The sequence below is a fragment of the Sardina pilchardus genome, chromosome 7 (assembly GCF_963854185.1).
Source record: "Sardina pilchardus chromosome 7, fSarPil1.1, whole genome shotgun sequence".
Classification (NCBI taxonomy): domain Eukaryota; kingdom Metazoa; phylum Chordata; class Actinopteri; order Clupeiformes; family Clupeidae; genus Sardina; species Sardina pilchardus.
Window position 1 is genome coordinate 18211641 of NC_085000.1, and position 126087 is coordinate 18337727.

General features: G+C 40.5%; 10 protein-coding genes across 18 annotated transcripts in view; 6 read left to right on the plus strand and 4 right to left on the minus strand.

Annotated features, from left to right (window-relative positions):
* Positions 1-2471: 2471 nt before the first annotated feature.
* tti1 (TELO2 interacting protein 1) lies at positions 2472-11991 on the minus strand. 2 transcript variants are annotated; one of them, XM_062541028.1, is made up of 8 exons: positions 11854-11991; positions 8294-10586; positions 8029-8181; positions 6766-6911; positions 6000-6140; positions 4125-4329; positions 3881-3968; positions 2472-2828 (listed from the first exon to the last, which is right to left on the minus strand). In XM_062541028.1, the coding sequence occupies exons 2-8, from the start codon at positions 10551-10553 to the stop codon at positions 2639-2641; spliced, it is 3183 nt and encodes a 1060-aa protein (XP_062397012.1). In that variant the 5' UTR covers positions 10554-10586; positions 11854-11991; the 3' UTR covers positions 2472-2638. The 2 variants fall into 2 exon arrangements, with proteins under 2 accessions (XP_062397012.1, XP_062397011.1); XM_062541027.1 differs by having other exon boundaries at positions 6766-6923.
* A 446-nt stretch (positions 11992-12437) lies between these two features.
* Positions 12438-22507, plus strand: rprd1b (regulation of nuclear pre-mRNA domain containing 1B). Its single transcript, XM_062541029.1, has 7 exons — positions 12438-13277; positions 14517-14646; positions 15688-15827; positions 18693-18811; positions 19014-19140; positions 19216-19391; positions 21548-22507. The coding sequence occupies exons 1-7, from the start codon at positions 13127-13129 to the stop codon at positions 21695-21697; spliced, it is 993 nt and encodes a 330-aa protein (XP_062397013.1). The 5' UTR covers positions 12438-13126; the 3' UTR covers positions 21698-22507.
* An 866-nt stretch (positions 22508-23373) lies between these two features.
* Positions 23374-27838, minus strand: olfml3a (olfactomedin-like 3a). The gene is made up of 3 exons (XM_062542208.1): positions 27546-27838; positions 26519-26804; positions 23374-24374 (listed from the first exon to the last, which is right to left on the minus strand). The coding sequence occupies exons 1-3, from the start codon at positions 27666-27668 to the stop codon at positions 23611-23613; spliced, it is 1173 nt and encodes a 390-aa protein (XP_062398192.1). The 5' UTR covers positions 27669-27838; the 3' UTR covers positions 23374-23610.
* A 2673-nt stretch (positions 27839-30511) lies between these two features.
* On the plus strand, positions 30512-53795 carry cdk11b (cyclin dependent kinase 11B). Of its 4 annotated transcripts, none has more exons than XM_062541032.1 (19): positions 30512-30612; positions 31987-32117; positions 32892-33007; positions 38158-38285; positions 38430-38577; positions 41361-41500; positions 42486-42602; positions 42962-43060; positions 43498-43593; positions 43879-43950; positions 45848-46056; positions 46581-46671; positions 46788-47015; positions 47642-47763; positions 47878-47985; positions 48147-48263; positions 48948-49096; positions 49797-49986; positions 53312-53795. In XM_062541032.1, the coding sequence occupies exons 2-19, from the start codon at positions 32007-32009 to the stop codon at positions 53402-53404; spliced, it is 2334 nt and encodes a 777-aa protein (XP_062397016.1). In that variant the 5' UTR covers positions 30512-30612; positions 31987-32006; the 3' UTR covers positions 53405-53795. The 4 variants fall into 4 exon arrangements, with proteins under 4 accessions (XP_062397016.1, XP_062397015.1, XP_062397017.1 ...); XM_062541031.1 differs by having other exon boundaries at positions 30607-30746; XM_062541033.1 differs by having other exon boundaries at positions 30607-30746; positions 38433-38577.
* Positions 53796-55572: 1777 nt separating this feature from the next.
* mmp23ba (matrix metallopeptidase 23ba) lies at positions 55573-64539 on the minus strand. Of its 2 annotated transcripts, none has more exons than XM_062541036.1 (8): positions 64188-64539; positions 62566-62705; positions 62275-62318; positions 60350-60517; positions 59881-60045; positions 58573-58683; positions 56828-56954; positions 55573-55859 (listed from the first exon to the last, which is right to left on the minus strand). In XM_062541036.1, the coding sequence occupies exons 1-8, from the start codon at positions 64311-64313 to the stop codon at positions 55685-55687; spliced, it is 1056 nt and encodes a 351-aa protein (XP_062397020.1). In that variant the 5' UTR covers positions 64314-64539; the 3' UTR covers positions 55573-55684. The 2 variants fall into 2 exon arrangements, with proteins under 2 accessions (XP_062397020.1, XP_062397019.1); XM_062541035.1 differs by having other exon boundaries at positions 62275-62414; positions 64188-64534.
* A 5474-nt stretch (positions 64540-70013) lies between these two features.
* Positions 70014-74127, plus strand: ubiad1 (UbiA prenyltransferase domain containing 1). Its single transcript, XM_062541037.1, has 3 exons — positions 70014-70228; positions 71070-71765; positions 73214-74127. The coding sequence occupies exons 2-3, from the start codon at positions 71168-71170 to the stop codon at positions 73699-73701; spliced, it is 1086 nt and encodes a 361-aa protein (XP_062397021.1). The 5' UTR covers positions 70014-70228; positions 71070-71167; the 3' UTR covers positions 73702-74127.
* Positions 74128-76644: 2517 nt separating this feature from the next.
* klhl21 (kelch-like family member 21) lies at positions 76645-86257 on the plus strand. Its single transcript, XM_062541041.1, has 5 exons — positions 76645-76821; positions 80552-81630; positions 84611-85016; positions 85126-85198; positions 85729-86257. The coding sequence occupies exons 2-5, from the start codon at positions 80604-80606 to the stop codon at positions 86050-86052; spliced, it is 1830 nt and encodes a 609-aa protein (XP_062397025.1). The 5' UTR covers positions 76645-76821; positions 80552-80603; the 3' UTR covers positions 86053-86257.
* A 1872-nt stretch (positions 86258-88129) lies between these two features.
* Positions 88130-100173, minus strand: zbtb48 (zinc finger and BTB domain containing 48). 3 transcript variants are annotated; one of them, XM_062541039.1, is made up of 11 exons: positions 100018-100173; positions 97639-98414; positions 96441-96745; positions 96024-96135; positions 95189-95281; positions 95005-95091; positions 94577-94731; positions 94014-94150; positions 89566-89730; positions 89364-89452; positions 88130-88906 (listed from the first exon to the last, which is right to left on the minus strand). In XM_062541039.1, the coding sequence occupies exons 2-11, from the start codon at positions 98365-98367 to the stop codon at positions 88466-88468; spliced, it is 2313 nt and encodes a 770-aa protein (XP_062397023.1). In that variant the 5' UTR covers positions 98368-98414; positions 100018-100173; the 3' UTR covers positions 88130-88465. The 3 variants fall into 3 exon arrangements, with proteins under 3 accessions (XP_062397023.1, XP_062397024.1, XP_062397022.1); XM_062541040.1 differs by lacking the exon at positions 100018-100173 and adding an exon at positions 98887-99753; XM_062541038.1 differs by lacking the exon at positions 100018-100173 and adding an exon at positions 99795-99995 and having other exon boundaries at positions 88132-88906.
* Positions 100174-100699: 526 nt separating this feature from the next.
* nol9 (nucleolar protein 9) lies at positions 100700-116230 on the plus strand. The gene is made up of 13 exons (XM_062541042.1): positions 100700-101386; positions 102034-102576; positions 103240-103462; positions 104138-104268; positions 104467-104611; positions 105223-105322; positions 107468-107565; positions 107740-107901; positions 108233-108482; positions 109416-109530; positions 109658-109832; positions 114126-114259; positions 114842-116230. Exons 2-13 carry the CDS (start codon positions 102070-102072, stop codon positions 114974-114976), a joined length of 2175 nt encoding a protein of 724 aa, XP_062397026.1. The 5' UTR covers positions 100700-101386; positions 102034-102069; the 3' UTR covers positions 114977-116230.
* Positions 116231-122011: 5781 nt separating this feature from the next.
* plekhg5b (pleckstrin homology domain containing, family G (with RhoGef domain) member 5b) overlaps positions 122012-126087 on the plus strand; it is a 30023-nt gene continuing 25947 nt past the window's right edge. For both annotated transcript variants that reach the window (XM_062541044.1, XM_062541045.1), the window contains exon 1: positions 122012-122271. The gene's annotated coding sequence lies outside the window, so the exon portion shown is untranslated. The remainder of the gene's footprint in view (positions 122272-126087) is intronic.

The following is a 126087-nucleotide window of genomic DNA, read 5'->3' on the forward strand; positions in this document are numbered from 1 at the left end:
GTTGCTCATTCCATGATTGCCCTATGCTTACAAGCTATACCTCATTGTAAAGGTGACAAATCAACGTTAAAAATGATATGAAACACTTTACTGGTTGGTATTACTAAAGGGGAGATATAATGGGCCAAAGTCAAGTTTCCTTTCTTTTTGTGAGCAGTTTATTAATATAAGTGAGTACCATCAATTCACTAATGGTGAATGTCATCTCTGATCATTCGAATCAAGACACACATTTTGGAAATCTTAAAAACCCATTAGAAATCTTTACATGCCTCATGTGACATCTTGAGATTTTGCTTAACCCCCAACTCCTTACAAAAGCTAAGCTATGTTGACCCATAACACAGCTCTGCTGGTAGGAGTGCTTCTGTACCCATAAATGGTGACATTATTATTTACACAACAGGTCTCATATCAAGCAAGTATATCTGAAGCTAGTATTTTCCGTGTCACTGTGTCTTGCCATATAGGGTTAGCCTAAAGTTTACTTTGGTACTGTTTCATATTATGTATGTTATAACTCTATGCCCATGATGTAGCTTTTTTGATGTGTCAGTTATGGCAAAATGTATATTTAATTTCAAACCTGATGGATGGCAACTGAAATCATATAGGTCTCCTGCTATCAGAGATCCATCTTTGAGAACTAACATTTCTTCCAATGGTACATCTATGCAATCATTCCCATAGACAAATGTTTGTTCTCAGGGCAGTTGAAGGACAAGTATTCCAGTTTGTTCTCAGTAAACAGGATCTACATTTGAAAATACATCTCTAGCATCATGCAATTCTATCCACATCCTTATTTAACCACAGAGATAAAACCACCTCAGTAACCTCCCACTTAATAAACACAATGTTTATTGTGCAAACGATTTAATGTTGACCTACTTGGGTGTGTGTGTGTGTGTGTGTGTGTGTGTGTGTGAGAGAGAGAGAGTGTGCGTGTGTTTGTGTGTGTGTGTGTGTGTGTGTGTGTGTGTGTGTGTGAGAGAGAGAGAGTGTGCGTGTGTTTGTGTGTGTGTGTGTGTGTGTGTGTGCACACGTGCATGCGTGCGTGCATGAGTACATGCCAATGGTATTTCTGAGCTTAGCATTAAAATGGTTGACCAAGCACCTGAAACAGACTGGTGTGCTGTCAAGTTTTGTAAACTGGTTTCACTTGCTGTACTGATTACATAAAAAAAAACCCTCTCTTATCCCCCATCACACTGCTCCTCAAGCACAGGAGTAGGTTCAGAACTGGATTTATGTACAGTTTAGGTAAATGTTTAATTTGTCTGATCTTCCTATATTCAGTCCTGACTGTAATAATCATCTTTTCCCACCCGTTAAGTTAAATAACACTTTCAACAATGGGACTACATGAAACGTTTTTGTGTATTTCTGTGCTTCTGATACAATTCCAGATATTGTCGCATTTGCTGTGCTGAATCCCCCTACCTCACTTCTCCAGGTACAGTAATTTCCAACATATAAGTCACATTGTGTATAAGCCGCAGGACAGTGTTTTATGCAAGTTAAAAGAAACAAAACCATATTAACTCCATATTAACTGCTCCCCTGTATTAACCTCATAGCGGAATAAATTTTGCAAAATCAATGTATAAGCCGCGGCTAATAGTCAGGAAATTACGGTAATTACTCTCACTGTTGCCCAGTTACCTGTGGCCTTACTTCAGCTTGTTACTCTATGACCTTCAGCTTGTTATTTTATGACCCAGTACCTTCATCTTGTGGTTTCAGTTTCCTCTATCTATGGCTTAAGTTTTTACCCCTTCTTGTAATAAAGGAATACTATCTATCTAATAAACACTGTCCAGACTACTGAAATATACGTCTCATTCAGTGCTTGAAGTGGAGGGATAGAGTGCTGGTACCCTAGTATGCCAACTGACATACATCATTATCACATTTAAAATTTCTACAGTGATAAAACAGCACTTTAAGAAACGTATCTACACATTTATTTAGTAGAAGGAATCATTTTCCACGCAGCACACTGTATTTCAGTCTAATTTATACAAATGACAGAGGCCTAATAATAGCCCACAGTGCATACGTAATACTATTTATTATGTATGTGTACTGTGATATGGACCTGTGTCTGCAATAAAGCTTTATATATAATTTAGTAGGCTATAGGTTGATCTATTTAACAACGTTTGATTCTTTTTGAGCAATTAAAGTGCATAGAGATACTGCTATGCACTATGATATTTGCAGTGTGATTGGTCATTGATAGGGCCATATACATGCTATATCTTGTTTTATTGTATTTTTAAGAGCTGTCAGGGATTTTTGTAGGCTGGGTGAAATAGAATATAGTAACGAAGATTATGAAAGTCAGTGTAAAGGAGTTAAACACCGAAATGTAGTGACAATAGTGAATTCAGACACGCCGTAAATGTTTATAAGCACTGGTGCTTCAGACTATGTGCCTAGATTGTTAAAATAGTAATAATACAAAATAATGGTGCAAGTTTTTTATTTATTTGCCATAAGATGAGTGGGCATTTTTAATGTTTTTAAGAGTTACTGATTTAACATTTAATTTCACAAAACCACATCTTACCTTAACAGATATACTATTTACAGAAATACAATTGTACAATCCAACACACAATTCTGGTTGGTTCTAATGTTTACTGTAGTCTGTCAGTAATTTCACTATATTGTGTGTATATTCATTGTCCTGCCGACCCATTCCACAAAGTTTAACCGGCATTAAGTCTCTATGGAGTGGCTGGTATGCATATGGGCAAAACTGCTCACAAAGCGTAAACCAAATGACATCTGGGTCCTTGTTGATCAAACATTGGAACACACTGAAACAGAAAGCAATCATTAAGGTTAATCATTATGTAAACACATGGTTGAGTCAACTGGCAATTGATCAACATTGCATAAAGACATGAAAATGACATTTCCACTTCCTATCAGTTTCACTTTACGGACATATTACAACACCCTCTACATTGTACATACTGTACTGGTACTTGCATTGTAGAGGGTGTGAAACTCATTACATAGGCAGTGGGCTGGATTTGTTGAAATGAGACCTTGTGGGTGCCATAATTTTCATGGTCATTATCATCATTATGCAAGAGTGTTGTTTGTTGATATACTCCTTTATTATACCCACTTATAAGTACAAATCACGTACTGATGTCATATACTTCTCTTTTCCTCTTGAAATACTCTACTTCCATGTCTTTTTTTTCTTTCTGAGGATAGTTTGTAGTGCTATATTTAATCAATCATAGTGACATTGCTTATTACACATTGTTGAAGACAGCTAGATTTGAATAGGCTATGCCCCCCCCCCCCCTTCCTACCCAAAACATTTGGGGGGCTGCACTCTTGGTAAAGATAAGAAAGTCACTTTTTGGGGAATTACTATATAATAATAATAATAATAATAATAATAATTAGGACTGTCAAAATAACTGATTAATTTAGATTAATTAACTTAATTTGAAAAAAAATAACTGATTAAAGAAAATAATGCAGATTAATCGATTCTGTATGATCTTTGACCCGGAGCTGTTCTAGTCGGTAACCATTAGACTATAAAATGAAGGAGAGAGAAGACAATGTGATCCCTAGATCATTGATTGGAACATTTACTTTTAAAAAACAGCCTGATGGTGTTGATAAAAAATAAAGTGTTGTTAAAATAAAGTCCTCTGCAATGTCTGCAGCAAGGGATTTGCATATCACCAGAGTTCATCAACTCTGAAGTACCGCGTCAATGCATGTGGTGGCAGCAGCGGCAATGTTTCTAAGGATGACTATACAGAAAAGAACCCCATGCTATACTTTAAATAAGAGTAATACCAAACCGAAATCGTGTGCACCCAAAGGTGCATAAACTTACCTACAACAGGATTCTTGCAGTTTGGGTGGCTGTTGAACACTGAGGTATGGTAAGCAGGCTTCTGACACCATTTCTACATCCGATTCATCTATATAGATAATAAGAAAATAAAGAAACATACAGTACATAAGAACATCATATAATCTAGAAAAGAGTACCTCCAGAAGAGTGGCAAAAATCATGACAGATATGGATAGGAGGCGATAAGCGATTAAGAGGTAAAAAAATGTGATTGCAGACATACCAAGATCTAGGGAGACACACAAAGGGCCAAGTCCCTGGAGGTAAGCCAACTGGAGCTTGTAATTGACACTTTGAGTGTAATTAGGTCCAGCCTTAGCAGTAGTCTGTGCTTGCTTTGATAGGTAGGCGGCTATTTTTGGTATCACTGTTTTCGATGCTCTCTTCTTCAAGAAATCAGTACATACTTCTCCCATAGTACAAAGAAGCTGAGGAACCAACACATTACAGAATTAATCAAATGCATGCATGGGTCAACCACAGAAGTTACTACTTAGCTGCGGAACCAGTCAAAATAATCTAAAACCATGAGGTGTAGCTGAAACCTTTGATACATTTCGAGTGCTAAAAGGAAAAGGATGTCTGGATTGCCTTTCATAAATTAGGAGGCTACTAGCACACGTTGTGAAAGGAGTTTGTCACATCAACAATAACAGATAGTCTTCTGTTCCAGCTTTGATTACCAGAAACCGATTAGTCATTTTAAAATCGAGCCATCGACCGGCTCATGGTACATTTAAACAGGGGTTCGCCTTCCGATGCACTCACATTGTTAACGTTCAAATTGGTTATGGACACATATTGAGGATTTTTTACACCTCTGAGGAACCATTATCATAGCTACTCCGGTCTGGACTATTGCAATGCACTCCTCATTGGGATCTCTGGCAAGAGCATCCAGAGACTTCAATACATCCAGAACAGTGCTGCCAGGATCCTGATGAGAGTGCGCAAGCATGAACATATCACCCCCATTCTGAAAAGTCTTCACTGGCTCCCGGTTCATTTCAGAATAGAATATAAGATCTCACTCCTCACCCACCAGTGCATATATATGGACATGCTCCCCTCTACCTACAGGAACTCCTCACCCCCCAGACCTCCTCACGCCCCCTGCAGTCAACAAACATTAACACCCTCCAAATCCCCAGAACCAAGCTCCACAGGATGGGTGATAGAGCTTTCTCTGCTGCTGCTCCCAGGCTGTGGAATGCCCTCCCTGACCACATGAGGGCCCCACAGACATTGAAAACTTAAAAAAAAAAAAACATTGAAAACCTATCTGTTTAAAAAAGCTTTTTGTTAAATGTATTTTGTTGATGTGTGTGTGTGTGTGTATGTTTTGTATGTGTGTGTTTGTGTGTGTGTATATACGTATATGTGTGTGTATGCATATGTATATATATATATATATATATATATATATATGTATATAATCTATTGTGATGGTCTGCTGGCCTTGTCTGCGCTTGCCCTGTCGTGTGCTTTGTGTTTCCTGTAGGCGTGGCAGACCATCGGCAGAATTGGAGACACCCGGGCCCGGTGTTCCCCCATCCTTTAAAATGGCTTTTCCCCGGTCCCCCGTGGGAGCTTTTCATTATCCTCCCGCTTGCGTTTTTACATGCAACACGCTTCACTTCACTGATCACGCATCCCTGCATTTACTCAACACGACTGACGTTACTGACTTCCACACTCTACGGTTTTGTTTACGTTCGGTTACTTTATGTTATCTTCAGTACAATAAATTACTTATTATTTTGCAATATCATACTGCGTTTCTCATCTTTGTCATGGCCTTCGAGCCGGGTCGTGACACTATTTTAAATTGCATTCTTTTTTATTTATTTTTATCTGTTTTTATCTGTTTTTCATTTGCATCATATTTGTGTTGGACTTTGAGATTGTCCATAATATGAAGTGCAATACAAATAAAATGTATTATTATTATTATTATTATTACTCCATGAAAGCAATCATGCTACATATCATTAATTATTTTCAGGTCGGGTTTGAGTTAACATGCTATTGAAAACCAGGCAAGGCAGACTGGATCTCCCAAACGGGTCAGATGGGTGCAGGCCAGAGACTGGGATACCTTAAATGCTTGGGGTATGATGAAAGGATCTTCATCATTGAGACGCTGCTGTAGTACTGGCCAGCAGCAATGGACCATGGGAAACAAGTGGTCCTTAAATTCACACATCACATTTACACACAGCTTCAGCATGTGCAGGACCTGCCAAACACAATTAAAACAGACATTAATACGGAAATTACTTAAATCCTCTTCTGGTTAACCTTTAACCCTTAACCTTTTCATGAGCCCACCATCATATTGAAAGGTAAATGCTGCTTTGAGTGTGATCAGAATGAGTAGTGGAGAACGGATAGAATGTTCCAACCTGGAGGAACAAGGATGAATGTGCCAAGGGCCCTTATGGAACATTATCCAACACTAGCCACGTTTACATCGACACTTCTATTCCGATTAAAAACGGAAAAACAGCTCAATCGGAATAAAAATCGTCATATAAACACCTCAATCGGAATGAAAATCCTGATCCGATCAGAATTGTAATCGGAATAGAAGAGGTGGTGTAGCCTGTTTCTATTCCGAACGAACCCTCATGTAAACGGTCATTCGGATTGACCGTAATATCTTCCCAATGAAAAGTAGCAAACAACGGCTATTCCGATCAAAGATTCTAAAGCGCTTACAAGCACCTGATCGGAATGGAAAGAAGCCCATGTAAACAGACGTCGCAAAATTTTCCATCGGAATAGTTTAATCGGAATGACAAAAAACTGTCCATGTATACGTGGCTACTGTAACTGGAGTAATAGCCAATGATGCACAGTACCTTGAGCCGGAGTCTGGGGCTGGACATGGACAGAAGATGGATGCAGCGCTCCATCACGTCTTTGGCTATGGTGATATGGGGGGGCAAGGCAGTGTCCATGCCGACACCATCTGGATCTATGCTTTCTGCATGGTCTTCTTCAGTTACTGATGAAATGCCTTGATAGAGACAGAGAAGGGCACAGGTCAGTAAGATCAAGAGGCAGGATAACAATCTATGGGACAAAAAAAGCATTTTCCCACTTAAGTAAATCACATCAAAACATGACATTATAGTCTGTAACATTTCCCAGTGTCAGAACTAGGCACACTACACTATATTGCCAAAAGTATTGGGTCACCTGCCTTGACTCGCATATGAATTTCAGTGACCTCCCATTCTTAATCCATAGGGTTTAATATGATGTCAGTCCACTCTTTGAAGCTACTGTATAACAGATTCAACTCTTCTGGAAAGGCTTTCCACAAGGTTTAGGAGTGTGTTCAAGGGACATCACATTCTTCCAGAAACACATTTGTGAGGTCACACACTGATGTTGGACGAGGAGACTGGCTCTCAGTCTCCGCTCTAATTCATCCCATAGGTGTTCTAAGAGGTCAGGGATCTGTGCAGGCCAGTCAAGTTTATCCACCAAACTCTGTCATCAAGTCTTTATGGCCACTTCTTCGAGTCAAGGCAAGTGACACAAAACTTTTGCCAATATAGTGTACAGTACATACATACAACATTGGTACACAGATGTTATGCTCCGGTTCACATCACAATTTTATGATTGACGTGTGTGTTGCCTTCAGAAACCCTGTAGCCTCTCTAATCGTTTTAAGTTTGCAATTCTTCGGTTCATCTATAGTGTACCCATGGACACTACAACCAAAATGTAAGGCTGTTTTGATCTTTGTCTGTGGTTTGAAAATAGCTATTTATTTTGACATGGGCATATGCCTGCTGCAACACACTATAAAGCATTTGGTGCTGATGCAAGTAACCATCTTGCTTAAAACTGTAATTTTGCAAAAATTGCACAAACTTGCCATTTTATTCAAAAGTTTGAACCTGTTATCAACCATAAATAGACCCTAAGTTGTTCTTACACCAGAGCATTCCTTTAAGGTACTTCTGTGCACTTGCACACCTTCATTACTTAAGAAAAATAGTATTAAAAGACATCACAGTGGTGTACCATGACATTTTCTCACAGTAAATAATGCACTGCCATAGAAAAAACACTTTATTAGTAAATCTGCTATACAAACACCAACTCACCTTGGTCATCTTCATCTTCCTGACTGGTTATGATCCCTTCAGCCTGCTTCACCAGTATACTGTAATCCAGTAGAAACTTTCTGGCATCCAAAAAATCCTCGGACTTCGTCTCCAGTGAATTTGGTTGCTTCTTGCTGCTGAATCCCAATGCCACTGAGGTAAAAACAATACAATATAAAATACAAAACCTGGCATCCAGTAAATCCAAACCTTTCAGTTGCATAAACTGAATCATTGACCCCCATAGTGAATATGCCTAACTCACCTATTGCCTTCAAGACGGAGTGGAGTACCTCACAAACCTCTGAAGCCCGCTGGTCATGGTTAAGGTCCAGAGACGTCAACACATCTTGCACAACATCCACTACTAAAGGTAACAGGGTATCATCTGAATGGGTTACCATGGCAGCAAATACCCTCGGGGCATGTGGTTGGGAACTAGGCCTCCCAAGGTTAAGTGAAATGTCATTTAGAAGATAATCTGCATTACTGTTGATCAGTTCACTGGGTGAGACGTACCCACAAGCTTGACATATATCGAACATGGTGCAAACCGCTGATTGGCTAACAAGCGAAGACTTGTCCCCTACCTTCTCCAGCACAGAATACAGAACCATCATCAACAACGGACGGAAGTTAAGGCCAAGTACTCTGGAAAAAATTCCAATCCCTTCCAGCTGAAGGCATATCTGCCATATATTACTGTTCAGATGCTTCACATCTCCGACTGTTGCCATGGAAACCTCATTAGGATTTTTGGATATGGCTAATAAGTGGGACTGAGCATGGTTTTCTTGGTCTGAATGTATAGATTGCTCATAACTGGTGGGCAAGTGCCAGTTGTCTGCACTTATGTACTCCTCAATCACAAGAGATATAACTGATTTCAAGTCCAAGTGGCTTGCAGGCCTTGGACTCTGATCGTCCTCCACATCGAGACCAGCAGCACCTGCAAGGACCTCATTTAGCACCCAAATGGATTGTTTCCTGTATGCTGAGGACTCTCGATAAAGGTCCATGAAGTGATCCACAAGAAGGTGGAGGTTTCCATAATGACCCAACATCTGACAGATTTCTCTGAGCACTAAATATATCCTGTCATCTGTGAAGTAAAGGAAGTGTGTTTTTAAGACGTGACTCTGTCTCTGTGCATTTGACCCATCTGGAATCAAAATTGGCAAGCTTCTTTCTTCCACCATCCTCACATCTGTCATATCCATTTCTAAAACATGCATCATGGCTTTGGAAATGCGCTTCAGATGGACAGCTGAATTCAACACAACCTCCACTTGTGGCCCCAGGACTTTCATATAACCCAAAAACATACTAAGGACAAAAAACTTACGGTGATCATCTGAAGTGCGCATTAGCTGTGGCAAGGAAGATGACAAAACATGAAGGTTTTCTGAAAGGATATCAGTAAAGGCCTGGCATTTTGTGGCTTGACTACTTAAATCTTTCAAGACCGTACTGGATTTCTCCCTAACAGAAGCATCGTCATCATTGACAGCCCCAACTAAAGCCCCAATAAGGGATCCTGAGCACTCTTCTAGGGACTTTGAACACTTGGTTAGGAGACATTCAGACAAGCTCACCAATTCTAACCTCACTCTCCAATGCTGATGGGCTGAAGTGCAAGAGATGATCTTCTGTAAAGCCACAGAAAGTCTTTGAGATGTATTCTTGGTCCAATTAGCACTTCTGTCAATAGCCAGTCCATTGAACGTTTCATTGTGGATTAGTACTTTAACTGTTTCCTTGTTGAGAAGCTGTTCATCATCCATTACAACACTCAACATTTTGTACAGTACCCTAAGAGCCCTCATGACAACAACATGGCCTCGCGCCACATTGTGACAAATAACCTGACTCAATGTCTGTGTGACTCCCGGCAAAAATGAGGCCAGTGCATTTCCAAGTGCGTATCTCTCCTCCACGTTCGGAATCACATGATCTTGAAGACAGTCGCACTGGAAAATGAAAGCCTGTAGACAATTCAGTGCAGCTATCTGTACTTCACGAGCCCGCTCCCCTCCAATCAGAGACAAAATCAAGGAAATGGCTGCACCAAGAGTGGGCAGCATGGAAGGCTCATACAGCCTAAACACCACATCCCCATAGGCAGCATGTAGGAGTACATCAAGACACTTTAAAACCGATAACTTCAATTCTTCTGAGGCTGAACTTGCCATCCCTGGATCATTTGGGCAAGAAATACACATGCATAACTCTGAGAAGATGCTGTAAAGTGACTCCCAATTCCTCACAGAAGTCTTCTCCAAGACATAATGCATCGTGTCCATCACAGCGAGGACAAGACCCTCCTGTTTAGGTCCAGGAATTTTAAGGACAAAACGTAGTGGGAAGAGAACATAATCCTGAAGTTGCTGCAAGGCTCCATCACTGACGGTATGCAGACAGTTGTTTAAAACCTCTACATTTGCAACTGTAGGCTCTCGAGTCAAAATCACACAGCTTGGGCGAAGGAAAGCAAAGGCCTCTTTGGGATTGTCTATTTGTGCCATCTTCAGGAGAAATGCTGTATAGATGATTCAGATCTACGAAGAGAAAAAGATAAAGCAAACAATCTAAAAATGAACAAAAAGCACCATGTTCTCACAAGTAATTTTCCCTGACATATTTCTACTTAATAGGGGTGTGTGACAATACACAAGACAAGGAGAAACCTAAGGATGGACAACATGGTGGTCGGTTCACATAAATAAATGCACGATCGAGGTTGTAATGTTTAAACCTCGTAAGTGCATGTGAACCAACCACCGTGGAGTCCATTATCCTGCTTATTCCACTGTTGCCACTTGCGTTATGTTTATTTCTGGTTATAATTTAAAGACCAGTCGTTAGTTCTATCGCTCCCGTTGTCAAGCAGGCATATCCCAGGATTCTGATGAACAAACATTGCTATTTTACTTAGCCCACTGTCATCCTAGCTAAAAGCCACCTCCGTCATATGCTATTAATATGTTTTGAACGTCTGTATTTCAGCTTGGATTGCAATGTGACAGTTCCTTTAAACGTCACGAATTTGGCAAATTAATATTAGGCTAATATTTTTTTAATCCATTTTGAGCATAAAGTAATGTCTTATGTTAGTATTATGTGTCTGAATTAATCAATGCAAGTTAAGAATAGGTTTATTTATGCTTTAAATTCAAGTTAAGTGTGTGTGTGTGTGTGTGTGTGTGTGGCTTTATAATGTGTACATGTATGGATAGTTATGTGTGGTACTGAACAGTCCTATTTCAACTCCCTTCCCCCTACCCTACTGTTTACCCCTCTATGCACTACTGTGGCATAATGTAAGGTGAGTGGCTGCGTCACATGTAAACATCCGGAGTCAAAGGGCAGGCAAGATGGCTGCCTAGTACGGTCGAATTGTAAACCTTACTACTCGTTCGCATACAGAAATGTAGGCCTACCACATTAGATTACTATTACGTTCTGCGCCGAAGTTATACCGACTATTCGGCTGCACTTACGCTTCTGTAAGGCAGCGTGGAGGGAATGGATTTTTTGCGAGTGTATGGTACCATGACAAGACGTCGGGCTCGTGAGCTCATGCTGTGTCCAAAGTTTTGCAAGAAGCTAGTGTTTATTGTGTTATTTCTGTGCTTTCTAAAGCAGTGCCACGACATGACACCAATGATGAAAACTCTCTCACTCCTCAACCATGAATTTGGCCAACTTATGACAGCACAAACTCCAAAACTCTGAGTTCAGCAAGCCATGTGGTGGTGGCGTTGAAGACACACTTCATTCAAGTTCTACATGGCAGTTCAGCCATTAAATGAACATCAAACTTACCAGAATTAACTCGATTGAAAATCCATATAAACTGATCGGACTAATTATAGTAGTCTAACGATAAGTCTGATGATGACAAAACTCCATAACGTTACGACTGAGGACTGGCTTGCTCAGTGCGCCTCGAACACCTCAACATGGCCGAAAATCGTCTAGTATTTTTTCAAAATAAAAGTCAGAATTAATTAATTGATTTTGGGGTCGTTATGTGTGTGTGTGTGAGGGGCAGGGGAATCCTGGTAAGGGCAAGCATGTGTGAAGTCTTGGGTGGAGTGGTGGTGGGACAGTTAAAAAGGGGGTGGGAGTATGGTGTACTGGAGTGCTGTGTGTGGGGCAGTGACATACTGATGATTCAGTGTAGCAGTGGCTTAATAAGATGCTGTTGAAGTCGTTTCCAAAATTCAAAATATTCTGCGTGACATATAAGCGGATATATGAACTATTTTACTAAGAACAAACTCAATATTGTCTGGTATTGTCTTATTCTGAATGTCCATGTTAAGTAGCCTACTCTGACGGAAGTTCACAGGTTCCGACTTTTATTTTGAAAAAAAAAGAAAGAAGGGAATGGCGGCCATATTGAAATTTGAATTTATTGTCGCTGGCTACCTACAAGCAGTTTGTGAGTTGCTAACCCGCAGACATTAATGGACTACACTGGGTTTTTTGAAAAAGCATTGTAGAAATATTGCAAATTTACTGGAATTATCGCGTCTCCTTTAGATGAAACTGACCTAGGTCACAAAGACCGCGAAGTTAGTTAACGGTTAACTTGTGGACACTAGCAACCTGGCAGCTAATGTTAGCTTCCTCACTAGTTGGCACGTTATTGAACGTGACTGGTGACTAACCTTTAACACTGACATTACGTTTAGTAACGTTAAACTGCAAAGAAGAGTGGTTAATCAAGACTCTTGGTATTGTTTATTATAATACTTGTTGTGAATGGTTACTCATAAACATTAAACAGTGTGACGTTACTTAACGTTTGCACAAATTGTGCTTGCGTCACATAATCGAGGTTGACCAGGTGGTGTGGGGCTCAAATCAAATCTGAGAAGTTTTGGAAACTGATCATTGCTGGAAAGGATAACGGCAACAAAACGTTAACTATTTCGTTAGTGGTAAGTTGCAGAGCTAGCTTTATGAACTCCGTATTAACCTTGCATTAACGCTACCCCTCTATAATCTGCGCCGACTGTGAGCAGTCCCATTCTTTATAAGGACTTTGCATCAGCCTGATTAGTGCTGGTGATCTGCTAAATCATTAGACATGTCATCATTTTCCGAATCTGCCTTGGAGAAGAAGTTATCGGAGCTCAGTAACTCCCAACAGAGTGTCCAGACCCTGTCACTGTGGATAATTCACCATCGCAAGCATTCTTCTCTCATCGTACGAGTATGGCACAGAGAAATGAAGAAAGGTAAATAAAGTGTGTTTGTAATATGACATGCAAATTGTTAAGACTTTCATAATGCAATATGTGGTGGAGTAGGCTATGATGTTGCCAAGTCACAGAACTTAAGTAGTGTAATAACTAGGATTTAGTTGTCGGTGTTGACACTTGGTCTGTTTAAACAGGTGTAAACCAGGGTGTGAATATTCCCTTTTCCCCAGGGCATTTTCCATTCACATTTATTTTTGGTTGCCAATAACCCAGGTCTTAATCATTAATTCAGTGTCATCAATGTTTTTCAGCCATGTGACTTGACTGTAGGCCCATTAAATGTGACATGCATGGCAACTGCGGCACGTGCCAGTTCATCTTTAGTTGGGGCCTATTTCTTGAATATTGAGGTTGCAAATTATCCAACTGGCTAGAAACCTTTTATGTAACACATCTACAGATATTGTTATGGCATTGATTGTAGTAATTGTGCATGATGTCACATTTTTTAAAGTTTGTGTTTATATTTACATTTTTTACCAAAAGCTTTTGTCCAAAACAAATGCATTATATTTTAATCAAGGACCAAACAAAACACACCCGAGTAGGGCTGCAGCTATCAATTCTTTTTGCAGTCGATTAATCTGGCACTTTATAGATCGAACAAATAATGCATAATGAAAATGATGTGTCTGTACCATGATCAAGCATTGGCTTTTGTTTCTCAAAGAAAAAAGGGATTTATTCCAACTCCAACATTTGTCTCCAAACTTAGTGTTTATAAGTGCCGGTGCCAACAGTTTGATAACAATACACAACAATAATAAGTTTCATGCTAGTCTTGACATGAAAGTAAATATGTATTTTATGTAGATGTCTAAACTTGCAGCATTTACCATTAGGCTACTAACCAATAATATGTAGTTTCTGGGGTGAGCCTATTTGCCCTGGTAACCTAGCAACGTGTGTGTGTGTGTGTGTGTGTGTGTGTGTGTGTGTGTGTGTGTGTGTGTGTGTGTGTGTGTGTGTGTGTGTGTGTGTGTGTGTGTGTGTGTGTGTGTGTGTGTGTGTGTGTGTGTGTGTGTGTGTGTGTGTGTGTGTGTGTGTGTGTGTGCGCGTGTGCTCGCACGTGATGCGTGAGAGAGACAAGACAGGGCTCCAGACTATCTTTTTGCATTGGTTGCACTGGTACACCTAACTTGGTTTTTTTTAGGGTGCTACAGAGCTCATAAACATTGTTAATTAATTATTTTTTCTTTGTGTTTGTTTCCCTAGCCAAAAGCAACAGAAAGCTGACATTTCTTTACCTTGCAAATGATGTGATCCAGAACAGTAAGAAGAAAGGTCCTGAGTTTACTCGAGATTTTGAGGGTGTTCTTGTAGATGCCTGCTCTCATGTTGCAAGGTGAGTGGGAAAAGGCTCTTTATCAAGTGCTTGATTGCTTCTTATGATGTGACAGTGGCCCATGTTAAGTCCATGGGAGAAATTATTTGTATTTTTGAATTGATATCTCAAAAAGTATGATACTGGTATTCACGATTAAGTGACTAGATGACAAAATTTGAACCAAATTTCTATGTGAAGTTAGCCTAGAAATCTAGACGCACCTTAGCGTCAAAATATATGTTTTGCCTAGCGGGATGGTCTAGGGTCGCACCGTTAAGGCCAAGCCTGCGTTCGACACCAAGTCAGTCAGTCCAATCAGAACGCTCTATCTGTGTCCGGAGTCCTTGAGCCCGCCTTAGCTCACCTTCGGCTTCCGATATTGACGTCAGGGGGCTGGACCATGCGTCCTCGTTCGACGAGTTGGGTGTGAGACCGTGTTGCACAACCATAGAGAAAAACGAAAGATAGATGAGGCTAACGAAGCGTGCTCGTTTGAAGGCTTTTAGACTTGGGCTTTTCTTTGAAGGTTGAGCAGAAAGAAGCACTCAAGTCATTCGTTTTAAAGAAGGATGTATTTGCCATTTTGCCGACCGGCTACGATTGGTCACAAATGCTGTCCTATTACGTGCAGAGGCAGTTTGAAAGACAACTGTCCATCCCACCCACAGGCTTCAGCTCTGTGAATGGTCAGACCCCAGACTATACATTTCTGTATAGTTTGGCTTGCCAGGCTAATGTGAAGTGGGTCAAGCTGAATAAATCCTGGAAGAATTAAATAAAAAGAAAAGAATAATACATGTTAACAATTAATAACAATTGATTTTTATAATTTGATTGTGTAATTGCTTATTACACCATGTCCATTTTCTCCTACATAAGAATAAGACCAGATTTGGGCTGACCATTTTCTTGAATTCTTTCAAATTTGAAATGATAGAAACAGGCAGAAAATGTTATGGTTTCAATAGTGTAGCAGCTGTAATTGTGTTGCTGAGATGTGAATTCTGAACTTATAAAGCACAGCCTTAGATGTTGTTCATTCTTCCCAACTGTCAACAGGGAGGCAGATGACGGCTGTAAAAGACCCATGGAGAGGCTTCTAACTATCTGGCAGGAACGCAGCTTGTACCGTGCTGACTTCATCCAGCAGTTAAAGCTGGCCATTGAGGACTCAAACAGCCCAAAGCAAAAACCAGCAGGTAAGGATTGGTGGAATGGCCAGGAGTTACAATTTACAATTTTAAACTTTTCAGCCTTCATGGAGGCAGAACAAAACAATGGAAGAGCAAAATAAAAATGATTACTTAATGAAAGCTGACGTTTTGTTCTGATTTCATGCAATCTGTTTAATGGCCTTACTTAATAATGTTTAAGGTGTTTGTACATATTTTTTGACAACAGTTCTGCATTATCTATGCTCTAAGCAGAATTTCACAGATTTCCACATATAAATGTGTTAATTTTGTGGTCATGGTTATTGCTATTTAGCAGATGCCTTTGTTGAAAGCGACATAGAAAGAACCTTGTCTGGAGTGCACCATATTGTGCCTGTTACTTTACAAACACAAGCATGTTGCCCAATGGCTTTGCTTTGACATTTTGGTAGCATGTGTGATTTTGTGACCATTCGTCCTTCAGTTGTGGGCGGAGACTTGATCCAGATACAGTAAATGAGCTGGTATTAGATAGATAGATAGATAAATAGATACTTTATTGATCCCCAAGGGGAAGTTCAAGGTCCCAGCAGCTTAAGATACCACACATAACATACACTACAATGGAAACAGGATGGTCAACAACAACAACAGCAAATCAACATGACTAAAAAGAACAGTAAAATACTAAATACTAAGATAAAGATGCGCATGAATGTACTGAGGATTGGTATCTCCAGTGTGAGGTGTGTAGTGTGTCAAGTTGGTAGTGCAAAAAAGTCCAACAGTGCAAGGTTAAAGTCTAGTGACCAGAAATAAATATGTACGTATGTAAATATGGATAATAAAAAATGTAAGCATAGTAATATAACAGTTCTAGTATAAATATATGGACAAATAAGATAAAAAAAAAAATAACATAGTAATATAATGATAATAGCAGCAGTTATTCAACAAGTTGCAGGATTCTATCACATTTACAGGTCATTCTGAACAGCTCACTGAAGCAGATGGTGACAGACTTAGGTAGCTCACAAACAAACGTCTGTATTTCAGTCGAAGAGCTTGTGATTTTGGTCATCAGCAGTCCAAAATCCATACTCCGATGTCATGTCCTGTCCACACATGTTTGGACAGAACAATACAGCTTGCTCTGTGCACATAAACTTGACGTATTCATGTGCTTGTTTGTATTTTATTTTTGTGATGTACAGCCTAAAAGCCATAATATACTCCTGTAAGTTATGTCAAAGCATGCTTGGACAGGCTTACTTTGGGGTCAATATGATACTACTTTGGCAAATTACAAAATGGGTAGCAACAACAAAGCTGTTATGTTCTTTCAGGATCACTATCCCTAAATTCTTTAAATGCATTCAAAAGTGCTCAGAAAGTAGTGTGGTTTTCACCATACTAAACTCAATCTTTTAAGATTGAACATTAGTCAGGCGAGGCTGTGCTTTGTCTCTACTGCACTTAGTGTCTCTTATGTTAAGTTTTTGGCGCATCACCGGCCAATAGCGTGCCAGGACTAGAGTATGGCCGTTTCTGATTGGAGCAAAATGTTCTGGCAATAAACAGCGAAAATAGATCTGCTGGTTTCCAGCCTGAGCTGCCGCGTGAAATTGAAATTCCCGGGAAGTTCAGGCAGGGTTCACCCAGCCTACTCAGAGAGCACAATTGTAATCAATTTCAAGTGGCTTATGGTTAATTTGGTTAATTTAATTTTGCTTAAAATTAAAATCTTATTTTGATCTACAGAAGATGTTTTGTATTGGGCTTAGCTCATTTAGAGCAATTTTGAACTCTCTCGAGTTTAAAGTTGGGACCTTTACATCATGTAAAATGTGGTTGATGTTTAGTATTAAAACAATTTCAGCAGTTTCATCAATCAATGAAATCCACCTGAACGTCACAATATGGTCTGCAGATGATGTACACCATATGTCTTGAGTATTAGATCAGTCAGCAGAACAGACCACGGCAAAACAGCAAACCCTCTGTAAAACCTGAGGCACACGCCACGAAACAGATTTATAGATACACAACATTTTATTACAATTAATGCAACACAGAATGGACCTTGATCACCGGGATAGCTGGTAATTAATTAAAGCCTTGAACACACCAAGCCAACGGCAGGCTGGTTGGTGAATGTTTGGCCCGAGTTTTTGTGATGCATCCTAAACTGTTGATGCCATGAGACGTTGAGCTACTGTTGATCTCATGTTGCTTGTAATCGTCCTATTCCCCTATGGAGATGCAATCCCAATTACTAGTGGTTTGCCTCTTGATGACTAAAGCCTCTCTCTGTCCTCCACAACCAAAGGGCCAAGGACCGACAACTCCAGTGTTATTTGCAATGTCTAGATGTACCGCATAACGGTATTCATATTCTTTGCTAGATGTACCGCATAACGGTACAAAATATGACCCCCGCTCAGTCCGGTGCAAATGTATAAATCTGACACATTTGCGGGGGAAAAAAAGAAAACATAAGTGGGGCTACATGTCCACCAAGTTTCATGTGCTCTGGTCTTACAGTGTCCAGAGAATCGTTGACCAAAAATCTGGGAAGTTGATGACGATCCCGATATGACCTACCACATATGACCTTATATGATCCCTATATGGCCGCAGCGGTCATAATTAAAAGTAGCTGTATTGTGTTACCATTTGGAAAACACTGCTTTGTTTACTTTTTGGACATTTTTGTTTCCCTATTTTCTCATATCACACAGGCCCAGAATGTATGTGCATGCTAGTTGGTTGTCAACAATAACCTGTGAATTTTAACCTAACTGATTTAACCTGTTATAACCTCTGTGGAACCTAATTTGTCAAGTTATATGGTCATTCCTGAAATGGTTTTCATCAAGAATGTGTCAGTCATGTTTATGTGGTCTGCAGAGGACAAAAAGGCCACTAAAAGAGCCTTCCAAAAGATCCAGGAGGAGGAGGAAGAGGAGGAGGATGACTACAGAGCACATTATTCTCCAAAGGATGCAGATGGCAGTGGACCACAACTGGTATGAATGCATTATTTACTACATTTTGTGACGTGTCTGTTAAGTAGGGTTCAGAAACTAAGAAAAAAATGTATATTTCTTTGAAATGTTGCTGCTCAGTCAAAAAAAGCTCAGCCCAATCAAACCATGTTAGTTATTAAACAGTAATGAAAATCTGCTTAGATGAAACCTCACCCTACTCCGTCTTTTCGTCCCTCTCCAGACAGAGGAGTTAGTGAAAGCCCTCCAGGATTTGGAGAATGCTGCTTCTGGGGATGCTGCTGTGAGGCAAAAGATTGCCTCTCTACCACAGGAGGTCCAAGATGTGTCACTACTAGAGAAGATCACTGGTGAGTTACTGGGCCTGGAATCTTGTAATGATGTAGATGATTGTTGAATTGTTGCTTACACAGTTACTCTTTCAGATAAGGAGGCAGCAGATAGGTTATCCAAGACAGTAGATGAGGCATGTCTACTACTGGCAGAGTACAATGGACGGTTAGCGGCAGAACTGGAGGACAGACGGCAGCTAGCTCGCATGCTCACGGAGTACATTCACAGCCAGAAGGAGGCCCTCACTGAACGTGAAAAGAAACTAGAGGCAAGTATCTGCAACAACTTTGTGAATCATGCCATATTTAGCTCTTGAATGTCACTCAGAAAAATGTACAGCGGTCTCTTCATCACTGCAAAATGATCAGTTTATCTGATGTTACTATTCATAGGTATGTGTTTGCGTAAAATTGCAGTTTTGTTTTACTCTATCAACTACTGACAACATTTCTCCTAAATTCTAAATAAAATATTGTCATTAAGTGCGTCTATTTGCAAAAAAATGACAAATGGTCAAAATAACAAAAAGGTGCTGTGTTTCAGATCTCAAATAATGCAACGAAAACAAGTTAGTATTCATTGATAATGAACACAATACTAATGCTTTAGCCTTAGGAAGAGTTCAGAAATCAATATATGGTGGACTAACCCTGATTGTCAATCACTGCTTTCATGCGTCTTGAGTTGGCACCCACTCCCCCAGTCTTTCACTTTACTGTTGGGTGACTTTATGCCACTCTTGGCACAAAAATTCAAGTTGCTCAGCTTGTTTCATGGCTTGTGACCATCCATCTTCCAGGTGATCACATTCCAGAAGTTTTCAATAGGGTTCAGTACGGTGGCTGACAGGTGCAAACGACAAAAACAACAAAACAGAAATAAACAAAACACAAACGACTTTGGAAAACATCTTCATCTTAAAAGAGCATTTCACCCTTTGCATTAAGCTTTATATTGTTAGAAACCCAGTCATTGTTTTGAATGGTCGTGCATCATTCCCTCATTTTCCCCCCCGAGATGGGAGAAAAAAGCCGAAAATGTATTTTTGGCTCATGTGGATGAAAGCCAACAATACCCAGAGTTCACTGCCGTAACCAAGCCACCCACCAGGAAGTAGCTACAAGCACACAGAAGGACTCATTAATGTTACATTTTAGCATTAATAACGTTATAAACAAAATTAAAACAATCATTATTTCATGTTGCACTCAGTCTTGTGGCCATATTTCAATGTTTCTGTGGAAAAAAAACCTAGCATTATTTTGACATGGTTTCATGTCAAATGTCCTGCAAATTGATAGCATAGGCTAGAATACCCTAGCCTGACTCTCGCCAGACCCTTGTAGTTCCGCCATGCTCCACCAGAGGCGTTTCGCTGAGCTCCACACAAGGGTCTGGACGCGAGGGCAATCCAAACCCCTGCCAGTGATCAAAAAATGAGCAACCAATCAGGAGCGCCGAAGCGAGTGTTTGATTCAAATAACAATGGCGGCACGCAGCGAGGAGTCTTGTGCTGACATTGATTCTGCTATTTCAACCGTTTTGTCGAACCTATCCAGTATTCATTCTTTAAAAGATTAACAGAGAATAGTTTTGAAGACATTTATTGGTGGCAAGGATGTTTTTACTCTTCTTTCGACCGGGTTTGGCAAGAGCTTGAAGAAGCCTAGCACGTCATTCAAGATAACAGGCAAGTGGTTTATCAAATCACATGCGAGGATGTTTTACAAGGACCCGCCTTCATAAATACATCTCCTATCGAGAAGTCCCAGATCCTTGTGTGAAGCAGACAGCGAACTACAGGATCTGGCGAAAGTCAGGTTAAGAATACCCGACCTTTAAACAAGCATTAGTATCGCTAATACTAATTTGTGAGGTAACTTCTGAGTAACATTAGGCTAACTGACCTTGCTGATTTTGCGCTGTATTACAGCTCGTACAGGTAATCATGTGCATCGGATTGGCGCACCACATCTTCAGAATCCCCATTTGCCATATCAGTTTCAAAATTACCATCCGCCATCGTAGTTTATTATCAGCTTTCTCCACAGACCACGAGCCTAGCCTGTTAGCTTAGCTCAAAAGAAAGATGATAGATATTGGGTTTAGTTTCTGGCAGTGAAGTCCCGCCCACTGATCTATAATATGTCTGTAATGTGAGTGGGTCCAACCCCTAGCCCCTTACATAATTTTAAGCAGGAAGTCCAACATTGAAATCCATTTTCTCCCGTCTCAGGGCAAACTGAAGGAATGATGCATGGCCATTCAAAAACATGAATGTTTTTCTAAAGATGCAAAGCTGAATGCTAATCGGTGTCCCTCTAATTTGACAGCACGTGAACATCATATAGAAAACGTGCTGCAAATTCACAAGACCCACTTTCAATTTGTACTTTAATGTATTCCATCTTTGTTTTTTTTCAGGAGTACAAGCAGAAACTGGCCCGAGTAACTCAGGTTCGGAAGGAGCTGAAGTCTCACATCCAGAGCCTGCCTGATCTTTCTCTGCTGCCGAATGTCACCGGAGGTCTGGCTCCTCTGCCTTCAGCAGGAGACCTGTTCTCTACAGACTGATCCCTGGGTTCTTGGATGGCTTGATAAAGGAGTTGACCAGTTTCACTTACCCTCTGATATCCATTGGAAGGCATTCAAAATGTCGCTAATCGTGTTGCAGCAACTGAACGCCATCAGCAGAGATATTTGGAAGTTGAAAGGACGAAGTCTGTAGCTACATTGAAAACAGTAAAGCAGTCTTGTCTAGTTTTGTGCGGAAAAGTGGAATACAGTTATATATGGACTGCAAATTTTTTAGTGCTTTAGGAAACAATCAACACAGAGAAATGAATTGTGTTATTACTGTTGCTAATATCACTTTTCGGTCATTCAAATTAAGTAGATCAACATCAAACTAGTGACTGATATTTTGGTTGTGCTGTACTTCAGGATAAACATCCTGCTACTGGTCATGCAGCATAAAGCAACTTTCTTCATTGTTGAATGTGAAAACATTGGACTGTAAAAGCCATCTGTCACGTCATTGTTCAACTCATTCACCTTTCCAGCATTTCATGGTTGTTACAGCATTTGGAAGTATTATTCGGCTTCTGGTTTTTATTTAATTTTTTTTAATGGCAATAAAATGTTTGTGACGTTGCCCAAGCTTGAGAGGTCTTCCTGAAAATCATTGAGTCAGATGGTGCATTCTGATCTTTTACATTGTGGCAGTGAAAGTACACAATATTAGCCTAATTTATCCATCAAAGCATTGAACCTTTGGTGTATATATATGTCTTAATTTCTATGCTGCAATATATATGGGATTATGTCTGTTGCTATCAGTAACCATATAAAGTTTAATAAAGAGGGTATTTTGGTAAAAGTTTATATTATGGTGTCTTTTTTAAGAAAAACTAAAAAAAAATCTATTATTGTGTCTACTAATATAGCTAAATGCTCCTCATTAGGCAAGGTATAAGGCCATTTTATTTACATAACACATTTCAGACCAGGGCAGGTCAATGTGCTTTACATCCTTAGTAGAAATCAACTGATCACAACAGTTAAAATATAGATAAGTATAAGTCAGATGCCTTTTCAGTTCAGTGTACCTTCTGATTGACTCTTTTTGACTGATTTTACCATTCTTTTAGAAGCGCATTTGTGAGGTCACACACTGATGTTCGACAAGGCGACTGTCAGGATCCTCTCTTCATCCCAAAGGTGTTCTATTGGTTTGACGTCAGGACTCTGTGCAGGCCAGTCAAGTTCATCTTCACCAAACTCTGTCATCCTTGTCTTTATGGACCCTGTTTTGCGCACTTATGCACAGTCATGTTGGAACAGGAAGTGGCCATCCCCAAACTTTGGGAGTTGGGAGCATGGAATTGTCCAAAATCTCTTGGCTAATGCCAAAGCATTCACAGTTCCTTTCACTGGAACTAAGGGATCAAGCCCAGCTCGGGGATATGCATTCTGGGTACAGCATGTCTTGCACCTGTCTCTAGCCAATCACTCATTGCTGTTGTATCATGTAGCATCGTGTTGCTTTGGCCACTATGGGAAGTCTCCATCAAATAAGTTCTACATGCTGAATTATGTATAATGTAGCCTTGCCCTAATGGTGAAGTGGTGTAATCATAACAGTGGTTTTGTGCTGCCATCGTTGGAAAATGTACTATTTGTAAGTAGTGCTGTAGCAGAGCTGAAAATACTGGCTTTAAAAATAGAGCATTGAGATTCATATGAAGAAATAGAAAATGTACATTGTAATGAGTTTGTATTGTTTTAATTATTCACATAATGACCAATCATTAAAAGTACTCTTATATGGCCTTACAGCCAGACACAAATAACTACAAGAATTCCATTGTCGAAATGCTGCTTAGTAGTAGTAAACATAAGTAAAACGTATAGTAAGAGGAATAAGTACACGACACAAGGTCTTGATTGCAAATGTACATACGGCTGAGAAATCTGGATGCCAAAGGTTAGACCCAAAGCTTTGGCTTCAAGGTCAACTTGTAAAGAATCTGATATCCATCATCCCAAGCATACAACTGCCTCTCCTTGGCATTGTACTTGAGGCTGGAGTGTGCACCATACCTGCGTGGGAAGTACAACAACGGAGCCTCTCCACTTGTCACCATGTCATTCACATCGAACACACACTGGATTCGAGAGCGACTTGGCGGTCTGGTGTTGTAGACAACATACACCGTGCCACAAACCACAAATGCTGACTCAGCGTTCTCCCTTGGACAGCCTGTGTCCCACATCTGTTCCGTGTCTAGTGTGTCTGCATCCATCTTGGCTAGGTTGATATTGTCCTTCGACCCATACAGAGCCCACAAGCCTTCCTCATCCGCCACAAGATCCACCACTGTCTCTGGGTTCAGTGCGTAAACAGGGCTCCTGTCATCTACTGGGAACACAGCACTATCCACCAAGGAGCCATTGCGTAGTTCAAATTTCATTATTTGCACCTCCGAGTCCTCACTCACGTAGTATATGTGGTTATTGTGCACAGTGTTTCCCGTTCCATTCCAGAAGGTGGGTAGACTTATAGAACGAGAGCTGGAAGGGGAGGATGAGAGTGCACTCACCAAGCTGAACTCACTGACTGTGTCGCCTTCAGTGCCGCTGAAAATGTAAACCTTTGCTGTGACAGAATCTCTTGTCCACACGCCCTTTGGATTGCCAATACGCTTTAGAATCTTCATGGCTCTGATGCTAGACACAACGTCCGCACAACCTTAGAGAAGAAAGACAAAGTTATATTAGAACATGCAGTGTTTGTCTTAAAGGGAAACTGGTCTAACAACAACTTGGGGTCTACTTTTAGATGATAATGAGAATGAGTATGAATTTGCATTTGGGACCATAATGAAACCAATCAATGCAATGCAGGATGCCACCTGCACTTCGTTGGAGTTTACCTCGACTGGAAACCACACAACTGGATAAACTGAGTTAATATACGCTTTTGTCTCAGACATAATTATGTAGTTTGTCATATCTTTATTAGAATTATGTTTACCATTGTAATCATGTAATTTGTTATGTTTTGCATGCATATGCGCAGGTGCGCGTTCTTGTGGATGAGAGAAGCAGGGTGCGTTGTGCACCCGCCCATATCACTGTTGATAATGCCCTCTTGGAATAACATTTAACAACTAGCCATCGATTTCTGACCAGGTTTCCTTCGGTCAGTAGCGCAATGCGTTTTAGACACACACACACACACACCCACACATCAACATACACAGATACGCACACACACTAACGCACACACAATACACACACACACACACACACACACACACACACACACACACACACACACACACACACACACACACACACACACACACACACAAGACACTCACATAGCCTACTATCAGTATTGGCAATTATAATGGCGAAAAATAATTATTACTGCCACTAGCGGACAGTGGGGAGAATAAGTATTTGAACTCATGCTAAAGTAGACTAAAAAGAGGAATATAAAATGATCTTTTAAAAATGGATCTTAATGCCTTAATTTAAAAAATGAGTAAAAATCCATCCTTTAAGAACACCACTTTTCTTTCTGAATGAAGAATGTATCTTAAATAAATAAATGTTCTTCCCCAACCCTTTCATGCACGCATTATGAAAAAAAGTGTCTAGATTTTTTTAGTATTGATTTTAGTACTCTATATGAGCCCAATATTGAAAATCAGTTGGAATTTTTTAAAAATATGCTTTTATATAGAAGTTATGTTATTGTCCACGTATGTGGACAGTGCGCAACAAAGGGGTAAAAAAGGATAAAATGTAATGACAGAAAATGTGGAAACTATGGCCCTCTACTTCCTCCATACTACCCACCCAGCCCTCTACTACCCCCATACTACCCACCCACCTCTCTACTACCTCCATACTACCCGCCCAACCCCTCTACTACCCCCATTATTGCTCACCGACCCTCACCCACCCCTCTACTACCCCCATATTACCCACCTCTACTACCACCACTACCCAACCACCCCTCTACTACATCCATACTACCCACCCCTCTACTACTAATCCACCCACACCTCCAGTACTCTCATACCCACCCCTCTACTACCCACCCAACCCTCTATTACCCCCATATTACCATACCACCTTGGCATTACCACATGTAATTAGGTCATTATTTATAGATATGTTTACCAAATGTTTGTTTCTTTGTAATTTAAAGCAATTAAAATCATATTTGAAAAAAAAAAAAAAAAGAAAAGTCCTAGTTACAAAATCAAATTTTTGGCCATTTAACTCCTCTGTTGCGCAACGTCCACATACGTGGACAGTTGCTTTTTAGGGTCTACAAACTCCATTTTACATCCGATTTAATTTCTGAAAACATAGAGTTGTTCAACACACTCTCCTGTACAGCATAATATTTTTTTTTACATGATTTTGCCTTCTTGAGTACTAGCTTTTTACAGATATGCCTGGAGCATTCAGCATATGGCCATTACTGTCACTCATGTTGAATTGATGATGTCATCAAGCAGTCAATATTCCAAATATAAGATGATACATATTGTTAATATATTGCCAAGGACCTACTAAAACTGCCCTGAAGTGGATTGGTGTATATCAACATGATAAATAAGTAGAAAACAGAGTTAAAGTTACTGTCCACACATGTGGACGTTGCGCATGAAAGGGTTAAAATAGGAGCGAATAAGTATTAGTATACTATGCATCCTGATGAAGTCTCCATGGCCATTGATTTCAAAGTTAACACAAGGTTTACACCTGTTACCATGCTATTGTTGGAAATGTATCCCTATCGTGAGTCCCCAGACACAATGTGTTTTCATAATGTGAATGAGTCTGGTCATAACCAGGCTATGGTTCCCTCACCTGTCCCTGGAAGGAGTTCCTCTTCCTTCCTATTAGGTTTCGCCGTTCCTCCTTGTTCTATCATTTTGTCCTCTGCCTTGGTGCAAGGCTTTGGAGGGTTCTGGGTCTCGATGTAGTCCATCTCTCGCTCCACTCGCTCCACACGGACCCCTGCCCCATCTAGATCCAGCTTCAGTTTCACATGGTCCTTGCCTAGCCGGTCCATCAGATCAGTTGCCTGCTGTCGGAATTCCTTCAACTCTGAATTGTAACGACTGGTTTGCTCATGCCACAGTGAAATTCGCTCCTGTCATCAGAAGATATTCTGTGTGGTTAGTATCACATACTTGCCGTGTTTGTAAGTATTGTAGCCTAATGGAATATGTCAGAATCTTGCTCCAACAATTTGAGATGGCAAAAGGTACATATAATTTCTATGATAAACTGAAAATATGTTGAAATTACACAAGTTTTATAGAATAAAATGATGCTGTTATGAATAAGGTGCCTGTTAGTCCCACTAACCATGCAGGCTATATGTTATGCACAATATTGTTCTGAGGTCTGGGACTGAACACCCGACAACAAAGCTTTCACAGTGCAACATAACTGCTAAAAAAGGTGCAAAGTAAGACTTGTAAGATACGCATGTGTTATATTAAACAGCATGCGGAGGAGAAAGGTAGAATAGGGAATAGCTTACTCAGTCTAATGTTCTCAGGAGATTCAGTGAGTAGACATGCTATTTTGATTGGCCAGTTTGAATTAAACTGTTATGAGGAGTAATCATAATGGTAGAAAAACATTAAAGGACTCTCTGAACCCATTAGCCATGGAGTGCCTTGGAACCTTATTACTCAGTAGCCTAAAGTATGCAACCCGTAACCAGCTACAAAAACAGACGTTCATGCCTGGATCATATTAGCTCTAAGCTCCCTCAGGTGTTTGACAGTGAAAACAAAACAGTCCTGATAGCAAAAATGACATTGTTTCAGTCTGTTAAAAAAAAGTTTAAGAATTTGTACTTGGCTAAGAGCCTAGTTCTTACCTCCATGGCCAACATTCTGTTTTCTAAATAGTTCATCAAACTCTGGTACTGGTATTGTGCCCATGATGGGGTAAGTCTTGCACTAAACAGAAGCAGCATGAAGAACGGGCAGAAGACTCTCATGATAGTTTTGTCCAGAGGCTGTGTGTTCAAGTTGGACTGTGTCGGTCAGATTCAAGAACAGTCATAAAGATGCCTCTTTTTCCGCTCAGACTTGCAGCTGGTGCAGCAGACTTCCTGCTGGCAGCGGAGACAATGAGTCAGTGTGTGTATGAAGTGCAGAGTGTGTGTGACGAAAGATGAGGGACTACTTCTAGAGATTTAGTTTCTCTCCCTTGGCTGGAATGTTTTCACTAAAACAGAGGAGAGGGAGGAGTCACTGAGTATTTTCCCCCTTGCGCTCCAGCAGGAATGATGCCAGGTCAGAATAACAGGCCAGGGGTACAACCACATACAGTACATTTCAGCTCGCATTTGATCAATGTGGGAAAAGGCTTGTAAATCCATATTTAAAACCGAGATACATTAAGTGTCAACCATTTTAGTGATCAGTGACATTGGTAGATCAGCGTTAAGAGATATCAGCGTTAAGAGATACATTAACCATTTTAGTGACATCAGTGACATTGATCCATTGGCCATTGGCCTGGCATCCCATTGGTGTCGACAGCCCATTTTACAGACAATACAAAGCCCATTGCTCCAACATCTTGTTGGTCTGTCTAACCCTCTTTTATACAGCGTATGGTTTGACCGTATAGTCTTCACCCACAGCCGTTTTGTTTAATTTCATTCATTTAGGCTATAGCCGATTTGGTTTTCTTCTAGGCTATAGTTTGCAGACTTCATGTCTAAGTAGGCTACACTTCTTGCTTTTATCTGTCATCACAAAGTTTAATATTATTTGGTCAAAATCAAGGCACACAGGCAAGTTCTATATACAGTAGCATCAGACTTCATTCATAATTATTGCTATAAGCCTATTACTTCATAGTACATCTTGATGGTACATCTAGTATGGGAAAGCAATGCCTGAGACATACCAAGACCAAAGATTTTACAAGGTAAATAAAAAATAGATAAAAAAAAACACATAAAAGCTTAGGCGTTATCTTCCATTTGGTACACTCTAAAAAATGCTGGGTTATATTCTCTACCCAACTGCTGGGTTTAGGCTGCTGGGTCATTTTGTGGAGTTGTTTTTACTCAAGTTGTGTTATTTTCGGTAACCCAGCTTTCTGTGTTGTATTTTAGAACAGTGCCCCTCCTCTCCCCCACTACACTACCCAGCATAGGGTTGCTTTTACTCAGCTACATAGTTAAAATTTGAAAAGAAAAATCGTTATTCTTCCAACCGTCCAGTCCAGCAGTTGCTGTCAACATGCAATGGAAATCAGGCCATTTCGTAAGGTATGTATCTGCTTTTAACCTTTATTTTATTGCATTATCATTCAAACATATTTTAAGAGTCCACCCAGAGATAGCCGTTGTGATATGAATGAATAGCTGCCTGCCAATTTCAGGCTCAAGCAGGACGTGTCATTCATGCCAGCTAGCTAACATTAGATTAGACTTAAAGTTACAGTTAATGTTACATCTACACAAAGACAGACTCACGAAAACATAGCTCTGTCTTCACTGAGTATAACCTGCTGAACAGGATCAAAACGAACTTTTACAATGAACTACATAGCATAACAACAGCTATATGCTTCGTTTTGGTCTAGCAGCTAGCTAACGTTTGTCAGCTAATGTTAGCGAACACAGTCAAAGCCGATGTGTTTACATTAGCAGCTAGCTGGCTAACGTTACTGAACTTGTGTTCGTCAGTCTGCTCCAGATCATCTCCTAAAACAACTCCATAATATCAGGTCGTCATTGTTTCTGAGTGTGTTGCGCTAATATTTTGTCTCCTGGTGGATTTTTAATATCTGTTAACATCATTCACTGATAATGGTTCATGGAAGTTTTCGTAAAGTTCTGTACAGTGATTAATGCACTTTTTCTGTCTTTGATTGACAGGGCTGACCCCCAAAACGGACTGTAGAATCTGCCTGTACTTCGTGGAAGTAGGCTATCACATCACATGCCTTTGTGACTATAGACTATCTGTTCAAAAATAAAGTAAACTGTCAAGTAAATAATTATGTTGAATTGTATTTCTTTGCCCACTTTCTCAATGCTACCCATACTGGGTTCGGAAAACTTGGCTGTGGTAATTTTAACTAGCAGTTCTGTTGATGTAACCCAGTGGTTTGGGTTGAATCTATACCCAATATACTGTGTGAATAATACTCAGCAATTATGTAGTTATAACCCAGCAAATAGTTTATTTTACCCAATCTATTGTGGCAATCTGACTAATGTTGTGTTGATATAACCCAGCGTTTTGGGTTAGAATCATACCCAACCTGCTGGGTTTAATTTTGTACCCACTGTGTTGGGTTAGTATAACTCAATGTTGTGTTGGTCCAATAGTTAACCAGCAGCTGGGTTAAGGTTGGGTTATATCTAACCCAACATTTTTTAGAGTGTAGCCTATTCAAATATATTTGATATAGTGCATGTGATATTCATGCATTATTGTTTAAAGTTTATCCATTTCAAATTAAAAAAAACATATGGCCCTCATACATGCCAGCCAAGTGGGGATGGGCACTTATGTAGTGCTTGGAATACATAATTGATTATAAATATATATATATTAAAAAATAGACCTGACATCTTTTACTTTGTGAATTTCAACTATCTAGTGTCTATAAAAGACAGCACATATCCAGGATGACAGAGAAACCAATGTTTGTGTTATTGGATAACCTTAACCCACATTCATCTGTCACTTTTTTTAGTAGCCTATGTCATGCCCTTGTATGTAATGCCTACAATAATACGACAATTACGACCTATACTGACCCTACAATAATCGCCCAGGAGGTGGCGGTAGTGTTACTTGGCGCAAATGAATACAGGAATCAACGGAGAAAACGAAGAACCCAAAGAGGAAGTGGAAGAGGAAACAGTTTTCCTGTGTAACATCGATTTGGAGCTCGCACGGAGTAAATTTTAGGTAAGTTAGCGAGCAAGCTAGGAGGCAGAGCTACAGTCTTCATTGGTAGCACTTACCTTTTCTTTTTTATCATATGTTATGTATTTGGACACCTATTATGGTGTGAAGAAGCACGTGGCCGTGGCGTTCAATAGGTAAACAGTGCGAAACATGAATTTAACCATCCATTAGCTAACGCTACTAACGTAAAGTGAAGTTATCCTGTTGATGTTAGATGATCTCAACTTCACCAAATGTAATCATGTTGCTTTAAATGTTTTAGCTGTCTGAGAATCTAACATGAATGATCAGAAATGTATTTAAAGATTATTCAACTTGTTATGTGGTTTATGTAATTGAAATTAATAGAAAATATATTTAACAGACATTCGGTCAAAGGAAAAGTGACGAACTTGCACGGTGACCAGAATTTGCGCCTTGTTGTAAAAAAAAAGATTTTTGCACGTTTCCTCAAAGGCAGCCTTTCTGTTAATCCTAACCTTCCTAGCGTTTTCAACAAGACACCAATATGCAAGAGATCAATGTGGGTTTGCCAGCGTTGTGGTGAAACGGCTGCTGGTTACACAGAATGCCATGTAGCTAAATGGCGCGTTTCACCGAAGAGTGCATGCGTTATGGATACGTTGTTGATGCTTTTATATTAGCCTACGCATCTACATACAGAAGGGACAACTTTATATTTGCATTGAAAGCAATTGTTTAATAATAATAACTGTGATAATAATAATGATACTTATGATAAGATGATAGTAATAGACTAAAGCTAGGGCCTACAACAATAATGTCAACCAGATGTATTTCCAAGGAACTGCAAAGGTGCGGGTCACCAACGAGAGCACACAGTGGAATAGAGCTCAACAAAAAGCAGGGCTGCATCTTCTAGACTTGCTCATACGGGCATAGTCTCTGGAATTTAGGCATAAATTTGCCATAAGAACACGTGTGATTTTTGTCCGATTTCTCTGTAAGAATGACCTATGAGCTTCTGGGTGATTTGACATGGAATGATCCTAATTCCACTTTATACCTTTGTAGGCCTAATTCTCATACATGTATAATTTCGAGGGCTGAGAACCAAAAGGACGTAAGTGACATTTTGGTCAAAATTGAGTTATACCACCTGAAAGCTCTTGATGAGCTCTCTTAGCTGACAAAATTATAGAAGTAAAATATTTATAAATATATAGTTATTGAACAAAAACCAAAGGTCTTAAACTGTGAACATATAGAAGCAGATAGATTTGTTTTGGCTCTCCTGTAAAGTTGGTGAAATGTCACTTATGCCCCTTTGGTTCTCAGCCCTCGATTTGATTTGATAAACAATGTTACTTTTCCCTCCAGCACTGTATCTTTGTCCTCTCTGTTTCATTGCAGTTGGTGGCGTGTTGGAGCTGATGGGGGACGAAAAGGAGACCTGGAAAGTTAAAACACTTGATGAAATACTTTTAGAGAAAAAGCGTAGACGAGAACTGGAAGAGAGAACTGACTGTAAACGTCCAAAAAATGTAAGTTTGTTTACTTGGTGATTTTTCCTGTTAAATAAAAAAACAACAAAACAAAAGAAAGAAAGTAAAATGAAAGTGTGTGTAAGTGCCTTTGAAATGTCAGCTGGAAAGATTGGGATGTCACAGGTGTTATAGTTGGAAAGAAACTTTGGGAATGAAATATTCAATACGAGTAAAAAAACAAGTAAATTAGAATTTAGTAGCATATTTTCTTCCCCCCCCCCCCCCCCCCCCCCCAATACAGCGCAGGATGAATTGATAAATTGGCTGATCATTTTGAGATGCCAATTTATCAGTCCGGCGCTACTCATTTTTTAAAATAAATTCCTCCTGCTACTTGTATGTTGTGGGCTGTTGATGTGGACTGGTGCAGGTAGAATAGAATAGAATAGAATATATACTTTTTTGATCCCGTGAGGGAAATTCGTTTCTCTGCATTTAGCCCAATTTAACCGAATTAGTGAACACACACAGCACACACACAGTGAGGTGAATCACACACTAACCCAGAGCAGTGAGCTGCCTGCCCAACCAGCAGCGTTCGGGGAGCAGTGAGGGGTTAGGTGCCTTGCTCAAGGGCACTTCAGCCATGGTGGACTGGCCGGGGATCGAACCGGCAACCCTCCGGTTACAAGCCCGAAGCCCTAACAAGTACATCACGGCTGCAGGTTTAGAGGATCAGGATTCTGGCTTTATCAGTCCAACCCTTGTGGATGGTGCTGTGTGTGTGTTTCCAACTGTATTGTTTTACTCTGATGAATTCTTTCGATGCAGACGGATGAGCGAGAACCCAAGCGGGACACTCTGGAGGAAGGAGAGCTTCGGGACCACAGGATGGAGATAACCATCCGGAATTCACCTTACATTCGTGAAGAGACTGCAGAGGACAGGTACTTGTAAAGACACCCTCTAATGAAAATCACGTTTTTATTACCTCCATCAAGGAGGTTATGTTTTCATCAGGGTTTGTTTGTTTGTTTGTTTGTATGTATGTATGTATGTTTGTTTGTTTGTTTGTTTGCTTTTCTGTTTGTTTGTAAGATAACTCAAAAAGTTATGGATGGATTTCGATGACATTTTCAGGAAATTCTGAAATGACCCAAGGAAGAAACGATCACATTTTGGGAGTGATCCGTTTCACTGTCTGGATCTAGGAGGCGGTTATGTTTTCGCTTAGCGGAGGTGTGCGCTCTTGGAGTGCTTTTCTAGTATTTTTTAATGTTTCATATTCATGTGTTTTTATGAGACCTGGGTAAAATAAGCAGTTAACTTCATGTCATAGGTTTTCTGTGGTTTTATTACAGTCTTAGAAAGGTGTATTCCATCAGCCAACATTGATAGATCGTAAATAATCTAAGGGACCAATCCTGAGTATTTGCAGGGTGTAGATGTTCTCAGACATATTCTGAAGACTGCTAACGCTATCCTATCAGAGGGAAAGCCAGGTGTAGTAATTGTTGCAAGCTATGTGCAACAATAAGAGATATGTTTGGATTTTGTAAAGCAATGTAGGAAAAGGAGAAATATTGAACCTTCTAGTATCACTAAAAACCTCATATGAGTGCAAAGTCTATAGGGCTCGGGCACACACGTTGCATTCTAGGAATATTGCCGCCATGTTGGTAGCGCACCGAACGTAATAATCCATTCATTCAGATGCAGAAGACCGAAAGAAAGAAGAAGCAGAAAATTGATAGTATTAGCGATTCTTTTCCTCTTGCGATCGTGGGTTGCGCTGTTACACCCCACTACACAGCAACATACGACCAAGAAAGCAAACATTAAGTAACAGCAACACACTAACAGGCGGGAGTAAATCCATAGTAATCCATAGTAAACTAAGGAGTGAGGCTGCCAATATGGTATTAAGTTTTCACGCCACGATCCCGAGCCCTATTGAAGAAGTGTGGTAAAGTTGCTGTCTATGAAGTGGCAGACCAGGTTCCGTTCCTAGGGTATCTTTATTTAAGAGTTTCAGGTTCAGTTTTATTTTCTGTCTCCGAGCAAATTGGCTGTAGAAAGTTTTACAGTTGAGGTAAGCACAGATGTGTATCTCTGTAGACAGGGTGATTGTATACTGCACAAACTCCTAAATAATAAAATCTAACCAAGTTTTATTGATCTAAATTAGCTTGGCTAGCACCTACCACTTCTCAAATGAGACGTGGTCTGGCAACCAGGTGTTTATTTTCTCGTATTTGAAAAAATGCCCAGATCCGTTCATTGGACGCCATGCATGTCTATCAACTGCGTCTGTGCATAGCTCATCATGGTCTTGCTTTCCCCCTGTTCTGTGATTGGTCCCCTATCTCAGGCAAAAATTAGGGCGGTAGTTTCCAGACTGCCTTAGCAGCGTTTGATCATAATCTAACAGTCTCATCCTGAAAACAGACAAATTTGGCTGCCAGTGTGCTGCACAGATTTTGCCTAAAATCAAGCACATTTGTCTGCTACTGTATTTATATGTTGTGACCAGTATAATTACAATGTGTACAAATACCAATGTGAAATGAGACATCCATTCTCATTCAGGCAACACTGCTATTTGGCATTAGACAGGGCATTTCTGGTAATACTCCACCCAAGTAGCAATACTTTTCGCTTTTGGGTTATAACCTAGGTTAGTTGGTTCCAACCAATACTTTTCTCTTAAAAACAGGTTTAATTTTAGCAATTGCTATATTCGTAGCCTAGTTTAAATAGTATATATATAATTCACTGATGTCTGAGATGGTTATGGTTATATGATTTAGCAGACACTTTGTACAAAGCTACTTGCAAATAAAACAATACAATAGTTCGACATTAAAGTGTGCTCATTCATATGTAATTACTTCCATCAACAAATCAAAGTATTCTCGTAAGCGTAGAATCTGCCATTCAGAATACATACGTGCCAGTTGTCTGTATGGCGAGAGCCATGTTTCAGCCTCCATCTTTAGAATACATACGGACATACGGTGCCCTCCATAAGTATTGGAATTGGCTATCTGAAATAAAACCAGCATGTGTTCCAATACTTATGGAGGGCACTGTGCAAAAAGTAAATAAAGGTGGGGTATGGGATTCGCTAAGCGGCCGGCAGATTTTGAAAATACACAACTCAAATAGTTCTACCCTCTTTCCTCCAACGCTGACCCTGACTCCAGCCATTCGAAGAACATGGACGCGCATTCATGCACGATAGCGAGCCAGGCTAGGCACTCTTGACAGGCTAGAGTTGATTTTTTCATAACTGCAAAAGTGAAAAGCCAGCCCTGGCGTCTGTACAGCTGTCTTCTATTCAAAACAAGATTCATAGCAATATGGAACAACCCCACTAGCACTATACACGCTCTACATACATAAGCTACATGCAGTCGCTCACAGCTTCCTCCCCAAGCAGGTTAGTTAGCCAGCTAGTTCTTCTTTATTCATCTGCAAAAGGGTTGTAGTTACTACTTCCATAAATGCCCAGAAGCGCATGATTTTAAATACAGTAAAGCACCAATTACCGCCCCCTTCGTTAAATGTTTCAGTAGCCATAGGTGTGTAGATTTGAACTTGTTCTTACTGGGGCTTTTACCTCCTGAAATAATATATTTTGTTTGCCACGCTCGGATTTAAGTGCTGGCCTGGTGGTTCGACTGGAACTCCAAGCGGTTTTGTACACGCAGCCTTGCAACACTGTTTACAGCTGTTCGAGTCACGGTAAAATGTCATTTTTGGTACATAGCTAATTTCGATACACTTATGGTGGGGATGCTTGCGTTTCTTTACGAAACCGCCGTCTTAGTTTGTATAGAAATGAATATTAAGCGACACATACACGTAAGAGGGCGGACATAGGGGACCGGTAATTGGTGTCGTTGTGGCACTTGCTCTGACTGGGTCACAAGCTTTGAGTGTGTGCACAAAGGGGTCATGTGCGCTAGGGGGATGAAGGGGAGGGGTTACAGTATGACTGTTTGATTGACGAACTTGCGGTCCAATGCTTGTAGATGGTCTTGGAAGTAATTGGTTGGAGTTTTTCGAGCCCTGCCGGTTCCACAGGTGATTGAATTAATTTCCATTCCAGTGAAGAAGAAAGGCATGTGAACAGTCTCTAAAATGAGCATAGCTTCCTTAGTGTAGCGTCATTGAAAGTTCACGCATTCTTTTAAAACACTCCTCTTTTTCTCTCTCTCTCTCTCTCTCTCTCTCTCTCCTGGTGGTAGCCTTCTGAGCATTTGCTATACTGCCGGCTTGTGCCTTCACTTCGCCCAAAATGCTTTATTGCATTGCATTCTCCACATTTTATTTACATACACCACATTACATTTACACCACATCAGCATTTTCATTGTGAATCTTTTGTAAATTGCCTTACAATGAGGCCCTACTCGTCTTTTTTGTCACCTGGCTTGCCTCAGCTTGCTGCCATTCACTCTTTCGTCTTCATTAACATTGTTCCTTCTCAATCTTTTCGGCCTCTGTGTCCAGTTCCATAGTCTCTGTCTGTTCTTGGTCTTGGATTTTGTGAAATAAATGTCTAAATAAATGTCTTAATAAAAATCATTTGACTGATGCAAGTAATAGTCCGTAAAATATGGTATCAATTCAAAACATCACCATTATGCAGTTTTCTGAACTGGGAAGTGGAAGCACAAAAATGCAGTTGCAGGTGCCTTGTAATTCCATTGTTCTACGGATAACATAAAATGATCGAAAATGACAATAATATAATTTATTGCAATATTTTCTGGGGATAATATATTGTTCAGTAATAATAGCTATTGTTATAGGCCTCCTACAAGCTACAAGCTAGATTATCTGGTTTAAAGTTGTTTAAAAATCAACATGAAATAAAAGGGAGACCACCAAATTCGCTGTCTAATGAAATACTGTCTCTGCATTGCATTGTTAAAGACCCGTTGCTTAGCACACCATACCAGAAAGACCAGACACCATCCATCTTTTGCTCTTGATAATGCACTCTCAGTAGCAATGAATAACCAAATAACACTGTCGGTTCATTGAATGTTGTAAATTATTTGTATGCTCACCCCTACTTGCTAAATATTACAAGCCTGTACCATGTTATTAGATTCTAGCACTGACATGGACTAAGCTGGACAGTGGTTGTTTCGTTACACATGCACTGCATGTGGTTCTGTTGCTGTTACTGACGTGCTTTTAAGGCACTCTTGTATCCCAAAGGCGATTAACAACGTTCTGTTTACAACGTAACCTTGGTTCTCAGAAGAAGAACACCAGATGTCACCGTCTAGCCATATTTCGCAAGATAGCTCTTGCTTCAGGCAAAAGGAGTGTTTTCTAAAAGGCAGTTATGCCGTTGACCTGTTCTACTCCACATGCACCAAAATTCACAGCATGGCTATTTCCATGTTATGCTGGATATAAACAGAAAATTAAAGATCGATTTTGGCCGATTACAAGGTCAATAAATTGTCCTCCCTTATAAAGTCTCTGGTTCAGTGAATAATACATGACTTGTGGCTATTTTCCAAGGATGACATCTTGTCTTCTCCTCCAGAGAATGCTGGTTCACAACCATATGTTATTAAATGTTAAAGGCACAGTCAGGGATTTCACAGGAAGTCACATTTGTTTATGTTTGTTTGTATTTAAATCTACTAGCAGACACTTTTGTGCAAAAAAGCATACATTACATTTTAACCAAGGACCAAATAAAACATGCCAGGGAGGTAGATCACCCCTACCTTCAGTATTCCCAGAGAAATTGGGGGAAAAGTTTTTTTGGAGACCGGCTGCGCCCATTTTGTTTCTGGTTTTTGGAGCCTGGCCTGCCTACAGAGACAGATTTTTTTACTGTAAATTTACGGAATGGGAAGCTAGCAGTCGTGAGGAGATGATTGCTGAATGCTTGAGATCCTTGACTGCCCCTTAAACTAATATAAATCAAATTAGGTATGTGCTTTAATGTGATTTCTGTATGCAATGCAGAACATGTTTTTGATGTCAGAAATGATCTCAATTACATTTGAGTTCACATTTAGGTACACACAATAGTAATGGACATTTTGTATGAACTCTGCAGAGGAGAAGAAGATGACTCATTGGCTATTAAGCCTCCTCAGCAGATGACCAGAAAAGACAAAGCGCATCACAGAAAAGACGAAAAGAGGAAGGACAAGAGGCATAGGCGCAGTCACTCTGCTGAAGAAGGTAGTGCAGAATCACATGATAATTATGTGGCACAGCACTCTGTAGACAGTGACAATGTTGAACAAATCGGATTTGATTTTTTTTTTTTCTAAATTAAAAATCTTCCCAATGTCAAAAAAAAAAAATGGTAATTGTCGTCATCAGCAGGGAAACACTTGCGGCCAAAAGAGAAGGAGAAAGAGCGCGAGAGCGAGCGGCGGAAAAGGCACTGGGAGGAGCAAGAGAAAACCAGAAGAGACTGGGAAAGACAGAAACGCAGAGAACAGGCCAGAGCTCACTCCCGCAGAGAAAGGTGATCATTGTGCCCTGACACTCACACTCACTCATCAGTGATGTTCGGAACGGTGTCGACGGAAAGATGGAGATGGAGAACCATTTTTACCTCGGCTTTGTTGAATAAGGACAGTTTGGTGTATGGCCACAAAGTTACCCTGCCCTGGAAAAATGGTTAGTGCTGGGCGGTATACCGGTTCACATCGAATACCAGTGTATATTTTCGTTACGATATGAATTTTTGATATGGCGTCATATCGGTGTATTTGATTAAACAACGTTCGGAAAGTTGCACCGCGCAACACTGTCTCAGACGGGACCCTTTTCGATGTTGTTTCTTAACACGCATGGTGCGGGTAAACGGTAGCGCCCTGGAGCCGGTTGCACAAATAAACACAAAGGTTTTCCACAGTAAAGGTTATTTTTTTTTTATTGCAATTGTCTTTTCATTCTGATTCCTCTCTTTATCAGAATCATGAGTGGCAATATTCTGCAATATTCACACATCATGACAGTAAAATAGTCAATCTACTGCAGTAATTCCTTAGCCTGGTCCTACCAAAATCTCGTACATTCATAATGTACAGAGAGTCTGGCCACTTTCCATTGCCAAGCGTGAACTTCCTTGAATGCCGATACTCTGTTGATGTTTAAAACTATTGGATCTGCCCAGAGCCACTCAGATCTGCCATAACCAATCGCTAATGTTTGGTTGTGACGTGCCATGCTCAAACTAGCGCACAACCTCAACGTTATCGTTCATAGCTACCACCTCTGTTCGCTGATTGGACCTGCCCATTTTTGTCTCGAGAAAACCCGCGGATATACCGCAGACCCAGACTACATATGAAGTGAAATGAAAACTGAACAGAAGTACGTAGATAGGCGTAGCCAGGCTAGTAATTCCTTGCTCAACAGTAGAAAATGCTTTGAACACATGATTATGCATGAAAAAAAAAAGAAATACGGTCACATACCCTGAAACCGAATTTTGAAAAATACTGTGATTTTGGTCATACCGCCCAGCACTATTTCTTCCTTCATATCAGATACACCCGTTTTTAATTTGGTGGTTTTAGTTAAGAATGACTAGTGTGATTTATGATGAAAATGCACATTTATTTGCATAAACTCCCTACTGACTGGCTTACACATGTGAAACGAATGATTGATCAATTGTGGTCTCTGCAACATGGGCTTTTCGAAGTCGAACCCAGACCAACCAATTGTCAGGCGGCAACGCTGAATGTAATATTTTAATAAATGCTAGGCTATATCAGTTGTTCAAATTCATTATTCAGGCATGTGCTCTATAGTTTGTGGAGGATTGCTTCAGACATATCACATCCATAACGCAAGAATGTCACATCCATAACACCATGTTTCACAAAACAATTTCTTCCAAAAATTATACACATTTTCAAAGATACTGAAGTTCACTCGTTCGTTCAAGTCCTTCTCTTGGTGTGCATGGAAAGCTTTCTACAGTTGTCTTGAGTTTACAAAAAACTCCCATGAAAGTTTGTCTGTTTTGATGTCATATCCATTACACTGATAAAATGGCTGTGTTTTTACAATATAAATGATTATGTGAATTTTGAAGAATATGTCTGTATTCAGTTGTATAAGTTACATGATGGATTATATAAATTACTAGCCTGACCAGCCAGACCCACATTAAGATGTAGGGTCTGGGAACTCACCGTAGGCAGTGCTCAATCGGAGGGGTGGGATAAACAGTTGTCTTTCAAATTCCCTCTCCACGCAATAGGATAGCGCTAAACAAGCGCTACTTGTTTTCAAGTAGCAGGATGCTTAACGTTCGCAACTTCTGGTCGCATGTCAGTCATTAATATGTTAAGCCCGCCCACCGACTCTATACACGATGTGATTGGTTCGGTGGTTTCTACCTGAGCCCAGCTCCCAAGTCAAACGGAGAGTTGCCAGACTACCCTGGCAGCAAATTGGGGCGTCTAGATTTCTAGGCTAATAAATTACATAAATAATGCTATGACTGCTAATGTTCTGAGGCATTTTGTTTTATCAGTATGAGTCCAAATGTTACAACCATAACGCTAGTAACACTGGTATTGCTTAAGACATGTGACCGAAGCATCACACATAATTTGACTCCACGGCCAACTCTCCACTCTCCTCATCGTATTGGTGTCATCAAGCTCTTGAATTAAAGAGACCCTATGCAACTTTTTCATAGTCATAAAATCGCTTAGAAATCGTTGTTTTGCTTGACTGACCAGTTTGATCGAAAACAGTAATATTTCCACCCGCCCCCAGTGTCCTTATCCACTATTGCAACCTTGCAGTTTGTGCAGGAGGTGATCGCTCCTTGTTTACATCTGGAAGTCTGAGACGCGTAAGGAACAAGAAGAACCACGCTTGCAATTTATTTATATATATATAGCCTATATATGTATAAGTACACACGCTAAAGCTGTAGGGGAAGCTCTGCAGAGAAATATGCAAGAGTAAAACGAGCGAAAACGAAAAGCGAAATGGAAACCAGAGATGCAATGCCAATCCTGCATAGTTTCTCTTTAAATATAAACCCAACACAAGCGTCTTTTCCTGTTCTGTTCCTTTGTATGTTAAAAAAAAGACAGTTTTTAGAGTGCCCACGGGAGCGTTTACATTTTGTAGGTTCTTCTTTTCTTGAAGTAAAGTGTTAGGACCATTTTGCTTGCATGTTTGTGTTAACTGGAGAAAATATATGGTGGTGCAGTTTGAATTAATATAGACAATTTCTAACCATCACTTTGTGTCTTCAAACTCTGTATGGCTCAGAGACCGGCTAGAGCAGCTGGAACGCCAGCGGGAGCGAGAGAGGAAACAGAGGGAGCAGGTGCAGAAGGAATCACGTGATCACAAAGATCGTGAGCGGAGAGCAGATGATCGTCGGAAAGAGCGTGACTCAAGAAGAGAAGGTCTGAACTTCTCATAATGCACTATATTACATAACAGCCGTGATTATGGTGCAGTAGAATATTATGTTATTCAATTCTACTGTGTCAAAATGATTGATGGGTAAAGTTGCTGTGGCTGAACTCAAGCAGGGTAATGATGTTATAGTTACTTAAAAGTATTTTTTTTATATATATATATTAAAAATGTATTTATGTAGCATATTATTTATGTAGCAATTTTTTTTATGCAGACCGCAACCCAAAGCGCTCACACACAGACATCAAAATATAAATCGACAAATTGACAAATGATTGGGCAATAAATAGAACTGCCGGGAATCGACAACGTATCATCATCATGATTAAATTATGACAAAGGTGCGACCAAAACGTTAACATTAAGTTAAAGTGTAGCCTACCTAGTCTCATCATCTGTAATGTAAGGCTACTACAGCCTCGAACATTTAATGCTCCGGTCTGCATCTCAAACATCAACGTTATGTCTCCGTTTTAAATTCAAATGTCAGCTAGACTTACATGCATAAACGCGTTAACATCAATTGATCACAACTGACTGGCTATAGGCCTGCAATATCCTGCCAAGCTAATATAGTTACTTCTCAAGTAAGGGAAAGAAATTGCGCTGGCCAATGGCCATGCACACCTACCTGACTTCAGATAATGATTTTTTGAACATCTGTTAACAGAAATGTTATTTGTAAATAGTTTGCAAGGCAAATCTTTTACAATTTCTCTCAATATCGTCACATTGGTTTGAAGATCTAAAGGTTGAAATCACTTCAAAACAGAATGTATCTACGTCTCAGCACTACCCACCATGCCACCAATGTCTATGGATTAAACCCTCCCTTTTAACATTTACTGCAAACACCTTACAGTTTTATATACCTCTCTCTGCGTTTAAGTTTTGCTATGCAGTAGTTTAATTTTGTATACATATTTCTTTGCCACTAACTTGTATCAGTGTTCTCTCTACCCCTAACAGTTCCTTTACACCATCGTGGTCAACCGGATGACTATGAAGTCAAACCAAGGCATCGCAGTCGCAGTCCCAACCGACATCACCGTGACCGTCTTGAACATGCTGACCAAGAACGGATTTGTAAGAAATTTAATTGCTTCTAGTTTATGTTCTAGTTCAATTTACTTTGTTTTGGTGTGAAAAATGCTCAGGGACAGTTTACTTGCACGTGTACAACTTCAAACTAGCTGAAGCACTTACCTTACGCCAACACCTAGTTTGTGTCAGTGGTTGACACAAACTAGGTTGGCACCTATTTATAAACCGCAAAGAGGCTAATTATGTCATGAAATAGGCATATTAAACCCTGCAAATTGAATTTAAACGTCACTTTTTTCCCCGTCTATCGATTAATGTAGAATGTTGAGCCCTGCCTCTCAGTGGAAACGTTAATTTGTTCATTTGAATGTAAACTGTTTGTCTTTTATCTGATCTTGTAGTAAAAGATGAAAAGCCTGAAGATCGAGATCTGCTGCTGTCCGATCTGCAGGATATCAGCGACAGTGAGAGAAAGACCAGCACGGCAGAATCCTCAATTGGTAACTTAACACAAATAACACACATTCTGGTTCAAAATTGGCCTTTTCACATGGCTCTTACCCAGATACAGCTAAAGAAATTAAGAACAGGAAGCTGAATAGAATTAATGTCAAGCACATGATTTTGAGATTAAGATTTACCTTCTTTGTATCAAGAACTTATTTGTTGTCTTTGTGGATGTTGCAGTTGAAAACTCTCAATATTGTGTTGTAGTTCTGAATCATGAATCATGTGATACAAATATTTACCTATTGTACATTGTATACCTTTGTATTTCAACTTCAAAAGTTCTTCAGGATAATACTGTCTTACTGTTGGGCTGGGTTTACCCAGCCTAGTAGAATGCTTCATTTACAATGCATTGTTCTGTGCATTGTTGATGATGGACTTCAGAAGGTTAAAAATGTAGCATTTTGTTCTTTTCCTCTTGAATTAGAATCTGGCTCAGGCTCTGAAGAAGATGAATCTAGCAGCGAGAGTGAAGAGGAGGAGGAGTCTGTTTCAAACTCCGCTGGATCAGAACCAAGCGCAGGTCACTGAATGTGCCACACACACACACACACACACACACACACACACACACGCACACACGCGCACACACGCGCACACACGCACACACACGCACACACACGCACACACACGCACACACACGCACACACACACGCACACACACACACACACACACACACTCAGCTCTTATAACACAGAAGACCAATAGATATCCTTGATCTTGATCTTCATTTCCTGAAGCAAACACACTTTTTAGAGCAGGTAGTTTCAAGTTTATAAATGCAAGATTGTGGTCTTATTTACTCAGACAACATGAGCGATGAAGATCTGTCCGAGGAGGGGGAGGAGGAGAAAGAAAACGGCAACCTCGCTCTTACAGGTAGGAGTTCATATTGAGTGCCATTTGTTTTTTACTCATGCGAGTCCTGAATGTTTCCGTCTAAATCAGAAGGCACTGGCCAGCTCAGATCGCACACAGCATTTAACAGCAGCTACAGAAAGTCTGTCTTCATAGCTGTTCCTACTTGCTACGTTTGACTGTAAATGGCACCATGGTATCAATTGATAGCCCTGTGTCTCCATACAGAGTGACATGTGTCATCAGAAACCTGCTTTACTAATGTGAGATATACAGTAGTTACACTAGCCGGCTTCAGACCATCGGGCCAGCTTGGGCCAGGCTAACTTCGGGCCAAACTGGTGCTAATAGCCCAGGTCCACAAGCCTCACCTTTGCGTTCAGACTGTCAGGCCATTAGCCTCTCCGCATTACACCTCGACACGCCCTCGCTTGTGAAAACGTCACCATTACCACACCTTTTCAAGCAGGATAAGCAGAAAGTCGCGTAGGCTTTCCTATGCTGTGCTATAGAAGTCAGTCACCATTTATTGTCCGTTTGTATGTCACTTAGGCTAATATTCATTTCTATACAAACCAAGACGGTGGATTCCTAAAGAAACTCATGGCACAGACGTGTATCTAAATGAATTATGTAACATAAATGACATTTTACCTGACTCGAAGAGCAGTAAACATTTGTAAGGCTGTGTGTACAATCCATAGACAGTAAAATCCGCATGGAGCTCCAGTGGAATTTTAGTTTCACGACGATGCCACGAGTTCACAGTCTAGCACCAAGCAGAGTAGGCTAAAGAAAATATTTTGAAGCCAGTAGTAGACGCTCCTGCTAAGAACCAAACGGGACTTTGTTAAAATCCACAACTCTATGGCTACTGGGAAATGTAAGGTTCATTTATTAAATGTTATTTTGAAGCATTACAAATCCAGAGTTATTTTAGAATTTCCGAACGAAAGGGGCTGGAGTGCGTGAGTGAAAATGTCAGGTTGTCCCGGCAACGCGATTTCCTGTTCTAAACAAACGACCTGCAATGGCATTTTCTATTGCCTCACCATGTTTCATTCAAAATGAAAATAAATGAATTTTAAGCGGTGAAAATCACTACCATGTCCAGGCGTTTATGTATTCTTCTGGTGTACTAAAAGGAGAAGTTAGCGCTAGCATGAAAAACAAAGTTTATAATGTAACGTCCAGCTGGGCTAATCTAGGCTACTATTTAAGGATCTTTGGTCGTATCAATAGCAGAAAATACACTGGCAGGAATAGCCTAAATTAGTGGGACGCTATGTTAGTTAGTTATATTAGTTCACTTTTTACTGTGCTACATGGTGATCTCTGGACGGAGTTAGCCTACTGACAGGCAAATATCTATGTGGATGTAACGTTATGTCTAAATTCCATGTGCAATGTTTGTGGACTCCACACACAGCAACGGGTTGACTCCGCCTTCACCTTGACGCCGCCTCTGGCCCGACTGTAGTCCCGACTGGCCCAACGATTTTGTCGGGCCAGAAATCAGGGGCTAGTAGCCCCGATTTGGCCCGCAGTTAGCACCCGCCAAGAGGTGTGAAAGCAATTAGCCCTGGCACGGCCTGGCTAGCTCGGCTTTGGCCCGACGGTCTGAAAGGGGCTAATGGTCCATTGCTTTTCATTGCAGCGAAGCCCCATTGTGTTTCTTTTTTGTATTCTTATTGGGGGCCTAGCAGCGAAGCTATCCCACTGTTATCCCACTTCACACACAATAGCCCATCTTTATCTAATGTATTTGAATGGTTTGAAAATGGTCCTTAAAGAGAACAGAGATGCATATGTTCAATGTAGCTTTCAACTGCTCAGTTGGTATGTGTAAACTTAATAATAATAATAATAGTAATAATAATAATAATAATAATAATAATAATATTGCTACTTTTTCTAGGAATGGAGTCACGTTTTGACCATGACTCTGGAGATAGTGTAGAAGAGGAGGAAGAGGAACTCGATGAAGATGAAGGGGGTGGTGAAGAGTTGACACCGCAGTCCAACACGCAATCAGCCACGCCTGAACAGAATTACCTTCCCAATTCACCACCCCTTTCTCCAGTGGAGTTAAAGAAGGAGCTACCAAAATACCTTCCTGCCCTTCAGGTGACATGAAATGAGTCTTGCTTCTTTGTACTTTCTCTCTTTAATTTAAATAAAGCAACACTAAAGAGTTTTTGGTACTTTAAAATAATGTTTCCAAAATCATTTCAGCGGTTGATCAACTCGTAACCGGGTGAACGGCACTTCTGCATTCACTTCGCGATCCTCTATTGGCTATAACCACATTATGTAACTTTACCAGATCGGGTAGCGTACCTGTAGTTCGATGATATGAGACATAAGAAACTACACATTTGACTTGCTTCGATGACATGTCACAATCATACTTTCCTAAAATCACCTTGTCTGTGAACAGCGTTATGTGCTGGATAAACAAATAGCATGCGCACGACAGAGGAAAAGTGCTTTAGTGTTGTTTTTAATACAGAAAATAATTGTATTTACGGTAAGAGTTTCAATAGAGAGTGTATGCTGATGGGCAGTCGAATGACTGCTTGTGAAATGTTTTTTTTTAATTTGTATTAATAAGGTAATGTGTTGCCTAATGGAAGTCGATGTTGTTGCAGGGCTGTCGCAGTGTTGAAGAGTTCCAGTGTCTCAATCGCATCGAGGAGGGAACCTATGGGGTGGTGTACAGAGCTAAAGACAAAAAAACAGGTAGCTGCGCTGCGCTATAATAATACGCTGATTTTACGCTGATTAATACGCTGATTTTTAAAATAATAATATGTATGTATACTGTTGGGGACAATAAAAACCTGTTTTGCCTGTAGATGAGATCGTAGCTTTGAAGAGGTTGAAGATGGAGAAGGAGAAGGAGGGATTCCCTATTACATCACTGCGGGAGATCAACACCATTCTCAAAGCCCAGCACCCCAATATTGTGACTGTGCGTGAGATAGTTGTTGGAAGCAACATGGACAAGATCTACATTGTGATGAACTACGTGGAACATGACCTTAAGAGCCTAATGGAAACCATGAAGCAGCCCTTTCTTCCAGGTGAAATAACTCTGTCTTTGAAGTGTCATATTATCAAGCCTTGGTGCCTATTTGTGCCTACATTCTTCCCTGGAAGGGCTTTTTGAAAATGGGGATTTGGAGCATCAGTTGCAACACCACATCTGCCTATACTTAGGCACCAGGCTTTGGTGTCCATACGAATGTCCAATGACCATTTTCATCATGTAGTAAATAGTTGTAAGAAATCTATTCCCATTTTTCAGGGCCTCTCATCCTTGTAAATATTTCCAATATTCCAATATTGTTTATTGGACACTTTGGCTTCCGTGTTACACATACAGTACAGCAATTTACCTCCGCCAAGGAGGTATATGTTTTCATCGGGGACCGGCGTTTGTTTGTTTGTCTGTCAAGATAACTCAAAAAGTAATGGATGGATTTTGATGAGATAAGAGCATAGTTCCAAGAATCGCAAAAAAATCGCAGTCTCATTTTACATTGGTATTTGTTAACATGGTAATTATACTAGTAACAACATGTAAATAGGTGCATGTAAAAAGAAACATGTCAAAATGTTGTGAGTTTTTGGAGCTTTTGACTAGTTAGTTGGTTCCAACCACCTCAATGATCCATGCACACTAATCCCTGTCTGTCATGTCATGCAGGTGAGGTTAAAACTTTGATGATCCAGTTGCTGAGGGGTACGCGACATCTTCATGACAATTGGATCCTCCATCGTGACCTGAAGACTTCCAACCTGCTTCTCAGTCACAAGGGCATATTAAAAGTGTGTATTTTTAAACTGTTATTCAGAAACATGTTTCTGTAGTCACCTACTGTAATAGTTGACTGAACTGTTTTGATAACTTTGTACACTTGTGTATGTGTGATTTTGATTTAGATAGGAGACTTTGGCCTGGCCCGCGAGTATGGCTCTCCTCTAAAACCTTATACACCAGTAGTTGTGACTCTGTGGTACCGTTCGCCTGAGCTCCTGCTTGGAGCAAAGGTAGGTCTGACCTTCAAGTTTGGCTCGTTTTACTCAACTGTACCAAGGGGTACCAATAAGTATGGGTGGCAGACATTTCTGTACATTGCTGTGGACACTACTGAGTTTTACTGGTGAGACATACCAACCATGTCATCTTCCAATGTCTTTGTCCCCAAAAGGAATACTCTACAGCGGTGGATATGTGGTCTGTCGGTTGCATTTTTGGTGAGCTACTTACTCAGAAACCCCTCTTCCCAGGAAAATCTGAAATTGACCAGATAAACAAAATCTTTAAGGTAAGTACAAATTAGTGCTGGGCGGTATACGGTTTCACACTGAATACGGGTGTATATTTTCATTATGATATGAATTTTTATGTGTTTTTTTCTGAGAGGATGACGGGATACAAAAGGATGGTAGCGCAATGCCAGCTGAAGCAAAAGCCTACACTGCAAATATAACCAAGTGTTACTAATCTTACATCAAGATAGAAAAAATAGCTGATCTTGTTTTCAGGATGAAGAGACTTACCTAGTACTAAATTTAATCAAAATGCGTCTGTGCATAGCTCATCATCGTCTTGCTTTTCCCCCCTGTTCTGTGATTGGGGCGGTAGTTTCGAGACAGCCTTAGCAGCGTGAATGAAATTACTGCGCAAGGCAGGATGGGAACACCCAGGCTAGGTTCGGACCTGGATCCTAACTCAATATTGTAAAACAACGATAAATGAACTTCTAAAGGAGGTGAAAAATTTTCATAGGCAATGCAATTTTAAGCGAACAGTATGACATTTTCTCAAAAAGCAAAATGTCTTTGTGATGCCAAATATTAAAACGTGTGTGTGTGTGTGTGTGTGTGTGTGTGTGTGTGTGTGTGTGTGTGTGTGTGTGTGTGTGTGTGTGTGTGTGTGTGTGTGTGTGTGTGTGTGTGTGTGTGTGTGTAAGTAAATGTCACCTCATCAACTGACTCTGTATACACAGGATTTGGGCTCCCCTAGTGAGAAGATCTGGCCTGGTTATAGTGAGCTTCCCGCAGTCAAGAAAATGACTTTCACAGAGTACCCCTACAACAACCTACGGAAGCGCTTTGGAGCACTACTCTCAGATCAAGGCTTTGATCTTATGAACAAGTAAGAACATGCTTGACATTTTTACCTCGGGAACATCCATTTCAGATTGAGACTATCAACAATACATCTCTTGAGCTGCTTTTCACATACACTGAACTCCTGAGTGTGTTGTAGACGGTCTCCGGGGGGGCATCCAAGCATTTGCATCAGACATCACTGTAAAGCCTGGATGTGAATACAACAGGTGTTGACGCCTTTTAAAGGAACACTTCATATTAAACTATGTTATTCCCTTAACGAAGACGAGTTGATACATACCTCTCACGTTTCAATGCGTGCACTCACTGGCTCTGGCACGCGGCGCAACTTTGATAGCACTTAGCTAGCCCTGTTCATTCATTAGGATCCAAACAGAGATTAAGTTAGAAGCGACCAAACACCTCCATTTTTTCCCTATTAAAATACAGTCACACGAGTAGTCACACGACCAAGTATGGTGAGACAAAATAAAATGTGGTGCATTTCGTCCATAGCTTGACAGCTTGGCGACAGTTGTTATCAGCTGTTATCAACTCATTTTATAATTTTAGCTGTTATCAACTCATTTTAACATTGCGGAAACAGTGTATCTTGCAGCCTTAATATATGTTAGTGGCAGGAAAGGTATGAGAACTGCTTAGCTGTAGTTAAAATTGCTTTCCTCACTTCTCCTAATCTTCTTTCAATCATTGTTTCTCTCTGCATCCTTGTCTCTTCTCAGGTTTCTAACATACTGTCCCAGTAAGCGCATCATGGCAGAGGAGGCTCTCAAACACGAGTATTTCCGTGAGACACCGCTCCCGATAGAGCCATCCATGTTCCCAACATGGCCCGCTAAGAGTGAACAGCAGCGTGTGAAGAGGGGAACAAGCCCCAGGCCCCCTGAAGGAGGTCTAGGCTACAGCCAGCTGGTGAGAACAAAAGGCACTTGGAACATACACGCTGTTCCAATCTGCATACTTCTGTACTTACAATACCTGATTAGAATGTAGAAATGTGTTCATACTGATAAATACGGCGATACAACGTGTGCTGTAATTACAGTGCATGAAAATGCACTGTACTGTTCTTCCTAGGTTTCTTATTATTCCAACTTCTTCTAACGCTCGCAATTCAGCTTGAACCGTTTAACGTAGAAACTTGATTCAAACTTTGCTACGTAGGTCTTACTAAGGAGACCTGTGCAATATATTTTTCAACTTTGTAACTTTTATACTTTTTAAACTGTAAATTAAAAACTACTAAACATTTCCCCATAGACTTAACATTGCTCATTATGACATCACGGCAGCAATTAGAATGTTACGCCAGGTGGCCAGTCCAGGTGCAGCAGCTCTCTCTCTCTCTCAGGCTACATACACTGGCTCTCTTGAGACTACATTTTCTGTTCCCCTGTATCAACATAAGTCTTCCTAATTCCATCCAACTTTCTATCCATTCATCTTCTTCAAACCATTCACTCATCCACCCATTCTAAACAGTCTGCCTATCAACATCAATTAGACGATCTACATTCAACTTTTAAACAATCTACTCTGTCTCAGGCTTTAAGGATACACTCTGGATCTTAAGACTAGCCAGTTAAATTGATTACACCTGTATCTGTATCCACCACTCTCAGTAGAGAGCTGTGTCTCTCCACTCTACAAGAATATAAGGCACATTCCATCCAACTTTCTATCCATTCATCTTCTTCAGACCATTCACTCATCCACCCATTAAACTGTCTATCAACATCTATTAAACAATCTGCCTATCAACATCCATTAAACTCTCTGTCTATCAACATTAATTAGACTATCTACATTCAACTTTTAAATTATTTACTCTGTCTCTCTGGCTCTCTTAAGACTAGCCAGTTAAATTGATTACACCTGTATCAACTACTCTCACAGAGCTGTATCAGTGTCTCTCTTAACAAGAATATAAGGCACATTCCATCCAACCTTCTATCCATTCATCTTCTTCAGACCATTCACTCATCCACCCATTAAACTGTCAATCAATATCTATTAAACAATCTGCCTATCAACATCCATTAAACATTCTGTCTATCAACATTAATTAGACTATCTACATACAACTTTTAAAGTATTTACTGTGGGTGCCTCTCAAGCAGCGTTTATATGTCCTCCCTCGCTCCTCGCTCCTCACTGATCTACATAAAGAAAGATAGAAGAAGGGCTAGACTATCCCATTGTTGCCGCTCCATCATTCTTTATGTAGATCAGTGAGGATCGAGGAGCGAGAGAAGACACGTAAACGCTATATGAGAGGCACCTTCTGTCTAAGGCTTTAAGCATACAATCTCATTAAGACTACAGATCCTGTTTCACTACTTCCTCTGTCCACAACTGTTTCAAAATAAAAGTCCTCACTGCAATAATACACTATTAAATCATTTAACCATTGAAACTATTCAACTATTGAACTGTTCAACCATTCCAACTGTCAGTTATCATCCACTATGCCTCCGGTCAACTACATGAAACCTCCATGTACCTAGCAACCAACATAGCAACCATTAAAATTAAGTGTTTATGACCGTTTCCATAGCAACCAACATGATTATACTGCAGTAACTTCTTGTTTCCTGATAGTGGCCACCATGGATACCCTGGCAACAAATGTTTCAAAATAAAAGTCCTCACTAGCAAGTTAGCATTGTTAGCATAGTTAGCATTTTTAGCATAACTGCAAAAAATCATTAACTAAGTTAGTTAATCAAACTGGTTAGCATTGTTAGCAAATTTAACATTGTTAGCATAGTTAGCATTTTTAGCATTACTGCTAGAAATCATCGGATAAGTTAGCTAATCAACCTGGTTAGCATTGTTAGTAAAGTTAGCATTGCTAGCATAATTAGCATTTTTAGCATAACTGCTAGAAATCATTAGCTAAGTTAGCTAATCAACATTTTAACATGAATATAAATCATTAGTTAAGTTAGAACTGGAATGTTTCATCTACTGTCTACCTTCACACTATCAACTCTCTGTAAACTATGCAACCACCATGTTTACCCTAGCTACATCTTAGTAACCATATGTACATTATCTATCTATTTTTGCATTTTCATGCACTGGTAATTCCTTGGAATTGCATTTCTAGTTTAACTTTGTTGTCATTGTGTAGAGCAGTGGTTCCCAACCTTTTTGGAGTCTTTTTGCAATACCGTACATACCCCCTCACTCATACGTCCTGATGATTCTTCAAAAGTGAAACATAACTGATTATTGGATGAAAATAACTTGATTTCATCTCCTTAATTTGAACATTTCATTTTCAAGCATTTTCTTTACTTTAACTCAAATCTAATGTGTTGCCTTAAAAATAAAGTAATATAATCTTTGCTATATCTTTGCTTTTTCCAGTAGGCCTATTAGTCTGTTTGATTTGCATTGAGCTCAATGAGCATCAAACAGGCTGATAGGCCTACTGGAAAAAGCACCATGCCAATCTCTAGCTATGGTGAAGGGTATGTGATGATGTGGGGCTATTTAATTCCAACGGCCAAGGGAACTTTATCAGGATGCATAATATCCTGGATCCATGAAATAGCTGGCCTTTAAAAATAAAAATCTGTCCTTAGCGGTTTGATTTTTACTAATTTTTTTAATTAAGACATTAAGATCAATTGTCAAATGATGATTTTATATTCCTCTTTTTGGGCAACTTTAGCATGGTATCAAATACATGTTCTCCCCACTGTATATAGTGCAGTGTAGACCGTAGTATACACAATTGGCTTACAGAAGGTGGTTGACCGTAATAGAGATTAAATATAGATACAGTATGTGCATAATTTCACTTGCTTCGATGTTGCAATACATCATACTTCCATAAAAATATATTTTATTTTAAGTCAAATAATCTCACTAGATCTCACAAGAAAGCTCAAAGTAAGTATCTTTATACTAGAAACAATACAAACTAGATGTAATTATCTTGATAAAAGATTATACTTTTTGCAATGTAGAATTGCACACTGCAGCTTTAAATGTACACTATGCAGGTTTAGGTATTTTTGGCCACTGAGGAGCTCCCCCTAGAGTTTATTAGATACATTTTGATTTTACTCTGCTGTTGTAAATAGCAAACTTCTCAAGACTTGTCACTTTACCTTCAAATCTTCCATAGAGTAGATTTACAATTTAATCTCTTAAAAGAAATGAGAGCTGTTTCAAGAGCTACATACTTGTGTAAGTCTACATAAATCTGTGTTACTTCCTTCAGGGGGATGATGACCTTAAAGACACAGGATTCCATCTAACCGTGGCCAATCAAGGAGCATCTAAAGCAGGCCCGGGCTTCAGCCTGAAATTTTGACCCAGTGCATCTGTGAGCAAATGAGGAAATGTAAACACCTTGAAACGACTTCAGTGTGAATCATGAAGGGGCTCCTTGTACTCAGGCGAGAGCCGTGATGCGACCATAACACACACTGTATGTTTCAGTCCTAGTCTATTCCCTTTTTGAGAACCAGCCATCCAGTTTACAGCCATCGTTCATTACCCTTGCTGTGGATTCAAGAAGTTGTCTTTTTTTCCTCTTTTCTGTAAATGTGTTGGTCTGTCTATTTTAAGTCAGCCTTGTCTTCTGCAACTTTTCTTAAATTAGAATATGGAGTGGAATGCCCAACATTGCTGCCTAACACATAACTTGTATTCACATCTAGGGTATGTTTTTAATTGGAAATAAAATGTTTTTGGAAAACTCACCTCTCCATTCATTGTGTTAAGCATTTTCCCTTTTTAGAGGGATACTGCGTTATATTGGTGTACCTTGTAAAATATTCTGAATGGCTGGAATTATATTAGCGCAAATACATTTGAAATTACATTCAATAAACCAAGGAAACTGGGCCAAACAATTGCTACATTTCATTAAGTGTACTAATTATACACCAGAGTTTTGTGCTTTCAGCATATCTAACTACAGATGTTTGGAGTAGATCACGTCATGGCTTGTATGCATCTGGGGTGCCTCTTAGTCTTTTATACACCCTCCCTTCTTTCCTCGATCCAAAGAATGATGGGGCGGCAACAATGGGATAGTCTATCCAGTGTTAGTTATAGATCAGTGTGAACGCCCCTCCAGGATCGAGGAGAGATGTTGAGAGGCACCCCAGGTGTAGCTTTCTCTCTAGCTGTGTTGGTGGAGGAGTGATGTTCTCTAATGTTGAGGGAATGGTTCTCTCTTATTGTTACTGATCAGTGATCTTACTGATCTCAGTTGATGAAATTTGATAAATAGTAGTGCTGGGAATAGATTACTGTATCTTCCAGCCTGAATTGGTCTATTAATCTGTACACATGTAGTCATGATATTTGTAGTTTCTGTAAGAAAATAAATGACATTTTTTCAAGAATAAATGCATCAGATTTTTTTGTTCAATTAGCTCTTCTCGAGGCAATTCACTATCTAGTGGAAGGAAGTAAAAGCTGCACTTTGCATAAGTCAGTGCAGTGCCTTCTTTAGTGTGCTCAGTGTGTTCAATATTGCTCATACAAAAAATTACACAGAAAAAATGTAATAGGCATATTGGCTATGACTTCAATATGTAAACACATGACATTGGCATTAAAATGTCCAACATAGGTTAATGAAATGGTTGTTTAATTGTTTCATATTTCTACATGCATTATTGAATTAATTGATATTCAGTTGACCTAATTTGAGAATATGAATCCAAAATCTCAAGTTATATGTTCATAACATCACACATAATTCTGTAAACCCTCTGAAGGCAGACTTTCTCAATAAAGTATAGCCTACATGGATTGTATCAGTGCATATGGCCAATGTGAATTTGGCCTCCTGATGAACTTTATTACTGAGGCTAATGATTCCTAGGTAGCAGATTGTGATTATGAAATGCTAGAAGATGAATATTATTTAATAATAATGATATGCATGTTGGTGGATGCAATATTGATTGTATCATACAGGCCTCATAAAAGCCTATTATATTGATGTTTATTTCAGATGGTTTTGCAATGCACCAGCTGAAACCATGCTAGACGTACGAAGATAGACATAGCAGCATTTTACCTATGAAACTTGTTAATCAAATGCTAACAATGTACCTGTCCCACTGTGTTTTAGGAATGTGAATGCAAGTGTCATCCAGAAGATCATAAATACATTTAAGTGTGACCTAAAAATGCCCTGATGAAGGCCCTAGCCGCTACGCATGGGCATTTTTAGGTCCTTGTCGGACATGTCTAGTTAAAGACATTTTAAACTTGTGGAGTGCCTTGGTCATGGAGAAATGTTTTCTCTTTTTTCTTACACAAACTATTTACCTTGGACCAAAGAGCACCCAACAACAATCAACACATCAAAAGAACAAAGAGGGCCCCAGCAGTGGCGTGACTGGCTGGGGCACCTGCACCGCACGCCGGCGACCCGGGTTCGAACAACAAAGAGGACTGAGCACGCCAGAGTATTTACATTTAAATGTGAGTTTGTAAATCAACAGCAAATAATTATTGAAAGTGGACAAAAAAACAAAATCTTTATTCATCACAGTTGCAATTTATCTTTCGTACATAGGTTCTCAGTTGTAATTGATGTGCGTATTCTATAATCAACAAATCATACCCTTCAGAAGCGTACACGCACTCTCCAAGAGTAGTTGGTAAGTACTTTGTTCTTTTTCCGTACAATACATGTGTATGTGCCTTCATTGATTGCATTGGCAACTATGCTGATATGGTCATTCTGAAGAGTGATGTAACCTGGGTGAGAGAACTCCAGCAGCTCCCCATCCTTATACCAGCTGTAGAGACCAAATAATAAAATAAAAACATATTAAATGTGTGCATAGTCAGATTTTTTTCAGTCCTTTTTAAAGAATATCTTTTTCCCTCCTGAAACATTACATTTATCAGAAATATAGTCTAGAATCAGCTGATGCCAATTTCTACTGTGGCTGGGAATGGCTGATTTTAACAACGGCATAGTAAGGCCTGATTTTGTGCTGCTATTACCCTTAAATAAACATGTACACAATTAAAATAGTTAAATAAACATGTCATTACAATACATCACCAGAAACCTCATACCGTAAGTCCTAAAATTATGGCTGGTGTTTACTTAGGCTGCACAAAGCACAGGCCTTTATTTGAGACAGGCCTTTATTTCTTACATGCCTTTTGTTTGGGGCAGCATACCATTCTGCTATCAAAAGCAGAAGGTTTTTGGAACTGAAATCTGGAGGGTGTCTGATGGTTCACTATTTTTCACTGGCAACAGTATCAAACCAACCAACCACATAAAATATTGAGAAGAGCTCTTTTATTTCATTGAGCTAAATTGAATTAGAATTCTATTCTATTCGAATCTATTCTAGTGATCGTGGACTGATAGCCCTACTGGAAGGTAATTATTACCCCAGCTTGTATGGAGGTAAGCCCCAGCTACAATCCGAGGCCTGGCTATACATAGAATCCAGGCCATAATTTTAGAATTTATGGTAGTTATAAAGATGGTATTGAATTGAATTTGAAGATGAATTTCCCCTTGGGGATCAATAAAGTATATCTATCTATCTATCTATCTATCTATCAGATGTTGTATCCAAATTTGTCCAAAACGAGAATTATACCATCAATCACCAATATTAAAAACATTGTTTGGGAAAGGAAGTGTAGGATCTGGGTAGGCTAGCCTTTGAATTATTGTGACTTTCAGGGAGCTTTATACTTTTGCAAGACAGTCTACACACACACAATCAGTTCTACTTACAACACTTTGCCCATTTTTGCTTTAATTTTCTTTCCACAACGGAAGGTGAGGGTCTTTCCCTCAGCAACAAACTTCTGTTTTGTTCTGGCCGGGAGGGTGGTGGGGGCAGGTGTCGGGATGGGAAACTCTGGAAAGAGAGATGTTCTGTATCAAATCACATACAGTAGTACATTGCTAGCCTGATTACCATCGACTTTCAAAGGCTCTGCGAGACTTTAGTCTGACCAACAGCCTGTGCTAACACGGTTTCTTGCCAGCGCTGGTTGACCCGCCTCCTTTAAGTGCCTCGGTTTGCTACTGGTAGATGTCAGAAAGCGGATTGCCGAGTTTAAACCAATAACAACACTCTTTCCGCTGCCTTGAACACGCCTCTACCCAGAGCCGTTGGAGCTGCTCAAAGTTGATTGGTTCTCGACCAAAGGGGGCAGTTCCGCAGATTTCGGGAACTCAGAAATCCTTCTCAATGAGCAGTTGACCAGACCAGCAGCAAAAGCCTGAAGGCGTTGCGTCACTGGGAGGGCGTGCCAGGCTAGTACATTGCTATTTCTCCACAATACTAGTACCATTCGTTGTATTCTGTTTATATGTTAGTCTAGCCTAGAAATCTAGACGCCCCTAGCGGCAGCAAATGTAATTTGGCTGGCGGGGCAGTCTAGGCACGATCCATTGAGCCAGGGAGCTGAGAACCCCCAGCACCAGCGGTCCAATCACAGGGCTTAACATAATGGTGACTGACATGCGACCAGAAGTTGCGACGGTAACGCATCCTGTTATTTGAAAACAAGAAGATGATTCGTTTAGCGTTATCCTATTGCGTGGAGAGGGAAGGTTACGCATCCTGCTACTTGAAAACAAGAAGATGATTCGTTAGCGTTATCCTATTGCGGGGAGGGAATTTGAAAGACAACTGTTTATCCCACCCCTCCGATTTAGCCCTGTCAACGGTGAGTGTCCAGACCCTACATCTTGATGTGGGTCTGGCTCGTCAGGCTAATGTTAGTCACCTGTTGAACAAAAATTATCCCTGAAATGTGCATAAGTGTTCAAAATGCACAAGTGTTGAACTAGCTGCCAAAACGAGTTATCTGATACAGTATGACCTGATGTTAGGATGTATTATAGATTCACTTAACACAGTAATTCTGGCTTACAGTGGTACACAGCTCTGACCAAGGTGTGTTTTACTGTACATCATTCATTTTTCCATTGCGCGTTGCTGCAAAAGCCTTTGTGTCCCTTTATACAGTCACAATGACTACGTTTCCATATTCCAGTTAATATTCCGATTGCGCATAAGTAATGTAAACACTTGATTCCATCTGCCAAAACCCTACAAGGTCATTTTCTAAATCCTAATAACACCCCTAGCATACTGTATGCCTCTTTTAACCGAAATATTGTGTTCCTCACATCTTAATTGGCACACATACCTAACAAGAGTGCTGCAGATATTTTGGGCAGTTTGAATTTAGGACAGGGTCTGTCATCCTAACTTTAGCATCCCATCCAATTGAACAATCCTAGGAAATCCTTAAATTAGATTATTAGTGTAATAGCTAAATTCCAAGACAGTTAGTAAACATGTTTCTGTAAAACCCAAATGTCGTCCTAAACTGAGAAAAGATAAGATTTCAGACTAAGGACGTTTCTGTAACGAAGCTCAAGAGCGAGGTCAAGGAAGGTAGAACAGGGCTTATGTCGTGGAAGGTACAACAAGTTTAATTACTTACAGCTTCATTACTTACCATAACAAAAATCACAGCTCGAAGGGCAATGTTTCTGCATGAGTTTTCTCTTACTTTCACAGTAACCCTTGCGAGCCCACGCAGAACAAATAAACAGCCTATCCAAACACCCTGCAGACAAGGGCAGAGAGAGAGACAAAAGGGAAAATGTTTGTAGAAAGAAGGATATGATACAATATCATCATAGAGATTAGTTACTTGAGATGGCCAGAGGTTGTTTTAATATCTTTCACCATGTCATAATAGCAAATGGAAAGGAAATCTTTTTTTCAGAGCCTGTGAAGTGTCTATATGCTGTGAAATAGCATTCGATTAGTGTACATTTTCATAATTGTGTTTGCTATTCCTAATCCTAAATAAAAAAAAAAGAGGTTGTGAAAAACAGATGAACAGGTCAAAACAAAAGTTAATTAACATTCATACATGTTAATTAACATTCATGCATGTCCAACTTTGACCTGTGGCGCTAGAGGTCTCGAGCTATAAGTGCTTACACAGCATCACCACCAGAATTATTACACTATCGGGACCTGCGAAATGAAGGCTAACCTGGTAATGTAATAACTTCCCGCGCAATACTTTATTACATTTAACCAAGGCCATTTAACCCGTATTTAACCATCATGTTTTTCAAGAACATCTAGGAAGCTTAAAGTAAGTTGGCATTACATTATCCTTATGCTTATAGTCAAAAGTATTTGTTATATCATAAACATAAAAAATAGATTAACAAAAATGTGTCCAGTATTAAATAAGTGTTGTCTTTTTTCCCTCCATACGAGTGCGCTTACATTATAAACTTGAACATGAAACAGTGCAACCGGAAAGACCCTATCAAGTTTCCACATTTTGCTATGTTTCAGACTCATCTTAAAATGGATTCAATTCCATTGATAGAAGTAGGATGCACCAGAGCTCAATTGCAATTGTCATAACAAAGGGTCTGAATACTTAAATGGGATATTACGGCCTTTTATTTATTTATTTTTTAATTCACAAAACCCTCCAAACACTTGATTTTGTTGTGGAGTGCTGGAGCGTTTGTGTGCAGATGAGTCATAAAAATCTGAAAAATCTGAAAAATAACAAAATGTGGAAAACTTGAAAGGGTCTGAAAACTTTTCGGTTGCACCGTAGATTATGAGCTAATTGAAGCACTTGGGGCAGCATCAAACATCAGCCATAGTATTATAACAGTCTGGTTAGGTATTGTGAACAGCTTAGTAACATTGATAACATTATGTATAAAACTCATTCTTTTGTATTACAGAAGACTACATAATTTCAACTGAACAAATAAACACAAACCATACAGACGGTGGAGGCCCCAAACCTCATCCTGTGTAATACGCTTCCTGCCTGTCAGTGTAGCATTCAGATGCATCAGGGCCTTAGGATTCTGGGAATGCATGAGACCAAGAGCATGTCCAATCTCATGAGCTGCCACATGGACCAGGTCCGTTAGCCAAACCCCTATGAAATAACACAACATGGGGCTGGTGAAAAGCGCCTGTGATTCTCCATACAGTATGTCTGTTTTGATAACTACAGTAATTTCCTGTGTATTAGCCGCATTGTGTATAAGCCGCAGGACAGTGTTTTATGCAAGCTAAAAGAAACAAAGCCATGTTAACACCATAATGGCCCTCCTGTGTATTAACCTCATAGGTGAGGAAATTTTGCAAAATGTATGAGCCATGACTAATAGTTCAGAAATTACGGTACACTAGAAAGTTAAATGCATTGTAAAGTGCCTGAGACTTAAAGATATACTGACCTTTTCGCCAGCTGAATCGCATGTTACCCAAGATCCAATACTCATCATCATCAAAATGGATTTCCCCCGTTGGGGGAAAGAAAGCATGGGCCAGCTCTCCAGTAATTCCATCAAAGCAGTGGTGGAGATATGACTGCAAGCAGTCTGTGTGGTTAACTGGATAGAAGCCTTTGAAAGACAAAGCATATGACACATAATAACATTCTTTTATTTCAAAACTGTCCCACAAATAATAATAACAAATAAACATACTTTGTTTCTTAATTTGGCTTAATTGACATGAAAACTGTTCCTGTTTGTGTAAAGGATTGACATAGCTCAATAAGAATACACTGTATGTTAGGCTATATTAAAGGAGACATAGAATGGAAACCATTTTTGTCTTGGTTTTGATTAATTAGGAGAGGTTGTGCATAACCAAAGAGCTATCATGAACATGAGGCATGGTTGTGCCCTCCTTCATATGAAAATCTTGAAAAATGGAAAAATGGGCAAATTAGAACAAAGCCTACTTGTGATGTCAAATATCGCAAAGCCATTGAAGTTCAATTGTGGTTGCCAAAGAGGGCGCCATTTAGTCAAAAGGACCATTTCAATACCCAGCCTAAATATAAGGTTTTAATTTGGCTTGTAAAATTGCAATTGTGTTTATTTTTTTATCAATCAAAGTTGAATACTATTTTAACATCAGAGAACACAGTACAATATTCAATTCATCCATTCTATGTCCTCTTTAACCAAAAGCGCATATTTTGTAAATACGTGGGTTAGATCGCAGGTCTGATATAATTTTGTCTTAAGTAATGCTCGCGGTTCAAGTGGTTGGCTTGATTTAAATATCAGGTGAGCGTGGGCCGCTTGTGACGGAACCTGCACCCCACTGTAACAGATGTATTAAAATCTATTACAATTATCTTAACTTACTCACACTAGAGATACATCACAAGATTATTTCTATAAAGATAAGATGAGTTATGAGGCAAAAACAATATCACTGGTGGCATTCCTTTACATTATGGGTAAATGGGCAGTCACAAAATTCAGATGTATCTTGAGCACGGTAAAAATGTATATGAAATACATCTTGCTGTAGTGCCTTTACTGTAGCCTGACGACGTCATACTCAATTCTTATCAGAATATGAATCTGAAACTGCTCCATTCAGCTGCGATTATGGGGCGTGATTCAACCGATACAGTGCGGGGGGGATAGCTCTGCACTCATTGGATAGACCAAACCAAACAGAACAAGTTATTGGCTGTCAGTATCTGCGAAATCTAAGACAGAAATATGTAGCAGGCTAGGCTATGGAAAACATCCTCCTTTGTTTTTAAAAATAATTCCTTCAAACTGTATGCAATGAACAGCTGGGGAAGTGTGTCGTTAACCCAACGAGCAAACAGACATTTTTAAACAAATGGGAACAACATCACCCAAACATGCTGTTTTAACTGGGTGAAAGTGAAACTGAAGTTTTCCCACATATCCTCGTAGGTCTAAAGTGTTCAGAAATAGCTGTGCGAATCCGTGATAAAACTTCCGTTTCAATAGCTAAGATAAACGAAAGGCCAAACTGCATGAACAAATTATGCATTCATAGCCATAGCGTTTCTGTTGCAATCAAAATCAACCTAAGCCAACATGGTCTCACACCCAACTCGTTGAACGAGGACGCATGCAGCCGTGAACGTCACTGCTGTTCATCTGTCAATCATCACGTAAAGCCCGCCCTGTGAAATGTGATTGGTCCGAACAGATCTGTATCTCGAATAGTAGCAGCTGAACAGAGCAGTGCCAGACCGAAGTTCCCTGCAGAAAAAGAATGGAGGCGGGGCTAAACTTCGGTCTGGCATCCAGGCTACCTTTACTGTGCTTCTTCTTGTGTGTTTTCAATACCAGGTTTCATGTTTTCATAGTTTTCTCACCAATCTTTATGTCAGCCTCTTCATCAGATGGTACCTCTCTGAAACTGAAGGGTGAAACATCACTCCACATACCGAAGGCCTTGGCTATACCCCGCCGTGTGTCACTGGCATTCATCAAATTCCTTGGGAATGATATCAATCTGCATAAAATATTTATCCAATTAAATTCAGAATGTGTGAGGACATATGATGGGCATAATGGCTGAATTTTGAAGTATATTTGATGGAGAATGCTTTTGCAGGTGAGTCACAAAATTAATTCCACACTTTCTCTCCTCCTGCTCAACTTACTTATAGGTGAGCTTGAACTTGTCCCATTTCAGCTTCTCAGGTGTCAGAGTGTACCTCTTGATCCTATTCAGATGCAGGACATGTGCGCGAGCATCTTTGCGAATCCCAATAACTAAAACACCAGAGCTATGAACTTCTTCCTTGGACAAAAATGTAAGGTCATTACTAAAACATTTATTCATTTTACTTTCAAAGATTTTAAAATTGTGAGAAGTTGACAAATAGAAGACAGTGAGTGATTGGTAAGTGTGGGGATTAAAATGAATTGAAGCTAGATCTCACTGCTCCTGAGATAGGAGCCAATATGCAGAATGATTATTTTAGCGCCACCTGTAGGCATGCAAAGGAAACGTGTTGGGGACATAAATCGGTGCAGTTTGGTTTGACAATTGGGGATAGCCTATAATGTGGACACTTTACATTGAAGGATTAACAACAGGCAAGAACGATCTACAAAAAGCTACTGACAATTAATGTTTCACGATTCTCGCAACGCAAGATTTGTTGGGCAGTCATTCTTGAAGTTGCATGGCTGGTTTTCTCGACTATGCGATTATAACTGTTCATTAACCATCAAATTGCTTAAGGTTACTAAGGTGAACATCTTACATAGGCCACCTTTAATTTCAGTAGCAGGCTACAAGGCGATTAACCACATTGAAGAGGCTTTTCTGCTTCTCTGCTTGGACCCCCAACTCTGAGGCAGCCACGAAGGGACTACCAGTGTGATGTGTAGAAAGATAGGCTCTGAGGAGTCTGAAAGGGACAGTGGCAAAACGGTTTCTGGTGTCCCCTTATAAGGCAGCAGGGGCACACCAGAAATGTATGCATAGGCCGACCCAAAATTCTTTCGTGCAGCAGGAACTTAAAAGATGTTTTTCTCTCTCTTTGCTTAGGGGCTCCATGGATTGGCGCACAGCCTATGCTATTTAGTTGCGCACTTAATTTAGAGTGTCAAATGTATAATCCGACTTGTTAAATTAGGTATAGGCTATACTGATTGCAGGTCTTTGGCAAAGGCTAAGTGGGAGGCATCATAAGAATGGGTGATCACGAAAGAATTTTTTTCCCCACAGCATGTCTAGACTTAACAAAACGGTAGATTACAGCCTACTACCATTCAAAAAGTTTTTACTGAACCAAGCACATACGAGCTGTGGTAGGCTATCTAGCTTATGCCACGTGACACCCACTAGAAGTAGCCAAACTTTTCCCAATTTTAATAATTATGTCTAACGATAATGGGTAGACTGATTGAGTCGACAGTCGTCCGCTGTTATTTCAAAATTGAAAATGTTTCTAAATTATTTATTGGGTCAACCCCCGGCGCCGTAGCCTAACCTCATTCCCTCTTATAGGATATGACTTGGCCTAGCCAACGAATGAGGAATTAAATCCTTTTTACGCTTAGTAGCATAATGATAATCTATGCGCAGAGGCTGCTGAAGCTACTTCCCTGAGTTATAGTCTAACATAATTCGATCGATAGAAAAAGGGGGGTGAGGAGAAAGGGGGCAGTTAGGCACCAGGACTTGTATAATACGCTGGTGCAGCACTGCCCACTCGGAGCACTAAACTAGACGAGACATGATTTAAGACGAGAACGTTACACAATGACCTACCTCAAAGTTCCATATGGGAACTGCGGCTGCTTCTTGAGGCCCAACCAAGAGGAATCCAGTCATCACCACAAAGATGAGAAGTTCGACACGATCGCCCTTTGGAAAACTTCTTGACTGGCACACCATCACTGCAAAGTCACAGTCCACCAATGTCTCCAAAGCAAATGATGGCCAAATAACTCCGACATTGACTTCCTATGTTTTACTGACCATATATCAAATCGACCTTTTCACTAATGGGCAGAACAAAACTGGAGAGCCTCCGTAGGGAGGAGTTGTGTGTGCATAGTGGCTATCGCTCTGGCCGCGGTCATTCACGGCGAGACAGCGGCGGTCTTTGCAAACTCTTCAAAACGACTTCCAAGCAATCCCAAAAAGGTTTCACATTACTTCAGAAGGGGGCCATGTCGGCAAATATTGGACAAGCCTAGCCCACTGAACAAGCATTGAACCAAGGACACTGAAGATTTAGGATTTGATGGGTAACTCTAAGATCAGATGTGGCAGAATGCATTTTTTCTAAATTGGCATCCCATATTCACCACTAAAGCGCAGGTATGGCGTAGGCTACAATTCCCCCTAATTTCATTTTTAGGTAACACTATTTTAATGTGTCACTGTTAGGCTACAGTGTAGACTACCTAATTAGGTGCAACATGTGTAACAACATGCACTGTCAGGTAGCCTACTATCATTGTAGGCTTGTGTATTTGTGGGTACCTAGTTGTTACATTGTAATACTGAGTGCTTTTACAAAACTTTGCCAATTTCATCAGAGGCAAAGGGCTGACCTGAAACCTTCTGGATGGGGTACATCTGGTCATGATAGATTTGATATACAAACCATTCTTAGCTCCAGTCAAGGCCTCATTGTCTTCAGTGTACATGTAACAGCTGTCCTGTTAAATCTATCATGGCCAGATTTACCCCACCCGGCAGGTCTCAGGTCAGCCCTTTGCCTCTGATGAAAAATGACATTTTAGTTGTACGTTTTCTAAAAGCACTCAGTATTACAATGTAACAACTATAGGCTACTATACTAACTATACTAGATAGATAGATAGATAGATACTTTATTGATCCCCAAGGGGAAATTCAAGAAGTATGTATACTACTGTATACTATAGTACTGTATACTATACTACTTTACTTCATAAAAAAATTTGCACATGGAAAAAAACACATTGCACTACATATAGTCTACACCTTACTACTGCAGTTTGGAGATCCATTGAGAAGGCTATACTTTACTTCAGAACAACCACAGTCTGGCCGCATCCAGATCAGGGGTAGGCAACCTGCGACCCGAGGGCCTCACAGCCCTTTAGGTCCTCTCTAGTGGCTCCTTGGCTCTAAAAATTAAAGTCATAAAATGTTTCTAACAATTTCATATAGCTGTTATAAGCTACACGCTGTCCCAAAACATGAACAGTTAGTGGAAATATTATACTGTACAGCATATTGTATTGAGTATGATGTGTATGCCATATGCCTGAGGCTAAAGATGGAGATGTTTAAACTGATTTGTTTTTAACTGTTCCGATATCTTTGCGACCATAGGCAGATTCTTTTTTATTTTTGGTTAAAAAAAATGTCCCTTTTAAGAGAAAAGGTTGCCGACCCCTGACCTAGATCTTCTTTCAATGCAAGGCAAGGCAATTTTATTTATATAACGCATTTCTTACCAAGGCAGTTCAATGTGCTTCACATCATCAGTTAGAACAAAGGAGAAATTATATAAAAATGAATAAAATAAATAAATGAAATGTAAGAATGGGTAAAATAAAACATAGAAGCAAAATGAAATATATAAAATAGGTAAAAGCAATACGAATAAAAAATAATAGGAATAAAAACAAATTAATAAAAAGTGGAACAGTATTATTATTAGTAGTAATTAGTAATAATAATAATCATCATCATCATAATCATAAAAACAAACAAAGGAATAAAAGTGCAGGACAGCTGATTTTTCTGTATAATATGCCCAAGTGGGAGCATGTAGAGGTTAAATAACAGGGGGCCCAGAATTGATCCTCAGGGGACACCACAGGTTAGTGGGGTTGGTGCAGAAGTGTGGTTACCAATGGTCACCAGAAAGTTCCTATCTGCCGGGTAGGAAGTTAGCCATTTTATAGTCATGCCTGAGAGCCCAACAATATAGCATGATCAACAGTGTCGAAAGTTGCACTGAGGTCCAAAAGTACTAACACTGAAGTTTTCCCTGAGTCAGTATTGAGACGTACACTATATTGCCAAAAGTATTCGCTCACCTGTCTTGACTCATATGAACTTCAGTCACATCGCATCCTTAATCCATAGGGTTTATTATGATGTTGGTCCACTCTTTGCAGCTATAACAGCTTCAACTCTTCTGGGAAGACTTTCCACAAGGTTTAGGAGTGTGTTTATGGGATTTTTTGACAATTCTTTCAGAAGTGCATTTGTGAGACCATACACTGATGTTGGATGAGGCGACTGGCTCTCAGGATCCGCTCTAATTCATCCCAAAGGTGTTCTATGGTTGAGGTCAGGACTCTGTGCAGGCCAGTCAAGTTCATCCACACCAAACTCTGTCATCCATGACTTAATGGACCTTACTTTGTGCACTGGTGCACAGTCATGTTGGAACAGAAGGGGGCCACTAATGATCAGCATGTCCTTCAATAGGGCATGAGGCGCTCCACTAGCCCACTAGCGATGCTCAAATAAATAAACAAAATATAGCCTACTTTATGAATCGTTGTGCAGGTGGACTATCGGCCTAAAATTTTGCGCTTTAGCAAGGGAGAGTGAGTGACCGATAATCTTTATTAGCCTATTTATATACAAAAAGGCCAACTTTGCATTTTGTCTGACACTCATTTTCACATTTAATTTGGAAATGTAAATATTTAGGTAAAATAAAACATACGCATAAGCAGACATCTCACCTACTTTCTCACTACAAATGAACCCTCATGTGCCTGACCATTCTTATTTTAAAAAGGAGAACTTATGTGTGATTATAGATCTCCATTTCTCAAGGTCAGTAGCCTACTGTCAGTATGAAAAAAAAAAACCTAAGACAATCGGTATTACCTTTTTACTTTTACTTGAGTATATTTTCAGATGGGTATTTTAACTTGTACTTGAGTAATATTTCTTGTGTAATATTGGTACTTTTACTTGAGTACCATATTTTACTACTTTTTTCCACATCTGCCAGAATCTCTGCGAAGTCAAAGAGAGTTATGGTCTCTCCAGACTATAACAAACCTGGCCAATAAAGTTGATTCTGATTACGATCATTAAACTGAATATATAATGTACTGTATGAATGGCTCAAAATCATTTAGGCTACATGGATGAACAAATAACCATCAGGATGTGATATGGCTAACCAAAGATGTGATATGGCTTTTTAAATGGGTCTGACAAGCTAAAGTCCTGTTTTAAAGGGACCTTGTGAGGTTTGGCTATTTCTTCATATAAAGTCCGGCTTCAGAAAGTAAAAGTGCTGCCATGTATTGGTTCTGTGTGCTTATCACAGGTCATTTCAGTCTATACTGGCTTAGAATTAGCAAATGAAGTGTATGGTTGGAACAAAAATGTGGCAGGACTGTTACTTTCTGAAGCCGAACCTTAACACCTCTGCATTTCTTTGCTTTTCGCTCGCAGTTTTCTCTACAGAGCTCCCCCATAAATATATTTTATGACACTCCACTCTGCCAGATGTCAGTCTGCCGTTTCCTCTTGGCAGGTGTCTTGCTATGGGCATGAGTAAGTGCAGTGCCAAGTTTGAGGCTGTTTGAATAAGTAGTGCAAAATATATTGTTAAATACAGTATATCAGTGAAAGAAGCATACATAACGTTGAGTTTCTCCGCTCTACTGTAGTCATTCCCCCTCTCACACAGCACAGCACAGCACACAGGAGCAGAGACAGAGATTTGGCAGCATTGAATCACAGCACTGGTCAAGATGCAAGCTCTTTGGATGATTATCATGCCTGACCTCAAACAATAAAGACCCTCTGCATGTGGTTTGCTTGCATAAAATTCAGACTATAGACTTTAGAGTAAACAAACAACAGTTAGGACTGCAGGGTTCCAGACTGAAATGAGCAATAATGGTCCAGAATTGCAGAACATTTCAGAATACCACGCACATAAAGTAGGCCTATAACCAGCTACAGACAATGAGTGGCAGACAGAGCATATCACTGTTTTTGAGTCGCATCGTTACACATTTCACACGATGATGCATGATTCCACAAAATGGTTTGTCTCCTGTATCATCAAGATATTCAATAGGCTAAACATTTACATAATTTGTAAAAGAAAGTCACATGCAGCCATACTTCTGCTTCTTCAAATTCTGCTCACTGCGCATTGTATTATAATAAAATATTCAGTATTCATTATTGAATGATTGATTGGCTGGAATTATGTTTTCCCCTAATCCAATTTTTGAACCAGGCCTACTTGCGGGCATGTAATTGGGCTTCAGCTGTTCTGCAGGAATAGCATGTTTGAACGGGCACTGCACGAATAGGCCTAATGAATACATTAAGAAATACATAATTGCAAAAATTCAAGACCAAACTCTATAGATGCATTAACGTATTTCATTTCATTTAATTTCATTTTACTTCATTTCATTTATTTATTCAGGGAAAAAATTGACTGAGCATAAAAACTCTTTTGCAGCAAGGCCCTGAGTACAAAAGCAATCAAATGAAAACATAAAATAAGAACAATAAGCAAGTAAAAATTAACCCCAGGGGGAACAGCCTCAATTACAAAAACAACAGAACAAGATAAATTAGCAATAAAACATTATAAAATAGACATTAAACGTTTAAAACAAGTCAGTTAAAACATTGCTGTACAGATAACGGTATTTGCAGTTTCAACACCTCCTCCAAGTGCATTGCAGGTACAAAAGACTGAAAAGCCAATTAGCCAATCTCAGATCTCACTCGAGGTGTTTCTAGAGTAATATAACTTTGTGACCTTTTATTAAGCCTGCCATGTAATCTTTAAAAGTGAAACAAGGTAAGAAGGTAATTTACCTTGTAATGCCTTATAGACAAATAGGAGGCAATGTCTTTCCCTCCTCTCATACAAGAAAGACCATTCTATGTCCTCATACAGTTTGCGATGATGAGTTTTAAATGCATCAACCTGAATTGAAAGGGAGATTTGGGTCCACGAAAGGACGCAGGACTGGTGGGAGCTATAGTTGCCTCCGGCTATGGCCATGATGAACAGGTGCAAAATTGTCACTGATTAATGTTGTGTGGGACGCATTGCACTGGAATATCCGATTTGTCTGTTTAGACTGTAGACACATGAACAAATATCCGATCCATATCTGATTTAAAACCACATGGGCCTAGGAAAGGGGCCTGGAACTCGTGTTTTTTACTGCTTTTTTATTCCGTTCCAAAGGCACATTCTGTTTACTAATTTGATATGATTTCAAAAGGCTATCTGAGAAAAAAACTGTAGAACCTTTCTGCAATTAGGCCTATACTTTGTTTTGCTGTATGATAACGATGCTGAATGAGTAGGCCTAGTAGGCCTACAGTACGTGACAACATTTTGGTTGGCCCCACCAAATCTCACTCTTACAAGGTTTGTTTTTTTTAGTTTTTTTTTAAGTTGGCAGCCGTGGCCATAAAGGTTAACTGTTCCTGCGTTGTTTCGCTGTGAGACGCAGATAAATCCCCAAACTGTTTTACTCAACTGTACTAGAGGTGCCAAGAATTGTGGAGGGACACAGACTGGCTACACAAAACACAGAGGCCAAGAGGAACCAACAACACTAAAATCATGTTTTGGTAGGACTCTTTTCCTGACGTACGTACAGTACGTGGACAAAATGGCGACTGACTGATCTTTTGAAATGCGGCTCTGATAACTGCACTGTTGGGTGGAAGTTTACCGGCTGTTAGGATAATGATAAGCGAAGAGCGAAATGTCAGTTGGCAATTAACATTGTATTAATCACAATGAATTTCAAGTCTTCCCAGAAGGACGTTACCAGCACATTTTGGTAGGTTATTCTCACCATAGCATACCGTTAGTTAACACAGATGAATTGTCCAATATTGCTGTCACTCTAACGTTAATGTTATCGTTAACTTGGCTGGCTCACATAATCTGCTTAGTTGGCCAACTATTAACTTTATTGCACGACAGACGTATGCTGCTGACCTGCTAGCGATATCAATAAGTTAATGATAACTTGTTCGACGTATATCGAATTGCCCTTGTTCATTTGTATTAAACCCAACCTCAAATGTTATATTGTCGGATTCACATAATTAGTAAAATATCAAACTTACTGTATTGCTAGGGTTTAACTGGCAAATTAGTTATCACTTGCAGCAGCTACAATGTCATATCTACACTGTCACTGAACGCAAATGCATGATCTTTCTGCATATCATGCAGCCAGCCAGTTATGGCTGTGCCTTTCTGAGGCGCTAACTTACTTTGATCCTTTACCTGAGGTTTATTGTTCATCCTGAAGTGGCCACTCCTACAATGTATGTGATCCAGGAGCCTAGCCCCATAGTACATTTACATTGGTCATTTATTTAATTAGCAGACACTCCTATCCAAAGCGACTTATGTCAACATTACAAGGGACATTGTTCCCGGAGCAACTTGGGGTGCCAAGCTAGTGTCTAGCTTAAGCCAGGGCACAACAGTGGAAGCTGAGAACTGAACCCACAACGTTTTAGGGTACACTAAAACTAGTAGGGGATAGTGAGTCAGAGTTGTCAATCTTTATTCTGTGGGCTGAAAATAAGGCTTGAGGATGTGTTTGCTTTTAGAGATTTGGAATCTAGATTACTGACCGTCTTTTTCCTTATTTGTTTTTATTGTAGGGACAGCATCAACTTCTTATAGCTTACTGCTTGAATCACCTTGTACGAGGTGTGTTGAAGACCTGCGAGTGGATGCTGTATGTAAATTTGACCAGGCAATGGCCCAGGGTAAATCTGCCTGCTCGGAATCATCCACGTGTATTCTAGCAGCTGGTTCCGATGGTCAGCAAGAACCCATGCGGCCTGGCGATGGAGATGGCGATGGCACAGGATTGAGTTCGAAGGGACATGTCCGCAACAACTACACAGACAACAGCAGCTCATCAGGGATTGCAATGGTGTCAAGGGATGTCAAGCACAAATGTGAAGCCTATGTGCTGGCTCTACGTCCTTGGAGTTTTAGTGCTTCCCTAATACCAGTTGCTCTGGGCAGTGCCTTGGCTTATAAACTTGAAGGTCAAGTGGACCTGTTGGTGTTGTTGGTGTGTGCGGTGGCTGTGCTAGTCGTGCATGGTGCTGGCAATTTGGTTAACACCTACTATGACTTCTCCAAGGGCATTGACCACAAGAAGAGTGATGATCGCACACTGGTGGACCAGATCCTTGAGCCACAGGATGTGGTTATGTTCGGAGCAGTCCTGTACTCAGTTGGCTGTCTTTGTGCCACAGTGCTCTTCTTTCTCTCCACCCTGAGGCTGGAACACCTGGCCCTCATTTACTTTGGTGGCCTTTCAAGCTCTTTTCTGTACACAGGAGGTAAAACAGCAAATTGTTTTCTTATGCTACAGTGCATTTTCTTGTACTATGTTAAGTGCAGTATTTCTCAAGTTGGGGGCAATGAAACCCTGATCAGCCAACCACTGATCAGAGTTTAACAGACCACCAGGCACAGGAGTGTGTCCAAATGTGTCGGAAATTCACATCACCTTCAGATATGTGCCACGTCATCAATCCCATGTCAAAATTAATGGCAGGAAGTGATCTGTTTTTAAAGTTACAAGAAATGCCATCTCCATGCATCTCACTGTCTCACTGAGAAATGGGACAAAACATGGTATGGTGCAAAATTTGAATAACAAACAGTCCATGAAACATATTCTAATCTAAAGTGATATGCATAGATGTTGAGAGTTGTCATCGCAACTTTCTTTTTAAATCAAAATGTGCCTTAAAGGAACACACCACAGTTCTATGAATTTGGGTTATTCACAGTCTCACCTAGAGATAGATAAGTGAGCAAACCGTAATGAATGTTGATGAACAACTAACTACTTTACTGGATGTGTATACTGTAAGGGGGGAGAAATTCCCGCGACAATGAGAACACATCAGGCTTTCTCACTTGAAATGCAGCCGATGACCACAAATGAGGCAACAGTAGTGCACCAAAAGACACCAAGTTCATACTGAGGCCATGTACAGATGGCCAGTACAATGACTAAGATAGGGCTCATAAGCAGTGTCGCCAAGTCTTGAGAGAAAAACAAGTAACTGGGTCTCTGAAAACAAGCCCAAAACAAGCAACCCAGTGACCCCCAAGCAGCCTTATGCTACACTTGAAATGCCAATCCTGAAGTTAGTGTTCCAGACACCACCAACGGCAAACATCAGTTTCACACAACAGTTTACGTAAGCAGCATTTAATTGGATACTATGGGCATTATGGACTTTTTTATTAGTTATAACACAGTATATGCAAAGAATTATGGCTTGTGTATGACTACCAGCATACCATACCATGTACCGTGACTCAAATAGGGGCTGCATTTCTGCTGTGTTATTACAAAGCAGACAGCTGCCTTTGATTTGTAACAGCCAGATCTGAAGCCGCATAAGTTTCTACGTCATATTGGTCTATTCCATATCAACACATTAAAAATTCAGAGCATTTCAGGATTCAGGAAATGGTTTCTTGGATACCAGATAATGTAATTTTGTTCTGTGTCTGAACAAAATTTATTTTAAAAATGAATCTACAGTACAACTTGGACCCAGGATGAAAAAGTTAATACTCTTTAATATTCTCATCAGGATCTTGTTGCTGTATTAAAGACATGCAATTATCCTGTTTTGCCCAACATTGTGGAGATAAATGTTGAAATGTGATGCTGATCTAGTCAGGTGCTTTACTCTTACCTGAAACATGGGATAGTGGAATATCAGAAGAAAATGTACACTAACATGCAAATTCATTTGTCCTCTAGGAATTGGTTTCAAATATGTGGCCCTGGGCGATGTTGTCATCCTCATTACCTTTGGCCCTCTTGCAGTGATGTTTGCACATGCCGTGCAGGTTGGATATCTTTCAGTATTGCCTCTGGTCTACGCCGTGCCACTTGCCCTCAACACAGAAGCTATCTTGCATAGCAACAACACCCGAGACATGGACTCTGACAAGCAAGCAGGCATTGTAACATTGGCCATCCTGGTGGGGCCTACATTATCTTATGTGCTTTATAATCTGTTGCTTTTTGTCCCTTATGTAATCTTCTGTATCCTAGCCACACACTACACCATTAGCATGGCTTTGCCCTTGCTCACCCTGCCTATGGCTTTCCCCCTCGAGCGGCAGTTCCGCAGCCAGTGTTATTCCAAAATACCCCAGAAGACCGCAAAACTCAACCTGCTCATGGGGCTGTTTTATGTTTTTGGAATCATCTTAGCACCACAAGGCAGCTTACCATTACTGTGAAAATATTTTAGAGATGTTGCTATTTGTTTTCATGTAAAAATGCTTCTATTTTTTTTTTCTATTTATGTATTTGTGTTCCCTACAGTTGTGTTCCAAAAGTAAGTTACTGCATTCATATTGGAAAAGTGGTTTATCAGAAAGATTTGCAGGCTCACACATTCAAGCTTGGCATTTGTATGTCTATGAGGGTGCCGTCAGGAGGTCTTATTTGTAATTTTTCACTACCTCTGATTTCTAAACTGAACAACAACCCTTAAATAAAGAAACCAGGCCATTGTAATTTTCTTCCAGGCCCTGTATTTTCTTTTGCATTTTCACCATTTTGAAGGAAAAGCTCTTAGATTTGTAATTCCTTGTCTCCTTCAGATCTATAATATTTTGAGCTTATTGTTGATACCATGAAGAATAAAATGTGCCTTTAAAATTCTTGTTTGTATGTTTAGAAGCTTTAGTAAATGTAATTGTACACATTTGCCGGGGCATGTCTACAGTTACTTGATGGTCTTGGGCTCCCACTGTTGACTTCAAGGCAGTGCTGACCATCAACCAGAGTAGTTCCCAGAGTTTAATTAAACAGGATTCCCTTAAGACAGGGATTCCCAACATTTTTTGGCAGGTGACCCTATTTTGGTGTCATAAAACGTTGGCAACCCTCACAACATGCAGATCTCATCTCTACTGTGAGAGCTGGCTGGTTTCATTCTCATTGAGCTCAATGCAAATCAAACCAGCTAATAAGCGAACTGAAATAAAATGCCAACCTCTAGGTATGGTGAAGGGTGTGTGATGATGTGGGCGTTTTAATTCTAAAGGCTAAGGGGACTTCATCAGGGTGCACAGTGTCCTGGATCCATTAACACATTGTAATTGGCTAGAATCGGTCTGTTGAATGGGAAACCATTATGGGACTTAATGCTGCTCAAGATTATGAGTTAATTTGCTTGAAAATGTTATGGAAAAAGCTCACCTGCATGTCGGTTTTGGTGGTGGTAATAATTGTGAAACATTGGTAGCCTATAACACAACACATGTATTTTATTCATTGTTTGGGCTATAATCAAATAGAAATATTTTAACAATACACAATACAATCATTTTATGGGAAAGGACTTGAAGTGACTATCTGATGCCTCAGGTAAATTGGGACAAAACAATCAGCTAAAATGGAAAACAATACTCTATGCTATGTCAAGTTGAAAAACATTGCAAAGCCTATTACAGAAAAAAATATATTATATTACAGAAAAAAACATGATTAAAGCTATCATATGTTGCATTTATTGGCTTTTGATCAAAAGTGTTTTTGTGCTCTGTGTAGACATACAGTACAGACCAAAAGTTTGGGCACACCTTCTCATTCAAAGAGTTTTCTTTATTTTCATGAATATGACTGAAAATTGCAGATTCATACCGAAGGCATCAAAACTATAAAGAACCTAGAATATAAGACATGTTTTCAGTTGTTTCACATTTTTATGTAAGTATATAATTCCACATGTGTTAATTCAAAGTAGCCACCTTTTGCTTTGATTACTGCTTTGCACACTCTTGGCATTCTCTTGATGAGCTTCAAGAGGTCACCTGAAATGGTCTTCCAACAGTCTTGAAGGAGTTCCCAGAGATGCTTAGCACTTGTTGGCCTTTTGCCTTCACTCTGCAGTCCACACGGTGGTTGGAACCAAAGATCTCAGATTTGGACTCATCAGACCAAAGCACAGATTTCCACTGGTCTAATGTCCATTCCTTGCGTTCTTCAGCCCAAACAAGTCTCTTCTGCTTGTTGCCTATCCTTAGCAGTGGTTTCCTAGCAGCTATTCTACCATGAAGGCCTGATTCAGGCAGTCTCGTCTTAACAGTTGTTCTAGAGATGTGTCTGCTGCTAGAACTGTGTGGCATTGACCTGGTCTCTAATCTGAGCTGCTATTTATGTGCGATTTCTGAGGCTGGTGACTCGGATGAATTTATCCTCCGCAGCAGAGGTGACTCTTGGTCTTCCTTTCCTGGGATGGCCAGTTTCTTTGTAGCGCTTGATGGTTTTTGCGACTGCACTTGGGGACACTTTCAAAGTTTTCCCAATTTTTCGGACTGACTGGCCTTCATTTCTTAAAGTAATGATGGCCACTCGTTTTTCTTTACTTAGCTGCTTTTTTCTTGCCATAACTAACAGTCTATTCTGTAGGACTATCAGCTGTGTATCACCCCTGACTTCTGCACAACACAACTGATTCCCAACCCCATGCATTTATAAGGCAAGAAATCCCACTTATTAAACCTGACAGGGCACACATGTGAAGTGAAAACCATTTCAAGTGACTACCTCTTGAAGCTCATCAAGAGAATGCAGAGTGTGTGCAAAGCACTAATCAGAGCAAAAGGTGGCTACTTTGAAAAACTAGAATATAAGGCATATTTCAGTTGTTTTACACTTGTTTGTTAAGTAGGCTACATATTTCCACATGTGTTAATTCATAGTTTTGATGCCTTCAGTGTGAGTCTGCAATGTCAATAGTCATGAAAATATAGGAAACTGAGAAAATGAGAAGGTGTGTCCAAACTTTTGGTCTGTAGCCTACTGTACATCTACTACTAGGTTATGTCAAAGTCATTCAGTAGCCTACAGTAAATAAAAGAGGCTTCATTAAAATGTGGTGCTTATCCGGTAGGCCTAGCCTAGGCTACTGTATCGGTAAATTCACTAATCACTGGTGTCGACATCTTCATAATAATAAAACAAAAATGGGAATTGACCGGGACCAGAGGTTACACTGGGTGGTTTTTTGACCTTGGCGTTCCACAGTAGCAAATTTGGCAACTTTTATGTAGGCCTACCTTTTTATTTAGCAATATTTTTTTATAACTGTTATTTGATACTTGATGTTCATCTATTAATAGCATAAATGATTGCAACAGCACACACGTAAGCCTTTAGGTCACGATGTTTTCTACAGCCAATGGGAGGCAAGAATGAAAGCACCATTGCACATGGATTCCAAAAACGAGAATAGTCTCTAGCGTCAATGTAACTTGCTTCGCGGATATTACAGCCTCTGAAAGTGTTGCTGAACAGTTGGATTCGAAGTGAGGTGTAACTGATAGACATATGAAAGACCCTTAAAATTGGTAAGTGGACTTTAACGTGACCGACGTTTACTCGTGTTTGATCTTTTGTTAAGGTTATGCCCTCTCTCTCCAGGAAGCTAAGTTAGCGTTATAGGTAACGGTAACGTAGTTATTAACGTCAAAATGGACTTGTCACGACTCTGTTTTCGTCTTTCCCATAAGTGCGGTGTCACGTCCGCTGGTTTAGAATAGATATCCATCCAATCGATTATTCGTTGAAGTTACAGAGTAGCATTGCTGTGGCGCGGCTCACACATAAAGGCTATTCAGCAGGAGCACTCCCACCACACTGTACTGTGTTAGTTTGCAAATGTAATGTAACGTTTTTTTCCTTTCCCTTTTTCGTAGCAGGTAGAGCTAAGTTCAATGGCCAGAGCAGATAGACAGCGTTTAATTATTTTACAATTCTCTCCGAGTTGTTAAAATATTCTGGCGTCACACTGTAGCCTAAGTTAGCATTATAGTCTTTCCAGTTGAGGTGAGAACACTTGTGAAACTACATAAATAACGTTAACACTAACTTAAATGATAAGGTTCATGGGAATTGTATGAATCAGACCTGTATGTCTATGAATCAGACAGCATGTTTCCCTGCGATAACGGTCGATGCCACCACTGGTCGCTGCTTTGTTTACATGTAGGCCTACTGTAGGCCTAACGCTATATTTTAAGAACAAAAATGGTAGAACGATAACATTTACTGTTGTTACAGAGGGGGGGATTTCAGCCTTGATCGTGTCATTTTAAAATTGTAATATCTATGGCTCTACCAATTGCATAATTTATATGTCTTAAAGCGAACATACTTTTGCACTTTTGCACATGTATCGCTGCAACAGTACTTAATAGCCTACTGTTTTGTTTGTTTATTGCCATGTGGAACTGGTTATGAGAGTCTTGGAAAAAAACTACATCCCATGATTCAACATCATGGTAGCCTATGTGTGTAGCCTACATTTAGAAGAAGATAGAAGGTATTACAGCCTATCCAAAATCACCAAAACAACGTATCAATCCCTGAATATTAAGTGGGCTTACTTTTCTTTCATATTAATGTCCTACAAATCATTCTGGATTACTTTATGTGTCATATGATGCATTTTCTTGTGGGAAACTAAATGATGGTCTAGCTAGCCTATACCTTCTACAAAATAGAATAGAAGAAAATAGAATAGAATAGAAATATAGCCAAAACCTAAAGCAACTCCTAAGTCTTTTAGCAATGCAGTAATGTATTCTACTGTAACTCTTGTGGTGTTGACTCTTGCAGTGTATTTACGTTTATTTGCACATTTGTCCATGTCCTCCGCTCCGAATAACAAGAATTGTCCACATTGGAGCCCCGTTAGCCTGAACAATTACTGAGCTCGTAATGTGCTGTATGACTTCAGGAGATCCACCTGAACTCCAGGTGTCCACTTGGGGCAGAATGGAAACAAAACAGGGTAGACATCCTTCTCAGAGTGATCATGCCATACAGTACGTCTGCTGGATCAGGTGCAGAAGCTGCATCTGCTGTGCATAGTGCTGCTGCGTGCGATTGTTGTTGTGGTGGTGCAGCTGCTGTGTGTGGTGGTGTGAATTGCCCTTGTAGCCAGTGGGAGGCCTGAATGGCCTGACAGAGCTGTAGGTTGCTAATACATTGTATGGGGGGGGGGGAGAGTCAGCTGCAAACAGAGGGTCCTCTGCTGCCACGTTGAGTGATGGAAGGGACTTAGAGGATGCAGGGACAGGTGCGGCAAATGTTATAAATATCAGGGAACACACGAAAAGTACAAGTAAACAATCCACATAATGTTAGATGCACAGTAGTATACACATAATACAGTATGCATTTGACTATCAAGCAAAGATATTGAAGATCATAACACAGGCTGAACTGAATCTCCTTGTCCTATTATGTAGGTATGAGGAATACATGCTTCAGACTTTAATTATTGACATACTTCATACTTTAATGATTGACAGTTGTATGGGACCATATTGGTTCCTGATCCTGCAAATTGGATTTTCAGTGTGTAGCCTCCTCCAATCAGACTGCTCTGGAGATCTATAGACGCCAGCCCAAGGACTGGTTTGGACTGTTCAACAACATCATGCTCTGTGTTGCTTAACCTAGGCTATGCAGCCAATGTTTACCAAAGATGTCTGGTGGAAAAGGTAGACCTAAGTGTTCATTTCAGTCCCAGGGTACTTTCTCTATCTTTACTTGAGAATGGCAACAGTACTTGTTGTATGTCCCACCAGGATGTGAAGAGTAGTGCCAACCCATCCCCCCAAACACACACTGGAATTGGATATTGGTGTATTTATAGAGCAACAGCAGCTAGACATCCTCTTACGAAAGGAAAGATGCCACACTTTCAGTAATGCGGTTTCTTGACAATAAGTAAGACATAACCTCAGCCATGTGAGCTAATTAAGGCAGTGATCAGTTGTTGTTTTTTTCTTTTCAATAAATATAGACTATTGTTGTCTGTTTCACAATAAGCTGGGACAAAGTGTGACATAAGTACCAAAATTATTTGTACAGCTTTTTGGGGGTAACCCTTAAAAATCTTGAAAGGGGAGTTTATACCTGAAATATTGGTACATGATAACATGCTGCTGTTTACATAAAAATAATAGCTCAAGCTTTTATATAGAAATGTTATTGATTGAAAACATAATATCTGAAAAGCATATGCATTTTATGCATTATGCATGAGACACGTCTCAAATCTTGAAATTATCAATATAGTGACAAATTTAGGCAAAAAAGAACTTACTTCAGTGTAGACGTGCCAATGAAGGTGGAGAACTTCTCATTCAAAATTAATTTATAAAATGATTATTTTGTATTCAACAAACAGACTGTGAAATGCACTAGAGCTGTAACGATACACAAATCAAAATGCGATCCAAACATCTACAATTTGTGTCGTGGTTTGAGATGACAGAACTGCAACACATATCCCTTTTCAACCCCAGCAGTTGGGCTATGTATGCACTAGGGCTATAACGATATGAATACCAGAACCGAAATCCATGAACTTGTGTCACGGTGTGAGAAGGCAGAATTCGTGACACACCCCATCTAGTGTCTCCCGCAGCGCTTTGCAGCTTACGCGGCCACACAAGCAACACACATCTCCTGCCTTACTCACGGTACACTGTCCAAAAATAACTAAATAGATAAATAAATCATGTTGTCATAGCACTCGTAGCATTTCATTAGCATGATGCAGACATTTGTTTAAAACTTTTGGATTCAAGTTGACTGATCATCTCGATGCCAATGTTTTCCAAGACTCGAAACGGCCTATCCCAAGGAGTACAAGTATTACCTTAAAACTCAAACACACGTGGGGAAACTGAACAGTCCTACCAGTAGACTATGCTAGCCAACTATGCTTCAACCAGACTAACTGAATTAAAGAGGTAGAGTTGTAATAGAAATAACAGGCTATAATCTGCATAAAGTGTGGCGCCATAAATATCAGATATTCAGTATTTTCTCTTTTTGTAGCAGGATATGCAATAATATATTCTGATCGCCAGAATACAAACCGAATCGTGAGTTTGATGTATCGCCCTAGTATGCAATGATGATATCAGAGGGCATCAGTCATAATTAATAATAATAATAATAACAATTAGGGATGCAGTGGAGGGTAAGCCTAAACTAATTGTTTGAGTATCTATGTTTTTCAAACACAGAAGCTAAACATTTTGTCTTTTCTGTTTACAGAAGAAGGTACATCATCCTACACCTGCACATTGATCAACCAGTGACAACTGTGATGGAGAAACCACTGATTCAGACACAGGCTTCTACGCTACCTTTCTTTGACACCGCCCATGCCTTCAACCTACTACGAGGAATTCATGAGCTACGGGCGGAGCGCAAGTTCTTTGATGTGACATTATGTGCCGAAGGCCGAGAATTTCATTGCCACCGAACAGTTCTTGCTGCTGCCAGCACATATTTCCGTGCCATGTTTGCAGGAACACTCCGTGAGAGTGCCATGGACCGTGTGGTTCTTTATGAAGTTTCAGCAGAGTTGCTAGGCCTACTGGTAGACTTTTGCTACACTGGTCGGGTCACCGTTACACAGGACAATGTGGATCTTCTTTTGAAAACGGCTGACCTCTTCCAGTTCCCATCAGTAAAGGAAGCCTGTTGTGCTTTCCTGGAGCAAAATTTAGATGTATCCAACTGCCTGGAGATACAAGATTTTGCAGAGGCCTATGCCTGCCGTGATCTTGCTACTAGTGCCCGTCGCTTTATCCTCAAAAATATTGTTGAGTTGGCCAAGGCCAAAGACTTTGAGCGATTGCCCTGGAAGCGTCTGCTTGAGTTTATGTCAGACGATGGACTGTGTGTGGACAAAGAGGAGACAGCATACCAGATAGCAGTACGCTGGGTAAAGGGTGACCTACAGCGACGACTTCACTACTGGCCTGAGCTTTTGCAACAGGTGCGGCTACCGTTTGTGCGACGCTTCTACTTGCTGGCCCATGTAGAAAGTGACCCATTGGTCTATCTCTCGCCATCATGCCTAAGGCTGGTCAGCGAGGCACGCAGTTTCCAGTCTTGTGACTATGACCGACATGACTTTCCCTGCCATCGCATGCACCCGCGCCCGTCCACAGGCCTGGCGGAGATCCTGGTGGTGATCGGAGGCTGTGATCAGGACTGCGACGAACTGGTGACCGTTGACTGCTACAACCCACAGACAGGCCAGTGGAGGTATCTAGCAGAGTTTCCTGACCATCTAGGTGGAGGATACAGCATTGCTGCTCTGGGGAACGATATGTATGTGACAGGTAAATAAATACCTTAATATGCCTTGATATTGTTGTAGTCATACTTGCTGTTAAATTGTATGATTAATGCATCACTGAAATATAATGTGATAATAAGATGGAGATAATAAGACGCAGAAATGTTCGAACGCTTGCGCCTCTCGCTCCGCTTTTAACCCTCTCTGGTGTTGCTAAGCTGTAGCCGTAATGTTAGCCAAGCAAGCCCACTGCTACTTCAGTAGGCCATGGGCTGCTGAAGGCTTGTCTTCAGTTCTGTAATGCGCCGCTGTGCCTCTGCTAAATACATGGTAGGGGAAACACTGCATACAGGGAATCTGTATTGTTGATGTCCGGTATGGTAATCATCCAAACACCTTGATCCATGCTGTGGCCTGTTTCAGTGCTGTGCCCAAACTCTGTCTTTGGTCCTGTGTCATGCTGTGTGAGAGGTGGAGTGGAGAACTTATTTTACGGTTATATTTTACAACATCTTTTGTATTTCTTATCCAAACAACGTCAGACTGGCACTGCACACACTTGTACCCATAGCAAGTCGCCTGCCAAGTTTTGAAATCGAACGTCTGAATGGTTTGACAGATATGCAGAACACACCACAGACACAAACACACACTGACGCACAGATAGACAGACATTCCTGTAATTTATAGATAGATGCTGAATGACTTTAAAGTCTAACGGATGTGGCATTAAAGAGTAATTTGTACAAAATGAATAGGCCTAGTGCAGCTGGATTCACCACTGTGATGCATTGGGCTAGATTTTGTCAAATTGCTTAAGTTCAAAAGGTTTGGAGGCCTTGTTGATATACAGTAGCCTACAGAACAGAAAATGGCTACATGCAAATTCAACTTCTGGACTGTGGACTTCTCAAACTTATCAGTTGCTCTCCTCAAACTAGCAATATACTCTTGTGACATAGCTTTCATTTACACTCCATCAAGATTCGTAGAAGAGACTTTACTCCGATGTCCGCTTTGAGCAGCATTTGGATTATGGGCAAACAGCAAACATGTTGCTTCAACCAAATAGGATATGTAAACAAGGATGTAGTTCAATTTTGGGGAGGGGATATTTGCGTGGTACCTTTCAAAGCATCCAAGGTCACTTTACTTTAGCAAAACATCAATAAACAAATGATGACCAATTGTGGTTTAATGTCTGAATGCTAGCTTTAAAAAGAGGATATTATGACCATTTTTAAATTGTGTAATGGAGTCAGGTCTGCAGTCGGTTTCCATAGTGTGGATGCAACATAGGAGAAGGCCCTTGTACTTATTGTGTTGAGCCTGGTGTTTGGAATGACCAGTGATCCTACTGGCATCCTAGATGACTGCAGGGAGCAGGTGGGAGTGTGGTTGTGGAGGCTGTGAAAATCTTATGTCATCACCAGGATTTTGAAGTTGATCCATTGCGATTTTAAGACACTGTTGGATCAGCAGACGCATGATATGATAGGCGGACTTTGAGTGTGTTCTGGGCAGAGGTATGGATAAACTGGACTTGACGGATGAGTTTGTTTGGGATACAGGATCGAGTTGCAGTAGTCAAGGGTGTGATGTCACTAGTGCATTGACAAACACTTCAGTAGAGTGTTGAGTCAGTGTCACGGCACAGTCTAGAAATAATTCTGTAGCAGTAGGCTTAGTGGATGCCATATTTAAGTAGCAAGATGTTGCCTTTAGCTTCTCAGCATCTGTCTGTGTCATTGACTGTAGAACCCTTGACGAGTATGACGTTTAGAGGGCAGCCAAGTTTCCAAGGGGGGACAAGGCAGTAGTACAGTATGTCTGTGGAGTGTGAATGGTAATATGTTACGGCATGCTCTTGTTCTGGCATCTGGATGAACCCCTGGACAATCTATACAGCTTCATGTTTTAACTTTGTATGATTTAAGCAATACATGGGGAAAAAAATACTAATTTTAAGTATTGTTATGGTTTCTGTAAATGTATGGGTTCCTCTGTTAATGTCTGTCAATCATGTAATTAGGGTGTTTGTTTTTTTATCCCTGAAAAAATGGCATCCAGGTCATTCAAATATGTGCTACACAGTGTTGTGCACGTTCACACTCTTCAGTAACTAGTTCAAAGTTCAGTTCACACACGTGCAAAGTGAACTGTTCACGTTCATAGTTCACCATTTTTAATTTTGAACTAGTTCAAATTCAGTTCATTTGAATGAAAATCTGTTTCTGACGGAAGCCACCTGTTGTTCTCATCTAATTGAGAATGTCCGTAAATTGGGCTTTATTTCGCTGGGCAGATACATTTCTTTTAGGTCTATGGCAGATACCGACGCCTAATAAATGCGGCCGCGCATTTATTAATAATTAATAATAAATGCGTCAGCTGTGCATGCCTGACGGCAGAAGAGTGTAGTTTTTACACCGGGGGTATGGAGGAGGCTGCCTTGCTGCATTACCTTACCAGATAGATCAGTGACATACTGTAGGGCTCTTTGAACACGTTATGCATCCCTCTATCATCACTGACAAGTGCAGAATCTTTCCGCGATTGCATTCATATAGGCCTAGCAGCGGTTCTGTGTACAATGCATCATGCGTAACGTGATCATGGGTAAGGTAGTAAGGTAGTGCAAAGCTGTAGTTTAGGAGTGGCGCCCGTGGGCAGTGAGTGTTACAACGACATACTGTTTCTGAATTGCCAGCAGATAGTGTCACTCGACTTCTCAGGACAAAATAAATTCTGTAACGTTTAATTGGACATCAACAGTGACGTTCGTCGTTCATTTCCCAAAATCTGAGCGAATTCACGTTCAAATTCATTATTTACAAATGTGTTGCGTTCAGTTCAGCGTTCACAGAAAAATGAGCGTGTTCAATGAACACGTTCTTTTGAACTCGTTCATGCACAACACTGGTGCTACACTACATCACAATGATGATGGCGAGTAAAATAAGCTTGCATGTGCGCATGCAGAAATGATCTTGATCTTCTCTCTATTACCGATATGTTCACAGGTGGCTCAGACGGTTCGCGTCTTTACGACGGAGTATGGCGCTACAACTCGAGTGTGAATGAGTGGACTGAAGTGTCGCCCATGCTGAAGCCAAGGGAGTACCACAGCTCCTGTGTACTCAAGGGCCAGCTGTACGTGGTGGCGTCTGACAGCACTGAGCGCTATGACCATGCTTTGGACTGTTGGGAATCCCTTGCACCGATGCCAAATCCTATGGACAACTGTTCTACCACCACCTGCCGAGGGCACCTCTATGCTATTGGTTCCCTCACTGGGCAGGACGCTATGGCCATTCAGTGCTACAATGCAGACACCAACCACTGGTCACTTGTCAATGGTGGCCAACTGCCGCCATGGTCCTTTGCTCCTAAGACTGTTACCCTCAATGGCCTCATTTATTTTGTGAGGTAAGTAATTACAGAGAAAGCGTGCAAATTGTCAGTTGGTGTGTTCACTCATTACGGTATATGTCCTGAGGAGGAGTGTTGAAGAACACGGTATTTTTCTGTATTTTAGAGATGACTCGGCTGAGGTTGATGTCTACAATCCTCTGAAGAACGAATGGGACAAAATAGAGTCAATGACTCAGGTAAAACACACAGCACTGACCTTCTCTTGCCTAATTATTAAAGTACACGTAAATATAATAAAGAGTGGTAACATAATTTACTAGATGAATATATTCTTAGTTGTAATTTCCTTGTATGTCCTGCTGGTGACCTCAGTGATAAATACCTGTTATGACACTCTTGGGCTGAATCCCAAAGTGAGCCCTGAGAAGAGATGCTTGAGCACCCCTATACTTTTTAAGTACTTTCAATTCGGTGATCTTCAATGGCATTAGGAAAGTGAACTTAGTTCCCATGTAGCGAGAATCTAACTTAAGTCAAATCTCAAGAAGTCATAGTTTTGGAGACGTGCTTGCCATATGGGATAGTATTTAGTTATCGTCTTGTGTAATGACCACCACAAGATTTTAACAATGAAAAATGCTGTGTATAACGCACAAATACATGGTTCTGTGTGTTGTACACAAATGGTTCTGAAGTCATTACACCCAATCTTTGCAGAAAAGAATCACAAGTTTTCTAATGTTTTACGTGGTATTTTATTCCACAGGTCCATGTGGGAGGCAGTGTGGCCGCTCTAGGGGGCCGTTTATATGTATCAGGTGGCTATGATAGCACCTTTGAACTGTCCGATGTTGTGGAGGCATATAACCCTGAAACGCGCACGTGGAGCATTATCGGCCGGTTACCGCAGCCCACCTTCTGGCACGGCAGTGTCAGCATCTTCCGCCAGTTCATGCCTCAAGCACAAAACGCGTTTGAGCCGCTGGAACCCCCCGAGATCAACGCTGTCCGTCTCCATCGGCTTCATCGTCACCAGGCGATCCACAATCACAATCTCAACCGCCACCACGATGTCAATCATGCCCACTGAGGCACACGCTGCTCCCACAGCTCCGGCAAAGTTTTGGGATAGCTAATGTCATGTTTACTGTGATTTATGAGTGAGTGTGCTGTATTTTACACAATTGTACTTTGAAAAGAAGAGTGTTGTCCTTTCCAAAATTGCTGCAGTTTGTGCACAAAAGTAGTTGTTGAATGTCTGTTGCATGCAATAATAAGTATCCAGCAGGCTGGGACAGGGTGGTGATGGTCAATCATTGAGGTTTTGGTCCAGAAGCAGTGTGATACTTCACAAACCATTGTATTGAATTGAAAACAATTTATGCATTAATCTATACTCTGTGTACACACTCCACTAGATTGATTATATTTACTCCATATATTCCGCTGCAGGATTGACTTTTTTATGATGGAAAATTATATGTTTGTTTTGAGTTTGAAGAAGTACAGTGTCAGCTGAGGTTGGAGTCTGTTGAAACCAGGTTTTTGTTTGTGAGGAATTTTATTGGACCATTTTCAGTAAGTTGTTTCTTGGAAATAGGGAAAGCTTTTCGTGAAATTCAACAGCTATTGCTGGTTTATTTTCCTGTGTAACCAGTGTTGTGAGACGTACAGTCTCACAGTAGATCTCTAGCCGTGGGTCGTGCATGCCAGGTTTTTGCACTAGAGTGAGATATTTTAGAGGGTCCCTGACCCAGTTAACATTATTTTGTGGTTTATGTTCATGGTATTTGGCAGACGCTTTCCCCAGCTGAAATGTACACTAGTTATTATCCAAACATACCCTGCAAACAGACCTTATTTCTTACCCATACATGTCAGCTTTACCCATCTGAAATGAGCATTTTCAGGATAATCCTGGTGAATTCTGAGTGACCGTGCCAAGACTCAATATTTGTAACCAATTTTGATTCAACATTATGCTTACAAATGAGATTTGCAAGCATTATGGTGTCAAGTATATTTAGGCTAGTTCATAACAGCCTACATCATTCCAAAGTGGCTTTAAAAAAAATCTAAATGTTAACAAATGTTAGTCAATGCAGCACTGTTTGAATGCTCTGACACATTTGTTGTAATTTGTTGTACGTCGTCTTGAGTTTTCAAACTGTTTTTAAGTTATGCATCAATGATATATGAGGAAGAGGCCTGTAATGATGAACAAATATCCTTTGATGTTAAGTTCCATATTTAACCAGACAAATGATTACCGTGCCATTATTAGGCTGCATGACAAATTTGGTCCCTAGAGGGCGCTGCAACATACACATTTCACCCTTTTGCCACTTAGGCTTGTTTGCGCGGACCCTGATGATCACCAAATGTTGTTCTCGTAGGGGTACAGATATTAAAGAGCAATGACAAGTAGTCAGTAGTGGAAATGTAGCTTCCATTAAATTATTTACTCCAAAATGCGTTTAATACCTGCATGTATATAATGAAAACATTGAGGGGCACAAGGCACAGATTGATGAGACGCCTAGTTTCGAGCAAAATTGCCAAACCTGTCATCATTTAGAAGCACTATTCTTCCAGTAATTAAATTTCAGTTGAAACAGGCCAAACAGATCTCAATTTGTTGACTTCAGCACAGTGTTTTTCAAATTGTTTGGAATATAAATATGGCTTATGTTCTCCATGTCAAGATACAGAATGTTGTACTTTGACTCAGTTAATCACACTTGTGTGAAGTCTATTGATTTTTTTTTGCCTTCATATATTTTTCATGGTGAATGTGAAATTTGTGTATGTATTTAAAGCAGAGCGTGAGTGAATGTTCAAGATGCAGGAAACCAAAAGCAATATATAGCTCAAATAATGTCAAACAGTTAAGTATCAAAACTGGAAGTAGAGACTTTTTGAACTAATCCTGAATAAAACCATGTGTTACATTGTTACATAAGTATGAGTGTACAGTATGTAAAAGATTGCCTTTTTTTATTATTAATCAACTGTATAACAGTTGTATTTGTGGCAAAGATTGTTTTCGTTTTAGAAGCCTTCTGGATTTGCATGGTCAAGTCTGTCCATGAATTAAGTGGGGCAGGGTAGGGAGTCTGTAATAAACCACGTGTGTGTCTTTGCATGTACTGAATTGTTTTAAGAAACAGATTAATACCGCTTGGAGTTGGATGAACATTCATTTAATGCCTATCGGCTGCTCATATTCTTCATTCCTCCCTCCTAAAATGCAGAATTAATGACATCACAGATTTAAATCTCTGTTAGAATCGATTTATCTAAATAATTTTGTAAACAATTTTGCTATACCAATTTGTCAGAAGAAATGCATTTTTATTGGAGTACTGTATTCTCTTCTTTGAAGGATGTGTTCTCATACCCCATGCCATGTCCTGACAAATCATGCTTAAAAAAAAACTGTTGTTCAGTTCTGGATTCGGTTAAATCCCAGTCTCTTTCCCTCTGGCTGCATGCCCTCTGGCTTAGTTGTCTGCCTCAGTTTGCTGAATGGGAAATGTATCTGTCACCAGTAAGTTGTGGTCCAACACATCCACCACCGTAAACTCTGTCTCCCCATCATTTGAGGACGCAGCTTGCGCAGGTAACACAGAAAACTCAGCCTGCCCGCTACCCGTGCTGGTGCCTGGTGTTGATAAGACTGGAAATGTCTGGCTTTCTCCATTGCTTGGTTCAGATGCTCCTTGGACTGGCACGACTTCCTGCACCATGATGGCACCTGGTTGTATTGTAACACCAGCGATGACATCAGTCTGTGCCTCGGTAGCCCCGTGTTTAACTGGGGGAGTGGCTGAAGTCTGGTCCTTGTCTTCGCTCATCTCCACAATGAGGTTGCGTAGACGTCGTTGCCGGGGATTGTAGTTTTCAACACGATTGTGGATCTGAGCATGCCGCCTAAGATGGGCCTGAGAGGGGAAGAAAGAAGCAATAGTAACACTTCAGGTCAGAGTATCGGGAAAAAAATTCAAAACAATTTCTCAAATGACAATAAATCATTTGTGAGCGTATAAGTCTCGGATCTTTTGCTTCAGCTCTGGGAGGGTGTGGGTTTTTCTCTCGAGTGGGCTATAGTTCATTACATTTCATTTTCTGCAGAAATGGATAATCTTCTCCCACAGTTTCTTTATACAGGTGTTGAGGTAAACACACAGTTGTACCTCTGTAGGGATGCAGACTGTCAGACACTTATAGCAGACAGTGTTTTCCAGCAGTATAGTCTAGTTAGCTGTAGTGGGTAATGGTATACTGTGATGTAGTCTAGTTACTTGTAGTGGGTATACTGTGATGTAGTTTAGTTACCTGTAGTGGGTATACTGATCAACCCCAGATGTTAATACATATCCTTACTAGGATCATTCTCACCTGTCTGGTGAACTTGTAGCCACACTGTGAACACTCAAATTTTCTCATTCCTTTGTGACGCTGCACATGAACACGAAGCTGTTCAACAGCTAAAAGGGAAAACAGTACTGAATGTATGTAGTCGGAATGTCAGAATATATAACTTTACTAGACAGTGGACACACACACACACACACACACACACATTGGCGGTCTCTCTCACCCTTAAAGGTCTTGCTGCAGATTTGGCAGTAATGAGGGCGTCCCTCTTGGTGTTTGCTGGCAACATGTCGGAGCAGGGGACCTTTCTCTGTGAAACGCTGCTCACAGAACTCGCAGGCGTAGGGACGCTCGCCAGTGTGTGTACGATGGTGCTTATCAAGACTGGCTGCATACATGAACAGGAAAGACTGATGAGTATGTTCAAGAAAATAACATGTCTACGGTGTACATTTTAGGACATCCTCAGACTCAGGTGTCAGACTCAGAAAAACAACCGTCATCTTCAGACAAAACTGTCTCAGCGTCAGAAAAAAACTTGTCATCCTCAGACAAAACTATGTCAGCGTCAGAAAAATCTTATCATCCTCACTGTGTGTTCACACCGCGGGCGACTTGAGCTTCCAAAGATTCCGGAAGTCATTCATTTTCAATGGAAGCCGGCTTCTCTCAGCTGCCAGCAGCGACCAATCTGTCGGCGTCGCGTTTTGGGCGTCTTGAGCGACTAGAGAAAGTTGAAAGTGGTTTAACTTTATGGTAATGAGCTATGACGCGGTTCAGCGACCAAACGACTTTCAACGAACATAGAATGCTACTACGTCAGAGCGGCCAGGAGCGGCCAAAGCTTCCCAGCTTCCCACGGCGTCCTTTACAGGGCGTCCTGGGCGATTTTGGAAGCTCAAGTCGCTCTTGGTCTGAACACACAGTCAGACAAAACTGTGTCAGAGTCAGGAAAACCTCTGTCAGAGTCAGACAAAAAAGTCTCGGGTGAAAAGTTCTCAGAGTCAGGTCTCGGAAAAAAAGAGTCAGACAAAAAAGTTTCGGGTGAAAAGTTGTCAGGTCTCGGAAAAAAAGAGTCAGACAAAAAAGTCTCGGGTGAAAAGTTTTCAGAGTCAGGTCTCGGAAAAAAAGAGTCAGACAAAAAAGTCTCGGGTGAAAAGTTGTCAGAGTCAGGTCTCAGAAAAAATGCTGTCGGAAAAAAAGAGTCAGACAAAAAAGTCTCGGGTGAAAAGTTGTCAGGTCTCGGAAAAAAAGAGTCAGACAAAAAAGTCTCGGGTGAAAAGTTGTCATGAGTCAGGTCTCGGAAAAAAAGAGTCAGACAAAAAAGTCTCGGGTGAAAAGTTCTCAGAGTCAGGTCTCAGAAAGAAACTCTGTTACCATGGATACTCCAAACAAACTCAACTGAAGAATCAACACGTCACGTGAACTAGCTTGCAGAAAACAACTTTGTATTAGGCTATATCTAGGTTCTACGCAGTCTATGATTATATCAGAAACAAGCCTGTAGTTTGCTTGCTGTAGCCTAATTTATTAAACGAAAGTACCCAGGGGGCAAAACCCCCTATTTTAGGGAAATCAGACATGGGCTGCTGTAAAAGGTTGTCATACAAAAATAAAATCTAGGGTGTCCTAGGATCACAACCTGGGTGGCCAACCCGGTCAATAAGCTGCTGTTTGTGTGTTATCACCCTCTTTATGCCCCATTATAAGTCTATGGACGAATATATTATGGGGTGAATAGGGTAAAAATTTTAACAAATAGATATTCCCACAAAAAATCCTCAGATGATTACTCACTGTAAGATAATACTTTTTTGTATTGCAAGTTTTCTGAAATACTTTATACATTCATGTAGATAAACCATTATCTAATGAAATATGCAAAATGTGCATACATTTATACACTAATCCAGCGAAACACGGAAGTAACACAAAACCGCCATTACTGCGTGCCTGGCTGCTAAGAAATTAGCCCGTTGGTTCCATAGGCGGCTGTTGCAGAGGTTAGCTGTCATTAATACACGTCTTAATACCTTATGTTGTTAATAAATTACCTTCATTGGTAAGTTTTGGCACAGTCTGACATCATTGATCCAATGTTCCCTTTCACCTGACATTTTCTTTCATGAGCGGGATCTCTTGTTAGACATTCTCTGACCGGATGCTTTCATTGAAAAGCACAGGCAAGTGTCACTCGTCACACTCGCAGGCACGCAGTAATGGCGATATTCAAGATGGCAGCGCCCATAAAGTTCGCGCTGGATTAGTGTATAGCCTTGGACTTGGGGGGCTTAAAGTGCACCTCTATCAACCCAACAAACTTTTTGTGAAAGATCTGGCTATGCTGAATATAAAAATTAATGTCAACATGGGACAATTTTGGTTTACACTAACCTAAAGCTACATGGGTGTTCATTGAGAATCAATACATTACAATACAATGCAAATACTATAGAGAGATGCATTGTCCAATGTTGTGGAAGAAGGTGAGACTCGTCATAGCACATATTAAATCATATCTACAGGGTGTAAGATCCTAGAAAATATATAGGTTAGGCTCAGCCTAGGCTGTTTCTTACTGTATTTACCCATAAGGTACAGGCCAAACATTGATAATTTGGCTATTGCGTACATTTAAGTGTATGATGCCTCATTTACATACTAGTACATGATATTTTTTAAAAAAAACTTGCAATACAAAAAAGTATTGCCTTAATGTAAATATTATCATCTGAGGAATTTTTGTAGGGATATCTATTTGTTAAAATTTTTACCCTATTCACCCCATAATTTATTCATCCATAGACTTATAATGGGGCATAAAAAGGGCGATAACACACAAACAGCAGCTTATTGACCGGGTTGGCCACCCAGGATGTGATCCTGGGACATCCTAGATTTTATTTTTGCATGACAACCTTTTACAGCAGCCCATGTCTGTAAAACCCCCTTTGCCCCCTGGGTAAAGAGTTGTTTTCTGCCAGCTAGAAATAGTTCACCTGACGTGGTATTCTTCAGCGGAGTTAGTATCCATGGCAACCTCATGACTTAACAAAGATCATCAACAACAAATATCCTGGATACGATTTGCACGAGTGAATCAGCCTAACTTGCAGAAAACAACTGTTTCGAATTATATCACAAATAGGCTATGCTTTCTTTACCAGTTAGAAACAGCTGGGTTAGCATAGGCTACTACAAACAAACTCCGCTGAAGACCACGTCAGGTGAACTATTTCTAGCTGGCAGAAAACAACTCTTTCGTTTAATAAATTAGGCTACAAGCAAGCAAACTACAGGCTTTTCTGATATAATCATAAACTGCGTAGAACCTAGATATAGCCTAATATAAAGTTGTTTTCTGCAAGCTAGTTCACGTGACGTGTTGATTCTTCAGTTGAGTTTGTTTGGAGTATATCCATGGTAACAGAGTTTCTTTCTGAGACCTGACTCTGAGAACTTTTCACCCGAGACTTTTTTGTCTGACTCTTTTTTTCCGAGACCTGACTCTGACAACTTTTCACACGAGACTTTTTTGTCTGACTCTTTTTTTCCGACAGCATTTTTTCTGAGACCTGACTCTGACAACTTTTCACCCAAGACTTTTTTGTCTGACTCTTTTTTTCCGACAGCATTTTTTCTGAGACCTGACTCTGACAACTTTTCACCCAAGACTTTTTTGTCTGACTCTTTTTTTCCGAGACCTGACAACTTTTCACCCGAGACTTTTTTGTCTGACTCTTTTTTTCCGAGACCTGACTCTGAAAACTTTTCACCCGAGACTTTTTTGTCTGACTCTTTTTTTCCGAGACCTGACTCTGACAACTTTTCACACGAGACTTTTTTGTCTGACTCTTTTTTTCCGACAGCATTTTTTCTGAGACCTGACTCTGACAACTTTTCACCCGAGACTTTTTTGTCTGACTCTTTTTTTCCGAGACCTGACAACTTTTCACCCGAGACTTTTTTGTCTGACTCTTTTTTTCCGAGACCTGACTCTGAGAACTTTTCACCCGAGACTTTTTTGTCTGACTCTGACAGAGGTTTTCCTGACTCTGACACAGTTTTGTCTGAGGATGATAAGGTTTTTCTGACGCTGACATAGTTTTGTCTGAGGATGACAAGTTTTTTTCTGACGCTGAGACAGTTTTGTCTGAAGATGACGGTTGTTTTTCTGAGTCTGACACCTGAGTCTGAGGATGTCCTAAAATGTACACCGTACAGAGTGTGACATCACTAATAGGCTACCAGAGACTGTTTTGAGTGACATCATTGCAAAGGACATGATGATGATGCATCTTCCCACAAAATGGTTTGTATTCTCTATCATCACGTTTTTCAATAGGCCTTGACTCAGAACAGAACAGCTGTTAGACTTACAGTATGTCATGTTGATCTGTAAAGAATGTCACATGTAGTCACGCTTCAATTCTGCTCTCTGCACATTTATTCTATTATAATATAATATCCAGTATTCATTATTGAATGGTTAGATGGAATGATGTTTTCCCCATCATCCTATTTTTAAAGCTTAACAACTTTAACTCTTCTGGGAAGGCTTTCCACAAGGTTTAGGAGTGTGTTTATGAGAATTTTTGACCATTCTGTCCGAACAATTTCTGCAGGCCAGTTAAGTTTCTACTTTTAGTGGTCTTTGTTTTCTGGCAATACCTTGTGTACGGAATGTTTTGCCACACAAGTGACACTGGAAGGGCTTCTCCCCTGTGTGTGTGCGGAGGTGCATGTTGAGATTGGCTTTTTGGGTAAAGGCATGGTTGCAGAATTCACACACAAATGGTCGCTCATTCCTGATAAATGACAAACAGAATAGACAACAGAATATGCATTATAGTTTCACAACCTTGTTAACATCTATTTCACTCCTAAAACTGCTTATCTAACCAAGTGTTAATAATCGTATAACCAAGTGTTATTAACCCCCTCCACACACATACATACCATTCCACCCCCCACCCCCCCAACACACACACACACACACATATGCACACTCTATTACCCCACTGACTGACACTGACACACACACACACACACACACACACACACACACACACACACACACACACACACACACACACACACACCCACACAGACTATCCCTCTATTCATCCGAACCAGAGCGGTTTGGACCAGAATAACTCCTTAACGGTTTTGTTCAGAGCTGAAAATGGACATTTTCGCAGATAGATGATGTAAAAGGACGTTGTAGATCTCACCTGTGTATTGCTTTTATGTGCATCTGCAAGCCATTTCGGCTAGAGGCACGATGACCACATTCCTCACACACAAAGAGCTTCTCTCCACGGTGCTTTGAAGCTTCATGAAGATGCAGTTCTGTGCGCGAAAAGAAGCACTTGGTGCAAAGAGAGCACTGTGGAGACAGGACATGGTTGTTATTATTGGCCACTAATATAGATCATAAAATATCACAAAATGACACAAGGTGATACAGTTAAAAAAAATCCCATGTGTTAAAAATATCCTTTCTACAAAACAGGCTACTCTACAGGTCTTAGAAATCCCCAAAATGCTGCCTTGCCAACCTTTTCTTATTTATATCTTTTTTTCTGTTAGCAAGAGTCCAAAATCAATGTCCACATATTATTGCTATTTGTCAGATACAGGACAGTGAACAGCCACTCACCGCATGAGGTTTAGGAGCTCCATGGACTTTGATCAGGTGGATCCTGAGGTCCTTTTTCTGCATGAACTGCTCAGAGCATGAAGTACACTGAGAAACAGAAACAGAAATAAACCAAAGGTCAGAAATTGCTGCCATATTTTTCTTTACTGTTTACTCTTTACTGTATGTGTGATGGTCGCCGTACCTTGTTTGGCATCTCCCCTGTATGTGAGACCATATGAACCCGCAGCTCGAGTCGGCGATGAAATACCTTTGAGCACACTGAACATGAAAACACCTAAAATAACCACAGGGACACAGAAACAAAGGAAGTAAGTATACAGAAAGGACAGAAGACAGAAAAGAGCATTGTAAGTGCTATTTTAAAACACGTCTTTGGGTCTCAATATGATGGCGAATGAAGATACTTAATGAAGACGCTTAGTGGAACAATACATCCTTAGTGCAATCAAACTAATTATGGCCGCCACACTAGAGAAGCGATGTCATATAGTCATAGTCATCGCCAACAACACCTAGTACTGTACCTAGTACTCAGTCCTCTTTGTTCTTTTGATGCTGCTTGTTGTTGGGTGCTCTTTGGTCGAAGGTAAATAGTTTGTGTAGAAAAGGAGAATTTCTCCACGACCAAGGCACTCCAAATGGTTTAAAATGTCTTTATTAAGAAACTGACATGTCCAACATGGACCTAAAAATGCCCACGCGTAGCGGCTAGGGCCTTCATCAGGGCATCAGCACCTAGTACTGTACATTTTTTTTACCTTGGTACTTGAATCAAAATTTAGAGTGGATTGGAGCAACTGTAAAAGCTTTGCATATTCCAATCTTACTCAAAACTGCACCAATTAGTCCCAAATGAAAATGTATTCTTGTTATCATCCACAAACAGATGATGTCGTTAAACCGCAGTGTACCTTTACATTTATCAGATTAGAATGACAGACTTCTTTAACTTGTGTCAGATGAGCAACAGCCTTGAGTTGTTTTTTTAAATCAAATCAGCATATCTAGAAACTCACCACTTCTGTTCTGCTCTGACAATTTCTTCTCTGATGTTCAAGGAGATTTTCCTTTCTGTAGTAGCATTTTCCACACCTCTCACACTTAAAAGGTTTTTCCCCTGTGTGTCTCCTATAAAAAACATACATATGCATACTTTACACATACGAATGCATACATTTACATAGTGTGCATGTGTATGACTAAAACGCACTGTAAACACCAATGCTGGTTGCCAAAGGCATGTTTATTTCTTGAGAAATACGATGCATAATTAGTAGAAATATGAAGGAGTTGAATTCTGGTGTGTGTATTATAAGACGGACTGTGGTAGTGGCGAACTGTTCCAAAACCAGTCCTCTGAATGTTGCGACAGACAGGTTTGCTAGCTTATCTGTAATATTGAACAATATCAACATCAATCTTGACACACGTACCTGTTATGAACCTTGAGGTAGTATTTGCTCAGGAAAGTTTTATGACAAGTGGGGCACTGCACAGAACCTTTCCTGCTCTCCTTAGCTGTGTCATCTCCTTTCTCTTTATCAAGAGGCTTTCCCTGGTACCTGCGTTTGGGTCTTTGCCCAGACTTAGCCATGACATTGGGTGAACTACTGGGTATGTACTCTTCGTCTGTACCATCACTGAGAGCATCAACATTATCCTCTTCCACGTCATTGTCCATCTCAGTTTTGCTGTTGGAAGTATTTTGGTCACTTCCATCCAGAATGGGCACATTCACCTGTTATTGAACATGAAAAGCGGAAATAAGAACAAAACTACACAGTTAAACTATGAGTGGTCACTATGAATTGCAACGTGGTATTTCATCTAGTCTTTCTGTGGCTTGGGGGCCATGTTCTGTAGATTTCAAGTTGTTTTGAACTAAGCCACACAACACTTTTCCACAGGCTTGCATTGTATTTAGTACAGTGGCCACACGTGGTACAACATGTTATAACTCAAGAGGCAACTTGGGGGCAGCAAATCGTCAGAAAGTTAGCCCTCAACTTGAGTATATTTAAGAGACATCTGGCTACACCAGGCGTAACAGCGGTGCTTATGTTTGGTGTTCCTACTCAGTGTGAATTTATACGGCAAAAAAAGTTGTGTACTCTGTGTACTCCCAAGAACTGTACAGAGTACCTACCATTGAAGTGAGTCACAATTGCCTTTCACCATGTGTCATTATGAGAAACGAGGACCAAAGATAGCTGGGTAACTTATCTTGCTGTGTTAAGCAGCAGCATCTTGGCCCTACAGTGCACTTTTTGAAAAAAGTATTTCTGAACGTTCTACTGTATACACTGTTAGCCTGGCTATCACCAGACCAAGCACAATCTTTTAAGATTGAACATTAGTCTGGGGAGTCTGCTGCATCCTCTACTGCACAAGTGGCATGATCAACAGGAAAAGTTCATGTTTAACATTTCAATAATATATATATATAATTGTCTTGAATATAAAAGAATGTATGTATACATATATAATTTATACACACATTTACATACATATAATGCACATACATATAATGTATGTATGTATAGATATAATAATGTATATATTATGAATTATATGAATTACACTGATGTCAAAGCATATCCTAACTGGAATACAATCTGTAAAGCGTCTTACCTCTGGTTGATTTGCATTTTGGGCTCTGCTCTGATTCTCTGCCTCGGCACTGACTTCCTCCGTATTGATGCCCTCCTTAGATGTTGTGCCTTGTCTTCTAGGTGGGCCAGTTTGAGAAGCCACCTCTGTGGAGTTCTGTCCAACCAGACGCCTTGGCTCTTTTACCCTCCGCCCAGATCGAGTAGTAGTGATGGTAACGGACACTGGAGCCTCTGTTGTACCAACGACACAATCACGCTTATGTCTAGCTTTCTGCCTATCTCTAGTTCTTCCCTTAATAGGTACACCATCAGCCTTATCCACATTAAGCAGGCTGCTCTCTGGTTTAACTTCACTCGTGGTAACATCAGCCAGGCTTGTTTCAGAGGTACCCATTAATGCTGAGGGTTGGGCAGGGATAAGTGTATCGGACACTGATAGAGCACTTGCTGCATCATGTACTCGTTCCCAGCTAACATTTTCCAGCTTCAGTTCACCTGTGTAGAAGAAGTCTAAAAGGAGTTTCAGTCCATCGGAGGGGCATTCCTGAGGAAGGTTGACCTCCATGTTTTGAGTTGTGTTTGAGCCGGCATCTTGAAACAGCTGGCTGAAACAAGCAAGGATATTGCGGTGGGCAGAGTACTGTCCTGTACCCACACTCAGCACCACATCACAGAACTGACCCAGCTTCCTCTGTTGGTTCAACGTAGATATCACTCGCAGCGCGTGAGCACAGGCCTGTTGATGCATTTCTTCACTTTGAAGTCTTCACTGTCGCTGTTGTGGCAATGTCATATCTATCACAGAGAAAAAAAATCAATTACACATATATATAATAATAACATATACATTGTCGCTGCCCGATGAAAACAACGCATCTTCACTTCTGACAATTTTTACTTTACATCCTTAGGCATCCAGGCATTTTAAGCAGTGTATTGCTATATTTCTAAATGGTTCATTGCTATGGATCCATCTTGTTGATTTATATTGCTGTGTGGACCGACGTGTACAATAAAACCATCCTGAATGATATTTGACCTCGAGAAATTCGACAATAAAAAAGATTTAGCCTAGCTACCAAAGACAGTCCTTCCTTGCCCACCCCTGGTGGCCGCTCCCACCCCATAACAATGAATTTGGTTTTAAACCAAAACACAGTCAGACAGACAGACAGACACACACCTATGCAATATGGCTGGTGCACGAGTAACTAATGTCAGAGAAAGTTTTGGCAATTCTGGGGGCAATACCCCCAAACACACACACCTGCACACACACGCATGCATGCATGCACACACATCCATCCCTGGTCACTTGAAACGAGTATGACTGTCCTCTGTAGGGGCATCTACTTGTGGGTCTTCAGATGGCTGTACAGGCCGATCTGTGCTCCTCATATTTTGGTGCAGTGTGGGCAGGGAAATGTGGCTTTGGTGGATGGTCTATGACTCTGCTCCATAAAGCAGGGTGGGGAGGATCACCGTCTTATAGACTATGAGTTTTGTTTGTGCTTTTAGGGCTTTGTCTTCAAAGACTCGATCCTTTCCTGAGTCTGGCATGGCACAGCTCAGGCTATGGTTGACGTTATTCAGGCGATGTCTTCTTGATGTTTAAAACTAGACCCAGGGCTCTGTATGACTTGGCAAAGGCATTCAGAATGTCCTGGAGGTCTTCTGAGGAGTGGGCTACGATGGCATTATCATCTGCATACTATTGGCCAATACTCTTGTGGGCTACGATGGCATTATCAACTGCATTACTTTTGGCCAATAATGTGGAGGATGGCAGAGATGAAGATGGCAAACAGGGTGGGTGCGCACCCCTATTTGACCCGTTTCCACAGTGAAGGGCTCGGACTCAGAGCCGCAGCGCGCGCGCGCGCACGCACACACACCCGGTATTGTCCCTGTGTTGGGTTAGTTGCTTAATTAACACACACGCCTTTGGCTTGAGTTATCAAATATCACAAATATTGTGTGACGTTTTCATCGATATTTGTTCAACAATCATGCAAACAGTGCATCTTTGTATTGCAACTAACGTTATGATTCCGTTTTGGTTTAAATAATGGTTTCGCGTTTTCTGTCTCATCTCGACGTTTGGGTAATATCCGCAATTTGCAAGACAGTCCCTTAGCAGTAGCTATCTCCCCTGAAAAACTTTGAACAACTTACCAGAATAGAATTGCCTCAGATTGCCTTTGGATAATAAGAAAGACTGCGCAATTACATAATTCATTGCAAGTAATATCAAGGATTAGGTGTGAAAACAACAGAACTAATGTTTCATTTTACAGCGAGGTTACAGGTTACACATGCCGGAAATGACGGTTGTTTTGCACATTTTCCGTGAAATGGCCAACCAATAATAACATATGTGTTGCGAACACTGTATTACCCGTGTTTGTAAAGTATTTCGTCCGTCTACTTGACTCATGTCACCTATGTGTCTTCATATGTTTCCAAGACCCGATACGTTTGATACATTTAGGTCAGATTTGCCAAACAACAGATTTATTTAGTGAGTCCACGCCACAGACTCTGACATATTATGTTGTTGTCCACCAAACCACTAAGCCGCGCTGTACGCGCGCTAATCACAGAAGGCTCATTCGACGTTTTACAGCGCTGCGCAGATCTGGCTTAACAGGATGCATGCTGGACTTAACAAAATGTATATTTGTGTTGTGCAAAAGTCCAGCATGGAAAAACCGTTAAACAGAGTTGAGTCCAAGAAAGAACGTCGACATAAACACTGATGTGTTGAAAGCTCAGTTGTTCGCTCAAGCGCTCAAAGATTAGCATTGTTTGATTTCTGTATACATTTAGCAGATTAAATCATAGATTTAAATGTCCTTTTAACTTTCCATTCTTTTCTTTCATCTGTCTGTGGATGCTGTCCTCGCTTCCTTTATAATATGACAGGTTGTGTAGTGACACACCCACCAAACAAGCGAAAACTACCTCAAAACGCAACAAAATGGAGCTAAACGTTTTGCATTTGATTTGAACATGACCCTAGCTCTAGTTTATCACATGTATCGCTCTGAACCAATCAAATCATCCTCTGACGACCCTTACCTTTAGCTTAGCATGAACGAGTTTCGTTTACTTAAATTGAGAAAACCTGCCGCTTGTATCAAAACTGTCGATTTTACTTTAAAAGCTGGTGCCGTCATGATTTGGAGAATATGTTAAATATTATAGCACTGGTAGTATAATTCAAATGGACCCAAGTGATTTCAGTAAATAGGATTTTTTTGTGTTACTTTAGCCACATACTCCATAGGATTGGATAAAGAAATAGCTTCCGATGCTAACTTTGCGGACCTCGGCGGAACACTCGAATCCCCCTTGCTTTTTCAGATGATCTCTAGTTTTCATATGACAGCAGCACCCCGCGTGGGTAACTTGCCCGTATGCGAGTTCTACGACTATGAGACGCTGTTTTTGTCCTGTCGGTACATCGTAGGCTGCTGAGCTGTCCATAGTGGCGAACCCTTTGATAAACAAGTCATTTTACTTAGTTATTAGGGGTTAAGTTAACCCGGTTAACTTTCTTATAGTTATTCGGGCTTAACATTCGTACAGTTTCTCAAGCGATTGAATGGCACCATATTTTGTATGCGTAGTAGCTAGCATGCGGCTTTGCACACTTGAAAGCTTACTAACTTTCAACAACCAACGTGTTACCTTGGGTTAACTTAACGTGAACGATACATAAGGGAAGCTTACCACCAACCGTTACTTTTGTGAACTCCTAACTGGTAAGTGTTTATAAAGTCCATACACCTACCATAACATCTTCTGTTCATTAGCATTCAGTAACGTTAACAACATTTTAGCATCCATGCGAAATCATCATGCTGTTTATGTTAACGTTGAAGACACATCAAGGGAGCCATGCCCTTAGACGTTTCTGTGTTCTTTAGTATTAACAGATATTAACGCAAGATGCATATTCTTAAGTCATTGTTTTATTACTGTCTATCTCTGACACTTTGGTGCATTTGTCAAATCAGAATTTAAATTCAAAATCAATGTATTCCTTCCTCAAACCTCCACACACCATTAATGTTTCTGTTTGCTTGTGTCGAACAAGTAGCCAGGTGATTTGATATGTCCATGCATATCAAAGACTACTGTTTAATGACTTTATCTCTGTACTGACATTTGGGATTTTGGGACATTTGGCATTTCAAAATAACGTTTTGTCTCATCTCGTTTTGATCAATGACTATGAAAGAAACAAGACTGTATTAAATAGACACTGTAGCCTACCGATTTTGAGGACACAAAGTGCAATGATTTTGAATCAACACTTTATTTTTTGTTTGTTTTTAATACACCTGATATTCATCGCGTCAGACTTGCTCCTTGTCCTCATATCTTTCTTTTTCTCTACACTCCACAGGTGCAGGTCAAGCTGCTCGTAGAGTCCTGAGAAGCAATGAAGGCTCAGAGACCCTCGTCACATCCCAAACACACTTTGCGAAATGTTATCAAAAAAGCAAAGAACCCCAAATGGCATGGGCACAACAAAGCACTACTTCTTTCAGATGATCACAGTCAAGGCCTCGGTCCTCCGTCAGCCAGGTTTGAGAATCAGACGGGCCACAGCGGGAAACCCAGTTTGAAATCGCAGAGACGACGATATGCTAAAGCTGTCAGTGGTAGGTCTGTAAGCAGCCCTCTAACTGCAGCACCTAGAGTTAAGACCTCAGCAGCACACATTAATGGACAAGCCAAGAGTTGCTCAAGTAGCAGTAATAGTGATACAGAGGACTCACAAGGCTGGAGATCCTATGCCCAGTCTGTTCTTCAGAATGGCATGCAACCCATTGCTGATGCTGAAGAAAGCTTGCTGTCCGAACACGTTGGGGAGGGAATTGAACCATTTCTCACCCAGTTTGACATTACTAACAACCGCACCTTGATGGTTATGCGACCAGGCCAGGTAAGTGCAGTCTTTTTCAGGTACGGTGTCAAGAAAAAGCATTTGAGCTCTTTGGAATTACCTGTTACATGTTCAAACTTTCATTGAATTCCAGTTTTTTCAAGTTCTGACTCAAATATATACCTTAAAGCAATCCAATGTAGTTTTGTGTTTTATGGGCTTCCCATGTCACGGATTATTACTTATATTACCTTATATTTTACCTTATATTTTACCTTACTGCTCCTGGCTCTCAAGACACAGTACATGTGCATTTGTTTTGGAGCCAAATGACTAGCAACAGCTTATGGTAATCTCCAAAGAACCACATCTACTGACCAGGTAATATTTCCTGGATCTCTCGCAAGGTGTCAACGGGGCACCTACAGTTAAATTGCCAGGCTGGTTCTCTGCTTGTTGGGCGCTGCCAGCTATACTAGGCATGTGATTCTTCTCCCCATTATTGTTGTTTACCATGAAAATGATTTGGAGGCTTTTATATAGTAATTCCAAAGAGTTCACTTACTTTAATAACAAGAATATTCACTAATTATGTTAATGTTGTCACTTTAAAGAGCATTATGTTATATTGCATGTGTGACTTGTTTTTTGTGCGCTCTGATAAGTTGGATCTACGCCGCATAGCAATTTGTCTGATATCTGCATGGTCTCTGGTCATTGCAGACGCTGTGTTTTCGAGGGAAGTGCCTGCTGACGTGTTTGTATGGGCGGGTGGAGGTGTTGGGTTTCACCATAGAGGAGGGTCAGCAGCCATACCCCCTCTACTCCCCAGCCTCTCACTGCCCACTCACCATCACTGCATTGGCAGACAGCTCCCTATCCACCAAAAACCGCAAAGAATGCCGACAGGAAGCCAAGATGGTGGTGCGCAAGTACTTATCCTCTGGTAAGACGTCAGCCGAATTCATACTCCCCTTTTGTAGGAACAAAGATTGCTCCGTTTTGTGGGCTTTTACTATGGGCCTTTAATGAGCCTATACCCCCGTCGTTTCTGTGTTTGTGAATCAATCAAGGACGCTAAGTGACACATTAACCAACACAGTTCTATGATTACAACTGAATATCAACTAGAAATCGAGTGATACGGATCACTCCCAAAATTGAATCGTTTCTTCCTTGGGTCATTTCCGACCTTCCCTGAAAATGTAATAGGAATCCATCCATAACTTTTTAAGCTGCGAACAAACATTCAAACAAACTAACAAACCCCGATGAAAACGTAACCTCCTTGGCGGAGGTAATAAGTTGTTGCCATCTAAATTACCATTCAGAAGTTAGTTTAGGGTAAACATACCCAATAAAATGTAACTCGCCAAAATGCATCCTAGGGTCTTTTAATAAATATGCTGTAAACTTCCCATCATAGTTATCCCTCTTTTGCCAAACTTTCAGAATGAATCTCGTTCAAAAGTAGCTTGCTCTAGCTGCTTTTAGGGTCACTGTACCATTTAATGGGTAACATATCTGGAATCATTCAGACCAAATTCATTGCAGTCGAAACCAGCCTACTGTACATGATGTGTGTGATAATGTGATGTTTGTGTGTGTGTTTTTTGTACAGTGCCAAGGAAGCATCTACTGAATGAGATGGATTCAGATTCATGTGTTGTTCTTCTTGAAGCTCTGGAGAATCCCCTCACACACTTCCTTACTAGCCACTCACAGCTCAAAGAGCTCTTTGGCCTTAGCTCGGTATGTGGAATGTTGCACACAGCACACACATATATGCCAAGTATATATATTATGTATATATATATATATATATATATATATATATATATATATATATATATATATATATTATAGTAATGATAATAAGTATATTAATGCTATTATAGTATTGGTGATTATGTGTATTGCTCAATGCTCTTTATTTGCTTGCATATCTAGAGAGAACTGCGTGATGACTTGGCAGTGGATAATTCTGCTCTGAGTGCAGTTGGGTTGACGGCCCTGAACAGCAGTGGTAACCAGGGCCTGGTCACTTCCAGGAGCTATAGAGATGCACTGCACAGACTTGTTCAAGTGTGGGGAGGTAAGTTAACTGCATGTGCCTCTGTCTAGCTACAAAGTTGCCTCAAAATAATTAGGATTGTGTTGTGCTTTATAGAATAGTAACCATTTTTTTTGCCCTGGCAATACCATAGTAATCACTTCAAGTACCCTAGCATAATCCTTCAGTAGAAATGACTTTCCATGCACTGGTATTTCCTTCAGAAAATGCATTTCTAGTTATGATTGTAATGCTGTAGGAAGCCAGGCTGGGTGTACCCTGCCTGACTCTCCGGCGAATTTGGGTTTCGCCCGACGGCTCAGGCTGAAAACCAACAGATCCATCTCCTCTGTTTACTGCCAGAACCTTTGGCTCCAATCAGAAACTAGCAAATCCAAAAGATGCATCGGATCGTTGGTCTGATTGGTTGAAGGAATATCCAAGCGTCCGGAGTCATTGGAACGATGCCCATTGATCACGCCTCTTGTGCAGTAGAAGCAAAGCGCAGCCTCCCCAGACTAATGTTCAATCTTAAAAGATTGAGCTTAGTATGGTGAAAACCAGACTAGTAGGAAGCTGAATTGCTGCCCTGATTTCAGAGAAAGAACTTCATCTAGCGTCAGACTAACATCTGATTTTTGTTGCTCCTTCAGATGATGAGTGTGATCGCTGTCCAATCATTTTGGTGTATGGCGCTAAGAACTCTGGGAAGTCTACCTTTGTTCGTCATCTCATCAACAGCCTTCTTAACCAGTAAGTAGACATACATGTATGCACTGTGTCCACATCCTGGTCAATGATTCAGAATTTAGGATTCTTTTCACCAGTCAGATAATTTGGCCTTAAAGGACAAATCTGCTGATTTTCGTATAGATCTCCATTTCTCAGGTTCACTGTAAGTGTAACTCCGGCAAAATATGGACCTAATGATGTTTCCCTGAATGAAAATACATCGACTAAGGCTGTGGAGAAAGTATTTTGATACTTGATGATGATCACGCACTACATAGCTAGCACCAGCAAAAAGCTTCAAGAAGAAAAGAGAATTACATTTCACGTGAAAATCATTCTACAAGCCACAAAGCTGTGAAACTGTTGGTTCCAATTCACTTCCCACCATGAACGGCAATGGTAGCCAAGTGAAGCATGTGTGTCTTGCAGCAAGACGCTGCTGCGCCATCTGCTGGACAAACCATGTAACACTGATATTTTAGTTCTCTGCCATGGTGTGTTTTCCTATAGCCATACTTTAATAATCAGATGTTATGCTCATTTTTGTAGGCTACACCTCACCGGCAAGCACGCACGCAAATGCTGCTTTTGCACATCTACAATATTGGCCAGGCTATATAGAATAGGCTTTTAGGACTGTAGTTTGCCTTCGTGCAACTTTAGTTGTGCTCAATCTAAATTATTGTCAGTAAGGATAGGTCATATTACCAAATGGCGAACCTCGAAAATTATTTAGGATATAGAGCCGTGTCCATTACGCATGCAGTTATTTTTTAGGCTATTGTTTTATTTTATATGTCGGAATGAACAGCGGATACCAGCTGGGTTGTAAAACATTACTGTATTCGTTGATCTTATCGATGCAGTCCTTGCGGCCACTTCTCCCCATCGTAGGAAACTTTCTGTTTAGTGTTGACAACAGAAAGGCCTTCACGTTGTGTGGCAGTGCTTGCTTGCCCTTCGATCCATCCCAGTTGGTGGTTTTGCACCTGTCCCTGAGTTATAGTCTATATGAGTAAGCGCTTGTGCTCTAACCGCATAATAAAAGAAGCACCTGCAGCAGTGCTTATGGCAAGGCTATTAACACCTGTCACTGAGCTATGGACAAGCAGTTATGCTCGAAAATTATCATAATAACAGACACACCTAATTGTATGGCTCTATGTTTAAACACATCAAATTAGCAAGCATTTCCGCAGCAACGCTTTCTTTTTCTGTCGGTCCGCGGTTGCTTGGTCAATTGCGCAGCAAATTATCAGATCACCGGACCTAATTTCACTCCATGTCTCGCGGACCAGCAGCAGTCTCTACGTTTCGCGGCCCATAGTTTGAGAAACGCTGCATTAAAGTGTCATTAGGTTGTAGGCTATATGTTTAGTGATTTCTTTGTGTGTTTTTCATTGTGTGTGTGCATTGAGTAGTTCCTTAAAATACGGAACAAAGAGCGTCCCGTATCTGTTCAATACGAAGAAGACTAACTATTACTTATATATTTCTTATAACGAAACGCGAAGAAAAAATACGAGGACTGACCATCTCGTTTCTCCGCGTTTCCCCCAATACCATGGCGACAAAGAGAAATAAATATGATTTGACATTTAAGCTGATTGCTGACAAATTTGCCACACAATTCGGGAGAAGCAGCGGACAGGAGCGCCACCACAATCAAGCACTTCTAGCCCAAATTAACATGGCAACGTTGCCTATGACTAAAGTGTCTAAGTAGGCTAGTCCTACTAATATTACATTTGATTGGTAGCATGTTTGTAGCGCGCCAGTTTACCCATCCCCTACATCAAAACAGCTTAGAATCAATCAAAGAATCAGCTGTGTCGACGTTAGGCTGTAGGCGATTTTCTATAACCATTTTCATTCATTTCAACAATGGTTCATTGAAACGTCGTTTGAATAATTCCGCCAGTCATCACCTTCATTGTAATGATTAAATGAGATTAAGGAGTCGACTATTGACGGATATGCGGTCTTCATCATTTTGAAATGCGGGATGAAACTTTCTGCCACCTGGTGGTTGTTTGGGTACATTGCCTTAGCCTCGAAAAAAATCGGCTTGACGGCCTGCGGGATCTCTTCGGGAGTCCCGCGGGAGAAGGTGCATTCTCAACCCGTACCCACTGTACATGCCTTCTCAAACTTTTTTTTTGGCAGAACTACCAGCGTAGAATACCTGGAGTGTGATGTGGGACAGACGGAGTTCACTCCCCCTGGCTGTCTCTCTTTGACAGCTGTCACAGAGCCTCTTCTAGGTAAAAAAATCTTTCACAAGTTTGTGTTGCTTGCTTTCATACAAAGACTACAAACAATTATAAATAATAAAAGTGAAACATTTTGTTGTGTTGATTTTTAAGATTAAGGGTATTCTAGAGTACTTCTAGAGCTGTTTGTACATGACCATTGACACGTTGAATTCCGCCCTGTAGGCCCTCCGTTCACCCACCAGCAGGAGCCCAGACACATGGTGTACTATGGCCAGGCTGATTGCCAGTCTGATCTCGACCGCTACCTGGAGTCGCTGAAGTCATTGTGGCGACACAGCAGCGGTGATATGCCAGTCATCATAAACACCATGGGCTGGGTTAGAGGTGAGGATTCTGCCACACGGCAATGTTTGTTTGCACACACACACACACACACACACACACGCACACACACACACACTCTTTGCGCCAGTATTGTTGTTGTTTATTATTCCTGTGGTCACCGCTACGATTTAAGGGCATGAGTAACTGAATGGTTGACTTCAACATTTACTTGATTTTAGTCCTGTTGGTCTTGAAATCAGCCACAAGCTGAGTACTTCCTTTTACTGACATCATTTTCTAACCCCCTTTATTTGTTTTCATGAATCTCTCTCTCTCTCTCTTTCTCTCTCTCTCTCTCTCTTTCTCTTTCTTTCTTTCTTTCTCTCTCTAGGTCTTGGTTTTCAGCTGTTGGTTGATCTTGTCCGTTTCTTCTCTGTGACTCACGTGGTGCAACTCAGCTTTGGAGAAACGTCTCAGTGTCCTGCTCTCACTCCTGACTTTTTGAGAACGGCTCATGGCTGGCAGACGCACCCACCGGCCCAGCCTGCTTTAGGACAACCTGAGAATCAAGAGGCCCCACACAGCCACGTGTTCCTCAGCATTCACTCAGAGTTCCAGGGTGCTGGCACCTCCGGGGAAATGTAAGAAAGAAACTTCACATTTCATCATGAGTGAATGTCTCCTGTTACTCGAGTGATTGAACCAGGGGCTAGAAACAACATGTCAGACGTTCATTAAGAAGTCAGTGGTTGTGTAGGTGGATTCGGTGGAAAGAGGAACTTTCGAGGAATGTCCTTCCAATCTATTCTGTTTCGGATGTGCAATTAATGATGCGCATGCAGAGTTCCGGGGAAATGTAAGAAAGAAACGTTTCATCATGAGTGAATGTCTCCTGTTACTCTAGTGATTGAACAAGGGGCTAGAAACAACAAGTCGGTGGTTGTGTAGGTGGGTTCGGTGGAAAAAGGAACTTTCAAGGAATGTCCTTCCAATCTATTCAGTGTCGGTTTCAGGGCTTCTGCTTCACATAAATATAACTGAAAAGTGTGTTGGGTTACAACATATTAGTGTTTAATTGCAATACATTACGTGTATTAATTGAGCTGATGCTTTTATCCTGTAGCAGCCCCTGCTGGTTAAACCCAAAGTAACAGGACATTAGATGTCCTGTCTCGCCATCCTTCCCTTTTCAAGCTAAAATCCTATGTACCAGCAGCACTAAGGTTGCAAGACCACAGAATTTGACCCCTTGACAAAGCTGCACAACCTACATGTCATAATGCAGCCCATTTAATGACTAGGCTGTCAATGTGGCTGAGGCACCGACAGTTTTGGTTGTAGAATTTCAAGAACTCTCTAAAGTTGTTGTCAGCATTAGTGGAATTCTGATTATTTGCAGAGTCACAGGCATGAAGAGGCACGAGAGAAGTTCATCTAACTGTCAACACTACATTCTTCTATAGAGTCTTCTTTCAGCTGAACTACTGTAGACAATCTGTAACCTCTTAAAACAGTTTTTTTTTAAGTCTATGATTACATCATCTGAATTTGTTGTTGTTGTTGTTGGCGCAAAGGCGACATCAACGCAGTAATGAATTGCGAGATCTGGCTCTCATGGGATACTTCAGTCAGATGCAGGCCCCAGATTCAAGTCTTGTACGGCCTCTACATTGCTTCACTCCTTACCAGGTACACCTCCCCCGATTACAGTCCCCTAACTTGAATATATGACCATAGCTGTGGCTCTTATTTGATTATTTGATGCTTAAAAAGCAAAGTGTTCTTACTGTGTTATTTACCTCTGCACCTCTCCTAGGTTTCTCTCTCTGCTGTGGCTATTGGCGTGACTCATTGTGACGTGGCCCCCGCACACATACTGTATGCTGCCAACGCCAGCCTAGTGGGACTGTGCTGTCTGGACGAGAAGGTGATCGGTCGGGGCGGTCCAATGCTGCTCTCCCAGACTCCCATTTGCCCGTGTGTTGGACTGGGTAAGTGTTGGGCCTAGAGATAGTGGTGTGGTGTTTGGGGGTAATAGATTCAACTTGGTGTTTGGGGTAATAGATTCAACTTTATTGTCATTGTGTAGAGTACAAATACAAAGTTAACGAAATGCAGTTTGCGTCTAGCCAGATAAAGGTGGCTAGACGCAATAAAGGTGCAATGTGATATGCAAAGCATAGACAGGTGGTCCATAGACAGGACAGGTCAGGACAGGACACTGATCTGTTGTTGGGATGGGAACAGTCTTTGCCATATGCAAGCATCGCTTGCCCTGGATAGTCTCGATGGAGAGGAATGAGGAACAGATGATGCACCTGCAGTGCTTTCTGGTCCCAGGCAGAGCAGTTGCCATGCTATACTGTTGGTGACACAGTTGGTGAGGATGCTCTCAATGGTGCAGTGGAAGTTCACCAGTATCTGAGGAGACAGATGGACCTTCTTTAGTCTCCTCAGGAAGAAGAGATGCTGGTGAGCAGAAATGTTTTCCAATTGGTTCGTTCCAAACAGAAACAGTACTTTAACGTTTCCGGTTTTCAGTTCAACCCTGAAAATTGGGTGCATAGAGCACCATTTATCACAGCAACTTGGCGCTAATTCCATCGGAAAGCTTAGACTTCACTCGTTCATGTGATAATCATATGCTGTTTGACATTTGTGTAACGAGTTAGTAGGCCACTCCATGAGAAATTTAGGCTAGTTGAACTTGGACTAAAGATTTTACTGGGGCACAGTAAACTAGGGATGTTAACCGGTGACTGTTTGACCGATTGTTGACCGTATCCACGTTAGCCGACCAAAGTTGTCGCTAGTCGGTTAAAAAAAAAAAAAAAAAAAAGAGGCATCTTTAAATTAGGCTAAAGACAGTGGACTAAACGGTACTACAGCTAGCCATCTCATTCCAAGAAGATCTTTTTTTGCGTGAAGTTAACAAATTATCCCTCACACTCAATTTTTCATAACGCCTGCTTGTAGGCTAGGCTACGTAATAAACCAATAAAAACATTTGGCACGAGGTCACAGCGGTGGCCGGTGCGTCTTTTGCAATCTGGAAGTGCGCTGTTTTATCCATTGGTTTTATCGTGTTGCAGTCTAGCTAGGCAACTTTCCGCATAAGATGGGCTTAGATTTGGAAAGACTTTACATCTACATTTCGGGAAGGGTCATCAATGGTAACAGATAAGGTAATGATCATCTTTCGTTATTATTGTTAGCACTTCCTCAAACTAAGCTGCGTCTCTTCGGAGCTGTCATTTTCATAAGTGAGCCGCGGCCATTTCAGCTTCAAATGAGCTTCTAACGCTAGACAAACGCCTTTATTTGCAACGCGATCACCTTGTACCCAAACCATTTTCGGAGCAAAGGAACCATTTGTCCTCCACTTACAAGCTCCTTGGTTCGCAGGACTCATGTTTGGCGCTGTAGGATTTGAAAAAGTGACGTGAGTGAAGGGCGCCGGGGCTGTGTGTATGAGCGTGGGACAGAGAGATGAGAGTTGGGAAATTGCGTGGCTGTTATTTCAAATAGCATAATTTATTTTAAACGAATCGGTTAACCGGTTTCAACCGGCTAATGAGCCTCGGTGGTCGGTCAAGAAAATTTGTAGTTTTCGCCATCCCTACAGTAGCCTAAACAACTGAACAACTGAATTGTTTGGCTAACCAACGGATGGGATGTTGCTAGGTGTAATGTTAGCTAGGGGTGGTCACATCAATCCAAATATCGATACTATTGATACCAACATTGGTATTGGTATCGGATCGATACCAGTGTGAATGGATCGATACTTTAATTTCAGTTCACTTCCAATTTCCCACGATATGTTACTCCTGTTTCACCAAGGACTAGCCTACAGTCATACTAACACCACTTTTTTTCACATCTTGCATGCCTGCTTTGTTATCTTTCATGGTTGAAATGTTTGTAATTTATTAACAGTGAAAATCACAAAATCATTAATGGTTATGGAAATGTGTTAAAATTGAGCATATTGATGTTTCAGTCACATCTTAAATCATGACACACTGCTCTCCCCTACAGTACATAAAAGTACATAACCAGCTTTTAGTAACAAACATCAGTATTGGTATTGAACCAGAGTTCTCACAAGGGCACAATTTGAATTGTGTCCGCAACACACTCTGACAATGAGCAAGGATGCACGTTACTTTTACCGCAGGAATCGGGGCGGGAAACCAAAAAACGAGCTAAACTGATGACGACAGCGCTACAACTTTCTTTTTGGTCGTAGTGTTATTCAATTGCGTCGAAGTCCAAAATGAGTCCGAGTAAACATTGGTCGTAGTGTTATCCAATTGCGTGCAGTGAGATTTTCAAATGCATGCTTGGTGCTGCCCCTCGAGTTATAGGCCAGTCAATCTAGCTCAAAAAAGGGCCAAACCTGTAACTAATTGCAATAGTAATGGTTCCTACTTTTTATTGATCCTTAAACCCTCCTGTATCACATATTAAAAATCTACCCATTTATATTTAGTGGAACATGCTTTTATTCAAGGTCAAAGGTAGCAATTTCCAATGCATTTTGCCACTGGGATTTACTACAGGTGAAATGGGTAAAATTTGAAACTATAGATATCAAATTGAAAATGTCACAGTTGTTTACTCACATTAAGGCAAATATTTTTTGTATTGCAAGTTTTCTGAAATGTGATGTTTAGATATGCAAATGAGACCAGTTTTACCTAAATATGCAATAATTTGCATATATTTCTAGAAAACTAAATCTGAACAATAGGTACAGTCAGCTTAAAAATAATTGCTGCATTTTGCTTCTATATTGGATACCAAAAGCCTATGCAAAGGGAATATTAGATATTACTTAATTTCACCTCAGAAATGAGGAAATCAAGTCAAGTCAAAATCAATGCGTTTCAATGGAAGTACATTATAGAACAAATGATTGTCAATGATATGATGAAAGTATCTCAATGCATGCCAAGTCACATAAGGAAGATATTGACCTTTAGACATAAACATATCAAGTGAGTTGGCATGCACTGAGATACTTCCATCATGCCATATCATTGACAATTATTTGTTCTATAATGTACTTCCATTGAAACGCATTGATTTTGACTTGACTTGATTTCCTCATTTCTGAGGTGATATGAAGTAATATCTAATATTCCCTTTGCATAGGCTTTTGGTATCCAATATAGAAGCAAATTGCAGCAATTATTTTGAAGCTGACTGTACCTATTGTTCAGATTTAGTTTTCTAGAAATATATGCAAATTATTGCATATTTAGGTAAAACTGGTCTCATTTGCATATCTAAACATCACATTTCAGAAAACTTGCAATACAAAAAATCTTTGCCTTAATGTGAGTAAACAACTGTGAAAGTTTCAATTTGATATCTATAGTTTAAAATTTTACCCATTTCACCAGTAGTAAATCCCAATGGAAAAATGCATTGGAAATTGCTACCTTTGACCTTGAAAAAAAGTATGTTCCACTAAATATAAATGGGTAGATTTTTTATATGTTAATTATATATACCTAGGGATCACAAAAAACTTTGAATGATTACTATTGCAATTAGTTATGGGTCAAACGCTAGATTGACTGGCCTATTAGGCCATTTTCATTATTCGTGGCCAGACCCTTAATCTGAAAGATTCCAGGGTCTGGTTTACTACCAGGCTACTTATATTCTGCACAATGACAATAAAGTTGAATCTAATCTAATTTAGTGAATGATGTCAGAAACAGGTATTTCAATCACCATATCTCATGACTAGAAGGTGCAAACCTCGTGGAATATGACCTTTACAATCACTGACATTCTTAGGATTTCAGGACGTTCTGTCCATAGGGGGTGCTTCAAGCTTTAGCTTAGTAAATTCTAGAGCATCTTTACTTCTACATGCTACATACTGTAAAGTTCTAATACTTAGTAATTCAATCATTATATGTTTCAACTGGAAACCGATTCAGAAGATGATGGTTTGTAAGGTTAATGAGTTTAAACTGACCAGTTGATGATCCAAATGGGCATGTTTTTATGCCTTTTGTTTAGTAAAGGTATGTTTATCTCAATTTCGGCAGAAATCTTAGGCTGAAGTAATGACTGACTTGAACTCGGTCAAGGTTTCTGAAGAAATTGAAATGAACATACCTTTACCAAATGAGTATAATCATGAATATTTGAATAATCATGCCACTCCTTGGCAATTTGGATCATCGACCTCGCAGTTGAAGAAAGGACTATTCACTGTGCTTAATTTCTAATGAATGGTGTCATTTAATCTTGTGTTGCAGGTGTTTTGAGGGGAGTGGATATGATAAGGGGTCTTTATCTCCTGGTGACTCCAGTCCCCCCTGCTCTGCTTAGTCGAGTCAACTGCCTTCTGCTTGGAGAAATCTCTCTGCCTAAAGCCCTGCTTACCACACAGGTAAACTAGACATTCGAATTTTTCACAACATCCTCTCAAGTTATGAAAAAAATATTTATTTACTCAGATATGCAAGTCCTTCCAAACTAAATGGTGGCGGTATCTGCTGCTACTTTCCTCATAATTTATACACGTGCTGATTTAGCAGACGTCAGCTTATCTTAAACAACTTACAGAAGAAGGATTACATTCAGCCTACAGTGCAGAGGAAATGTTAGCTAGGAATTATTACTTTATCTATCAATGTTATGTATTACTAGGCCTATGTAACAGTATTGTAAGACTAGTCAAAATGTGTGATAGGAGTAGAAATGCCCATGGGCTCCGCTTATTTTAAATAGTTAGTCTATAATATTTTGATAATTTTGTTCATTTCTTTTGTAGTTAAACTTGGAAAAAGAAAAATGAAGGCTAGCTCTGTTTGTGTAAATCTAGTGCACCAACTGTTATTCTTGATAATCATTGGTGTTTATCACAGTGTGATTGAGTGAGTGATTGATTATAAGAGTAAATCTGATATGATTGGGAATATCATTTTGAGAGACAGTGATGACCACAATGCTCTCCTCTTTTGTGTTTCAGTCTGGAGTGGAAGGAGATCTACCATATGTCACCACAGACTACAGTTTTGAGCTTACAGGAGCTGGAAAGCTCCATGTTTTTAAAGGACTCGCTAGGCCCAGTTTTGTCGGGTCCAAAGCAAGTAACAAGACATAGACGGCTCTGCCATGGTGTGTAGAACTTCGTTTGACCAAGACAGTCATTATGCTTCAGAAATAAATGAACAAAATTGCCATCTGGTGGGAGTCAAATGGTTTGCCATTGTTTTTGTCAGTGTGCTGGTCAAACCTGTTACAGCCAGGGAGTTCAATTTTGATGTTTTCCCGAAAGAGCAAAAGAGTCTCCATAAAGCATTATTGATAAAGGGTCATTTAATTGCATGCTCTACATTCTCATTTTACACTTCCACAAGCTTTTTCTTAGTAAAACGCTTCAATTTCTTTTTTGTTGTCTTCAATCCACTGTCTCGGTAGAAGTAGCTTAGAATCATAATGGCCTCAACAGAGTTTTTGCCATATATTCGCAAAGGTGTCATGAACAGATTGCAGACTCATACCTGAAAAGAGCAGACTGAACATTGTAATACAATGTAGATGATCCACTGAACATTGGAGCCATTACAACTTGGGCATTCTTTTTATACGACAGTCATCGTTCTGCTCCTGTTTTCATGGTTGTCTTTTTCCCCCCATGTACCATTTTACACGTCTGTCTGTGGCTCAGACCCCTATTCTCCTCGAGACCCCTCCTTTTTTTATTTTTTAGTCAGATAGCGCTGAAGTAGGTTGAACTAATTAAGTTGAAAAATAATTGTTTAAGATATGTGTAATTGAGCTGGATTATGTCTCTTTTTTCCCCACATCTTGTCCAATGTGAATGTAAATAATGAATGTTAGCAACTATTCAAGACTTACTACTGCAGCTACTTATTTTAATTGCATTGCATTGTGGATATGCTGTAATGCTACTGTAGGCAGTAATGGATGACATGCTTAAGTGTCTTTCAATTCCATCAACTGGTTTTGTATTGCTTTGTGTGGCCCACAGAGGTTAGACATGGTCTTTCTTTGACTTGCCATTTAACTGTGGCAGTTCGGGCATATTTCCCAATGGCAGGGAAGTTCGGCAATTTTTTATATAACATTTTGACAGAGACAAAAGACATCCAAATTTGTGACGTTACAGTTTGCTTTTTCAAACTACTAGTTCATCCAAAAAAAAAACTGCTTTTTCAAACTGCCTGTACATTTGAATCAGTTTAGCTGTTTCCTCTTTATGATAATTTCTTTGTTTAAGCAGTTTCTAATACTTAGCGTTCACACTTTTTTGTTGATACACACCAGCTGACATCGTTTCTATGTGTTTTGTACTTTTATTTGTCTTGAAATAAAGGACACATTTACAATTTAGTAGATCTAGCTTCATGTTTGGTTCACCATTTTTTTTTTTTTTTGCAGAGCTCTTCCGCTCATAGCAAGGATGATGTATTGATTTTGGATATTAACAGATTAACAAACGATTTTAATTTTGGTTTGTTCTGAGCAAAACGTTGTTCATTAATTCATTCCAGTGTTCCAAGGCCAATCGTCTAAATGCTATCCAGTTAGGACGATACAGAATAATGGTTAATAACTTGCCTTTAAAAAATACATTGACTTTACAAATTGACTTATGGTCGGATGGAATACAACGATTTAATTTTAACAGTGCAACAATTGTTAGCTGTTGCTTGTGTAATCTGCACACATCTCCATGTAATGGGGAGGCACATTTAACATGATCTTGTAAAATGCAATTTTTTTTTTGTTCTATCCATAGCACATGGTTTGGGCTAACACGATGTAAGGTGTTAACCAGTTGTGTTTCTACTGAACTCATGAAGTGATTTTGTCACCAGCAAATACAAGGAATTTTCTAGGATTGGGGAATGACACCGCATCAGTGTGACAATGTGCATCAGTGCTGGTTTAGACCATGAATGTAGCCTACTGTAAGTGTCCCGTAGTGGCAAGTCTGTGTATTCTGATCTCATGATGAGTGTGGGTTGCCATCTTGAAAACCAATCCGAAGATATCTTCCAGATGTTTAATTAAAATTCACCGGAACGTTGGATCACAATATAAAAAAAAATAGCTGCAAGCGGCATAGCTGCCCGGGCCTCTGCGGTCCGCGACCCATGACCTTTCAGAATCTAACAAAGTGCTGACGTGATGTGTTTATCAAATGCACATATCTGATGTGTGTGTGTGCTATTTGTTTTTGCATGTTCTCTACATTGGAGGCACTTGCTCACTTCTGGGAGTGATGATGTTTTACTGTACATTGATGGCAGTCACTAGTCAAGTCAAGTTTATTTATATAGCGCATTTCATACACAGAGGTCATTCAATTTGCTTTAAGCAAAAACCAAACAGTAATACACCAGGTGGCATTACACCACAGACATGTAGGGTACAATGATAAGCTTCCAAATTATTAGTTTATGACCTACATTTTGTGACATGCTGTGCCATGCAGATAAGTGGTAGTTATCCTAAAAATCTGCTTTCAGCTTAAGCCTACGTTACACTGACGAGATTTGGGAAAGATTCTTGAAAGACTGTAGTCTTTTGAGTAGAGCTTGAATGGGGGGGCATTAGTTAAAAGACTACAATCTTTCAAGAATCTTTCCCAAATCTTATCAGTGTAAGGTAGGCTTTACTTGCATGGAAGGACGGAGGGTGTGAGAGGGTGGGGCTATACCAGACATGTGAATTAGGCATGTCAGTATCGGCCTTCTCATAGGGTGCCTCTCAACATGCCTCCTCGATCCTCGATGCTCGATCCTCGAGGGACGTTCCCACTGATCTATAACTAACACTGGATAGACTATCCCATTGTTTCCCCCCCATCATTCTTTAGATCAGTGAGGATCGAGGCATCGAGGAGCAAGGGAGGACGTATAAACGCTGCATGAGTGGCACCCGTAGGGTGCCTCTCAACATCTCTCCTCGATCCTCGATGCTCGGCCCTCCAGGCTCGTTCCCACTGATCTACAACTAACACTGGATAGAGACTATCCCATTATTGCCGCCCCATCATTCTTTATGGAGATCAGTGTGGACGAGTACCGAGGAAGGAAGGGAGGATGTATAAAAGACGAATGAGAGGCACCCATAGTATCTAATATTTAGGGAAGTTTCAGACCAATTAACTAAGGTGTTGTCAATGTCTGGCACATTTCCTATTTGGTCAGCTGGTGGCACTAGACCAGGTTAGCAGAACGTGTGTGGATGTCATCAGATTTATATTAACAAATATTTTGTTAAGAACTTGCAAAAAATATTTTGACTTTGGCCATCTGGTGGTGCTACACCAGACAGGAATATTGGGTGTTTAGATGTCATACTGTAGACCTAATCTGATTAATCTAACTGTGATATCCATCGCCAATTTCTGACACGTTTTCCTGCTTGATCATGTGGTAGCGCTATGCCACTCAGGCCCACTGGGTATATCTGGATATCATCATAATAACAATATCTATAAACCTGAGAAGTTTCAGACCATTCATTCAAAGCATAGAATACTTCTGGCATATTTCCTGCTTGACCAGATGGTCTAAGATGAGTGCGTAAAAATCATAGATAAAGACAGGAAGCGAATGGGAGAGAGAGCGGGAGTGGGATCCGGAAAGGACCACGAGGCGGGAATCAAACCCGGGTCGCCGGCGTGTGGTGCAGGTGCCCCAGCCAGCAGCGCCACTGCTGGGGCCACTCAGGTCACTTTTGAAGATATTTCCTGACTTCTCTCGTAACATCTTCTTCCTTACTGTGTGTGGGGGAACCTTTGTTTTATTGTTTAAATTGTTTAAATATATAAATATGGGCACTTTCACCTTTTCGCCTACTTTGAATAGCCTTTTCCTGTTTTAATTAGAAACCTAATCTTCCTTTCCTTTCTACATTTAGTGTATTCTCTTGTCTTTCCCATGTTAGAAAAATGACAAGGGAATTCAACTTCTGTGTCACCTTATTTTCATAACTTAGTGAAAAAGTAAGTCATGAACTACTGCTGAAAGTTCAATAATATTTTCTAGGAGTGCCAATAATTGTGGTTGATGACATATGCTTCTGTTCCAGGTTGGATTTTCCTCATTGTTTTCACCAAAAGACACAGCTTTACCAAGGGCGCCAATGATTCTGGAGGACACTGTACAGTATATGTATGTTTTGTGTATGTGTTTAGGTGCATGTGACTGAAAACAGTCAGAGATCCCTCCTCGTCAGCTCTCTCCCCTCCTTGCTTCATCCATGACAGGATCAGACAGAGCCTTGAAGGTGTGGCCCATGTAGGGTGTTATGGCAACGCACCACACCCAATACAAATAACTGTTTAGGAAGAGACATGGGAAAAGGTCATAGGGAAGAGCACTGTTTCATGTTTCTTTCCCAAGTCTAGTTCATACTCTCTGAGTTTCTTTTTTTTTGTCTTAACTTCCTCTTGCTGTCTAACATAGTTACGGTGCTTTTAAACTCACACTGATGGAAGGCTGTGTAGTCTGTTTCCTGTGGTGAGTAATGTCTGGGGTTGCTGATGTTTGGATTAGTGTGCAGTGATGCAACCTGATTCAGAGGAGGGACAGCTGGCTCACTGGCTCCCCTCAACTTCACTGACTTAGATCAGTAGATCAGATGTAGGCTTACTTTGAGCGTATGTGAGAGGGTGTCTGTATATTTATGTGTATTTTAGATGTAGGTATATAGATGAGTTTTGAAACACTTTGTTTTGAGGCTCGATTTGGATCTGTTTGTATTGATGTGAGGCTCACACAACAGATGTCATCAGAGGTCTGCAGCAGTCTAGAAGGGGAATGAAGATTAATCATAGTTGTTATTTCCTATGAAGTGACAAATAATAGTCTGTATAGGGGGCAATTAGTCAACAATAAGTTTTGATCTTATTAAAAATTAGCCTCCATTGGATTAAAATGTATAATATTTTATTGAAAAGTTAAATAATAACAAACACTCTTTATTCTGCTTAAAAGTGATTTTACATGTATTAATTGGACTGCAGTCACCTGCCATATGGAGAGATGGCAAAGCCATTTTCACTGTGGTGTATTGGGGGAGAGGGAGTTACCTATTTACCAAATAATGAGACACAGGTGGCAAATGTAGTGTGGGCAGCCAGAGACAGTGGAGGTATAACAGTGGAGACACATGTATCCTCCTAGTTGCTTGAAGACCATACATGCCATGTTATAGAATGTAGAAGTTAATACATACAACTTACAACTACAAAACAGTTGGTGAGATTGATCTAATTTTAATTTGGCATCGCATTAACCAAGCTCTCTTAAAATGAGCATGAACCCTATAATTTGTGGTTGGCTCACTGGAGAAAATGTAACATTAGCAAAGCCATGGTCGTCATTTCAAAGTGAGTCATACACATTGACTCAGAAATTCTATTTTATTATTTCCTTGACTTATCAGCCCTTTAATGCACCCCTCACGGTTGGGTTGTTGTTGTCGAAGAAACCCTTTCTCGTTCCATTCTCCTAGCTTTTATACTCGTTGCCAATTTGAGCGCCGAGTGTGTTCAAGAGAATATGAGACAAATTTCTGGGAGGGGGTGAAGCAAAGTCAGCCCATCTGATTGCAGAGCTGATGTCCTAATAAGGCTCTCCTCCTGGCTGTGTGTGGTGACTCCTGAGAGGCCCGAGCATCAGACCATGGCGCTCTGCTTACATTAAGACCTACTCAAACATTTATCTTAGAGGGAGTCCTCTCCACCGTAAACGTGAGTGTCTGAGGGTGCCTCTCATTCGTCTTCTTATACATCCTCCCTTCCTTCCTCGGTCCTCGTTCCCACCGATCTAGATGAAGAATGATGGGGCGGCGACGGTGAGATAGTCTATCCAGTGTTGGTTATAGATCAGTGGGAACGAGCTTGGAGGACCGAGCATCGAAGAGAGAGGTTGAGAGGCACCCTGTGTGTTGAAAAGTTGGGAAGGTCTCTCACTTAAACGTGTTTCCAACCATTGTCTCTTTTTGTAGCTTATGGTCTGGCTGAAATGTTAGCAGTCTGCTTGGAAAGTGCCTATCTATAGTGGTCATCATCACACAGTCTGGGCATATCTACAGTAAAACTGTTACTGCAATAAACCTGGTCTTGAGAAGAAAATAGTCGGTCAACCTGCATGTTTAGGTTTAGGTTGACCTGCTACTGAAGTAGAAGTTAAGGTTATTCTTCAAGCAATGACCCTGATCAGTGCATGAGTATACCTCTCTAGGGTCTGTTATAAGAAGGTAATCCCTCCTAGCTATTGCCATGCTGTTAGCCCCTTTAAATATAGCCTCAGCAGGGGGGCTTAACGGCAGTGGAACACACAATTGTGTACTGTACACACACATTTGATCACATACACACTCAGACCCAAATACACAAACACCATAGCGTTTCCTCCGGTTCTTTGCAATAAAGGGGGTATGGTGGGGGATGGCTAATTATGGACAGCTTAAGTTGAGCTCAGGCAAAAAATAACCCAGAGAGGGACAATAGATAGAGTCTACCCCACAAGGTCTTAATGGAATGTAGAGATTCGGTTTGAATATGAATGCATGATAACATGATGTTGTTAGTTACTGCAAGAGAGTTCACTATCAATGTAATGCAGATACTATGATCTATAATGTTCATAAGGGAATACTTGTGAGAAGATCTGAGGACAAATTCTCACCACAGGGTTTAAGATAATGCAATGAAAGTGTGTTTTTAGTTCAATCATGGGAACTAGATTAAGCTACTGAGTCACATTTTCAGTGTGAGAGTATAGTTGGAACAATGTGCTTCTGTCAGTCAGACATAATTTTTAAAATGTTGGATTCTCAATAGAAATGCCATTGTGCAACATGGTATTAATGTGTCATGCATCAATTAATGTAAATGTTTTATGGTCGGATTAATGTTGATGTTATAAAAGATAAGCGCAACACGGAAAAGGATAGTTGAAAAGATGAAAGTCACTGAAACTCCTGTGAAACTTGATGAGTAAAGGGGTGAGTCAGAAACATGAGTGTGTGAGAGAGCGGGAAGAGAGGGAGTGGTAAAGAAGGGAGGGTGGAGTGATGGTCTGCGTCTTGGAGGAGTGGTAAACATAGCCTCGTGTTAGTATCAGAGCTATCCGCCTTCAATCTGGGTAACTTGGACAAACACGTTGTTACATCTCACTGAAGAAGACTTTACAAAGGAAATACACGCTAGCAATTGCCTTGGTCTGCTTTTACAGACAGAAGGGCAATAATGTTAGGATTGATGGACTAAAGGAAGACTTTGTGGCAGGTGTTGTGGTGGTTCTAGCCGTGACTAAGAGCAGAGGAGAGGAGGAGGGATTACATACGTTTGTCTCCAGACTCTCACAGCCTGTGTGTGCGTGCTTATGTGTGTGTGCCTGCCAGCCGCAGGTGAGTTACACAACACTTGTTGTGTGTGTGCTTCTCTCTTTCTAAATATAAAAGGTGAACATTTGCCTTTAGATGTATGTATCTAATAGAGACAGATTATGTTTGCACAACTGGCAGATAGTGTTTTTGTTTCTACCTGTGTGTGTTTGTTGTATGTGAGCATGGAGTTAAAGTGCTTACTTGATTGACAAAAAAAATCACCAGTTCAGAGTTATATTGGTGTATGGCTGGCTGCCTGTGTGATTCTTATTTGAGTAACTCAGTAAGTAAGCGTACATTTTAGTGTCTGTATGTTCCATTGTGAACTGTTTCTGTGTTCTGGTAGATTGTCTCTTTTAGAGATGTTTAGACTTACTTTTTCTTTTTCCCATTCTCTGTCTGCAATGTAACATCTGTTTTAACATTGATGATTTCTACGTCCCATGCCAGCTGACTCTCACATAATGACAAACAGAAAACAGACGTTCAACTCTCACAATTAGTCTGTTGACATCACGAGAGATGAGGATGTTTTGCCCAAATAATTGTTTTAGAGGTGATGTAACTAGACTAACGGTTGAAGACATTTTTGACTACTGGTCTTATTCTCTTACTTTTTTCTCCTACATTTCTTCTTTCACTTCCTCCTCCGTTTTCTCTCTCTTGCTTTCTCGCACCCCTCTTTTCCTTCCCTGAAGCTATGGATAGCAGAATTGCGTCATGGCTGAAGCTTGTCTCAGACAGCTCTGAGAGCTGGTCCACTTGATTAAAGGAAAGTGGTCGACAGGAACAGAGTAGGGTTGAAAAAAAGAGATGCAATAGGTGAGCGAGAGCAGCTGTGTGTGAAAGCTGAAGTTATCCAGTGCGGTTTTATTGGTCCCAGTTTTGGTGTAAGTCGACCAGACCATATTTTAATGGATGCCTGCTGGATTCTCTTAGTAGGCCATTCTGATTAGGTTTGAATGTCAGTGGCAATGCTTTTCTCTTATGAGACATTTTAAAAGGTGTTTGAATATGTATTGCTAACAGCATGGCATAGTATAGTACTTTGTCCGATATATTCTGCGGCGTGCCTATTTTGTGTGCATATAGATATTTAGCTCTTGAGAAAGTTAAGAGACCACTGCAAATTTGAATAATGACCTTCAGCTCATTCGAATGTCATTCACCAACCATTGGATGACATCCGAAAAGTGTGCGTTTTTTTTCCGAGAGCTGTACTGTATACAGTATATAGATAGACAGATAAATAGATATGTTATTGATTTCCAAGGGGAAAGTCAAGGTCCCAGCAGCTTAAGATACCACACACAACATACACTACAATGTAAACAGGGCATATATGTACGTATATATATATGGCTCAGATAATGTTACATGGGACTTCAGACAATGTGGTGTCACTGTAAGTGTAAAGTGCTCTGGCAAATGTACTGTAGGTTGTCACACCCAACTCCACATATACAAGAACACACTTGCAGAGTTGCTGGGGATTTAACTGTTCTGATGTCTCTCATTTGATTAATTACAAAAAATCTTTTGTAGAAATAGACCAACATGGTTGTGCTAATGAAAGGGTTGTTCATGGTAGAATGAGAATGAGTTTCTTAGTGAATCGAATCAGTTTGGTCACCTACTACCAGGTGTGTGTGTGTGTGTGTGTGTGTGTGTGAGGGGGGGGGGGGGGGGGGGGGGGCATGTGCGTGTTTAGGCAAAATACCTGAGAAGCATGTTCTAACACACACTGTAAGGAATGTTTCTAGTGAGAAAAGAACAGTTTCCACTCCTGTTGGTTCACCTGGTGTTGGTCCTCTCTTTCCTCTTGGACTTCAGAGGAGACTCAGACAGAGGGATTGTCTCATGCCACTGTTCCAGAATGAGATGTGGAGTAACCAAAGAGTCCTGCCACTGTATACAAGCTCTGACCATAATGTTGACAGGCTGATCATGCCTGAATTAGTCAGGTCTTTAATATTTGTGATATGTTTATTGCATATGGCATGTTGATAGCTTCCAGAAATGTTACGTGTTATGTATTATGAAAGAGCATATCATAACAATTGTCTAAAATGACTGATCTAGGCCTGGATAACACAGGCACAGGGTAGCATCTTGCCCCCCCCCCCCCAAAAAATACCATCACGTTGATGATTTTATGTGGTTCGAGTTGATGCCCGGATTCTAGTTTATTACCTCGGCGGCATTCATATGTCTCATACCTCACTCATGAGAATGAGATGGGGAAGTGGGTATAGGTTGGTATAGGTTGACCTCACCCAGGAGTAGGTTGCCTGTGCAACACTACACTTTTTTTGCTTTGGTTTAGCTTATCTCTGCTTGACCCTATAATTGGTACTGTAGCATCAAACTGCAACCCTCTGTGTAATCCTGAAAGTTTAACATCAACTTCTTTTCTGCTCCAATGATAGCTGTTGAAGTAAAAACGTGTGCAAACAGGTTCAGTATTTGCCGTCCTATTTGGATTTCCTCCCTGCAGGCAGTTTACTGCAGGCTAAACTTTACACGTTGTCGATTTCATCATCAGTTGTCATCAGTGGTGCAAACCAAACTGGCCATGTACAGCACAGTAGCTGATTGCTTGAGTTGTTCTGTGCAGTGCCGTGCAGTGCAGTGATGATCAGCATTCTATCCATAGAGGACAGTGTTTTGTGTGTGTGTGTGTGTGTGTGTGTAAAATGCATAAAAGCCCAAATGAGAGGCACCCATATTGTTTTGGTTGGGTATCCACAGGTGGCTCCTTGCCCCAGATGACTCAGAGAGGAGCCATGCTATTTTGTAGGAATAGGCCAAGTGCGTGCGTGCGTGCGTGCGTGCCTGTGTGCCTGCGTGCCTGCGTGCGTGCGTGTGTGTAGTGTGTGTGCATGCGCATCGGTGTTGGTGAGGTACTGTGATGATCATACCTGACTGTTCTGTTTGTAGGACGTTAAGATTGTTGGGAGATTTGTGAGAAAGAAATTTGTGTTATTTGCCCAAATATGCTCCTCATCTTTAGTCACACACGATTTCAGAGACCGAAGAAAGAGGATCTTTCTAATATTTTTAAGTTCCTAACTGCTATTGGAGTGCTTGTAAATCAGTGCCATCCCAACACAGCCTTGTGTACAGTGGTTATATATCCACACACAACTACTCTGTCGGAAGACATAAAAGCACCTTTAACTCAATTCCACTGATTGGACTGGTTGGAGGGCACACTTGTGAGCACCATAAAAAGGGCGCTGTTGTTCATAAACGCTCTATTTAGACATGTTGTTCCCAAGGAGCCTTGCTTGTTTGCTGTAGACTAGAGCATAGACTAGAGAGTACAAAAGCCTCTCTAATCCCTCCTGCCCTCTTCTCTCGCTCGGTCAGCTGGAGTTGTCCGGAGCGCCGGCAACGATTAGCATGGCAGATTAGAGGGCTTCTGGCCCTAGGGGAGCCGTCTCTCTCTCTCTCGTCCAGTAGCTTTGATTGGGGAAGGGACCCCTCCCTCACACTCACCCTCACCCTTCTGGACTTAACCTGGCTAGACATGAAGGCCAGGGGGGTTAATTAGGCAGAGCGACGGCAGCTCTGTGGGGGAGGGGACAGAGAGGCTAGAGAGGGGGCTGGGAGGAGGATCACTGGAGGTCCGGCCGGTGGTGTTGTTCTCTGTGTGTGTGGTGTATGGTCAGGGATGGAGCCCTCAGGCCCCTCGGAGGCAGACAGACAGCAGTGCTCCCATCCTGCGCTGTGGAAGGTAAAGTGCTAAGTGTCTGTAGATGTAAAGGGAGTGAGGGGAAGTTAGAGGTGTTTGGGAACTGAGGGGTGTTGTTCTATACTTCTATACTGTGTCAC

Excerpts from the sequence above, each read along its gene's own strand:
- tti1 (XM_062541027.1), bottom strand. The coding sequence starts at position 10,553 with ATGGCACAAATAGACAATCCCAAAGAGGCCTTTGCTTTCCTTCGCCCA. Across the intron at positions 4,330-5,999 it reads TCATACCCCAAGCATTTAAG|CTTCTTTGTACTATGGGAGA; the intron begins GTATCCCAGTCT and ends TTGGTTCCTCAG. Across the intron at positions 2,829-3,880 it reads CTGCAAGAATCCTGTTGTAG|TGTGTTCCAATGTTTGATCA; the intron begins GTAAGTTTATGC and ends TTTCTGTTTCAG.
- nol9 (XM_062541042.1), top strand. The coding sequence starts at position 102,070 with ATGAAGGCTCAGAGACCCTCGTCACATCCCAAACACACTTTGCGAAAT. Across the intron at positions 105,323-107,467 it reads ATCAACAGCCTTCTTAACCA|AACTACCAGCGTAGAATACC; the intron begins GTAAGTAGACAT and ends TTTTTTTGGCAG. Across the intron at positions 109,833-114,125 it reads TTGCCCGTGTGTTGGACTGG|GTGTTTTGAGGGGAGTGGAT; the intron begins GTAAGTGTTGGG and ends CTTGTGTTGCAG.
- cdk11b (XM_062541032.1), top strand. The coding sequence starts at position 32,007 with ATGGGGGACGAAAAGGAGACCTGGAAAGTTAAAACACTTGATGAAATA. Across the intron at positions 46,672-46,787 it reads AGCTAAAGACAAAAAAACAG|ATGAGATCGTAGCTTTGAAG; the intron begins GTAGCTGCGCTG and ends TTTTGCCTGTAG. Across the intron at positions 47,016-47,641 it reads GAAGCAGCCCTTTCTTCCAG|GTGAGGTTAAAACTTTGATG; the intron begins GTGAAATAACTC and ends CATGTCATGCAG.
- olfml3a (XM_062542208.1), bottom strand. The coding sequence starts at position 27,668 with ATGAGAGTCTTCTGCCCGTTCTTCATGCTGCTTCTGTTTAGTGCAAGA. Across the intron at positions 26,805-27,545 it reads ACAGAATGTTGGCCATGGAG|GAGCGAATTTCACTGTGGCA; the intron begins GTAAGAACTAGG and ends TTCTGATGACAG. Across the intron at positions 24,375-26,518 it reads GGAACTCCTTCCAGGGACAG|GTTGTGCGGACGTTGTGTCT; the intron begins GTGAGGGAACCA and ends TTCTTCTCTAAG.
- rprd1b (XM_062541029.1), top strand. The coding sequence starts at position 13,127 with ATGTCATCATTTTCCGAATCTGCCTTGGAGAAGAAGTTATCGGAGCTC. Across the intron at positions 13,278-14,516 it reads GCACAGAGAAATGAAGAAAG|CCAAAAGCAACAGAAAGCTG; the intron begins GTAAATAAAGTG and ends TTGTTTCCCTAG. Across the intron at positions 19,392-21,547 it reads AACGTGAAAAGAAACTAGAG|GAGTACAAGCAGAAACTGGC; the intron begins GCAAGTATCTGC and ends GTTTTTTTTCAG.
- mmp23ba (XM_062541035.1), bottom strand. The coding sequence starts at position 64,313 with ATGGTGTGCCAGTCAAGAAGTTTTCCAAAGGGCGATCGTGTCGAACTT. Across the intron at positions 60,518-62,274 it reads AGAGGCTGACATAAAGATTG|GCTTCTATCCAGTTAACCAC; the intron begins GTGAGAAAACTA and ends TGTCTTTCAAAG. Across the intron at positions 56,955-58,572 it reads GAGCTGTGATTTTTGTTATG|AGTTTCCCATCCCGACACCT; the intron begins GTAAGTAATGAA and ends CTCTCTTTCCAG.
- zbtb48 (XM_062541039.1), bottom strand. The coding sequence starts at position 98,367 with ATGCATCAACAGGCCTGTGCTCACGCGCTGCGAGTGATATCTACGTTG. Across the intron at positions 94,732-95,004 it reads GAGCTCCTAAACCTCATGCG|TGCTCTCTTTGCACCAAGTG; the intron begins GTGAGTGGCTGT and ends CTGTCTCCACAG. Across the intron at positions 89,731-94,013 it reads CAAAACATTCCGTACACAAG|CCAGTCTTGATAAGCACCAT; the intron begins GTATTGCCAGAA and ends TCATGTATGCAG.
- klhl21 (XM_062541041.1), top strand. The coding sequence starts at position 80,604 with ATGGAGAAACCACTGATTCAGACACAGGCTTCTACGCTACCTTTCTTT. Across the intron at positions 81,631-84,610 it reads GAACGATATGTATGTGACAG|GTGGCTCAGACGGTTCGCGT; the intron begins GTAAATAAATAC and ends ATATGTTCACAG. Across the intron at positions 85,199-85,728 it reads AAATAGAGTCAATGACTCAG|GTCCATGTGGGAGGCAGTGT; the intron begins GTAAAACACACA and ends TTTATTCCACAG.
- ubiad1 (XM_062541037.1), top strand. The coding sequence starts at position 71,168 with ATGGCCCAGGGTAAATCTGCCTGCTCGGAATCATCCACGTGTATTCTA. Across the intron at positions 71,766-73,213 it reads CTCTTTTCTGTACACAGGAG|GAATTGGTTTCAAATATGTG; the intron begins GTAAAACAGCAA and ends TTTGTCCTCTAG.